The sequence below is a fragment of the Vipera ursinii genome (genome assembly GCF_947247035.1).
Source record: "Vipera ursinii genome assembly, chromosome: 4".
Lineage (NCBI taxonomy): Eukaryota > Metazoa > Chordata > Lepidosauria > Squamata > Viperidae > Vipera > Vipera ursinii.
Genome location: NC_139514.1, coordinates 119818629 through 119939812, shown reverse-complemented (window position 1 = coordinate 119939812; position 121184 = coordinate 119818629). Strand labels below are relative to the sequence as shown.

At 47.9% G+C, this 121184-nt stretch overlaps 3 protein-coding genes across 5 annotated transcripts; 1 reads left to right on the top strand and 2 right to left on the bottom strand.

Moving 5' to 3' along the window:
- Positions 1 to 2968: 2968 nt before the first annotated feature.
- VSTM4 (V-set and transmembrane domain containing 4) lies at positions 2969 to 20169 on the bottom strand. Its single transcript, XM_083362830.1, has 8 exons — positions 19980 to 20169; positions 17446 to 17844; positions 11450 to 11506; positions 9180 to 9287; positions 8777 to 8810; positions 7989 to 8095; positions 7368 to 7429; positions 2969 to 3583 (listed from the first exon to the last, which is right to left on the bottom strand). Exons 1-8 carry the CDS (start codon positions 20026 to 20028, stop codon positions 3458 to 3460), a joined length of 942 nt encoding a protein of 313 aa, XP_083218956.1. The 5' UTR covers positions 20029 to 20169; the 3' UTR covers positions 2969 to 3457.
- A 21114-nt stretch (positions 20170 to 41283) lies between these two features.
- Positions 41284 to 79396, top strand: LOC310640630 (cardiac-enriched FHL2-interacting protein). 3 transcript variants are annotated; one of them, XM_083363043.1, is made up of 4 exons: positions 41284 to 41559; positions 54446 to 54594; positions 61142 to 65641; positions 78922 to 79396. In XM_083363043.1, exon 3 carries the CDS (start codon positions 61280 to 61282, stop codon positions 65600 to 65602), a length of 4323 nt encoding a protein of 1440 aa, XP_083219169.1. In that variant the 5' UTR covers positions 41284 to 41559; positions 54446 to 54594; positions 61142 to 61279; the 3' UTR covers positions 65603 to 65641; positions 78922 to 79396. The 3 variants fall into 3 exon arrangements, with proteins under 3 accessions (XP_083219169.1, XP_083219168.1, XP_083219170.1); XM_083363042.1 differs by lacking the exon at positions 78922 to 79396 and having other exon boundaries at positions 61142 to 66930; XM_083363044.1 differs by lacking the exons at positions 41284 to 41559; positions 54446 to 54594; positions 78922 to 79396 and adding an exon at positions 55567 to 55632 and having other exon boundaries at positions 61142 to 66930.
- Positions 73739 to 96050, bottom strand: DRGX (dorsal root ganglia homeobox; the record flags this gene model as incomplete). The annotated part of the gene is made up of 6 exons (XM_083361310.1): positions 73739 to 74013; positions 88432 to 88544; positions 90378 to 90550; positions 93671 to 93772; positions 93896 to 93993; positions 96017 to 96050. 6 exons carry the CDS (start codon positions 96048 to 96050, stop codon positions 73739 to 73741), a joined length of 795 nt encoding a protein of 264 aa, XP_083217436.1.
- Positions 96051 to 121184: the final 25134 nt, after the last annotated feature.

Sequence of the window (121184 nt, the reverse complement as noted above, 5' to 3'; positions counted from 1 at the left end):
CCAATTATACCACGCACACACCAGCACCATGTACAGCATTACATGTCTTCCTGCAGCTCCCTCTAGCCCATCATCTACAACTTCTCTTTTCCCCTTCCTAGGGCAGGATGCATTTCAAAACAAAATCTGGGCCACAACTTCTTGCCCTGTTTATTTGCAAAGAATCTGCCTGAAGACTGCAAGGACAGCAGAAATATCTTGCTAGCCTCACAGATATTGTTAATTAAATTGTGGAAGTTGGATCATTGTTTGCTGACCCTTAAAATTAGTAAATACAGTATAGTCTGGCACCAGGTACACCATACCAATAGTTGGATCCCCATCAACTTAAAAAAAAAACTTCCTAAAAAGGGGCAAAAAAAAATCTAAGGTTTGCAGGCAACATTTGTAAATAGTGATTTGCAAGCTGAAAGTTGAAGAAGGAAAAAGTGTCTTGAAAGACCGGGCTGGGATTTGGTCAAGGTTAGCAAGAATTAGGCTTTCCCACAATACATTAAATGTTCTATTTGGTCAACATGTACTTACATTACTGAAAATTTGGGTAAAGCCAAGAAACTTCTCTGAAAGTATTCCTAAATTAAGTCTGAGACCAGCTTTTAATTCTTTGCTTGGATGGGTCTAGCTTAGAGACTGCTATGGAAGCTGCTGGCATTTTAAATATCACTAATCCCAGATATCTTATGGGTTTTTTAAGCTACATCTTTACCTGTATTTTTTATTTTCTGCTTTAAGTAATAAACATGTGACTACTACTACTTTCCTACTTTTTGGGATTAGTCAGAAGAACGACTAATTTGGAAGGATAACTCTACACAGCAGTAGGGTGGTGGATGAACTCAAGTCACTTTAGGAGACCTGAAGGACCATGTTTGAAGCAGATGATCAGGTAGGAAATCTATGTGGTTGTTAAATCTCACTTGATGGCACATCATCCATCCATCCATCCATCCATCCATCCATCCATCCATCCATCCACGATTTGTAAGATTGAATTTCATTTGTAATGTAGTGTCCATGATATAGATGTCACTACTGAAATTATATATTTTGACAGATGGAAAAGAACATCCTTTTCTGGAATTAATCTTCCTTTGATATATACTTACAGGTTCCCTTTCTTCATAATTTTGGTTCTGCCTGGATTGTTAATATTAATTTTTAGGGCACTTCCATACAACCAGGTTTTCCCTCCACACCTCCACCCGGCTGATTCCTTTTTGAAATGTGTCTGACAGTGATCAGATAAAATGTTCCTGAAATTGATCTGTGCTGATTGATCATTTCCAGCAGCAGGATGCAACCACTGCAGGCAGGTTTGCATGGTGTGTGTGTGTGTACACACACAGAGAACCAGGACAGAGACATCAGCTTTTTCATTCTTTTGCCAAGAGCTGAGCATGCAATCTTGTCTCAAGCCACATTTTGTTGCTTGTTGTGTCTTTTCAAGCTCATCTCCGAAATGTATCACTTCCTCCTCCTGACAAATATTCACAAATAAATTCACTCCAGCGATTCAGCTGCTTTTTTAGTTAATATCTTGTATCTTGTCCTTTTTGAGCAGAAACTCTATTTTCCTTTTATTTGGAATACAAAAAGGCCGTTTTGTATTCTGTGTAGCCAAAGGAGGCCATTTTGTATTCTTAGCATCCCTTCAGCTCATTCGGTTTTTGCTCAGCTTCAGCAGCTCCAAAGTGTTTCCCTTTCACTAAGTTACATCTGCTGCCTTATCTGGTTCTCCTCACGGGCTCTGCAACTTAACATTTGTTTTCTGGACATCCCACCCTCTTTCAGATCTTGTCCGCTCGCTTCTGGCATGGAATTTGACTTCAATGTCCATTTCTTTGAGGTCCAAGGAAACCAGCATTGTGTCATCATCCCCCCCCTCCCATTTCCTTCATTAGGGTGGCTGAGTTTGCCAAACAAATTACTAGGCAAGGCTAGAAGAATAAATGTGGATAGAAACTGACCTGAAAAATGGATGGTTGTTAAGGGCTGTTTGCCAACATTTGGTCTCTTTTCAACAAAAGGACTTATTTGGACTTATTTAGTCAAATTTCTGGTTGTTATTTGTGAAATTTTCCAGCATATTTTTTTCTGTTTAGTTTGATATAGTCATCATTATCATAAAAATTCTTAAAGTTGTGTTGAACTATACATCAAATATTTGGAAGCATAGGTCTACTGAATAGAATAGAATAGAATACAATAGAATAGAATAGAATAGAATAGAATAGAATAGAATAGAAACGAAACTGGAAGCGACCTTGGAGGTCTTCTAGTCCAGCCCCCTGCCCAAGCAGGAGGACGTATACCATCTCAGACAAGTGACTATCCAGCCTCTGTGCACCCTACTTTAACCTTCAACTGAAAATACGTGTCCACTTCCCATGCAGAAGCTTGTTTTGTATCAACACAGAGGAAAAATGGGCTATTCTCTTTCTGACAACCAATGCAATTATGTTTTTTAAAACAATCCCAAGGGCTGCAGAGTGCCAGGTGGCAAAACACATTGAGAGAAACGATGGATGGATTAGAAGGCCAATTTCGGGAAGTCAGCTAGGATGTTCCTGGCCACCTGGAGGTTCTGTTGAGGCCGAAGGAAACCAGGAGTGGCCCCGTGACTCAGGCTGGCAGCTCTGCTGGGCCCCGGCGTGTGTGTGTGTGTGTGTGTGTGTGTGTGTGTGTGTGTGTGTGTGCCTGACCAAGAGCCAGAGCCCCCGTGACAGGACGGCTGCTTTGAGAGAAGGGCCGCTTCTGTTTGGGGCGTGAGCAGCACCACGGGGGAGGGGGCAGCTGGAGAAAAGCCCCCATTCGTACACAGAATTGTCACGTGGGAAGGTACCCAAGAGGCCATCCAACGCAACTGCCTGTCTTCTGCAGGACTCTGCTACCATTTCATGCAATAAAACAAAGAAATCAGCCTTTTTTAATGGAAAAATTTATTTATTCAAAAATACATTTTCACGGTCTTAATAACATAGAAAAGGAAGGGACCAATGTACATTTCTTACATGCATTAAAAAAAATTAAATCCTGGGTCTGTAAAATTGCCGTTTTATAGTCATACTGATCAACTTCAACTCGGAGCTCTTTCCCAGCCAATAAAATATTTCATATTCCCACGATTAAGTTCTGATGTAAAGGCACAGTTTAACTTCCAGTTTTCTATTTATTCTTATTCCTCCAGTTTTTCAAAATGTTTATCATGGCAATCATCCAAAGGAAAGATGTTGCCTTTTTCCTGTTGGTTCCTGAGAATGTTTTTACTCACCTAAAAAAACTCCCCTGAAATCTTTCAAAACAAAACGTTTCCACAGCCTTAAAATCTCCTCCAACTAAACAGGGAAAGAAGCGCCACTAAAAGGACGGTGCCTACATGCTTGTTGGGAGGAAAGAAGTAATTCAATGCCCCCCCCTCCCCCCCAGGTCAACCGGCTCCGTCTTGGTTGCACATCGTTTACACCTTGTTCTCCTCAAAGAGGATCTGGGCGTAGACGGTGGCAGAAGAAGCGCCTTTGGCCTCTTGGGGAGGCTTCTGCAGCTCCAGCTCGGCGTAGGTCAGGCTCTCCTCTCTGCCCTTCAGCTGCGGAGGAAGGAGAAGAGAAGAGCGGAGGCTGAATCCAACGGGGCACCGGCTGCCCTTCGGCTCAGCCCGGGAGGCAACGATGAACCCGGGGCAGACCCGAAGTGAGAACGTAACCCCCAAATGCCCCCCAAACAGGCTTCCCCCGTGAGAAGTGGAACCAGGTCCCGAGACGCGAGGCAGGCTGAAGAAGCGGGAAGCTTTTTTTGGAGATTGTACTGTTTCAAGGCGAGCCAAGGTGCTGGTCCTCGTTTTATGCCCTCCCGTTCACTCCAGGGGGTCCCTCTCCCTGCAGTCTGGAGCGCATGGCGCTGGGGAGGGGGGGCCCCACCGGCTGCCTCCGTGGGGAAGAGGCCCCGAGTGGAAGAAATGGCCCCGAAAGGCACCCGGGTGGCCTGTGAAGCCCAGCTGTGGGGCCTGGAGCCAATTAGCCAACGTAGCCGTTCGCCCTCGGAGGCATCTCTGCTTCACATTCAGTAAAGCCGTCGGCCTTTAGTTATAATTCTCATTCAAAATCCAGCCGAACCATGGTGATTTCTGAAACGGCACAGCAACACCCAGCTCATGTAAATTTTAGAGCTAAGATTTATGAAATTACATTGTCCAGGTGTATTATTATGTTATCTGGAAATTGCATTGTTTTCTTGGGTAGATTATATCCTTATTCCTTCTTTATTCTATTAAGTTTGGATATGAAAAATAACCCTCGATTCCTCCAATACAGGTCACTGGGCAGCCCCGGCTGATGTGTTACTTTCATACATTTTTATGATGTTCCTATAGTAAACATAATTTAATAAAGCCAAAACACACTAAATAAATAATTGCATCTAGAAAAGCAATAAAAGCAAATAAAATTAGTACTTTCATAAGTGGAAAAGGTACTTCAATTACTGCTACAAGCAACGGCGCACCATAAAATGTGTAGAATAATTTCCCTTATGCATATTTCCAGTATGTAATAATTTGATTGAAAATATGAAGAAACACACAGGAGGTTCAGAATCGTTCTCAACTATGTATAATAACTGAACATAGAAGATACGGTTTTCCAAAGGCCATTTCCAAAGCAGAAACCTGAGGCTCTGCCCCATTATGCTTCTTGGGCTATCACTGACAAGTTTGAGTAGCTTAAAAAGGAGCTCTAAATATCAACAATAAGGAAATCTTAGCATGCGTCGTGCGTGCTTTCAAACCCTGAACACTGAATATCTCCAGCTGTGGGGCATTCAGCCTATTCAACTGAAAGCAAAATGGCGGACCGAGAAAATATTGCTGACAGTTTAAGGCACTGGGGGATTTAACAGGAATTTAAGAAGAAAAGTCTACTTCCTGCTCTGAACAGGGTGTTGCAAAAGGACAGCAATACAGTAAAATGCAATCCTTATGGACAATGCTGTAAAATAGCATGACGATTTACAACGTACGCCGTAGCTGTGCTTGTTCCCACCCAGGAGGTGGCAGAGGGATGGCATCACAAAGCACATCTGCAGCTGGAAACGCGCCGTCTAGAGATGCAAGGAAGAATAGCTAAAGTAACCTCAAGCCCTTCCTCTTCCCGTCAGCAAACTTAGTGCTACCAACAACCACCAAGACACCTCTGGGTATTTTGCAGTAAAATGATTCGTGAAAATATGCATGTTAAAATATGCACATTAATTAAAAAAAAGGCAGAAGAGAAGGTCAGAGGCACCATCTTGCCCTCGAGAGGCAGTCTTTGGGCTTCCCCGGCCGATTTCAAGGAAGGGCGCTCTTTTTTTTTTTTAGGCAAGTGGGTGACGAAGGCGACGAAGACCTGAAATAAAGACTCCACCTGATGGGAGTCCTCATGACTCCAGGGAAGCTCAGGCTGGTTCTCTGGGGGGCCACTGCGGGGTGAAAGTTCAAACCTTACTTTCAACAATAGTCACGATTTAATAAAACTGAAAGGGATGGCTCTCTACTGGTTGGCCAACTTTCGCAGTAATCCATCCTTCCTTCCTTCCTTCCTTCCTTCCTTCCTTCCTTCCTTCCTTCCTTCCTTCCTTCCTTCCTTCTCCTTACTTCCCTTCCCTTCCCTTCCCATCCATCCATCCATCCATCCATCCATCCATCCATCCATCCATATCTCTATAATTTCATTTTGGAGATTTTTCTTTTACTTTACATTCTGACAGAAAAATACATTTTGAAAGATCCTCATAACTGTAGTCACAGCTGTGGGGAGCACGGGTTGAACTGAGTCCCCATTCTCGGAAACAATCAAATGATCACCTCGATTTTGTAACTTCCCAGCATCTCTAATTGATAATAACAGAAAGTTGGGAGCTAGGCTGCTACATTTCTGCTGGAATAAGGATCAGGGAGAGAAACTGTACGATTTTATGTTACGCGAAACAAGACTATCTCCTAAGAATTCCTAAGAATAAAACTCCATCTATAAAAGGAGCGACCATGAGGGGTGATGAAGGGATGAAATGCCTCGTGGTGAACTTCCACCTGCGAGTCCCATGGAGGCATTTATTCCAGAGCCTCCCTCTGGGGCTCACAGGCAGGGCCGTTTTTCCGTCTCTCCCAGACTTGCGCCTCAAAAACATACTGCAAAAATAAAAAGAAACGAGATGCTTTCCTAGGACACACAGACACCCTCCAACTAGAACAGCGATAAGACCCAGGAAAAGCAGGAAGCTTCCAAACCTTCTCCAGAGGAAAGGGAAACAAAAACTTTAGCCAAGTTCTCAGCCCCACAGCAAGGGCCTAAGCGGGCCCCACGGCCACAGGGAGAGGGCCGAGCGGTGACCAGGGGCCACTTGGGCCCTACGGCACAAGCAGTTGCCTTCTGGATGGTTGGAGCAACACGGATCACAAAAAGTGGAGAACCCCGACATAGCCAAAGTTATAGAAGCCAAGAAAAACAATCTGTAACTAAGAAAATTTAAATATCTGCTACCATAAGTTTAAGAGGAGCCCAAAGCACAGAAAGAGTCCAACGGGAATCTCCGTACTCCAAGTGGACTGCGCCATTTTGCCTCCTTGGTGAAACCCTCCCTGGCGCATCAGCAGCGGTTGGAGACCAACAACATGATGTCAGCTGACAAGGAGGCCGCCTCAGTCTGCCTAAAAGGGGGCGAGGGTGCTTGGGGTGAGACCAGGCTTTGGTTGAGGTGAAAGGACAACAGAGCGGACTGGTGTAGACTTTCCTGTTAGCAGGGAACGTTGCAGAGATACACTACGACCAAGGAGCTGGCCAACTGGTCTGCTCTTTCCTTCTCTTACTGAAAAGTCATTTTTCCTCCAGCTCCGAAAAAGGGGGCACTCCTCTCCGCTTGGCCAGAAGTCCCTTGATATCGTCAGAGGACTAACTCAATGGTTGGAACTGCCATTGCTATTGGACGTTGGACGGTTGCTGTGTTTCTCTGCACAGGTAAAGAGACACCTCTGACAGGAGGGCCCAGCAGGTCACAGGTTGCCTTATTTTATTGAGAGAGTCACTCAGGCTCTTTCAACCCAACTGACCTCAACAGGATGCTACGGAAATGAAACTGATGCCAATGCTTGTGTAAGAGAAAGCAATAAAATGTGTACAGTGCAGGGCCTTAAACTCTTTGGGTGAAAGATGGAACTATGAGGAGCAATCCGATTCTTCAGGAGCTGCCGTGGACCCTGAGAGTCGATGAAAGGAGGCCTTGTGTGCGGATGCTAACCTCAAACCATCCCGAGAGGGAAGGAAGGGAGGAGAAAGAGGGAGCCATATTCACACACCGGATAACCGACGGCAAGGGCAGATCTCTGCGGTGCTACTTACCAAGGTAAGCTTCCTTTGTGGTTTCAGAAGTTTAGGCTTTGAGAAGGCGTGGGATATCGGTGCTGTAAAAATAAGATCAGATAATTTTCCTCTTGCTGTAATGTGAATACAGGTAAGAGTGAAATGCACAAAAAAGAACATCTGCCACTCAATCAGCACCCCTGCAGCTGGCCAGCATGCCCATCTGGGGGCCTTTTGCCTCTCCTGAGATGCTTCCGGACCCCATGCGCTTCCTTGGCAGCCCAGGGCTCTTCCTCCCACCCAGGGCTGTGGCTTCGGTCTGTTCTCAGGAATGTGTACTCAGCTGCTGATCGTCCACTGAGGGCAATTTAGAAGTCATATAAAAATAAGGAATAAAAGTTATGGGAGATGGAAAAAAGGAACAGGGCACCCCAGAAGAATTCGCCACCTTTACCTACAATAAAGGAATTAAGATACAATGTCAGGGTTGGAAGGGGTCTCGGGAGACCATCTAGCCCAACCTCCTGCCAATGCAGAAATCCTCTTTCCCAGCATTCCTTGGCAAATGGCCACCTGCTTAAATAGTCCAGCGAAGAAGCTCTCCTTCCTTTCGGGAGCCGCAGCTCCCCAGAGTCAAAGTGCTCGTAACCCCACGAATACCTTTGGCAGGAACTGCTGGTGGTGCCTCCATTGCCCTTGGGGCTCTCCTCTGGGTGGGGGCGCCCGGAGACCCGGCTGCCTTGCTGGGACTCCCGGCCTCCTGCAAGCTGGAAAATGAGAGGGAGGGAGAGGGAGGGAGGGAGAGAGAGTGTAGCTAGTGCAAAGGTTCTCCACATTCCCCAGGACCCCTTGAGCATTTTGAGCCTTTATCTCACGCAGAGACAAACAAAGTTAATCCTGCTTGGAGCAAAAGGAGCCTAATCCACACATGCACCTAGTCTGAGATGGGCCCAAAAGGTTACTGTCCCAGGCAGGTTCATCCTCGCAAAATGTGGCAAATGAAGGGAAACTGGGTCAGGCACGTGAGGGCCAGCTCACGCCATCATTGGCACCTCAACCAGGGCAAAGAGGAACCATCATTTTGAGCTATTGAGACCGAATCTCCCACATAAATTTTTGTGTTTTAATATTGCGCACAGCCTGGAGGAATAGTGTCTGAGTCGGGTGGCTATATAAATTTGTGTAATAATAAATAAAAATATTTCAACAATGGGAACATTTCAAAGCTGAAGGAAATAGGTTAAGCAGGCTGACGGACAGCCCGTATTCTATAGCCATGGATGATCATCCGTGCTCTTTTGAGGGGAAGTGTACGTTCCTCTTTATGGCACTGATTAAAAGGCTCTCAAAACAATTTCCAGAACTTAAAATGTGTTTTTCTCAAGTCAATGACATTTTTGTAGCAAAATTAAAGATTGTAGCTCTCAGAAAAAAGCTTCTTCTCCTACCTTTTCTGAGGACATTTCACCAAGTAACGTTTCACTGTGAAAAAAATATAGAAATAAGAAAAATAGAAATAAAAAAAATGTATATACATGGTAATTTTCATTTGCATGTGATTTCTGAAGGAGTGAGGGCCATTTGGTTGTCTTTGTTCACTTTTTAAAGCACTGCAGGACGAGCTTCTCAATTTTCTGTGCAAATCTGAGGAAGTTCTCGATTTATACACAGTTTTATGTATTTCAAAATATTTCTCATTTTGGCCGTAGTTAAAGGGAAATGCACAGAGCATTCAAAGATAACAATGGAATAAACAAACAAACATACAGAATTGGTAAATTTGGTGACAATACATTTAAACTAAACTTACAGATGAATTACAGAAACCTTTTACATTGGCAAGGGACTCACCGTGGGGTCGCTTTCTGTGGCTCAAGATCTGGCAGAGGAGGACCAGGCCGAAGAGGATGATGCTCAGGATCCCCGCCGAGCACATCAGCACCGCGTAGACCGAGAGGTCTGGGGACAGAGGGAAAAACAAAAGGCCTCAGGCCCGACCCCTCCCCCGTCTCCAAAGAGGGTGGAGGCTGAGTGGTAGGGCACGTATTGAGTGCCTCTGCTCCCACAGGGCCATCGCCCTAAGCGCGCCCCAATTTCTGCTGTGGCTTATGCAAAATGTGGAGTCAGATGACCAATGTTATGATTTGTATCTTTCCATATATGCAAAATCTGTTAATATTTTACACGGCTGAGTTTTAATATGTCCTCAACTTTAATTGCAAAAAATATTACTGTATTTACTTGACTTTATCTGGTTGTTTTGTTCTGTTTACCCATGTATTCCAGGGAGAAACAATTCGTTGATCCAAACGCCACAGGTAAGTCAGTGTATTAAGCTGAGACAAGAAAGAGGAATGTAGCAATCTGTTTACATAATTGTAGTTTTTACAGTTTTGTAATTTATTGGAGGTGGACCTCTTAAGATTCTTGTGTGTGTGTTTGTGTGTCTGTATTGTAGCTTTGATCTATCTTTTCCGAAAGTCCACTTAGCTTAGTCCATTTAACTTTTAAAAAAATCCCCTTATATTTTAAACATGTATTCCCTTACCAATATAATTTCTTGTCTTTTTATTTTTAAACTTTTTAAAGTAAATGTGTCTCAGTTTATCAGCTTATTGATTTTTTTTACCCATTTTTCTTCTTCTTGCTTTTTAGACAAGCAGTTTTTATATCCAGTTGTTATCTTTAATGGCCTTTTGGAATGTTAATTTGCCAGAGAAGTTTAAGAGGAAAAGGATCTTTTTCAAATGGAGTGACACAACATCTGAATTTCCTAGAAGTAACTCATAATCTTCCTAAGTTTTTTAAAAATTAAGATAAATATACAATTGCAGTAACTGAAATCAGCTAGAATAATGATTATGAATAATAAATTCTCAAATGTGATTACATCTGATACTATTTTTAAATATTATTATGCTCCAACTAAGGGCAAACCAGAAGTTTTACATGTGGTGGTGCTGAAAAGTTTCTTCTTCACACAAATGTAACTTTGGATCATTTTTTCAATAAATAAATAAGTACAATGTGTTTAACTAATTTGTTTAATTGGTTTCTCTTTACCAAGTTTTAGGACGTGTGGAGAACAGCTAATGTTTTCTTTCTTATTGATGCATAAATATTGAAAATTCAAAAAGGTTCATAACCTTTAAACATCATTAAAGATATTATACCCGCCTTTTAAGATTGAATCATGAAATTATGACGTGATTTTAACCAAGTTTTGAATCCTTTGCTTGACCAATCAAACAATGAAATGTAATTCAAGCTTATTTACTGGAATTTGTTGGCTAAAGTAACATTCAAATCTATCAAAATATTATTTTTCAAACTCCCTATCAGATCTATTCTCAATAAAATTAACATAATTAGAGTTGTTTCAAAATGAGATGGACAGCAAATAATAAAATAAAATATAAAATAAATAATAAAATTTCTATTGTCATATCTGAACATGTTCCAATAAATTCTCTTTACTTCTCAAAAAAATGTTCTACTGGTCCAAAATAATATTTAAATAGATAATTATCAAAAGGTTCACATTGTCTAAATCAGGTGGGGAAAAAATCAGGGTTTTAATTCAATTGTTGTTTGGGACACATTTAATGAACATATTCATGGCTGGATTATTGTATAATGCTTCACAGAAATAAGAGGGGAAAAGTCTAAAAAAATGATGAGCTTTTGAACACCTCAAAAGTAATTTCTAGCAATTTCAAGCATCTCTTCCTCGTGGAATTTAGATTACACTTTTCTACATATATAGGCACACTATAAAGTCAGTATAAAATGAAAACCATGGCAAAGAGGAGAGGACCGGGCGGTGGGGTCCTCAATTTCTTCACCTTTCAAACATTTATCCCTGACACATAAACACTATTTATACTCACGCTGGAAATGGGAGAGGCAAACGAGGCAGGTGTCCAACAGGAAATGTAATGGCTAAAAGCATCCGTGTCAAAGATCCTTCAGCCACAGAAAATGTTGCCCTCATCCCACTAGCAATTCACACGTTCAGCTAAACTTTGGGGAAAGTATCTTGGCTTTTAAAATTAAGATTGCACAAAACCATGTTTTACTAGATCTGCGAAGAATAACAAAAAAGGAAAATTGTACTTAACCTTCAAAAAATGTCCATGTTTTGTGTTTTTCTTCATCCAAAAAATGGGATGGAAGCACTGAAAAACAAAGAAGGAAGTGATCACCTGCGGAAAATAGTTTTTCATCTAAAAATAAATCTAATTATCAACTTTCACTTAATTTGGAGACTCTTTAGAGATTATAATTCTGCACATAAACATCTTATGTATTTTAAATCTGTGTCTCTTGTAGCACAAGGTTTTAAAACATTAGATTCTTTTTTAGCTAGTTATAAGATTAAAGAGAGACCTCTTCAGTTGAGTCACAACGTCTTTCTAATTCCTCTTATTCTGACCAATAATTCAGTTTGGCTGTTTTTGACACTTTCTGGTTTGACTTGAATAAATAACCATTAATTTCAATTTAATGATGCTTGTACAAACAATAGTGGAATGTTTTTTTCTACTTTTTCCAATATTTTCTAAATTCTCCTGCAAATTTATATTTTGTAATATTCTTCTAATATATTCTTTTTTTTCTACCTTTGTCCCCACTATTTCTTTTTTCTTTTCAATTTTTTTAATTCTTTTACATTAAAAAAGTCACAGTAGAACCTGAAATAAATATTGCATAAATATTAAAGAGAATCCATAAAGCATATCCAAAAATAACAATTAAAAATAATCAAGGAGGCTAATCAACTAATGAAGAAACTAATTAAGAAACGAATCAAGGAGAGAAGCAACCTGGAACTAAGGAGAAATTTCCTGGCAATGAGAACCGTCAAGGAGTGGAACGGCTCAGACTCCAGAAATTGTGGGTGCTCCATCGGTGGAGGTTTTCAAGAAAACACTGGTCAGCCATTTGTCCGGAACGGAATAGGGTCTCTCCTGCCTTGAGCAGGGAGTCGGACTAGAAGACCTCCAAGGTCCCTTCCAACTCTGAGATTCTGTTTAAATCTATTTAAAGGGGGACGGGGGATGTGGAAGGGGGGGGCAGGGTGTTTTCGTGAGCACTGTTTGAAACTGATTTGAAGAACTGGAGAAATCCATTCAGCATACTACAAATTTTATCTCCTTTTGAAAATCCCAAACAACACTGCTTTTTCCTGCTGCTCATCGCCAGGGTCCTGGGCAGGCCTGCAGGTGGGGATGGGGGGGGGATCCTCCCCCCAGAAGTCCGCCAAATTCCTGAAAGATAAGCAGGCAAGTAAATGGGGAACAGCAGCCCGAGGACACCTTTGGCAGCAAGAAAGGGTAAACTGGGGATCCTCCACCAGCAAAAGAAGGGGGGGGGAATGATACGTCATATGAAGACCCGTGACATGAGAAAGCACCAAAGTTACAGCTCTTCCACATACAGTCAGGACCTGTTTTTTAAAAAATGAAGCCAGGAACCCACCAGTGATGGCAGAGCAAGACAGAGACAGAGGGTGGCTGAGCTGGACTTAGAGAAAGAAGAGGAAGGTGACCACACATATTATTTCAGATGCAAAGCATGTAATTTCCATCCTCCCCATTCTTATAATTGCTTCCACCATCCTGAAATTAATGGAAGAAAACATTAGTCATCTCTGAAAAAACAAACTTTATACAGTTTTGCATTTTAGGTCCTCTTAAGTCCCGTCTAGAGGAATAAAGCGCCATTTCCACCTGATGCTGAACTTCCTTGGCTGGCCTTCGCTGTGGGCCTGAGGCGTCCAGCCACAAGGCTCAGCGCATTCACACGGCTTCAGACCACACAGCAAGTCATGCTCTTTCTGTCAGACTTGGACACACATCTAGGCAAAATTGGCCAGGATTTTTTTATTGAAATACAACTATTACGGAAACTCAGATATGTAGGCGCCTATTTTTCTTTTGTATTTGTGACATTTCACAAATTCTCTCTGTATTCTATTTTTTGCCAGATGTGGGTTGTGGTAAGTACATATCCAATCTGTATTTATTTTTCTGGCTCACAATGAATATGAGCACATACATTACTAAATCTTTTTTAAAAAAATGAGTCCACAACTGCAATCCATTGTTAAAGTATTGTTTGTGTGCATGGATGTCAATCAAGCTGACGAGAGGACATCTGAATAGCTTTCTGGTGAAACTTCATAGCCCACCGGAGCCACCCGAGAGAAGGTCCCGTTCGGAGAACAGAAGAGAGGGGCTCAAAACGGAAGGGGAGGCCAGGAAGAAGCACAGCGCCCACAGTCGCTTTTTATGAGATAGGCGAACATATGAAAATCATAAATAAGTAAATAAAAATAGTTTCCTCATTAACCGTTTAACACGTGCAGTGAACACCTAAGAACGAAAGACTGCAAGGAAAGACACCGGGAATAAAAGTTCGAAGTTGTAACAATCTGATCTATTCAAGGGACGCAACTTCATTAGCTGAAAGTTAGGAGCTCTTAGAAATGCTAGTTGTGAATGTAAAAAATGGAAATGAAAGTCTGGGCTGGTATAAGTAGCCCTCGACTTACAACAGGGCGTTTAGTGACTGTTCAAAGTTACGACGATACTGGGAAAAAAGTGACTTGTGACTGTTTTTCGTAGTGACGACCTTTGCAGCTTCCCCATGGGTCGCGTGATCAAAATTCAGACGCTAGTAACCCTGTCGCTAACTTATCAACTGTGGTATTTCACTTAACAACTGTGGCAAGAAAGGTCACAAAATGGGGCAAACCCCACTTAACGAAACAAATTTGGGGCTCCGGGGTGCTGGTGCGCCAGGGCTGCTTGTCTCAGAGACAGAGAGGACGAAGGCAGAGCCGATCGCGTCCGGGGAACTCACCGTCGGCAATGAAGAAGTGAACACGGGGACGGCAGCCGTGCTCTTCTGGGCTCAGGACTGCACAAGGGGGAGGCAGTTGGGTGGGGAAGTAAAGAGGAGGCTGAAGGCCGGGAGAAAGACCAGGAGGCGTTTAGGCTGAGATTTTGTGGCATTCAGTACTGAGCCTTCCACGTGTGTGTGTGTGTGTGTGTGTGTGTGTGTGTGCAGGGCGAAGGTCTCCAACAGCTGCAAAAGCTGGACACTGAGGAAGAGTCGGAGGGGGAAACCGCTCAGCTGCCTTCGAACTACGGATCTTTCCACCACGGATTCTTATCCTCCCGCCTCGATCGCAGTAAATAAATAAGTAATGAATCCCACACACACATTCCTCATCTACAAATCTTAGGTTTCGGGGAGTTTCTTTTCGAGACTTCCAAATTCCAGTAGTACAGAGAGAGAGCAAACAGCTGCGTCTGGGACACTGATGACAAGGGCAATTTGTGCAATGAATCCATCCTGCCCCCTCCGTCCCTTTTTTCTAAGCCGTGAAGCTCCTGGCACAGTTGTTTTTCGTCGTGGGGAAGCCGTTGGTGTTATTTTGATTCTTTATGCCAATTTTATTATTGCATATTTGAGCTTTATAACATTTAACCTCTGCTTTGGAAATAATCTAGAGAGCTACACATTTAAAATGAGGTAAATAATTTGCTGTTTATTTTCCTGTAGCAAAGGCCAAGGAAACGCCTCTCTTTTATGCCTGATAACCCCGCTTCTACGGCTCCTAACTAGGTTTAGAAGCTAAGCCAGACTGGTTCTGGGGAGTCCTGAGCCAGGAGGCCCCTGGGTAAACTGAGGCCTGTAGACTCAACCAGTCTGGGAAGAGGGGGAAAAAAACACCTCAAAGGAATGGCAAACCCAGTGGGAAACGTGAGATAAAATACAATTTGGCTCCATTTCCAGGTGTGAATTCCCAGCACCTAGCATGTGCAAGTCTCAAGTGTGGCTAAGAGATGTGGAAAATATTTTCCCTTAAAGTGTTTTTCCTTCTGCGGATAGATGCTGGCTAAGCGCTCTCTTCCGATCTCCCCACTTCAAGTGAGATTCAAAGCCCTGGGAGACTGCATTTCCTTTTTTAAAAGACCGGGAAGGTCATCCTCGCATTTCTCTTCGGTTGTCCCGGAGCCAAGCCAGGCTGGATCCGCCCGCAGAGGCTCTACTTCTAGCCGCTGCTGCAGCTGCACCAGTGTCCCGGTCCAATTCTGCCTGGCAAGCCAGGCTGGGCTGCTCCCTCCCTGGGTGGGCAGGCGGAGGGAGGGGGAGGGGGCTCACCGTCTTGCTCAGGAGAAGATGTGAGCTTTCCATGGCACTCTCAGAAGAAGCTCGAGAAAGGCGGGCAGGCCTGCTCCCGCATGACGTCGCCAGAAGTTGGCCTGGGGTCTCTTCCCACCCCAGTAGCCCGAATTACAGAGTCTGATCAGCTCAGAGTCCGAGGATGGAACAACTTCTTCTCTGGAACAACTGAAAATAAAAGACCCATCTTCCACAGCTGGATTTTCCTGATCTGCTGCTGAAGGAGACCCCTCCTCTCCTCTTTCAGACCCCCTAAGGGCATCATTTGGGTCACCATGGGATCCAGCCGCAGCTCTCCCCATTCACGACTCCCTCCACCCTTATTTCTGATGCCGATGGGTTCCTTGGGCCTGACTCGGAGCGGGAACCGGGCTTGGGGGGGCCCACACACCCCTCCCCACCTGATACGCTGCCCCGTCCTTGCACAGAAGAGCTGGGCTGGCTGGCCCAGCTCAGGCGGAAAGAGGCTGCTGACATCTGCAGTTCTGCCCGGGAGCAGCTATATTTACCACTGGTCTTTAAAATGCTTTGCTCCGGGAAGACGAGAGTCCCCCACGTGGCCCGGCTGGTTGGGTGTTCTGCATATTTTTACAGGCAAGTCGCCACCAGGAACACGCCGACACTGAGTTGGCTTTGCCAATGTTGCTCGTGCTGCTGAGAAGTTCAGGTGTAAATTGAAAATGCAGAAAATCTCCTGTGACTCTGTTGAGTTCCCTCTGAACAAATGCAGGTTTTTTCTTTTCTTTCTTTCTCTCTCTCTCTCTCTCTCTGCCTCCCTCCCTCCCTCCTCTCTATTTCTCTCTCCCTCTTTCTTTAATAGGAACCAATTTTGTTTTTCTTTCTGATCCCACTCTGCTAAATCAGAAATCAAGTTTCAAAAAAATCAACATATCCCTTCATGGGCTTTTTGTGCTTTTTTTTTTAAATATTTCTTATTGTTACTTCCGAAATCATCTCCAAAGAAAAGAAAAAAGAAAAGAAAAACTTTGGTATGTTGACAGCAACCGGCAACTTACTACCAGACCTCCTTTGGTAGCCCTGGAATGAAAAAACTAGGAAATCGGGGTTTGTTCTATGATTTCCTATAGCCTAGGACATCTTTGTTCCGTTCCATACAGGATGGGAATCACCCCCTGTGCTGGGGGGTGGGGGGGTTCTCCTAATGAAGATGTTTTACCCCTAGCGTAAAACAAAACATATGTTCCATTTAATGTGAGTTCCAAGTTGCAACTGTTGTTCTGTTCTGATCACGTTTGTAGTTCTACATTTCACTCGTGCTAAGAACTTCCCTCCTTTAATCCAGACTGCAGAACAAAGCTTGCCGGCCTCGTCCTGAACAGAGGATCTGCCCATCCTCTCAACTAATGTTAAAATTAAAAGAGGGCCTGCCCAAAGTACAGTATTATGCCTCAAATAGTAACTTCTCCCCTAAACCCAACTTTTGTTTTGGAAGGTGTGTGTGTGTGTGTGTCTGTTTGTGTATATGTGTATACACACACACAGACACACACACACACACGCACAGAGAGAGAGTAAGGTGAGGACATTGGCATCTATAGATTTGCGGTAAATAAAGACACAAATACTGTTGAAATATGTCATTGGAAGGGGCTATTTCCAATGGCAAGGAGATCCATCCATCCATCCATCCATCCATCCATCCATCCATCCATCCATCGTATCTCAATATACTTGAGAGCCAAGGCAACCACCGTTACTAAGAAGGGATCTTACAAAAGACAAACTACTAACTTTTTTGCCTTCTTTTTTTTAAAGTAATGGATGATAATTGTCTTCAACCAAAATGGTCAAATCTGAGGCCTTCTTGGGCTTACTTCTTCCAGAGGTACACCAGGAAGTACAGCTAGACAACAATCCTACATAGACTGGGGGGAAAACACACCACCCGTTATTTTCTCACCTTGGACTTCAGTGGAGGCACTCCCGTTGGACCACGAAGTCCACTTGTTCCTCTGCTTGCCAATCTCCTGAACTTTGCAAATATAGTGTCCTTGTTCGGCTTGCTGGATATTCAGGATCAAAAATGTGTACATCGTCCTGTGTTTCTCCTCCAGAAGACGAAGCCTTCGTTTATAGGAGTGGCTTGTGTAATTTCCATAGTACTGGACAACCCCATATTTGGTCATTTTGATCATCAGGTATTCCTGGGCAGAGGGGAGAGCAAAAATCCATCGGACAGCCAAGAGGTTTTCTCTTCGCCTTTTTTGAGAAACATGGCAGAATAAAGTAACATTATCTCCAACCACATGCCGTGTTCTGGGTCCCGGAGAGACGGTCACGTTCAGAGCTTCACAAATATCTACAAAGCGGAAAAACAAACAAATGCATCTCAGAAGCCGTGTGCAACATTGTATCATTCTTTTTAGGACTTCTGATATGTAACAAAATTATAGCTCTTTTTAAAAAAACAAGCAATTGAAAAATTCCTTTGGGTTATCAGAGAAAAACAGACCCCATTCATACAGACATATTTATCCCAAAATCTTTGCATTTTTTCTATGCTTTCATATTTTGCATTCTGAACCTTCTTGAGCTTTTAAAATTTCTTTCATTGTATTTATGCCTTCATCTTACAGCAGTGCCCGATGACTTTAAGACGTGTGGGTTTCAACTCCCAGGATTGTGCAGTTGTTGGTCACTTAGGATTCTGCACTCATTTAAGTTTTAAGCACTTCTCAAAGAGAGCTTAAGTTTGGTATGGAGAACAATTGCTTGGTCTACTTTGGTGGAATGGTTAAGGTGCTGTCCTAGAAACCAGGGAACTGTGAGTTCTAGTTTTAATCTTGCCTTGGACATGAAAGCTGTCTGGGCTTATTATGTATGTTTGTCACTTTAAGTTACTTATAAAGTAATAAAGGTGGGATAAAAATCAAATAAACAAACCAAGTTATGGATAGGTATTGCCAGGCCTAACCAGCTGAACAACGGTCACAGCTGGCCCATTAGATACGCAAGCAGGCCCATTAGCTGCTAGCTGCTTGCAGGAAAGAGAAAACAGAAGCCAAAGGCCTAGCTGGCAACAGCAGCCCCCCACTCCCCCCAGTCAGCATGGAGGAGACCTGGCACAAAAGGCTGACCTGACTCTGCCCACTTCTCCCCCTCCCCCCCCCCGCTAAAAAGGGGAGGTGCTTGAAGCTCTGAAAGTTACCCAACAGCTCCAAGTCAAGACCTCAGGGTAAATAAACCATTAACCACTTCCAGTTTTCATTCTTGCCAAAAGCCTGTCGGTAATGGAGTCCAGATAATCAACACACTCTGATGTGCCTGGAATTATAAGGCCTCAATTGCTTCAGATGAAAATGGCCCATTTCCTGTATTTTTGGTGGTCAAGAGAACTTACTTGAAGAGTAACCTGTTCTGAAGCAAGGAGGGGACAGGCAGACCAACTTCATCCACCAACACCTCTGCCTTGGGGGCAGCAAGAGGGACAGGATCCAGAGCAGGTCCTGCCCCAAACCGGAGTCCAGATCTAGAGCTGCACTCCAGGCTGCTTCCTCCACAGGCCAAACTCTTGAGCGTATCCCTCATCACTTCTTCTAACATCGGAGCACAGAAAAAAGCTCTGCCGGCCCTTGGCGGGGCGGAGAAGAAACGCCACCCGCTCAGCTGTTTCAGACCCAGAGTTCCCCCATCTGCTTCCCCACTATCCCCTCCTCCTCCTCCTCCTCCTCCTCGTGGTTTCCCATGGAAACAAGGGCTGGGCTGGCTCTAGAAAGGGAAGGGGACACCGAGGGACCATAAACGTCGCCCGCCGGCCCATCGGTGCTCGAGTCCGGAGAGAAGCAGCCGAACGTGGCTCCGCGGGTCTCGTGTGGCGAGCCCCGGGGCAGAAGTCTGGCTTTTGGCGAGCACCTTCGCCTGCAACCCTGCCCGTTCGCTTGCTTTGCCTTTAAAAGTTCTCTTCTTCTAAATATCCCTTTTTTCTGCCTGCCAGCCTGCCAGGGGCACCGGTCCCTTCGCAGACGGGGCTTCGATGGCGGAGTCCGCTGTGTTTTTTTTCCACGGCGCATCTGAGATTCCCGCTCTCAATTTTGGAGGCTGCAAACGGCCTTCCCTGCACATCTCCGAAGAGGCCGATCCCGTTAGGCACGGGGAAACGGGCTCTGTCCATTTCCAGCCTGCGCGGATCGGAGCCACCCGGAGCTCGAGGATCGGGCTCAGCCGCGCCCCGCCGCCCTTCCCCTCCCCAGAGCCCAGGCGGGGGCTCCGGGGGCCCCTCCCCCGAAGGAAGGGAGGCGTCCTCGCCTTCCCCGAGGCGCCGCCGCCGCCGCAACGGGCGGGCCGGGCCGGGCCGGAGGCGAGCGCTGCTCCCGCGGGGAAGACGCTCCGAGGGCCGGGCCCCGCACCCTCCCCGGCGGGCGCCGTTCGGCCAGGACCGCCGCGGGGCTCCTGCCCCCCCTGCCCCCCCTGCCCCCCTGCCCCCTCCCCGCTTACCTGCCCAGGGCGGCCCGGCCAGCAGAGCCAGCAGCGCCAGCAGCCGCATCGCGCGGGACGGGCGGCGGGAGGGCGGCCGGGGGCTAGGCGAGCGCCCGACCGGCTCACGCGACGAAGCCGCCTACCTCCCCGGCCGCGCCGCCCCGGCCGCCTCCGCGGAAGAACCGGCCCGCCCGCTCGCCCGCCCGCCGACGACCACGACGCCGCGCTCTCGGCGAAGGCGGGTCGGGCGGAGGGCGGGCGGGCCGAGCAGGCAGGCAGGCGCCGCCTTCCGAGCCTCCCCCGCGCCGCGTCCCGGCGCAGAAGCCGAGCCGGGCTCCGCGAAGCCCGGCCGCACCGTCGAAGCTCGCCGCGCCGTCGGGGCTCCTCCGAGTTTGGGTCCCCTCCCGAGAAGGCCCATTGGCCGAGCGGCAGCCAGTGGGGCGCCGGTCCCTGCCCGGCCCGGGGTCGCCTCCTTCCGGGGGCTCCTCCGAGGGCCGGGTCGGTTCCGCCGCCCTCCGAGGGGAGGGAGCTCCTTTGGGCCCGGAGCCTCCGAGCCTCTCTGCCCTCCGGGCCCGATCCCAATTCTCAAGTTTCTCTCAACTCGGAGTCCGCCTTAATTGGGTGCCGCTGCCCCCCAGCAAAGCCGAGAGGCGGGTGGCCCCTGCCCAGGCGGAGCTCCGGGAGCCTTCGGAAAGAGAGCAGCCGAGTTGCGCTTGAAGGCCCCGCTGCCTTCCCCGAGCCCGGTTGGGCAGGTCCAGGAGAGACTGGACGTGTGAATGCGTGTCTGGGGGGTGGCCTTGCCTGACTAAACCGTGTCCATCCTCGCTATGGTGTGACAGCGCCCTGCATGAGACCCATTCCTTGCTTGTGTGGACCTCCTTCAAGGGCTGCCAGCTCGGCCCTTGTGACACCCACTGCAGACCCCTCTCTCTCCTCCTCCTCCTCCCGCCTTTCACAATTTCCTCGGATGCAACTTTTCTTCATGGACAAAATTGAACCCCAATAGTTTATTTCCACCTTTTCTTTGTCTCTTGTTAGCATTTTACCTTCTTCACTGAGCAGCTGGGATGTCAATTATTTTGTTTGTTTTGAGCGTATCCGACCGAGTTCACCACCGTGAGTTTTTGCTCTGCAATTCTGGGATACTTGTTTGTGTTCTTCCTATCCTCCTTCAGGTCCTGTTTCCGTTTCCTGAATCGGTCTTCAGAGCTTCACTAAGTTCTTCTACCTGCCCGGAGTTTATCAAACGGGTGTGAAAATGTTTCCTTCCAAAGAAATACATCTGTTCAAAGCTATTACAATGTTTTCAGTTGAGCTAATATTTATATCAGGAAAGGCGATATGAATGCTTACCTTTTGGGGATGGATTCTGCGTTTTTCTTACAAAATATGAAGTTGGACTGACTGGCCTACATAAAGCTGTCTGAACAATATTACGTTCAGAAGAAAACCGTTTTTCCTACAAAGTGTACAGTGTGTGATTGTTAAAGTGTTGACTGGACCCAGAGATACCAAATTCCATCCTGGTTGGTTTGGGGCCAGTCTCTCTCTCTCTCTCTCAGCATAATTTATCCCCTAGTTTGAGAAGGAATAAAACGAGGGGAGAGCCACGTGTCCCCTGCCTGGCGTGGTCAGAGAAGAGATGCCCTCAACCGAGAGGCCATTTTCCACAGCTGTCCAAAGAAGGCCGTCGGTAGAGCTGTTGATTGTGCTCAGTGGCTTCTCCTCAGCACGTCTCACGTCTCGTTGACTGGAGATTATCACACACCGTATGCTGATGACAAGAGCCGGGAAGCTTTGCCGCTTTCTTAAAATCTGGCTTTAAAATAAATTACCCAGGGCTACTTCAGAGTAGGGAAGCACTAGAGAAAGAAAGACTTGGAGTAAAAATAGTAATCGGAGGGAGAGATCGTTTCAGCAACTGCACCAACACATGTGTTTCTCATCACGGCAAGGGGCCTGTTTTGAACTGGGCTCTTTCCAGCCTTCTGCTGAAATCTGGCAGGAGAGCGTATTAACTCCGTACTTAGATGACTGACTCACCAAATTATGCAGGATGCCGTTAGATGTGGGAGACGCTTTTCTCAGGCTAGACCAAATCCATCTGGAAGAGAGAGCAAAGGGGGGGGGCGCCAGGGAAGCCCAGGGGGAGGAGTTCGGGTCACCCTGCCTGCTTTTGTCCTTGCCAAGAAAAGTAGAACAACCAACGGGGTGAGGAAAGCAAAGGTAAGTACCCCTAGCAATAGGCACCTCGGCTGAAACCCCAGCGCAACTGGGTGGCCGCTTGAACAACGGCCTTGACAGACTCCCCGTGGGTCCGTTGCAAAAGGCAGCTTTGGTCTCTGCCTCTCCGGGGTCCTTGGGAAGGGCGCGACGGGCGGAGAGGAAAGCCAAGTCCGGTCTGAGCCTCTGGCTGACTGTGCACCAACCACGGAATAGATGCATTGCAGGAGCCCCGTTTCCAAGGGCTCTGCAACGGTGCAGTCATACTCGGTGAACTGACTGCAGTCTTTTAAAATGAGATAAATATTTTAGAAAGACGCAGATTTAAAACTTGCTTCATTCAAAGAGAGTTCCCCTTCGCTTATTCTTCAGGCTCCTCTTTGGAGGCCCTCTAGTCTCTATTCTGAGCCTGGCCTTGGTTTGTCACAGATTTTATTATGCTTAAAAAGAGACCCCCTTCCTCCCCCCACCCCCACCCTAACTAGCCTTCAGTATATTGAAACTGCTGTTGAGCCAGGAAGCCCTTCTAAAGTCACGGGGAAAGAAAGCTCTGAAAAAAGGGCCGGGGCCGTCCTCTCCAGAGCCGCTCAGCTCATTTCTCTCTGCCTCCAGCACTGCAATTTCCCTGCAATTTTCTTGGCAAGATTTTTCCAAAGTAATAGTAGTGGTATTATTATTATTATTATTATTATTATTATTATTATTATTATTATTGTTATTATTATTATTATTATTATCATTATTATTATTATTATTATCATTATTGTTGTTGTTGTTGTTGTTGTTGTTGTTGTTTGATCGATATCACTGTAGCAGGAGATGCCAGAGTTGAAGAAAAAGAACTGGGGAAAATTATGAAATATCGCGACCTGGCCATCAAAACTCAGCGATTATGGATGAAACGCGTAACAGGGATACCCACCGTCATTGGGGCACTGGGAACAAAGTCCAAAAGCTTTGCAAAACACATCAAGAAACTGCAGCTTCCTGCAATAACTCCAGCAATGCTACAAAAAAACTGTGCTACTTGGAACATCTTACATTTTAAGGAGGTACCTGGTTGATACCTAGGATGCTGGCAGCAACCCTTGTCAACCATCAGTGCCAGTCAATGTGAATGTTCAGTTGACTGAGGTTCATGTTTAATGAATAAAAGATAATAATAAAGGTGGAAGGGACCCTGGAGGTCATCTAGTCCAACCCCGTTCAGGCAGGAAAGCCTATACCATTTCAGACAAATGGCTGGCCAGTCTCTTCTTAAAAACTTCCAGTGTTGGAGCATTCACCACTGATTATTTGTTCTAACTGTCAGGAAGTTTCTCCTTAGTTCCAGGTTGCTTCTCTCCTTGATTAGTTTCCATCCATTGCTTCTTGTCCTGCATTCAAATGCTTTGGAGAATAGCTTGATTTCCTCTTCTTTGGAGCAGCCCCTGAGATACTGGAAGACTGCTATCACCCCTAGGCCTTCTCTTCATTACTAGACATACCCAATTCCAGCAACTGTTCTTTATATGTTTTAGCCTCCAGTCCCCTGATTATATTTGTTGCTCTTTTCTGCACTCTTTCCAGAGTCTCAACATCTTTTTTACATCGTGGTAACCACCTATCCTGTTCCTCTGCATTTGTTTTTTCTTGCCTAAATGTAGAACCTTCCTTTTTTCACCACTGAATTTCATTTTGTTAGATAGCGCCCAATGTTCAAGTCTGTCAAGATCCTTCTGTATCTTGAGTGTATCTTCTGGACTGTTGGCTATTCCTGCCACCTTGGTTTCATCTGCAAATGTGATGAGTTCCCCATCTATCCCCTCATCCAAATCATAGATGAAGATGTTGAAGAGCACTGGGCCCAGAACAGAGCCCTGGGGCATCCCACTACTCACCTCCCTCCATGGAGGTGCAGTTCCATTGAGGACCACACGCCGAGTGCACAACAAATGATTTGCCGTTGCCACCTTCCTGGGGCTGGAAGGCTGGGGCTGGCCCAAGGCTCACCCAGCTGGCTTTGCGCCGCCCCATCTGCCGCTTTCTAGCCCAATCGCCTCAGCTAGAGCCTCGGCCGGGCTCTGCTTTCCTAGTCGAGAGTGGCCGGTGACCCAGGCCGTAAGGAGAACGGTGACGTCCAGCTGTTTATTTCTGCAGAAACGGAGAGCCCCTAATTTGGGGACAGAGATCAAATGCCCTGAGTTGACGTTAGCTCAGACCTTTGTACAAAATGTTTCTTTGTCTTTTACAGCTGGTCAATCTATGTGATTAGTGTTTACATTTATATTTGTCCTTTTTGATACAAGATTACATCTGTTGTATTTAGCGCAAGATAGCTAACCTAAGCCTACCATTGTCAGGAGATTCCGGCTGCAGGTCTCTGGATGGTTTGTCAACTTCGCAAGGACGCCGGCAAAGAGACAGGGAGATTAGACAGTCTGCTGGCTAACTTAATCAATTCTAACTTTTGGTGACTTGTTTCTACAGAATTTGATCAATTCCTGGGTGATTTGGTGTTGAAACATTATTTGAGACCTTTTCTTATAAAGGGGATCCCTTTCCTGCAGAAGTTATTGTTTCTGCTGCTGATCCTCTAGGATTTAAAGGGGACTGACCCTATTCGCAAGGGAAATATTCTTCTTCGTTTTATATTTTTAAGCTGTCATCAAGCTATCATTGCCACACCTCAACTGGGTCTCTCGGAGGGTTAATGGCTTCCTTAAGGTGGAGGTTTCGATTCAGCCTAAAAAGCGCCCACAAAGTCCCGGGAGAGCTATTCCCAGGGCGTTCCCCCCCCCGGCTGACTCTTGGAAGGTTTTTCCTGACTGGGTGCCAGGTCCACATCTGAGGTTAAGGACCTGATTCCACAGGGGAAACCCAGGAAGAGACCAAGGAGATTGTTGGGCTTCACCCACCAACAGCCCCAGTTGTTCCAGTCTGAGGGTCAGGTGCCCCCTGTGGGCAGCTCCCTGGAGCGGTCACTGTCCAGAGGGGGGGGAGGCAAGGGGGTGCTTCTTTTTAATTTCCACACATCCGCCCATTAATCCAGCCCCCCCTCTGAGTCTGGGCTCACAATGCCACTTACACTACAGGCCAAGCCGTTCCAGGAACCTCGTATGAATATGAATGCATTTTCAGTGAATTTGATATCGCGCTCGTGCCTGTCTCTCAGGTGGAATAAAAGGGACAGCGAGAGCTTTGGCCAACTTCTGTTCAAAGGAAAAACTAGGAATAAAGTGTCAGGAAAGCCAAAGTCTTAGTATTTGCCTAGAAACATCCTAACATTCATAATTAGCAAATTAATGAGAATGCTATGGAGCAAGCCTGTGCTTATAAATGCCTGGGGGGCCGTTCCAGATTTTGGAGAAGGTTTTTATATCTGGCAAGCGATGCTCGGTGTAACTTCTCGGCTATTCTGAGATTTTTCCCATTGGAAAGGAGTCTGCTTTATCTCTGCCGCTTGTGAGATTTTCCTGGCCAAGGTCATTGTCCAACCTCCCTACCAAGTTTGTACTTTTACAGGACTTGATATCCTTGTTCAGCTATAAGTCTTTTGGTCTTGAAGTTGTTCGGTCTTCAAGGCGTTCAGTCCCAAGAAGCAGGAGTTAAAATTCTGTCCTTTTGTTTAGAGACCTCCGTAGTTTTCATCAATGCCAAAGTCTGGTGCTGTTTTTTTTCTTAACAGTGGACTAAATTTATCTTTTCACTCAGTGTTTCACATCCCTGGGCTTCTCAGGGACCATATTAAGGCAACCTGGTTAAAATAAACTCCATTCTCTAAGACTCTCTCTAGAAAGCTTTTGCCCACGAGGGCTTAATTACACCAGAGGCACAGCATCCTTGAAGGGTGTATGTGGTACCTAAGCCTGGTTGATACCGGGGGGGGGAGATTGGGGGTGTTGTGGTGGGTGCCAAGAGCACAGACAGGAGAGCAAAGGCCACAAGTCACAGACTGGGGGGGGGGAATACATGGCACAGAGGGCAGGCAGCTGGCAGATGGCGTGTGCTAAGGAATATGTGAGCGTTGGGATGCATGCACATAAATATACCCAGATTCAAGAAGAGGGCAAACACACGCCTCCATCGACGCAAGCCGTTGCTTCACCACATGTACCAGATGTGGCCAATGCTGGGAAAGACTCTGCACCCTCCCCTTAACTCACGATGTTCCTGTTCGAAATAGAATTTTGAAACCTTTTTTGGCCATGTATCAAACAGGACTTCTCCTCTCAGATCTCTTGGGACATCAGCGAAGAAGTCCCGCCCGCCGTCTTCAAACTGCAGCCTCAAAACCGCTGCCTAGCTTGATCTCTGCTCTCATCCGTTTCTTCATGTACCTGCCGATGTTTCCCCACAGCCCCACAGACTCTGCTGGACAGAGAACTTCTCCCTGAGGATGGGGGGGGGCCCTCCGGCACCCTCAGTCCGGAAGCTCGGAAGGCTAAGCCTCCGGTCTGGGTGATCGACCCCGATCGGATCCTGCAACGTTACCCTGGGACACGTCAATTTACCCATATTCCTGCCCAGCAGCATTCATGGTGTGTGTGTGTGTGTATGTGTGTGTGTGAGAGAGTGGCATCAGCAGCCTTGCAGGACTGCGACATAAGCTCCCTTTTTCTACACAGCTTGCAACAGTGCCTGCTTGTCCTTCCTGACAGAAACGGCGGGATCCCCCAGCAGTGGCTGTTTCTGCTTTATTTTTCCTCCATGGAAAGGAAGGAACACATACATGTAGAAGTGGGTGGGGGTCTTTGTGTGTGTGTGTGTGTGTGTGCCTACATCTTCTCTCAACTTCCAAAATGGAAACCTTAATGAAAATGCAGGCATAGAAAGAAAATTATGAATAGGCAGAGTTTAGTCTTCACTACACACACTCAGAATTACTTACTAGCATAACTTTAGTAATTTAATATTAGTTAGCCTAGGCTACTAATAAGCTACCGTATAATTGAACTGGGAATTTGTGCAACTTAATCTAATGCAGCACTTCACTTTTCAGAGTTAGTGAAGTGCCAGACTGTGACGCAGACAAAAGGAATCTCAAGGGGACCCCCCCCCACGCACGCACACACACACACACACACACACACACACTTCATGCGTTTCCTCAAAACGTTCCCCTTGCGAAAGGAACTTGCTTTGGTCCCGAAGGGCTCCTTTGCACAGAGCCCCACTTGGCCTGGCGAAGGGCCCTTCCAGTTGTTCCCCGGAGGGCAAGGCTCTCTCTGAAGGCTGCCTTCGGCCCTCCAGGACTTCTGTCGCTCAGGCCTGACGGCAGGAGAGTCAAGGCCGCGGCACCGAGGGGCCATGTTGCTCGTCTGGGTCTCTGGGGCCCCGGCTGAAGGGAGAAAAGCAGCAGGACCGGTCAGCGTGTGCCAAGGTCACCGCTTCCTCGGAGGGAGGGCAGGGAAAGAGTAGCTGCAGGCCGTTTGTTTCTAGGAATGGCTGAGCTCTGCTGAAGGGGCCAGCCAAAGAGCCACTTCAGGTGGGGCTAGGGTGCTCTCTACTTCGGGCCCCTGTGAGGAACTTTAGAATTGACTGGAGTGGATGGATGGATTGGGGAGCACTATTGCCTCATTGTCTCTCTTTTCTGTGCTCCACACCAAAATGTTTTCTCAATTTTGCCAGCTCCAACATGCTGGACAGTCTCTCTGCTGCACTTCATTTGGTGGCACCTAAGACCTCAGTTTCCAACATTAGTCTGCATTGTGGCAAGTTCTGCACAAACGGTTCCATGGTGGATCATCTAAAGCTGCTGTTTAAAGCCTGTTCAGCAAGTTCCACATCCTGGACGAACAAACTGGTTTGGCACGCATGATCAAAAGCTGTTTGAGTAAAGATGAGCATTTGTAAATTCTGTCCAGGTGAATCCCCAAGTGGTCAAGTAGGTTCTGTTGGCAGGAACTATATATGGGAAGCAGGAGTCACTGCACGATGTTATAAAAAAAGGCCTCACTCTGATATGATTAAGCCAAGCTTGGAGCTCCCGTTTCAGTGCTTCCCAAATCAAAGGTACTGAGTCCAAAGCACGACACCATCAGAATTGTGAGTGCATTTTCAGTTCTTGCTTACTTTTACCCAAATATGGTAGCAATTATGCCTAAGCTATAGCTTTAATCACAAGGACTTTCTAGGATTGCAAAATTAAAGTTAAAAATACCACCCTAACCAAATTTCAATTCAGCTACAAGAATTGTTTCTAAGTTTCCCTGGCCAAGTGTCAGCCTGAAGCCCCCTCTGCTAGCAGCCACGTGAAAGGCCACGCTAGTCAGGGTGCCCCCTCTGCCTGTTGTTGTGTGAACTTCAGCCAAGCCCCCCTTTCAGCCCGGGATGACCTGGCTGTCCCCCAGCGTCCCTGACCGTCGATGTCTTCTTTCCTGATCATCCTCACTCAGCTGGAGCATTTCTATTTTTCCTCTTAAACTTTGTGTTCACTTCCTGTAAAACTGTCTTGAGGTTTGTGCCTTAGAATTCCAAGGATATACAATAGGAGGCACATATGTCTATCAGTCATGCACACCAGAGCTCTCCTGTAGTCAGACTATGGGTCGAAAGGTCACAGGATGAACTGAGAAGACAACACAGTCACCATTTTGGTCTTTCGTGAGCTGCAGGAAGAGCACATCTGTGCTGCAGTATGTGCATTGATCTATGGCGTCCCTTCACGTCTTGGAAGGTGGCTATTGTATCTCCCCGTAGCCTCCTCTTCCTCAGGCTAAACAGACCCTGTCTGCTCTTCATGGGATTCCACCTCCAAGCCCCTCGGCCTCCTTCCGGTTCTTCCCTGCCCCCTGTCCAAGTCCTCTGTGTCCCTCAAGTGTGGCTCAATGCAAGGTGGGAATGTGGACGACGGGCAAGCAACCGAGGGCGCCACTCCTGGCCCTTGACCTATCCTCATGGATCCCAAAGACTCCTCAACACCTCACGGCAGGCCTGAATTGCTGCCCATTTGCACAGATTCAACATTCTGATTTTAAAAAAGGTCACAAAATAATGAGATCTCAGTACTGCTCTTCCCGTGATGTTGATGTTATGTACTGGGCTCATAGTAATACCATGTGGGTTGCTGGAGCAGCTAACAGCTCTCCAGCAACCCAGACTACAAGTCTCCAGCGCTACAACTGGCTATCCCTAGGCGGCAATGGTTGTTTCAAACCTATTGGCTGCCGCCTAGGGGCTAGACTATATATTGGGGCTAGTTGCAGCCATTTGCTCAGTACAGATTCTGCACGAAATAAAATATGATTTTTCCTGTACCCAGCTACCTCGTCTTCATTCCTGCGCCAAAGAACCGCTGTGTAACAGTTGCCACCACGCCTCCTTCAAACCTTGGGTGGAGATTAGCAAAGAAAGAACGTGCCTCCCCTCCTGCCATGGAAACAGACCCATGTTTTATGGAAAACAAATTCTGTCAAGAGCAAGAGCAATAATAGCCCTTAGACTTACGTCCCACTTCCCAGCGCTTCCCAGCCTTCTCTAAGCAGTTACAGAGTCAGCATATGTTTTCCCCAACAATCTGGGTCCTCATTTACCGACCTCGGAAGGACGGAAGGCTGAGTCCACCTTGGGCCGGTCAGGATTGAGGGAATACAACTCCTGCCAGTGTGAGTGAGTGGAGTCAGCCTGCGATGCTGCATTCTAACCACTGCGCTGCCACCACAGCTCTGATCGACAGTCGACGGTCACATTCCCCTATTTTGAAGGAAGCCCCAAACGCAGAGAACCTTCTGGCTCCCAGTCCGGTTGCCAGCCACCGCCTGAGCAGAGCCTTCGTTTACCGATGGCAAGAACACGTCTAACTTATGGGTTCCAGTTGGGAAGAGAAATCCGTCCCCTGCCTTGGGCAAAAGGGGCACTGGGAAGTTTCAGAAGACTCTAATTTCAGCTGCCATGAAACTTCATACGTTGCAGTAATAAAAGGAACTATAAACCTACCTCATCATTAAAGCTAAGCAAACAGCTCCTCCTTGGAACATCATGTGCAAATACTGGGGTGACTAATAAAGCCGGGAGAGCATGGGGGCACTTAAAGAGCAGCTTTTCTGTCTCCACAGTTTCTCTCTCAACTTTGGAAGCATATTTTTATTAAGTGCATGTAAGAGGATGATCTTAAACATCAAGAAGAGAGTGCATAATAATTGTGTGTTCCTCTAATGCTCTCCGAAGGCCTATTCAGAGTCCATTCTGGAAGACAACAATATATCACAAAGTTCTACAAAGTTCCTCCTAATGAACACATGCCAATTTGAGAGCAAGAATTCTGGCCTCAAAAGACAATATAACCACTGCTCTTAGTCTCTGGGTACTTCGCTACTTTATTTCAGAGCGATTCAAAATCTAATTAAATTTCTAAACTCTAATGAAATTACAGTAGAAAAATCATTTAGGACTATATTATGCACAATTACTCATGGCTGAAAATTACTGCTGGCCTCTTTCACCAAGAGAAGGTCCCTGGGGAGAGGCCGGCTGTTCTGACCACAAATAAATCCAGCGCCATTCGCTCGAATTTACCAAGTGAAGGTAAAAACTAGAATTAATTGCAAATATATATCCTGCTGCTGGCGAGAGGCTGGGGAGTTGAGCTGCACAAAGGTCCAAGGAGCAGAGCAACCCCAGAACTAAGCAACAACGGAAGGAATAAAGACATTTGATTTTTTTTCTTTGTTTCTTTAGTACACAAAGAGCAGAACTGGGAGAAGAGGCGAAGGCAAACGGAAAGGCATCTTCCAGCCAGGGCAAAGTTTACATTAACATCAAGACCTGTTTTAGGATTAAGCCTCGTAATTGCACATTATTCCACAAAAATGTATTATAAGGGGAAAATGAGCAAAGAGGTGGAGATCTGCATCTAAATGTGCAACTCAGAACTCACGGCTTATTTTGTGAACTCTCTCCTTGTGACCAAGATCAGATACCTCTATTTATTTGCCTGACGTTATCCATGTACGTGACACGGAGGGCTCCTGAGCACACACCGACGTGATCACCCGTAGAGGTGCAAGAGACTGTAGTGACCGCGTGTGCCTCTGGCCGACGTTTGACCGGCTGTGACCATTCCTGGACAGGGATCTTTGCATTGGTATTAGCTCTTTCCTCAGCTCAGTTGCCCTTGTTGGGGTGGGGGTGGGTCAGGTTCAAGGAATGGGGTGGGCGTAAAAGGGTTAAGCCTCCCAGCTACAGTCACGCAGCAGAAAAACCACCATCTCCCACGGCGGCAGCAGCAGACAGGCCTCCCTGCCAAGTCTTCACACCTGAAGTCTCGGTCAGCCCCACCGGCTAGACGAGACCAGGAAATCCACTCTGCCAGGTGCTTGGCCAGCTTACCCAATAAAATACTTTTCTCTGCATAGTATTATTTAAAATTCCCAGATCTTTTTTTCATAAACAGCTACTAGGGGAAGCACAAGGAAAGCACACGTACGACTGTGGCGTCTTTGTCACTTCTGCTGTGTCAGTGTGCCTCCATGGCTCTAATCAAACCAGTGACTTAATAGGCTTTGTTAGGAAATGGGCAAGCGATTCACACTTCACACTTTGGTGCTTCCACCCAGGTCATGTGTCAAGTTCCATCTGGGTGAGTCCCGCCTGCCTTTGGATCTGGCTCACACACTGGGGGCGAAAGTCGCCAGTTGCTTTTCACACCTTACATGGGGTGCCCAGGACGCAGCAGGCTGGGCCCCCCCTGGGGGGCGCTCTTTAGGGACTGCCCTCCTGGAACAATCATAGAGTTGGTATTTTGGTCAGTGATGTTTGTTTATGAATAAGCACAACTCGGGTTACACAAGGCTGCCTTTTGTCCAACAATGAGACGATCAATCAGTCAAAAACAGGATGTGAGACTCTTACCCAAGGGGCCTTTGTAGTAAAGGAAAGAGAATACGAACTTATCAAATGGGAAACCTTGTGAATGCCACAAAACAGAAGGAGGGTTAGAAGTTAAAGAATGTCGTGATATAGTTGAAAAAAACCGAGAGATCCCAGAGATCATTGGGCGGTGGGTCCCCCTCCCCTTCTAGCCTACTCCTTGTCAGCTGGGACCAGTGTCATTACAGCTGTCTGGATTTAGATCAGGTTTCCTCTATTCAAGGTCAGTCCCCAGAAGACAGTTGCCCGATTTGGGGCGCTGGCTCTGCGGTCTGTAACCCGAGCGCTTCCCGGCCAGTGGGAAGAGCCGCCCTCCGGCCTTGGCTGGGAAAGCCTCTTTCCCTCTCGGAACGAAGCAGGCGGAAACTGGACGGTCTTTTGTCTCACGTCAGCCTTCAAAACTCTCAGCCAGGTGGTAAATATCAGGCAACTGACCTTGGATCGGGCTGTGTCCTTGTATAGTTCTGACATGCAGAACCTGAGAACACCGAAGGGCGTTTTCCCCGATCCACCCCTGAGTCTCCTGGGCAAGATTCTAAATGTTTTTCCTTTCAGGAGCAGCACAATACTCAGGGAGGAAAGATTGTTTTGGAAATACATCGGTTGCTGAAGGGGAAGAGAAACAAAGAAAGCGTGGACCCATCGCTTCCACCCAATGGTTTAGTTGCTCTGTTCCTTTGGGCCCCCTTTTCTTGCACTGACACACACTTCGTGGCCCGGGAATGTCTTAGGGAGCAGAGCTGTTGTTGCGGTGGGGGGGGCAGGACTGAGGCAACCAAGAAGAGTTGCACCCCATACCTGTTCACTCTTCCAAGGGCTATGCCAGGTACCAATCCTCTTTCTCCTTAGCCTCTCCCCTCTGCCCGCTTTCTGCCTCTCCAGCCAGAAGTTTATAAACATCTGGACGCAGGCAGCATTTTACCTGGTTTGCTCATTTCTCCGGCACCTCAAACCATCAAGTCATCGGTGCTGCCCCTTCCCTTCTCTGGCCCCCCCCCGGCCCAATCCCCGAACGGCTCCTTAGATGAGAGCACCGGGGCCATGGAGAGTGCGATTATATGGAGGTTGTGATGAGAGACAATGGTAACTGCCATTTTGAGTTTGTCTGTAGAATGAAAATGCCTTTCGAAGCCCCTCCAGGGTGAAGCAGCCCATAATGGCACCGGCTGTTGTGAGGGGGGTTGGGGGCCGGCAGGCGGGGCAGCCTAACCCTAACCCCGTCCATTTACAAGTCAATCTCGTTCTGCATCATTGACATTTGTTTTTAACAAATGTGTGTGTGTGTGTGTGCAAATGTCTGGCAGTAAAGTAGGAGGTGCTGCTCTCTCGGCCGCTTTGATGAGGTGGGGCTCTGGACACCAGCCGTCAGGAGCCACCGCTGACCAGTGCGGAGACAAAGGCTGGGCCCTGACCCACGCCATCTGCAGCTGGGCATGGCGCTCCCACGCAGCTCCCTCCAAATGTCTGAATAGCCACAGTGCCCACCCAGAATCTGGGGCCCCGCCTGATGCTGTCAGAGCCACCCGGGAGGGTGACTGTATCCCTGGGGGCCACCACTCCTTCTTGCCTCCCAAAGGAGCAGCCTGGGCAGGACCCTCCCAGGGAAGGTGGCCCGAAAGGGGGACCCCCGCCTACCCTAAGCCTCTTTGTTTTCCACAGCCCCCCCCCAGTCATCCTCAGGTTTGCAAAGAGGCTGCTGGGCCGAGCACCGTCACCTCAGCCGCTGTTGCCGCTGCTGCCCCCTCGGCAGGGCTTCTTAGGGCAGGTTTTCTAGAGGGGGGGGGAACCGTCCAAATGGTCAGCCTGGGACTGTTGGTGGAGCGAAGGTCTCTCTCATCAGATTGGGCGTCCTGTTGTGTGTACCCAAAAAATCAACTCGGGGTGTGGGGCTGGTGGTTGGAAGCCGGGCAAGTCATCCACATGAGAAGAGCAAAGCCCTGGGGAGGGCCTGTGGTTAATTTCTTTTAAATCAAGTTGGTTACATTATTTTGTTTGCAATTCTACTCCGAGGGCTGAAATAAAGTTTTATAAAGGCCCTGTAATCCTGCACTTCCAATAGTTAAATCTCTGTTGAGTTCTTCTTCATAGCTCGAGGTTTAATTAGTTTTCATTGCAATATTAATGACTTGCATAACCCATTGTAGCATTCCTGTTGCACAGCTGGAATTCTCTTATTTAGCATTCTCTTCCTACAAGGGAATAAGAAAGAAAGATCTTGCTTTTCCCTACATTGTTTCACAAATATGCATTAAAATCACTTTTTTTAAGCGTTCTAGCATAGCTTCTGTGACAGAACTCTTGCAAAACAAAGAAAAGTTTTAAAACACTCATGCCACCTCTTTGAAGATAATAGTACATAAAGTTCTTTATTAATTAAATACTGCTCATATATTTGCAACACATGGACAGGAATAAAAATAAAGCTGTCTTTCATAAAAACACGTAACCGGCTAGCAGTAAAAATGCCATTGGCTTTCAACCTTTGAGGCAAGTCTGCAATCTTTTACAATAATTGTTTCAGATCTCCACTAAACCTTAAAATACCTCATCGTGTTGTAATATATTGAATCTTGTGGTTTACTCCTGCCATTCTAGTTTCAAAACTCTCTAGGAAAATGTTTCTGCTGATGAATGTAGACAGCTGATGTTTTTGCTTTTCAAAGACTTGATCTTGATGGGTGAACTTGATGATGTGACCTACTCTTGAATAAACCTGGACAAGACTGCAACCATAAAAGCATCGGTTCTACAGATTGCTTGGGAGCAAAAGACACACGGGTGTCTATTCCAAAGTCCAGAAAAGCTTCAAGGGGAATTTCATTATTTGGAGGACCACAAAATCTGGATACATTACTGAAGTTTCCACCATAGTGCTGAAAATCACACAAGTGAACTAAAACAACAACAACAACAACACGACACTGAACCTGCAGCGTAAAGATTGCAGGATGCAGTGAAGCCCAAGTAATTTTATAAAAAAAAAACCCTGAGAAGCAGAGTGGCCAGTGACCGATATTTCTGGTGGTCGCGAAAGGGCCTCTCCTGGACCAGACTGGGCTCGGCCCTCCTCCCTCCGTCACAGGGACAGCGGAGGGAAGGACTGGCTCTGTTCATAGGACCACAGGAACTCTTGGGGGAACTTAAGAGAGGCGAATTCCTGGGATCAGGTCAGCGGATCAAGACTGATGAATTCCTGACAGTTTGAGCAAGTCACACTCCCCTTTGGCCCTGCATAGGAATAATTTTTTAATCTGAATTTCAAATTAAAAATAGAGGCAATTAAATGAAGCAAACTTATCCTGGTCTGTTATCCCTACTAGGGATCTTCCGAAGGCAAATGGTTTCTCTCCTGTGGTTTAGTTATAGACAGGAGCCATAAAGCAAGGGGGGACCATGCTGACCCGGGCGGGGGGGGGGCAGGGGGGATCTCCAGAGGCTGCTGTGAATTTCCCCAAGACCAGCTGCGGAGCAGAAGAGCAAAAAGAATCAGGCTGGCGGAACAGATTGCTCAACTGTTAGCTAGAAGTGAAGCTTTGCAGATGCTTATTGCACTAGTCTAACATTTAGAAGAAAGATTGAAACTGCTGATTGTTCCAGAAACAAATTATTTTGGAGCACTCTTCCTTTTCCAAAATAAAAAGAGAGATTATTTTGCAAAAATTGTTATTACTTCTTATATCTTATTAAAGAAGTGTCTCTCCAGCTCAGCTTAACTTGGGGTGGCTTTATGGAGACGGCCAAGTAGCTTTAAATAATGGATTTTAGGAAAAAGAAATGTTGGATGTTGGAAGAATTTGGGACACACGAAAGGAATTATTTATACACAATGTTCTATTATAGGGTCCAACGACCTCAGTCTCCTTGTTGATCACGTTAAACACAAGCTAAAGTGTGATGCAGCTGGTTTTATTTTTTAAAAAAAAATCAAATAAAATATTGGGGACCAGTGTCCAGATCACTGGAAATCATTGTTGCTTTCTGCTTCTCTCTACCCGACATATCTTTTCTGATTTGCAGATGGGAGCTGAAAGATCCCACTCATTGAACAAGGAAATCTTACGGGAGAGACTTAGCCTCCCACTGGGGGAATCTAAAAATAATGCTTAAAAAGGTGATGGTAAAAAAAATTAAAAACTAATGCTAAAATTCTAAAAGCAACGCTTAAAAAGCAGCAGATTTGGCTTGAAATGGTCCCTGACAGTCTTATTCTACACTCCAGAGTGGGGGGGGGTGTAGAAGTGTACACCCTGGGGGCAGGAAACAGCCTCTCCTTCATCTCTGCCATAACAGTGGACATTCTTGCGAAGCTGTCAGTCATGGCTGTCTGCCTCTGACCAGGGACACAGATGGGTGCGTCCATCATGACAATCTGCACAGTGTTGGCTTGACAAGTGGACCATGGGAAAATATCCAGTGTGTTTGGCTCCAATTTTAGCTTCCCCGTCCCTGGCTGCGGTTTAAGGCCAGAGGGAAAAGGCAAAAGTTGTGTATGGAGCCTGTGTGAATGACGACGGCTGCATTTGTCTGCAGGCCGCCTTGAATGGGATTTTCCACGGAGAAAGAATCCACAGCTTAGAAGTAAAAGTGTAATTTACTCATTTTAAATTATTTTTATCACATGGTGCAACATGGTTTCCAAAATGTTAAATCTCTTGTGCGTTATTTCTATTGTGTAACACACATGCACACCACATTGGTACACACAATCTTTTGTGTTTTCTAGAAAAGCACCAGCAAGAGAGCCAGTTTGGAGTAGTGGTTAAGGTGCCAGGCTGGAAACCAGGAGCCTGGTAGTTCTCATCCCGCCTCAGGCATCGAAGCCATCTGGGTGAGCTTGGGCCAGTCACCCTCTCTCGGCCCTAGGAAGCGGGCAATGGCAAGCGAATTCTGGAAAACCTTGCTGAGAAAATGGCAGAGACATTGGCTCAAAGGCACCCATGTACATAAACACATTTTTTTCAAGGTTTGCCCATTATGAAAGATTATTTTCTATGGAGAAAAATTACAATGCAAGAGTTTTGACTTTGGATTGTAAGAAATAACACAAGATTTACTGAGATCTAATGGAAAGCTTGAGGATGTTGTTTTCTTAAAACATTGATAACATGGCTTGCTTAGGGTTTCAGTTTGGCTTTGAGTTTTGTCTACTTCATTAGTCAAAATTATGGAAAGGACAATATTTTGGTCTGTGTTTCTGCTCTCCTTTAGGCCAACAATGCGTTTATTGTGATGTATCATGTTCACTTTAAAGAATTTATACGCTCTAATTTGTTTCCATCTGGCTGAAGGTCTTGTCTAAATCTTAATTGTTCTCTCCTCCTTTTGTACCAACCAGCTGAATAAAAATATCAAGGAATTCAACATCTTGCACCCTGTCCACAGTGGAACCAGCTCATAAATATCAGGGTCGTTGTCTTAAAGCAAACCAGAGTTTGTTCTAAGTGTTTTAGTAAAGAGAAAGACAAACAACCCAAATGAGTTCCAGAAACAGTCCAGAAGCCAAGACCCTGCCTGGAGTTCAGGGGGATAACTCTCCTGTCCAATGCACAGGCCAGGTCAGGAGGTGGTGGGGTCCAGGGTGAGCCTCCCTGGAAGAAGCAGAGCCTTGTGGAGACGCCCAAGCTCAGGCTGAAGCTCCTGGGGCCGTCTGCACAGGGGCCCTCCTGAGGACTAGGCCCTTATTCCCCACAGGATCACTCTCTGCACTGGCCCTTCAGCCAGATCTAGACCTCTGCGGCATGGAGTTGAAGGGGGCTGCTTTCCTGGAGCTTTTCCCAAATTAGGGCTCAGAGGGCTGTTGCTTCACCCTCTCCCCCCTCCCGCTGACCCCCTGCATGAGGCCGTGGGATGAGGTCATCGGTCGGCTGATGATGCTAAACTGTGTATCTTGACTCCTGGTCAAGGTTGCCTGGAGGTTGTGGGGTCTGGATGGAGAAGAACGGAGCTGTCCAGCTCTGCTTCCGAATGGGCAGAGCAGGCGGCCACTGTAGCCAGAGAGGCCTCCACGCAGAGTAATCTGGTGCCCTAATTGCAACCACGGTATTCCTGAAAGGGCGGGGAGAGGGGGGGCTGGACTCTCACTCATCACTCACGCCTTGGCTATCTCACGTATGGACTACTGCAATGCACTGCCCTTGAAGACTGTTTTGAAGCTTCAGCTGGTCCAGAAAGTGGTAATGGCATTTAAGAACACCTGCTAGAGTATGTTCATGTAATGCCTCCGCTTTGCAAACTGCACAATAAGCTCCTGGGTGCAATTTGTGGGGGATTATCACCTACAAAAGCCTCAATGCCAGGGGGCCTGTTATCCGAGGGGCTGTGGGTCTCCTGTTGCTTCTGCTCTGATCCCAGTCAGCACCACCTGGATCCCACCCAATAAACATCACCTGATGGGGCCCAGGAAGCCTCGATTTTGGTCTCACAGAAGCACCCCGATATTTCAAACAACCCCGTTTCCCCTTTGGTGGGTCTTGAAGTCCTGGCTCTTTCTCCAGACTCCAAGCCACTGTGGGATGTGGGGTTCCTTGGGGGGGGGAGGCTTTTATGTCTGCTCCACTAAAAAGACCACCTTCCTTTTTTGTCTTCTTGTCTTCTATCTCTCTGGCTTTAAATTTATATGTCAACCAGAGGTAACTTTTGAAATATAAATTATGGTATAAACAAACATGCTATGAAACCTGCAGAAAATTATTGCCAGTGTCATTATAGTAGGAATAATTTTACTTTCCAAATCATTGGGTCACACGAGGAGCCTCAGGGGAGATTTCCCCCCTAATGGCTCCCAAAGGGATTAGCCTTGAAAGCGTCACCTTCATTGCTTGGCATCCCGTCTTCGCTCTTGGTGATGGATCAAGACGGGCCTTCCTCGGCCTGACCCCAAAGCCCAGCTCTTCAGGAGGAAAGCCTCCGTCCTGGCTTGCCTCTGACACCGTGGGAGAGTCTGAACTTTTCACTGGCCACATTTTCTTTCTCGGCTCGGGTGAACAAGCTCAGTGCCGAGTCCTCGGTGGCTTCAAAAGCGACATCTGGCTGGCTGGCCCAGCGAAGGCACAGCCACGGGAAAAGCACATCGCTTGTTAGTCCAGTTGCCTTCAGGGCCACCGGTAGCTTGTCACTGGGGCTTTAAAAAGATGCTTAGGTCAGCATCGCCTTCCAGGGTCATCACGTTCACCATACCGTATTTCTTTTTTTTAAAGGACAGCGTAATTGCTTGTGGGGTGCCTGTGGCTGAGGGGAGCCAAGCGGGTTTGCTTCGAGAGCTTGGCCCGATGCCTCCGAGATGCTCAGGGCAAGGATGGAGCTTCTCACGATCTCTACAGAGAAGCCACCCAGGCGCTCCTGGGCTCACCTGGGCTGAAGGGTGAGATCGCTTAGCCCTCCCGATGCTCAATCAACAGCATGATAAGCCTGCTGAGTCTGTCGTCTGCCACAGTCTTTATCCTCTTCGGAGCCACAAAGGACCGTTATCGTGGCTCTCAAAAGAGAGATTCTCAGGGATGTCCCAGGCTGGCCCTGATCCTTTGGCGCAAATCTGCTCAGGAGCAGCAGAGAAGTAGATTCCGGGTCCTGCCTCACCCCCCACCCCAGTGCAGAGCCAAGAGCTGCCCCTCAGGACCTTCCCAGGGGTGGCCGGGTCATCACAGACTCACCCATTCTCTGTCCAGGGAGTCTCTACTTTTGTTCCGGGACCCAGCTTTGCCCTGCAAGTGACACACCTCAGCGATGGCCAAGAGAGCGCAAAACATTCCTTGCCAGATGGTGATGATGATGGCGATGACAGCCCCAGCCATGATTTCCTTGATTTTGCTGGTCCAATAGCGACAGGACCGACGTTTTTGAGACAGGTCTCCGAGACACAGCATTGATGTTAACATTCTTCAAGGATCCAAATATTTTTTCATTCCACCTGAGAAAAATTCTAGCTAAGCCACCAAGAGTCATATTGATTGTGACGGGATAGAAATGCAGACATTAGCAAAATACTGTAAATAATAAAATAAAATAGAGAAGGTATCCAGATTTTGCGAGATCAGGATTTTTCTCTCCATTAATCCTTTGTCTATCCAGCAGATTCACTTTCTCCATCTGAAGCAAATATAAAGGCAAATATGAAATCAAATTGAATCATACAATAGCATCTACTGCAAGGCTTGGGGTGTATGTATGCGCAGTTTCACGTGTGGAGTCACCTGGGCCTCGGGAGGCCTTCCTTGGCTCTCCTGGGCCTCAGAAGGGCATTTTGGGGAGAGGCAGAATTTTTGCGCCCATGGCTCCACCCGAATAAGGGAGCTGTGTAAAAACACGGAAGAGGACCAGTTAAGTCCTCACTTGCTTTCAGAAGCAGACTCCACTTGCTGGAGTGTAATTCTGACCGTGCAAGGATCTGGTCAGCTACTATGACTCGCTGGCCCCCTAAGACTGCCCAAGGCCCTCCGCTGACTCTGCTTTCTTCTGCAGAAGTGATTTGGGCTGAAAACCAGCAGCTTTTGTTTTCAAATGAAACCACATCTGCCATCTTCAAAGTTTTGATGCTGCCGGATCCTCTTTCAGCAGTTGTTATTTTTCTCTGTGTCATGAACTCTGGAGGCACATGACAAACCCTACAGGACTCGGCCCAAGGCCACGTGATCCCGTGCAGGAATGTCCCCTCGTTGCTCAGAGGGAGAGGGGCTTCCCTTCTGCCCCCAATTCACAGCTCCCCTGACTGGGTATCTCCCTGCAATTCTGTATAAGAAAGCCAGACTCGGTGACACGTACTTCACCGCCAGTTAACTATTTTATTGTATTATTAAAATTGGAACTCGGTGTTTACTTGTCTGGGTCACAGCCATTTTGCTTCTATTGGCTCCCAGAGCAGGTGGGGGTGGGAGGGGGGCCCCTTCCCTGCGCTCGTCTGGCCCCGGTGATGAAATGTGCTATTTATGAAAGGTCACCATGAAGACGACCACGCGCACAAGTCATGGGCACATCTTTGGCCATTATTTTTTTAGTGCTGACTTTTGTTCAAACCTTTCCAAGCTGTGGCTAACAGTGTGAAAATGCAGGGATTATAATCTGAATCAGCCCTGGGACCCGGCCAGTCCCCGAACCTCGTCTTCTCCCCCTCGGTCTTGTTTGAAGCACTGCCAGCAGCCAAGCCGGGGGTAAAAATAGCCCACGAGAAGCTGCCTGTCACTCGACACTGCGTGGTTCTTCTCCTACGTAGCTCTTCTGCCCTTCCTCCGCTCTGGGCTTCTCCTCGCCTGGGACAGATCTAAGTGTGTTTGGCCGACTTTGGGTTCCTCGTTCAGCAACTTTTTGCCTCTTTGGACAGACCTTGGCAGGGAAAGGCTTGGCTCCTGCAACTTTTACAATCACAGCTCTCCTTCCTACTCAGAAGAAAGAGCCCACACCAAGGATATAAGTTACAGGAAGTGCCGTTGTTAAGCAAACTAGGGAGAAATTGGACGTGCCTAGGAAAATTGGATTGGCTGAAGGTAGCACCATGTTCCCCGGTCCCTGATTTTAAGAAGCCCGGATGCCAAAGGTAAGACAGAACAAGGCCCTGCATGGACATTGCAAGTGGGTTGAGTGGCTGCGCTCGCAAGAATACTGCCAAAGCTTATAATGGAGTACGAAACATAAGCCATCTTGTGTGTTTTTATGTAGGACTATACCTCTGAATTATCCTTATCTATAATTCCAGTCTCTAAACAGCACTGAAACTTTAATTTTCCATACACATTTTTTCTTCCAATTAACCCAAGTATTGATAAATAGATCTATGCATAGTCACTTGGGATCTTGGAGATCAGGAGAACCTATTTCTCAAGAGCACGTATAGAACCGACTGTTCTGTTTATTAAAATATATTTTATTTAGTGTTCTGTCCCAAATGCTATTTATCTCTGAGGTTGAGGGACCTAATTTGACACATATTTTGTCAGAATAGAAACTTATTTTCATTTAAATACTCTAATTCACTAATAATGTGAAGGAAAAAATTATGAGACGGTTAATTATCACATATCAGTAAAAGTGTCCTCAATAAGTTGAATTTTTCAAATCCGATTGTCAGTGGTTTTATTTAATTATGTCCCAAAACTGGTTTATAGACGTAAATGAGCAATTTCTCATGGTTTTGAAAAATGCTCTGTGAAACATTATATGCACTAATATTGTTCCCAAACACGGGTATATAAAAGATACTTGTACACTGCCACGTGAATGGCTTTATGTTGTTTAGGACAAAATAAATTAACTGGAAATGGAGATGCCTTATTTTCTTGTGACCGCAGCTCCACTTACCAAATAGATCACTTGAGTTTTTCCACAGTTCACCGAGTCTAGCCCACCACAGGCCCTTCTTCTCAGACCATCGGGTCCTTTATCCTTGCTTGCCCAACACATCAGCCATAAATCTGTGGGGCCTCAAGCCAGCTTCCCCCCACTTCTTCTGGGCAGATTTCTCCAGTGGGATCTGCCCCCCCCCCCGTCCCCAGCTCAGATCAGCAGGGGAAGCATCCCTTGAAGGCCACGAGGCACAACGCCCACAAACTCCCATTGCCCCTCAAATGGGCACCTCTGTGGGTGCTCAGTGGGGAGGAAACTCCAGGCCAGTCCCAAGAAAGTTCCAGCCTTCTCAAGAACAATGTTATTAATTTATTATTAGATGAACATTATTTCATCATGATTTATTCCCTGCATTTATGGCATGTTTAAGTATGCCTACAAATGGACCTGATGTCGTTGCGTAGAATAAGAGCAAACAAAATGCCACAAAACCAGCCAGCAGGGGGAGCAGCTGACCCAAGCTGAAAGTCAGGGTAGCAACCAAGGAGGAAATTCCAGTTCTATTCTGTTCTATCCTTGAAGTGGGAGCCACACTTGAGAAACCGAATCCACAAACGCTGCTCCCGTCTCCCGCTGCAGTTCATGAAGTCTCGGGGGTGCATCTGCTTCGGCTGGTGCTAATTACAGCTGAGCCGAGGTCTGCTGAGAAGGAAACACGTTTCCTGGCAGAATCCTGTGATCTTACGAGCTGCAAAGCCCGGCCCATTTTCAGCTTAGATTAATTAGTAGAGCAGATTGCTCCAACTTTTATGCCTTTACGCTATTTGTGTCTTTGTGCCTACGGTCTTCCATCATTCATCACATGCAGTTCAGTGGGCATCAAAATGATGCCGTCACTATCCGCAAATTCAGTGGGTCAAAGACAAAATAATGGCTAATCCAGGAAGGGAGAACCTCCCACTTGCAGACTGGCTGTGACCAACCGGGCACCTTGCAGTGCGGCCTCCATCCAAATCGCCTCCCTCTTAGCCATTTTAAGCAGCAGTGAGGGTCTTTCCCAGGGCTTCACTCCACCTTCGTGGCAAATTCTCTTCCGAGAGAGAAATGCTGAAAAGTAGAACCTAGAACAACGGGGTTGGAAGGGACCTTGGAGGACTGGTGGTCCAACCCCCTGCTTGAGCAGGAGTCCTTACTCCATCCCAGTCTTTTCTTGAAAACCTCCAGTGACGGAGGACCCACAGCTTCGGGAGGCAACTTCTGTTCCACTGGTTGATTGTTCTCAGTGTCAGGAAGTTTCTCCTTGGTTCTAGGTTGCTTCTCTCCTTTGACGGTCTTCCATCCTTGTCCTGCCTTCAGGTGCTTTGGAGAAGAGCTTGGCTCCCTCTTCATTGTGGCAGCCCCTAAAGTACTGGAAGACTGCTATGATGTGATTCCCAATCCTTCTCTTAGGCCTAGACTGGACGTAGCTAGTTCCCACAACTGTTCATCGTATGATTTAGCCTCCAGATCCCTGATCAGCTTTGTTGCTCTTCTCTGCGCTCTTCCTAGGGACTCTGCATCACTTTTTGTAAGCAGAACTGATAACCAGAAGTGGACACAGTATTCCAAGTGTGGCCACCCAAGTGCCGTATGAACCAGGACTAACACTTCTTGTGATCTTGATACTATCTTTCTGTTGATGCAGCCTAGGACTGCATCGGCTTTTTTGGCAGCTGCAGCACACGGCTGGCTCCTATGTAAGTGGTGATCCACTGGGACGCCTAGATCTCTCTCACAGTCACTACGGTTGAGGAAATCCTTGAAGTATCTGTTCCTGTATTATTCACGAAGGAGGTATCAATCGTATTTTTTTTAAATGGGGAAGATAAAGGATGGATAAGCTCCAACAACTGAAAAATGCCAGGCTGCCTCAAAGCAACCCTTCCCTCAAGGGTTTGTCCACACCCAAGCTTTCAAAAATGCCACGGCGGAGTGAGGCCGGCTCTGGAGGACTTCCCGACCCGCTAAGGAAGGATGAATGGCTGCTCCTGTTTGTCTCTTTCCACGAGAAAGCGACTCCGTGCAGAGTAAGAGGAGGGAGGGAGGGTGGCAGGTGTTGAACCCGGCACCGTCCAGAAATCTGAGACAAATCTCCCGGGGCCCAGAATTTAAACCCTGCAAACTGGGCTTGGGGTTGTTGCTGGGGCTTTTTGTTGTTTGCGTTGGCACCCTGAGGGCATCTAGTCTACAGAGTTGGGCATACAAATCTTTAAGTTTGGCTAAACAGGAGAAAACCAAGTAAAGGTTTATAACAGCAATAAATGAAAAGAATAGGACTGAGAGAAATAAAAAGTACTGAGTAAAATATTTTAATTGCCTCTCATCCCCCAAGGCCATATACAATTTTAAGAACCATCTCAAAACTACCAATTTAAAGCAGAACAGAACAATCTTAAAATACCAAGGAGCTGGCTTTAGGAACAAATTAAACGAAACAAAAGAAGTTTTGCAGCCCACCTGCTGGGCCAAAGAGGACCTAGTTTAGCTCCCTAGGTGGGGAATGTCAGACCTCCGGTGGTGGAAAACACGCCTGGTGCTACCTGGTGGCCGCCCTCCAGGGCGAGACGGCCCCCCTCGGAGGAGGACCACCAACCTGGGGAGCAGGAAGGGAGCAGACAAACTGGCTTGGATTCGCCTTGGATCTTGGCCAATTGCTTGCAGCCAATAAATTATGTCCTGCTGGACTTGAGATATTCTGCCTGAGGGTGTTTTGCCTCCTGTCCCAAATTACAAAGCTACGTTCCTTACATTCAACAGCATGTAACTTTCCTGGTTCTGAATCGGATCCTCTTTTCTTTGTGATTCCCCAGTTTCTCACCACCTTTCTACATCTTTCTTACCTGCAATTCTACAAAACAGAGAAGCATCTGCACTTTTTCCAGAAGCCTCTCCTGGTCCTTCTCCCCACTCATCTCGGTTCGCTTACTTTCTTAAAAGTCAGCAGGGCACAGCTTTGCTCCTCGCCAGAACCAAGGTGATCCCCCTTTTCCAATCATCCTTTCCTCGGTTCTGGCTCTGCCCGCGTTTCTCCTTTTTGGAAGGAAGTCCAGAGAGCAGATCCAGGTTAGTCACATGTTGTGCAGGACTGAAAGTTGGAATGTACTCATTCCTCTGTGTAACTTTTCACACACACACAAAGACTTCGGATTCTTAACTGTTGACTATGATTACAGCCGGAGTGAAAGAGGACATTATGTCTCAACTGTGTCAAATGTTTCTCTGGGGGCTATCTTATTTTCCAGCACAGTTTCTATCTATTAAGCAAATCTTCAGTTTATATTTTCATTTTTCATCATAAATCTCTAGAGCATAAACTGCAAGGAGTAAATTGTAAGTTGTGTTACAGGGCGTGCTTACAATTAAACCATTATTTATTCCATTAACTCAATACTCAAGATCTACAAGACCCATTAAGTCATAAATGACCAAGAGGGGTGAGTTTTTATATAGACTAGGATAAAATGTGTCTGGCTATATTGCGGTTCAGGGTGTCCTATGAATGTAGGCACAGGTCTGAACAATATCAAGAATCCAGGTTTTTTATCTGCTTCCTGGGAAGAACCTCCTGACCCAGGTTCATACTTTCATTTCCACCGTGTCAGAGGCTCCCACGGAGAGAACGAGAGTTTGCCCTTCTCACAGTGATGTTGGCTTGTCACGTTGGAGCTCGTCACAGACCACATTGCAGGAAGTTGTTACTGTGACTCAGGTCATTTTTTCTGATCAAGCCAATGACTCTTTTTTTTAATCCTACGATTGATAAGCAAAAACGGTGAGGACGCCAGGACTCAGGACTTGGCCCATCAGCAGAATTGCTGTCAAAAAGCTGAACAGAACGGGAGCAATTTTTCTCTGTTTAAATTGCCCCCCTCCAAAAAAACCAAGGAGTTTGAGCTTGTTGAGGAGGCTGAAAAGAACAATATTCCTCCAAGATCCCCACGGGAGAAGCCCTTGAACTCTCCTGTTCCAAGCCTCCTTCCTCCGTGCCACTCTGTGCTCGGCATACACCACACACAAAAACACAAGCACAACGCCCAGACAGAAATGCACACGTGCACACAGAGAGGCATTATGTAAGCCTCTGCCGCAGCTTCACAGGAAACACACCTGCACATACCCCGATGGTGGACGTGGGGGGAAGGCCCACCTGCAGACAGACGCAACCTCTTATTCTACCCTACGGAAGAAAACGCAGGATGCCTCCCGTGGCCACGGATGGGGGGGGGGGAAAGTCCAGAGGCCACGCTTTGCCCGTCTTCTTTCGGAGGGCGATTGCTGGCTGATGGTCATTCTGCTCTTTGTCCCCTATCCTGAAGGCAGCTGGAACTGTTTTTTCCCCCCACTTGGCTGATGGGTTGTCAGTTAAAATGTCACCGTTTTTGCTCACATGGGCTGGAACTGAAGGGGCAAACCTGGCACCAATTCAGCCGGCACTGAGGAGCTGCACTGAACAGCAACAGGTTCCTTAGAACTTTAAGCAGAACTTCATGGAGGAGAGTTACTTTAACTGGAAGGCAGGCCTAGAACACGGCTGGACCTAAAACCAGGAAGGGGTGAGAGCATCTGTAGTTCCCAGCTGAAGGGTGGCGTCCGTGGGGCTCCCCGGGTTTGGCTCTTTGCTTGCAGACGTTTCCTGACCCAACTAGGTAACGTCAGCAGTGCGCTTTGGGTCTGCGCGCCTGAGCACAAGGACCTTCCTTGGGGCCTTGGCCTGTTCTACGTCCTCTACTTCATTGTTCGGCCTTCGGTTACACACCCATTTCCCTGGGTTCTTCTCCATTGTTTAATCCTAACATCTTTATAGTCTTCTTTCTCTACCTTTATCCGTTCCTCTCTTTCTCCTGTGATTCTGAGAGAGCCCCGAGGGTGAGGCTGGAGCTGTCTTGCAGCCAGGCTCCTGGCCTTTGTCTCTGTCAGGCCCTCCCCTCTCTTCTCCGGCCACCTCTGCTTTTCCCAGCTGCCCTCTCCCCACGCGGACGGCGCCATTTTCATTCTCCAGGTGACACTTAAACAGCTCTGACATCGGGACCGAAGTAATATCAAGGCTATAATAAATGGGGTCCATTCGCCTTTTGATACGTGCAATCCCCCCAAAACTCTTTCTTTGAGAAACAGTGGTTGCTTTGCTTAATGACCTAGTTGCCAACCTTTGGTTGCTAAGCAAGGACTGTCGGCATTATAAAGTACTGCGCTGGTGTCAACCATTCCCAAAATGCCTAGATTATCAACTTTTCGTTTAATTCATTACAATTAATTACAAGAAACCCACTCTAATAGTACATTATTTTTTTTGCATCTTGTCTTATTCTGATTCCTTCTCTCTTGAAGTAACTACCAGCCTCTATTGTAAATCCCTCCTCCTTCCGCTTTCCGCCCGCCCGCTCAGGTGAGTCTCCTGCCCCGCTCCAGGCGTGGAGCCCACCCAGAGGGACCCTCCTCGTTGGAGGGCAGGGAGAGAGCCTGGCTCAGGCATCGCCCCCTCCTCAGGGGGAAGGGTCGGAAAGCTGCCCCTACGGAGGGTTACAGGTCTTCGGGTGCTCCCCCCTCCTCCCGCCAGAGCGGCGGGCGGGGGGCCCGGGTTCTCTCGTCCCCACCAGGAGGGCCGTCCATTCATCACCCGCAGGGACGACCCGCCCCCCGGGGGACAAGCGCGGCGCCTCGGACGGGATCGGGCTCCGCGTTTTTCCGCCTCCGGCTCCAGAGCCTTCAGACGGGGGAGAGGCCTCCGCGGGGCTGCTCGTCCCGGGCCCTTCCGAGACCGGCTCTCTCCCCGGCAGCCGCCCCGTCCTGGCTTCCCTCGCCTGGCCCGCCCAGCGCCTCGGCTCTCCCCCACAGCTTGGACTCGGAGGGACCTTGGAGGTCGTCTAGTCCGGTCCCCGAGCTTTCCAACCCTCCCCCAAAGGAAGGGGCCGGTTAAGCCGGAGCCCCCCGCGGCAAGAACGGCCCCCGCCCCTCCTCCTCCCAGGGAGGCAGAAAGTGGGGGGGCGCCCCTTCTCCCGACGCCTCTGCAGACCCCCCCCCCTTTCCAAGCGGCGCAGGGCCAGTTCGGCGGAGGAGAGAAGCGCGGGGGCTTCACTTACCCAGTTTATCCGAAGGGGAGGGGAGGGGAGGGCCCGCCCCCGCCCACAGGGCACCCTGGCTGGAGGGGAGGGGCTGCGGCTGCTCCTGGGCAAGAGCCGAGTAGTCCTCGGGTGCCGCCTGTCCTGCGTGGCGCTTCGGCCTCGTCCCCTTCCCCGCCTCGTCCCGAGCCCGCAGCCTCTTCCCCGAACTTTCTGCTCCGTCGCGATCCGGCCGCTCTCTGCCTTCCTCCCCGCCGCCGCTTTCCCCGCCCCTCCCACTCCAAAAGAATCTTTCGTCCCCCCACAATCCTCGGGGGCGTCTGGCTGGGTGGGAGGGGGCGCGAAAGACGCAGGTGCCTCTCTCTCTCTCTCCTCGCTCGGGACATCAGAAACGCTTCAGCCTTTTGCCCAGCCCGGCGTTTTTCAGCCTTTGGGACATGCGGACCTCAATTCCCAGAAGTGCCGGCTGGGGAATGCTGGGGAATGAAGTCCACGCACCTTAAAATTGCGGAGGATGAGTAGCATTGGCCAAACCGAAAGTGAAGCCCGCCCGCGACTGTGGGGAGGCGCTTTGCGATCTACACGCAGGTCAGGAAGGCAGATTGGTCGCTCCCCAAAGGATCCCTTTTCTTCATCGACCGCTCTCCCTTCTGCCCCCTCTTACTTTCTAGCCAACAATTCCTCCTTTCCACACTCTGGGAAGAAAGACTTTTGTCGCCCAAGGGTGGGAGGCTTAAATGCAAGTCCTACCAGCTAAAATCCCCCTCCGTCCCCTGCGTAGTTTGGCAGTTGCGTGACCCGGCTGTAACTTGAACCTTTGTGGATGAAGACCTACTGGGAAAGGGAGAGCCATTGCTGCAGCCTCTTAATTTGGAGTTTGACTCAGTTAAGTTTAAAAGGAAATGAAATCCAGGTAAATGTTGGATATCTTGAAACTTCCGTCACCAGGAGGTGGCCGTGGGAAAAGAGCTTTTGGGAGGGAGGGAGGGAGGGAAATATGAATCGGGCTGGAGGAGGGAAAACGGGGCCCAGAGCTGTGGAATGGCAGGTCAAGGCTGCCATCCTTGCTTCTGAAGAACAGCAGAGCTGCCACCGCCCTCCCTGTGTTTGCCTTTCCTTATTTCAGCTTTCAGTTAAAAAGTGGAGTTTCTTTTCAAGACAGTAAAGTAGGGACACCGTTCGTTTTCACTCTGGGACCTTGACGACTGGGCCATGGTTGGTGTCTTTACCCTGCAGGCCTCCAGAAAACCATTTTTGCTCAAAACTGCCCAAAATATGAAGTGACCCTACTACCAGCTACATGGAGAAAAGGGAAATTGATGCTTGTAAACTGCTGCTGTATTGTGCGCCATAGCACTGCAAACCGGCCTGCATCTGCAGTTGGTTCTGGCTTCCCCCGACAAGAGAGAGTTGCTGGCCACAAGCTGGGATGTTGGCCATCAGGGGCCCACTGAAGAGAATTTGCTTGTGGGGCATGATTACATTGTAAGTAATAAGTTAGGGACCCCGGGGAATCCGTTGAATCTCTTTACAATTGCTCTACTCGGGTCAGGTGACTGACAAGGAAGAGGGAGGGGTGGGAAGAGCAGACAAGGTGCTGAGCCACTGCCAAGGAAGGGGTCTTCCCCCCCCACCCCCAGGGGATGCACAGGGGTCAGGATGGTTTTCTTCCTCCGCAACCCCCAGCCCTGAGTAAGGGGGCAGGGAGTAAATAGTCCCCAGTTCCTCAAGGGGAATTTCTCTCATCATTAGGGATTTATTTTCATTCTGCCATGTGAGAGTCAACAATTGAAATGCAGCAGACAAAAGGCAGTGTGACATTCAGAAATTACAAATAGATCTGTTTTAAAAGTATTAAAATTTCTGGCGGGATGAGAACAGAGATTCCACTGTGTACAGTCTGGCGGGGCGGATCTCCACCCGCAAGGCACTTTCCCTCTCCGGCCTCTCCTAAGCCAGAGCGCTCTAGTTTGTTTCCAGGCTATTTACCTGGAAGGAGCTACGGCGGCCAGAGTTCAAGGGTCAAGTGGAGTGGAGACTTATTTTTACCCAGCTGCAGCTGCAGCCAAGGTGTCTGTGGGATGCAGCACCCACCTCCAAACGGGGAGGGCTGTGCCCACAGTGGACGTAGGTTGTCACTGAGAGATCCCTGTCCCTGCAGTGTCATGGCCAGCAGCCTCGCCAAAGTGCTGCAGGGCTGACCTTCCACTCTATACTGAGGGTGTATCGGGTGTTAAGAAAAATAATTATAGCGCACGAAGCATAACTTCCATCCACCACGCTTCGTGTGTTCACCAAGTGAAGGTACCCCAAATGGCTAAGCGTGAGGTTTTCAAGTCTCCTGTTTTGATTAGCAAGATTCAGCTAGATTCATGCCGTATTCAGCTAGTCGGCACTTCCCATTTTTATTCAAAAATGTGTTAGAAAAACAAAAATGTCATAGTGATTACATTGGGTGTGGAAGAACCAGGTGCAAACTGCTTCACTTTTTGATCTCAGACAGGTGGTTCCAAAGAAACCTCCCTACCTGAAGGATGTGAAAGGCAAACATTTCAAATGCACAAATATAGTTAACGTAAGAACTGGAGCACAGAAGACATGGTAGATTTATGCATTCGGAAGCAGAGACGAGAGTTCCCAGCCCTCGGTGAGATGCCACCCATCCCTGGCCAGATTTAGGGGTTTCTGGTCTTTTACTAACACGCTCTGCTATCTTGCAGTTTCATTGCCTGAACTGGAGGTACCGGTTTCAGAGACGGGGTTGGGAGTCACAGGGGGTCCAGTCTCCCCTGGAGCTGCTACGACGGTCACGTCAAGCGTGATTTCTGGCTATTATTATCTGCACCTGGTCTTTTACCTGGAAAACCTCTGTTGAGGGATCAGAACTGATTCTCTGTCGTGGATGGATCACCATCTGGTTAGGTCAGAAAGGTTGACTCAACCTTAACCTATCCCCACAGGGGCCCCGGCTTGGCTTTGCGACTGGGTCTTTTGGAACCGGTGGAGTTTCAGAATTTTCTAGTGGGTTGGTTTCTGTTGTGCCAAACTCCCCTCTGAGGCTTTGGGGTCAGGCTGGGGGGTCCCGTTTCACCCTCCTTTCCCGCATGTAAGCTCCGCAGGCTTGCCAAGCTCACAGCTCACTGGTTTACTGAGCAAGTTCAGGCCCTGAAACTGGCTGGCAGATGCCCAAAGTGTGGGAGGCCAAAGTCTACGGTGAATGCGGCTGAGCCCCCGGTGGGTGGAAGGTCTACACTGGGGAGCAGAGAGCAGAGAAAAAGGTGTGTGGTGTGGGGGGGGGGAGTGGGAGCTGGTCCTCGCCCCTGTTACATCTGCTGAAAATTACTCTTGGGAAGTATTCCGAGGGGTTGGAGCTTGAATGTCCCATGAACCTCGAGGGGACAAGATGCTCAAGTGGTCAAAAAGATGCTGAGCCCTTGGAAAACGTGCAGAGAAGAGCCAAAAGGTGATCAGGGCTGAGTTGTGCGATGCCCGGTTAAGGGATCCGGGTGGGTCTGGCCTACCGAAGGGAAGAATTCGGAGGGACCTGGTAGCTGCTTTCCAATACCTGAAGGGCTGCCAGAGACAAGGGGGGGGGGTCCACCTCTTCTCCAAAGCCCCCGAGGGCAGGACAAGAAGCAGAGAGCCCGCCTGGTCCTAAACAGAAATTTCCTGGCAGAGATTTGGCACACGATTCTCCAAAAAGAGATCTTAATGGAGATACATTTTCAAATCAACTGTATAATATTTTTCAGTACCTGTTTACTGTGAGTGTGCCTAGAAAGAAAACTTTAATTCAACTCAGAGATGACAAGGACCTGACAGTTTTGAGAAGGACTTTTCTGTTCCCAAAGCAAGGTTACAATGTCTCCATTGGGGCTGTTTGCCAATATTGTATTGATTTATTTGTTAGATTTATATTCTGCCTGTCCTTAAGTCCTCAATATTTCCCCACAACAACCTCTCCATTGAGGGAATTTGGACTGGCAGAGAACGGGATTGGCCAAAGAGCTGCGCCAGGTGGACTTTGTGACAATTGTTCCGGAGAGCATCTCTGCTGCTTTTTCTCCGGGGCTGTGAAGGATCTGCCTCTTATGTATCCTCCTGTGTATTCTTAACTACAAGCCCTCCTAAGCTTTAAAGTGGTTGGCTGTCACACACGGTGTCTTGTTACACGCAGCACAGAAACAAGATCCAACCAAGACCCTCTTCCACAGCCCTGGGACAAATCCATTTGTGAAGAACAGTCTCAACTTGATCACCCGGGCCCCGAATTCTAAATTCAACCAAGACGCTCTCTTATTTCTATTCCAGTCATTTGCCTTCCACATGAACAAGAGGCAAAGAATGTCGACTCACCCATATTTACTTTCAGTAAGATTTCCCCCCCCCCCCCTTAGATCAGTATTTTGGATGTGCAGAAGCCTGGGAAGAGCTGGACTGCTTTAGTGAATTTAGGGAAAGTTCTGTGGTCTACAGCAGAATCCGAATTGATAAGGTCTCTTCACACAGCAGCCATTGCTAGTAATTGTTCCTGCACCAACTGCATGCATGCACGGACTCTGATCAAGAAAAGTGACTTGGGGATGAGTCCCACACAGGGAAATATTTCAGAAGCATCGGAAACAAAAATGCAGGATTAAGATGGGGCAAGAAGTTACACTGCAACTTTCGCCTCGCTGTTCATACAGTCATATGAGTTTCTTTCATGGTTGCTGTAGAAGCAGAGTTCGCTGCCATAAACCAGGAACTGTAATAAACTTCAGTAAGAGATCCAGAAGGGAGGTGAAGCGGAGAAAGGCTGCCTGGCTGAAAAGCCCTTGGCCAGAAAAAGGAGGCTGCATAATGAAGGACGGAGCTTTGATACCATGACCCTTCACCTTTGTTACCCTAGAGATGGACACCTATAAATCCCCCAACATATAGTAGCTACAAAGGGAGATGCCTCCAGGTGTCCTGTGAAACCACCATCCTGAATGTTGTCCTCTGGTGGTGGAACAGACACACAGCCTGCAGAACCCCATTCAGCTTTCCCAGGGGACGCACAGTCAGATTGGCCTAACCCAACCCAGTACTGCCCAGCACGGTCCCCATATCTGAGCTATCCACCCGCCCACCTAAGCCTGTGATGAGCACACTCTGTCTCCAAAACTGAAAGAGCTCTGCAATCTGATCAGCATCCGCTGGGGGGTCATTTGTGCAGTAGATGCGGTTGGTATTGAGAGTCTGTACGCTGTGCCTCTGAACTGGCCTATGGCCACGACTGAGATTGCTGTGGTGGTGGGGGGGGGGCTGCGGTTTGGAACAAGGGACAACCCTGGGCAGAAAGCCTAGTTTGCAGGGGCATCTCTTGCATGCACAATGAGCCTTCTGAACTTCTGACGTCTCTGTGGCTTCCTTTGACTAGTTTGGAAATTAAAAATCTTCTAAAAGTACAGAAAACTCTTCTGGGTCCCTGGTTTATTTTCTGTTATTTCTCTTCCTCCTTCCCTCCCTCTTCTTCCTCCTCTTTTTAAAAAAGAATAAGTTAATTACAGGGAGAATCATAAGACTCCCAGGAGAGGCAATTGCTGTGCAGGTTGTCTCCAGTCTCTTGTCCCTCAATTCTCAGTCGAGCAATCTGTAGCTCCAGCACTGCACATCCACACATTACTTTAGCGGCACTTTCCCAATCTTTGTCGGGGCCAGAGCTCCTGAGAGGAGAGCACTGCTGGGTAGAAAGCTCTGGCTTTGGCAGCCACGTGTAGAGGCTGAGGAACGGATCCAGGCCAGAGCAAGGGACACGGCTGCGTCTTCTGTGGCTTCCTGTGGCAGCCATGTTGCTTTGCAAAACGGCCTTGGGGAGTTGATGGGACTTTTATGTAAAACTGGCATCCTTTGAGGAGTTCTGTCTTTAAAAAAGAAGCTCAGACCCATTGACAACTCAAGAAAACAGAATTGTTGCTGGCAATCAAAGCAGGATGAGAAGAGTAATGAACATATGTTTAATAATGAGCCTTATTTCCTACAACTTCATTTTTCTTTTCTTTGTTTATTCATTTGCAGACTGAAATAATCTACAAAACATAATGAAATATGTAGCTTGGAAAGGCTTTCCAAAAAAATAATTTCCACTCATCCTGACTGGTGAGCATCAAAGGGGCAATAAGAATATGAGAAGATCAAAACCTCTGTAGTGTCTGTTAACACAACAGGTAAGAACAACCTGGGCACAAACATAACATTGCCTAAGGCTTACTTCATTAAAATCGAAAGACGTTAAGAAATGATGCTGTAGCCTAAAAAGTCACGTGAATTTCCCAAACTTCAAATGTATCTGAACGTTGTCCATAAAGAAAGACGGAACCTAAAATTAATGCTCAGCGGTCGTACTAAAAGTGTGGGAAATTAAAGCATCTTTTCCAACCGGTCAATAAATTAAGAAGTAGGAATCCTGAAGGATACCCCTTCCAAAAAGGAAATTGCATTTAATTTACATTTGAGGGTGTAAATTGATTTATAAGGCAAAGGAATAAAAGTAGGAGGAGCGTATCAGACGTGGAGCGGAATTCATCTTCGAGGCCAAAGACCGGGCGTCACGCGGGTCACCACAACTCCTTCAAGCACGGCCCCAAAAGCCGGAGAGACAACCTGCTCAGGAAGTCTCAGAGGATACTTTTTGCAAAGCCAAAGACGTAGCCCACCCGGAGGATTCTCCCTCCCCCGCTCCCCAGTCTGTTCAAATTCTTCTTCCAGTCCAGCATCGCCAGATGCCCCCTGCCCCTACTTTTGTCTCCCCGTCCCCTTGGCCATGCCTGACTTTACACACCCCGGGCTCATCCCCACCCAGCTCCAAGCTAAAGAGGGCGACCCTTTTCTCGTGGGGAAATTGTTTGACACACACACACCCCCGACCATTTTGCCAGGCCTCTGCTGCACCTTTTCCAGCTCTGTTCTATCCTTTTTCAACGATGGCCTGTATACAGTATACAATATTTCACGTGTGAATGTGCTATGCATTAAATTGGAATTTCCGTCTAATTAAAAACTAGTATTAAGTATTTTGCAGTAAATTGATTCAGAAAGGGGTGGCCTCTTAGGCCCAGGTACATCTGCATGAAACTGTTTCTGAGCCAATTTCTAGCAAGGTTTTGTTCAGGATGAAGTGATTGTTCTGGTGGATGATTCACGTGGGAAAACAGATGGTTCTTCTGAACTTCTCAGCAGCTTTCGGTGACCTGTCATCTTTCCAGGTCAGTTGTCTGAGTCATTCGGTTGAGTCACTCTTCTGCAGGAGTTCTGGCCCTTCCTGTTGGGACTTCCCCAGAAGGTGGTGCCAGAGGTCCACTGTTCAACGTCCTGGTCCTTGTCTTCTTCTGTGCTCCGTAACACAGCCATGAGCTGCCCAGGGAGATAATTCCCAACTTCGAGTACGAAGCCATGTATGCTTATGACCCTGAGCTCGGCTGCTCTCTGCTGCCCAGCTCTAAAGCCACCGTCAGTACCTTTAAATGTCTCCTAATCTCAGCAAGGAGAGATAATTGAGGGACTACAAGTCAGGTTAAATCAAGGCAAGTCAGAGGTCACTGCACTTTGGGACTGAGGTTGAAGTTGGTTCTGGATGGGGCTGCATTTGCCCAGAAAGACTCCAAAACCTTGGGAGTTCCTGGATCCCCTGCTGGCACCGCGTTTGAAAGTGTTTGCATCCGGGCCTTTACATCAACTATGCCCTACAGCAGGACCTCAAGTACAAGATGTGGCAAAAAGTGCAAATGTTCCTTGTTCCTGAATGGAACAAGGAACAGGAATTGTAGGAAGCCTGCAGTGAAAGATTGGCATCAGGTACCAACTTCTACCTGGCCAATTTAAGATGCTGGTTTTGTCCTCTAAAGGGCTGGGGGGGGGGCTGCTCCTTTGTGTGGAAGCCTCTCTCCCTATGGGCCTCCCTGGTTGGATCATCAGGAGAGGCTCAGGATGCTTGTTGTCGGAAGCTGAAACGTCCCGGAGAAGGGCCTTGCCCTGCCTCACTCCCGGCTCTAGCAAGGTCCGCTCCTGTTCATCCAAAATGTGGCAATATTTTTTGGACCAAGCTTTTAATTGCTAATTAATTTAATGATTCATTTAACTGCATTAATTTTGGTTTGTTTTTTTAATACTCTGCATTTTCATTGTTGTAAGCTACTTTTGGTATTTGGAATAAACAGAAATGCAGGCTATCATTTTTAAAAATAATTTTTGAAATGCATTTAAAGCCATCCAGTAAGGGCTGCGTGCATATTCTTAGCCAGATTCGTCCAGGCTGAAGGTGCTGGAAGAATTGAGTCTGCACTCTCCACAAAAGTTCCCTTCTCTCCAGTCCAACCTACTTTGTCTTCTGTAGCTAAGAGGAGATACAACTCAGAGAAAATAAATGAAAATGTCACCTTGGCAAAGTCCTTTTAAATTCAGACTAAAAGGGAAAAACAGGAGGCATATATAAGCATTCGTATTTCAACTCCATTTCCTGTAGCAGGAAAAGTCATTTCTTGAGAAACATTCTCTGCAGTGCCAGTATCCAATAAAAATGTTTTATAAGTAACAATTACAGATTATTCTCTTGTTACAGCAACGCTATCACTTTATGCACCAGATCTATCACCAACTTTTAATTAACCTGATTAAGGAAATAAAAACAGCTAGGAAATGGTAATGACAGATGATTTCAATAGCGTATTCAATCCTTGTAAATGTGCTATATTATTGCAAGAAATATTAAAACCACTTGAAAGCCTTAGAATGGCAGTGAGTTTCTTACAGTACTAATATTTTGAAGGAAAAATAAAGTATAAACAGATTGATAAAAGTAAAAGAACAGTGGTTAGTAAGCACATATGTATAATTAATGACAGTTAAAGAACAATACTGATTTAATTGGTTTTATAGAAGCAAAAAAAATCTAAAACAAAAATATTTTGAAAATAGGGAGAAACAAGATAAGTTATTAGTTTATAATTAGCAAAATTACATCAGGATTTAATGTAGGTACTGAAGTTTTATTAATTGAATATCAAGATAAGAAACTCAACAAGGATACTGAGTAGTAGTAAGGAGTGGAATCCAGTAAATGCAGTTTCCTGGACCAGATATTCTAGATCTGGGCAACCTGAGGATATGTGGAGTTCAACTCCCAGAATTCCTTAGCCCTGGTCACTGAAGAATCCTGGGAGCTGAAGTCCACATACCTTCAAGAATCAAGATGCTAAAGTTCAAGACATTGACCTAGACCATTTTTTCTTCGTGGCATCATTAGGAATTTTAGCAACTAGACTAAATAATGTAATATCTAGTTCACCCTCAGTCAAGATTGACAAATGCAAAGTAAACTAACAATTGAGAAATTACACCGTAATATTCAAAAATAAAATAGTAAAAATTAAAATTTTTAAAAATGAGTATTTTAAAATAATGGGAAACAAGTCCAATAGGAAGAGGGAACATAAAACTAACGAGGAAGGAAGAGAATGAATGAAACATGGACGGAAATAATAACTTGCCAAAATTAATAGATCAGCAATTATTAATTATTCCCAATAAAGACAAATGTGACACAAACAGAGCCTATATACAATGCTGAAAGGCTGAACTGGCCGCTGATGAAGCCCATCCTCTCTTTAAGACAGCAACTGCTTAGAGGGGGGAGAAGGCGGGGGACGGGGGTGCGGTGGGGGTGGTGTGTGTGGAAACGAGGGCAACTTTAAGACTTGTTGACTTCAACCCCTGGAGCTCCCCAGTCAGTCAGCCAGCGTTTCTACCGTCACCAAGGCTGAAACCAAAGTAGCCGGAAAAGAGAAGGCCGGCCTTTTGCTCTTCCCATTACAAAATAGTCTTTAATTTGCCAGGCAGCTAAAAATATTGAAGTGGAACCAAGCTGGCAACATTCTGAAAATATTTTTATAATGATTTATATGTATCTGTTGTTTTATTAAAGTCATCCAGAGTCTCTCTTTGTTTAGATAGTTGACCATATAAATGTGATTAGCAAATAAAACAGATATAGAGACAGAGACAGACCTATATTTTAATATTTGCTCTTTCCTACAAGCACAGGTGCCTCTGCATCTATCTCTCCACGTCTCCTTTCATCTGGCCAGTATAGTTTAAATTGTTTATATCTTCTAAAATCATAATTCATAGGAATTATAATCACAATCTAATAGATTTTGAAGAAAAAATAAATACGAAAATCACATCTTTAGGAACATTATTGCCAATAGGCATGACGTTTGATTTTTTTTGTATACTTGGCATATTTTCCATATTATTATACAATTTCAACAAATATAATATTTAAGAAGCACCCAAATACCATATGAATATAGGGACAATTTGTATTCCAGTTCAGGCCTGTGCTTTTCCTGGGTATCACCAGTTTATCTTATTAATCACTCCGGGGGCTCTAGCACCAATTAAATATTAAAGGAGATAATGGAGATTCGTGATGCACCCCATGTTGCAGGGGGGGCTTTTTTATTTGTTTTGCCTTTATAAAAGAGAACAAAGGAAAAAGAATAACAAAAGGAAAGAGAAAGGAAAACAAGAGAAAGAAAACAGTGCAATAAAAATTATGCAGGTAGTACATAAATATAATTTTTGTATAACAATTTAAATAAAGGATAAGCACATTTATAGTAACTGTAATCATATGTATATATAACCTACCTCTGTAACCAACTCATATGTAAGTCATAGTAACATCTGGTCTTTGATCCACTGAGGAACTGGGGCCATAATTTTATCTTTTATCTTTCCGGTGTTGAAGGGCGATAAGGAGGTCACCAGGACCCCTTCCCGTTGGCCAGCACAGCCGCGAGAGCTGCCTGGTTCCAAAGAGTGTAGATGTCGAAAATATTAAACCTGATATCTGAGGCAAATTCATACATGTAATAACTTTTCCCCAAAATTTTAGGACATTGTAAAAAATACATGTTTTCATGAAGTGTTATTCCCATTGCATCTCCCACGTCATTCCTTTTTAATCAATGTAATACATAATACAAATAAACAAACATCTGAAAAAATAACAGCAGACCAGTAATTTCACACATGCACCCTTGCCCGAGATCCTGGGGGAAGAGCCAAGTTTTAAGAGTCACTTAATGGAGTGTTTGTGTGACACTGTTAAAACAACAGGACACAGAAAGGCTGATCTCTCCTGATTGTGTGGGATAGCACAAACTACAGAGGGTGGGGGGGATAATCCCCCAGATAATCAACCCCTAAACTGTGGAAGGCTGTATAGATAATCACCAGTGCCTTAAATTGGGCCCAGAAGTCTACCAGTAAGAGCAGTGCGGTTTCCAAAGCAGCTGTGTTAGGTTGGCCTAGCACGGCACAGCCACTTCCTGCTGGGATGCTGCCTTCTGGACCAGCTCGTCTCCCACGTGGTCAAGGGCAGCCTCAGCAACTGCAATCCACTGCCAGGCTCCAAATGTGAGGTGACCAAAGAGTTATGTCCTAAGAGTTATGGGCACAGCTGGTACTCCAGAGGAATTTGTGTGAAGGCCTTCTTGGCCACATCTGCCAACTGTTCATCAAGCAGGAGTCCCCAAAGACCTCAGGATGTACATCAGTTCTAAAGGGGGAAATACAACCCTGTTGAAGACTAAATAGGGAACAGGTCTAGATGCAGGTGGCCTACATCACCATGGCCACTTGGCCTTGTAAAGGTTAACCTTGAGCCTGTTCTTCCAGACATTAAGACAAGACCTTGATGGCACCACTTGGCCAGCTTGCTGTCAAGATGAACAATGGGTATCATCAATGTATGACCCCAAATGACAAATGACCTTACCTGGTAACCTTGTTTGGTGTGAAATGAAGTCCAGTGAGGGTCTTTGAGGAGGCAGGCCACACTGCTTCCCTCAAGGCTTGTGGTATCACCCGCTTCTCTTAGCAAAGCAGATATTGCTGGCTGGACCCAACAGGAGATTGGCCTTCACCAGCCAGGAAGGGCAGGGTAAGCAGATGGCATCTAGCAGATTTCAGTGTCCTGTCCACTCCTTCAGGAATTACACCTTCAAACTTGCCCCAGGCAGTCACACAAGATCTTGCTTTTATTCACCTGGGAAGACTTGCCAGATTAGAGCCCAACTCCTAGCAAGTCCAAGCAACTTATTCAGAATACACAATTAAAGACAGAACATTTCTTTATGCAAGAAAAACAAACTGAGGTGCAAAACTTCACAGACTCATGAATGGAGGTTTTTAATCACACACAGAGCACGTCAATCACCAAGAAAATTATTTTTGCCAAAGAAAGAGGCCAAGCGTCCAGGGTGCAATTAGGCATTCAAAGGAGACATGACATCGTCACTGTTCAGTCGTGACACGGTTCCCGTGACAGAATGCGTGGCATAACATCATAAAAAGAAACTCGCGAAGGCCATCCAGGGCTCTGCACCCTGCTGGGGTTCTCCCTGTGGCTGAGCTAAATGAGAAAGAGACCCTACCAGGCCATGCCAGGTAGACTGCTAACAATACAACTCAGCTGTTCAGAGGGGAAAAGAAAATTTGGGTTTTATAAAAGAATTTCTGGAGAAAGAGAAGGAGAGTCACGAAAGCTTCAGCACCGTTTTAAAAAACTCTTGATCTTTCTTAATTATTTTTCTTGGGGCTGTTCTAGTTCAAAGCTATTTTAGTATATATATAATGTATCGATATTTTATGTGCAATTGCGTTGTATTATGATACAATAACGTAAACTTATATATGTTCAATTTGCAGACTGGAAAGCCCCACTTTCTGCTTCCTTATGAGAAATGAATATAAAATTGCAGATTGAAGAAAAGTTAACCCCAAGTTGTGAAAAATGCTTGAGAAACGGTAGCCCCAAAAGCCAACCACCCATTTCATGAATGCCTCATGTGGACCATGCAGGGGAGTAAGAAACAAGCGGATGGACAGAGTGATTCCTCCAGCATTGGGAGTCTGCTGGACGACACCGACAGAGAAGTGTGCAGCCTCACCGACCGAGCTTTCAAAAGTCTCTGCGTGGCTGAGCTTCAAACACCTTACACAGATGTAGACCCCATTGGGCCATCCGGCATCCCCCACCAGTTCTCTAGCCAATTCTTTCACGGCCCCTGGAATTACGCCATCAAGAAAAACACCCGTTTCCCCAGGCAACGGTCAGAAAAGGAGCATGCGACATTCCTACTTTCCGAAGTTTCTTCTAACTCCAAAACTCATGAAGACAAGAAGTATTCCCTAGTCCACCCAAGCATAAGAAGAAAACTAGACTTGCCGCTTTCTGATCTGCACAACTGTACACATATCTCAAAAGTGTCTTCTTTGATAAAGACCTTTAATAAGGTTGACAACCAGGTCTCACTACTGATAGCCAAGCCGCCGGCAAACAGCAACTGGACAGGGTGTCCGTTAATTTGTGGAGACGAAACGGCTTTCTGGAGTGACAGAACAATTGTAAACATCCAAACGGGGATCTCTGAACTTCCAGAGCCGCGTCCAAGTGTAGCAGATCCCAGCGGTCAGCGCAAAGCACAGAGCAGAATAGACCTGGCCTCCCTGAGCCAGCCTGTGCCTCAGCTTTCTCAGGCAAAGGCTTCGAACGTTCCCAAGTTCAGCATCTCTGACAAGATGGCGAAAACCAGAACTGGGAAAGCGAAAGAACTAGCCAGAAAAACTAGCTTTCTCCACAGCGAAAACAGCGCTTTTGAGTCATGGAATGCACACCATAAGAAACTAATCGAAGTGGGAGAGAAGATGCCCAAAGATGGCAGCCTCGGTTACTTTGAGGAAGCACCTTTCTTTAAGAAGCCTTGCGTTTCCGAGCCAAAAGCGACGGAAGAGAGCTTCTCCGATGATCCTTCACCAAAGTCTCTCTCCAAAGCCTCCTTGCCTTTGTTGCCTCTGGCAAGGGTATCTTTTCCCTCACCGACCGGTGCAAAAAGTGCTGCAGCCCAACAGCTGCTGCCCCAGGTACTTGCACCTGTGCACGAGAGTCCTTCTCCAGCCTCCCTGACATCGAGCACGCTTTTCCCACCAAGAATGGCCCCCCCACTTCCAGTGTCCAAGGCGCCAGCCCCCCCGCCCTCTCCCCACCAGACCTCTCTCCCTCCAGAGGCAGCATTCCATCCAGCTGATGCCCAGGAGATACGGACGCCGACGCCACCCGTTTCTATATTAGCAGAGAAAACCACCAAGCCAGACTCTGAACTTGGGGTAGGAGGCGGCTGCCCACCCCCGTGGAGGAAACAGAAGGCTACTTTTAGCAGAATGAAACTGGCGGAGGTCAGAGCAGTCGAAGTGTTAGAAATAAAAGATTCCCCGTACAGAAAGTCACCCGAGGTGGCTCCTTTGGCCAAAACATCTGCAGCTGAGTCACGTGTGGTTTTGTCTGACCCTTCCTTTGGCATCTCGGCCCTGCTGACTCCGGCCCTACCCCTGAAGCCGAAGAACGAAGGACCCCCGGGAAGCCGGCTACTAGTGGTGACTCCGTTCCTGTTGGAAGCTGCAGCAACCAAAGAACCTGGGGAGAGGACATTTTATTCCCAGAACGATTACAAGTCTAAAGCACCCCGTTTACTGTTTAACCTGAAGGACATCCGAAAACGTGTGAAAAGCACTTACAGCCCATCTCCCCTCCTGAGAGGCCTGGAGGACAAAGACAAGCTGAAAGCCCAGGCCCACCTGAAAGCAGATGTCGTGGCAACCAGCGCACCGGATTATAGCAATAAAGAAATACTTGCTGGTGCCGATAAAGTTAACATCTTTGAACAAATGGACTACATTGAGGAAAAGGACAATTTCGCCAGTTTAAATGAGAATTTTATCAGTGATGATGTAATGTTGAGCTTATCAAAGTCAAGGGCAGGTATTTTAAAGTACCAAAATAAGAATCATTTGCAGCAAAGTAATTCAGTATACACAGAGGGCGCTGAGGCGATTTCTGTGCACGAACACAATAAAACTCAACCTGCTTCTTCACCCGAACCTTTCCTGACAGAGGTGGCAGCCGTAGAGCAGGAGGACATGCAGAAACATAAATATAAAAAAGTCACTTTGGGTCAAGGTGCCGATGAAGCATCTAAAAGTCTGTTTTCTCCAGCTGAAGAAAACAGAAGCCAGAGTGGAAGCCAGGCCTGCTCCTTGGCTGGGAACGGCCCCAAGGGCGGAGGAAGCCCCGGTCCTTCTGAGCAACCGGCTGTTGCCACTGCAGGCCCACCGTTCCACGGGACGCCCTGTTCTCTGATGCAGCTCTTCCAGAAAGCCTGTCTTCGGGAAAGCCAGAGAAGGGGGAATGGCACGGGTGGAGGAGGACGGCAGGGCAGCAGAGAGACGGAGAAAGCCAACAGAAAGGATTTGCACGACCACCCGCTCAGCAACTGTGGCTCTGCTGTGGATGGAGCAGACCAGGGGGAGGACGGAGATGAGGATGGCTCGCAAGAGGCAGCGTTGGAGGAGAAGGAGGAAGATGGCTGGAGAAGCACCGACTGTGAGGCGGAAAGCAAGCCTGAGGAGCCCCTCACGCCAGCCGTATCAAGCGTGTTGAAGCCCACTTTGTTCACGATTAAAGACAACACATTTAAGTCGCCCCCTGTGACCAAAGCAGTCAAGCTGCCTCTGCTCAGGTCTTTGTCCTGTGAAGTAGCCGCTCCGAACGCCCCGGAGAACCCCAAGGATGCCGAGACAGACAGAGAGGGGGAGGGGGAGGAGGAGGAAGAGGAGGAGGAGGAAGGATGGGGGTCTATCCAAGGGAACAGGGGCTCTCAGGTAGCTGACGAAAGCAGTCTAACCGCAAATTATAGCTTTAGTGAAGGATTAGATCATTTTTCTATGATGGCAGATTCTGAAGAAACCGATTGTTTATCAGTGTTATCGGAGAAAGAATTAAAAAGCCCCGAGAAATTAGCTATTTCCAAAGAGAAGGTCAGAATTAGAAAGTTAAGGCCCAGTTCTGCCATTCAGCCAAATCTGGACTTTGAAAGTGAGCCAAGACAAAGTGAGGAAAGGTCCCCTACGAGAGAAAGGACACATTATACGAAGAGCCGTGCCTTCACTAGGCAAAAGGGTGGTCCTTGCATTAAGAAAATAATAAGTCACGAGGTAAAGTCTCCCACAGTGACAGAAAATCACGCTTGTTCTCCTGTTTCCAGGGATGCCTTTGGAGGCACAACTTCTTTGTTGAGTAATTCAGCCGGTTCTACCGTACAAAGTCCAAGGTCAGATACTGTGGTGCCAACAGCTTCCACAGGTCCATTGTCAGATACAACTGCAGACCTCAACATATCGCACACTGAAAAAGTAGCGAATTTTCCACTACACAAAGCCATAGGAAGTATAGATAAACCTTCCACAACACCCACGCTTGATCCAGAACAAGCCTATCAGCTCCCTGGAGATCCTGGCAGCCCTTTGGGGACGAATGAAAGACTCCAGCTGATGAGTCAGATGGGAAGGACAGCAGCCAAACCCCCCACGGTGCCCCCCAAGACAGAAAAGGCATTGCGGAGGGCAAAGAAGCTTGCAAGCAGGAGGAAAAAGATGGAAGCTCAACAAAAAAAGCTTCAGGAGGAATCTCTGCCCCAGAATGAAGATGCTTCATGCCTGATGCCAGCCCCACCTCTACAGTCCCTCATCTGCCCTGACTCTCCCTTGACTACCCCAAAATGTGGTCTGATAAAGCATCAGCCTTCGCTCTCCTCCAGTCCCTCCCCCTCTTTGCCTGCCACTCAGCGTAAGCTGCTCCAGGATCCGGATTCAGGGGAATACTTTATTGTAGATTTGCCTCTTCGGTTAAAGACGCTCTACGATCTGGAGAGCGGTAGATATGTCCAAGTGTCCACTCCTCCCTCCAAAAGGAACTCGTCTCAAACGCCTTCTTCAGAAGCCTCCTTCCCCACCTGTGCCTGGGCTCCCAGCACTCTCCCGCCCAGGGTGGCTTCCGTTCCCACCCTCCCATCGTCCACTCCGCTTCCCAGAGCGTTTGTGAAGGTCTCGGGGACGGCCTCAGGTGAGCCACTGAGGGTCTCCTGCCCAGGGCCTTCGGAGGGTCTGCCCTGCCCAGACGCAGCCCTGCTTGATATTCATAGCCAGAGTGCCGATGGGTCCCCCTCAAACTCCGAAAAGGGTAGGAGCCCCCTTGCCCCTGAGACAGCGGAGGGCACAAAGGCTTCGGCCAAAGAGTTGGTGGTTGAAGGTGCACCGCAAGAGTGTTTGCTGTAGCTTTAGAAGAATTGCTAGGCACACCTGAAAGCACAAAAGGTGAGGAATGCCACTTGCACAGCAATTATAAAATAACGTCACTTTTTGGCCTTTTTGCTAAGATCAAATGTAGAATAAGAAAATATATTAATGCGAATTCACTTTTTTGTTTACTCTGAACAATTCTAATCTATTCCGTACATCGGATGTACAATGCAGAAATACTTTGACCTGACTGCCTACGGGCTGGGTTGGAGCGATCTGAATTCGTACCTCACCGCTCGGGCCCTCACGATCATAAACGTAATTCTGAGTTCAAACATCAGGTTTTATAGGTCTGAAGAGAAACGAGTATAACGTCAGGTTTTGAAACTGGGTGATTGAACTGGATCTGAGTGATATATTTGAAATGAAATGTGCCCACATTTCACAGTTCTGTTTTCTATTGCTTATTTTGTTGGCAACACAGTGGAGAAGAGAAACTAGCATTTTTTTTAAAAAAATATCTGTAAATTTGTGAAACTACTAAAAAAAAAAAGCCCAGGCAAGGCCTGGATCCAGCTGACCTCTGTGTTCCCTCCCTCTGAATGGCCGGTGGTCAGCCACCCTATAGGAAGACACGAGATGGTCAACCTGCCCCGATGAAGCTGGAAATTAAGGGGGGAAAAGAGCAGATGTGGGCTACCCCTGTAGCCCTAGGCCCCCTCGCTACACCCTCACTAGCCTTGCAATGGCCATTGACAAAAATCAGTTGTGAGGTTTCTGGCTGTTTTGAGACAGGAAATGCACAGCTTCTATTATATCACTTTGAAATAGACTTTATGCAAATAGATCCACTAATTCTACTATGTCACTTTAATATAGACTTTATGAAAACTCACATATGGGCACAGGAAAATTCTAGAACTGCCCATTTCACATCACCATCTTGTGAATTGGGCCTTAAGTATTTTTCTCCAAAGAATCCACTCCTTCAAATCTCTAAAGATTTTGGATTTAGTTTTCTGCCAGTGGTAAACTAGTAAGATGGAAAGCAGTCTGGAGAACACGGATCTGTTCCCTCCCCCAAGTGTCCTTTTATAAATTCCTTACATAATCAACCAGCCTAGTTTCCCCCTCCCCAAAGACAGAGATAAGATACATCACAGGAAACAGGATTGGAAGGCTGCAACTCTCTTTGTCAATCTTCTGCCACTTCCCTTTTGGCCTCCTTCCTACACCCGGATCAGGAAAATTGGTTTCCAAGACCCTAGAAGTCTTCTGCTGTTGGACTGCATTGTCCCTTTGGGTATGGAGGTCGCAATTTAAGTCAAGTGTTGCGCTGAGCTCCACATTATGATCATTCAGAGATTCAGTTAACTCAGGGGTCTTCAAACCTGGCCCTTTTATGACTTGTGGACTTCAACTCTCAGAATTCCTCAGCCAGGCAAGTCCACAAGTCATAAAGGGGCCAAGTTTGAAGACCCCTGAGTTAACTGGTGGCCAACTGGGATGTTTTGCCTTCAAACAACAGAAATGTTGAATTGAAACAAATAGCAGTTTTTGTAGCGTTGACTGTCCCAATGAAAGTCTTGTTTGTACCTATGCAAGCATTTCTTTCCTGAATAAGATTCCACAGGGGCAGAAATCAAGGCTCCTCAAATATTATTTCAGTTTGCTTATTCGCCTAATTGGAATAGCTAGCATTCTCCAAAGGGATTTCTTGGACAGAAATAAGCCTGAATCTTACTAGCCACATGCTGTAGTTCAGGAGCCGGGGGGTGAGGGAGGGTCAACACTACAAAGACTGCTATTTTCCTTCTGTTGTTTAAAAGAACACCCCAGGAATATGATTGCCAGCAAAGCAAAGCTCTGTAGATCATTATTTTTAGCCCTTTGAATATCTATTGCCTGTTAAGAAAACATTAAGTTGTGAGAGCTCTGAGTGTGCACGTGTGTCTTATTTTAAGCCATTTTTTTCAGTCACCATGCAATACTCTGAAGGGAAGGGCAAAAGGACACAGCTGCTCTGAAAGGCTTCATGGTCTCAGACGGAGAACGGGGAGGCTGCAGAAAGATCAATCGGGACTTTTCACAAACAGAGCAACTTTACGTTTGGTTGTCCCTCCCTCCCCTCCCCCTTTTTTTTGACTAATGTTGCCTGATGAAAAACTCTTGGATTTCAAAAGCTTGCAAATTTTATAACACTTCAATAAGCCAAATAAAAGTATTGCCTCCACTGATTTTGGATTTTTATTTCTCATGCCCAATATGGCTACTACTTTTAAAAAATATTATTAAAACATATTTTATTTTTAGGAGTTTTGTCACTTCTGGAAACAGCAAAACAGACTTTAAACCAAAGAAGCAGAACCGATGCAGGCAATATTCATCCTCCTCCGGCTGACAACCCAGAAGCAGCCCAGGAGGAAGATGTGGGTGGCGGCCCATAAGGTTGGGTGGGGGCGTTCACTCCACCATCACTGCCACCCAGGCCGCCTTTCAGCGCCTTCTTCCTGGAGAAGCCAGGGGCAGGGCGAAGGGGAAGGTTCCCCCCCCTCCAATGGTCTCCAACTCGGGGGGGGCGATGCTCATCTCCTTTTCTTGGCCGAGGGAACCAACATTACCCAAAGACCATTTCCGTGGCCACATGGCCAGCATGGCTAGATGCCACAGGCGCATGGAACGCTGCTTCCCTCCTACCACAGTGGAACCTATTTATCTACTTGCGTCTGCATGCTTTCAAATTATTTCCCATTATCTGAGTGAAGATGAAAGTCGGGTTGATATAGAGGTTAAAGCTAGAAGCCAGCAGAGGGAGGGCTGCAAGGGGAAAAAACCTGTCCCTGCATCTGGTTGTCTTGGCATACAGTGCCCTATAGCGCCATCCCGAGGGGAGGAGTTGAAACAGCTTATGCCCAGGATGTGAGGGGTCTGCAGGGGTCTTCTCGGCCTCCTTCTGACCTGTGCGATAGGCAGGTCTTCTATGGAAGGCGGGCATTCGTTTACATTTCATTTCATTTAAAATTATTGAAAATTATTTTAGTATGTTAGCATATCCTTTGTCAAACCTAGCTAAAAAGCAGTTCAGATAAAGCTGTGTGATTGCCAGTATGCGGGGTAGTCCGGTAACTGGATACAGACAATTTATAGGAGTAAGTGAACCTGTTTCAAACCCATTTTAGTTATTTAATAAAAGTCAATTTGTTCTAAGTTAGCCAGCGTCTCTGCTATTCTGCATCTTTCCCATATTCCAGCCAGTTATGTTGTGTTAGAGACTTAAAGAATTTCTAAACTTGCAAGATGTGTAGCTGAGCAAACAAAAGGGGAGGAAACAGAACAAGGGGAAGATACTATCGTGCCATTTATAAATCCTTATTACAATCTGCAATTATAATTTAATGTTATATTATATATAGTATAAACTGAATTTGCACAGTGCATTAACCCAAAATCTGGTTTGCTTGATTTAGTGGGATCTCTCAAACAGGGAAGTTATGGCTTAGCATGTTGTGCAACTCCAGCAAATTGTGATTTATTCTTTAAACCCTGGTTAGCCAAGCTCAGCACGGTGTGAACTCAGCCTCAATGTGGAGTCTCTCTTCCGGAAGGCAGATTTGTGGACCAGACGGCCTGAGGGCTGCTGCCTGCCGTTCAGCCCGAGGCTCCCTCTTTCTCTGCAGCCTTAAAGGCCTCCAAAGCGCGGAGGCTCCGCTGGGCGGGTGGGAGAAATGGATCCTTGGGCTACAGCTGCATTTAAGAGAGGAAACCTCTGGTGGGAAGTAGAATGCTGAAATTTAATAAAGAATAATTCATAGGCAGAAGGATTAACAGGGAAACTAGTTCAGATGACAAAGCAAATCTAACTTAATTAGGAAAGAAAGTTAGGCGCACGGAACCAACAGTTAAATATGTAACTCCCCTCTGTACCTGTTGGGATCACTGGGTCAAACTGCGTGTTGCATTATCTGCAGGGCCGGCTGCTGACTTGAGCCCTTTGGGCTCTGCCCAGGAAGCATCTCTGGAGCGTGATCTCCACGAGCAAGCCTTAAACTCGCCTTTGTGCTCTTGCTCCGCATTCAGAGTCTTGCTCCGCATTCAGTGTCTTGCTCCATCCCCAGGGTGGAGGTGAAAAGGCCCCTCCCGTTGGCAAAACCCCTCCCCGGTCTGTTATCTAGCTGCAAGTTGAACATTTAAGTTCTGAGAGCTTCTGGCTTCAGGCATTGATTGTATCTAATTCCAGCACCAGCATGGACTAAGTACAGTCTTAATACGACTCAGATACTTTTCTGAATCCTGGACTTATTAATTTATTAATGAGAAGGAGATTTGTATGAGAAAGAGAGGGAGAGCGAGAGAGAGAGATCAGATCAGGAAATCAGAAGAAATAAATTAATAGAATTGAGGGTGCATCATTTGCATATTAAAGAAATCAAATCCCTGTTTCTGATCCTGACAAGCCAAGAGGAATGCAATAGCCAAAACCTTGAACCAAAAGCATTCCCTCACTGCAATCTCACTTCTCCATATTAATAAATTAGTAACCCTACTTCTTAGGAAAGCCAAAGGAGGTTGCAGAAGAGACTTACTCGATGCAGCCAGGAGATGACTGTTGGGGGTGGCTCCGTGCATTTTTATGCATTTACTGTGGGTGCAGGGCCTTTGGGCGTCTTTCTGCCAAAAGCAGAGGAAAGCAATTGATTTTAGCCAGGACCAACCTAACAGCACTCAAGTGAACCGCTGGCCCCCACGTCCGTCTTTGCAATTGTCACACACCCACAAACATGCAAATATACAAACCCCGCTTAGTTTGGTCACAGACAAGTTTTCTTCCGTTAATGTTTCTAGGATCCCACAGAGGAAAGATGGAAAATAAATCACCGCCTGAGATCTTGAAGAATTAGTGTCAATTACAGGACTGGGCGAATCAATTCGAAGCAGGAAATTCATTCGGGCAGAGTGAAGGTTTTCCAACTCGCCTTCTTAGATTAATAGTTTGTCAGAAGACTGAAACTCAAATCTGCCTTGTATCAATTTATCATTGATATTTCTCCTCTCTCTGTGAAGCCTCTCCTTCACGGGAACGCGGCTGAGATTCTGCACAAGTCCCGTCCTTTGCGTGCTTTGGGTCAGTGGTGCTTTTGGAATTACATCGAAGCGGCTCTGAACGACTGTGGCACCGGGCTGTGGGTCTGTGCACTTGCACACACATGTGCACTTACACTTATATCAGGGGTAGGCAACCTTGGCTCTTGGACTTCAACTCCCAGAATTCCTGAGCCAACATGGCTCAGCTTAGAAACTCTCCCTTTCCCCTCACCGTGGCTGGCTCAGGAATTCTGGGAGTTGAAGTCCAGGAGTCATAAAGCAGCCTAGGCCTAGACCAGAGGTAGGCAACCTTGGCTCTTTTATGACTCGTGGACTTCAACTCCCATAATTCCTGAGCCAGCATGGCTCAGCTTAGAAAATCTCCCTTTACCCTCACCATGGCTGGCTCAGGAATTCTGGGAGTGGAAGTCCACGAGTCATAAAAGAGCCAAGGTTGCCTACCCCTGACCTATATAAAATCAGTCAGATCAGGGATAAACAGTGAGGAAAAACAGACTTAAAAATAATACAAAATGATCTTTGGAGTCTTTTTCTTCTGAATGTACTTTTTTTTATTAAAGCAACAGAAAATACATCATGCAGAGTATTTCATATTATTATACAGCGAATCTGCCAGGCAGCTTTTCCAGCCACATCAGACAGACTTTGTGATGGCCTCCAGTTTTGCACAGTCACTAGAGTGTCGCGCCATGAATTATTAAATCAGTGCTTCGTGGTAATACATAATTTCTTATCAATTATTCATGCTAATGTGTGTGTAGTTTACTTAATTGTGTTATTGACGATCAAAAGTAATTTCCTGAAAATCCTCAAGGACAGAAAATTTAATCAGCATAACTACTTTTCAGATGCAATGCTGTTAAGTGTTCTTAATTTGCTCAACAGTTCACTTATTTATGTACCTTTCTGGTGGAAAAATGGGTTTAATCAAACCATTAGGATGAAGAGTTAGTATACGTAACGGCAAATTCACCTGAGTGATCGGTAATTATGCTGCAATGGAAGTGAAATTGCTTCTGTTTGGCAAATCGTTTTGATGGTGGAACTTTTTGAAAGAAAAGGATAAAAAGAAACCATCTCGTGATGGGGATGATGGCAGAAAAAGGCCAGGTTCCCTCTCCCCCCCCGTACGGTTCATGGGGGGGCTGGGGGGGCTTTGTTGGCAGGAAGAAGTGCTCTGGGGCAATCCAGATAAATGCACCCTGGCTGGAGGTGAAGAGGGGCTGGGCCTAATGCGGGGTGGGGGTGGGGGAGCCGTGTTTTCTACCACTGCCTGTTCTCTTTTGGGAATACGAGTGAATCAAAGAGATCAACAGAAAGGTCAGTCTGGATCAAGTGTACAGAGAATAAACAATCCTTTTGTAGATTGGGGAGGGGGGAGGTAGGCGGCATCACTGGCCCCTCCCTTCCTCTGGACAAAGACAGCACCACAGGGCTGTTCGTCATCATTCTGAAGAAGACAGCTCTTTCCGGGGAAAAGCTCTGGGCGTGTGATTGCCACATATTCATACGCTCTCCTGGTCACCAAGCTATTTTAAGAAATGCAGGTATCCTGTCAGTTGGGAAAACAGCTCTCTTCATCTCTGGTTCATATATTCAGGGCCATTTTCGTTCAATAAGGCCTACTTTCGCTTCTTGCACCATGACCTGCCACAGGAATTAGAAGGGTGCCAGCTGTATCTGCGATGGAGAGCTATGATGCGAAGCCCCCATGAGCGGATGGATGCACAGGCTCTGGCAGAGCTGCTCCGGACACCAGCCGGTCTTTGTCAGGGCGGAAGGGAAGGCACGCCTTCACATGAATGGACGACTCCTACAAAAAGGGTGTGTGTGTAACCACAACTGGTTTCAGAAGACATCCAGAGAGGAATCAGGACAATGCAGGAATTGGATCTAGAAAAATTGCAACACCACAGGATCTAATTAATTACAATCATGAATCAAACTTTGGTTGAAGGTGATTGTTCCAGTGGCTTTTCTTCCTCTGCAGACAAGAAGGATGTTTGTCTTAAGCCTCTCGGTGTGATCTTGAGGCAGAAGAGACAATTTACTGTGAAATTTACAGTTCGCTGCAGCAAGAATCAGATTGAATTGAAAAAGGGTTCTTGATACGGGAAGCAAAGCAATGCCTCTTCGTCAAAGAGGTGATCCGAGAACTGATTCGTGTGCAAAGCACTTTTGGTTATAATCCTATCGCCACTTACCTGGAAGGAAACTCCACCGAATTCAGTGAAACTTATTTCTGAAAAGATGTTTACGAATTGTACTGCCAATGACCCAAAATTAGATATAATTTACAGTCTGGCCCAAAGTTTTTGTTTTTCCAAACGATACAAACTTAAAAAAAATGTCCCTGTACCCATAAAATCTTTCAGAAAGATTATACTATACATGTAAGGGCTGGGATCATCCCCCAAATGTTCATTGGCTGGACACTTACTAGATGCCACGGCTGAGGCCCTCGTGGTTCTAAAGGAAGGGAGATGATGGTTTCATGAAACTGTCTCTGATTCCTATAATGCAGATTCGGTATGTTCCGTCTCTCCTGGGCGTGGACAGTAATTCAGTATCATTGGTAGGATAAGGATAAGCCTATTAGCAGGTATGTGATTTTGGCTCCCCTTTCTGCACATTACAGATCGTTGCCCAAGTGCCTGGGTCAATCAGCAGATTCAGGCCTCCTAAACCACGCTTATAATGTCCTCATAATCTCAGGTTCTTCCATGTGAAATGCCAGCGTGTTTTCCTTAATGAAGAGGTTCACGGGCGCTACATGCAGAGGAGGCGTTGGAAAACGCCCTTCTGCCTTTCTCCACAGGGAAGTTCCCCTGATCTCATTCCTCTTTCAGACGAGCTAATGGCAGAAGGTGCCGGCAGATTTAGTGAGAACGGTAAGGAACCTGAGGGAAGGGAAGCTGGCAATCAGGGATGGCCAAAACAGGTGAGCGCCCACGTCTTGCTAATTTGCAGCCACCGAGTCTTCCTTCAGTTGTGGAACAACCCAAGGAGCTGGACTTCAATTTGGCTTTGGAGGGCGCGAGGGGTCCCCGTGGCCTGGATGGTGGGCTCTCAAATGCTCTTTTCACTTTCCTTGTGCTCCATGGTCAAGGGGGGCTTGTTGTCCAAGACATTCTCGGAGGCTGACTTCGGCCCAGAGGCCGGGCTGGGGCTGGGGCTGCTGCCGGGGGCCAGAAGGTTGGCAGACTGCAGGACCGCTTCCGAGTGCTCCCGGGCCTTCATGCGCAGGGCTGCCACGCTAGCCGTGCGGTTGCTCTGACAGCCATAGGTGGGGAGGAAGGAGAGGCCCACGTGGTCAGGGACGCAGCAGGAGCACAGGGGGCCACCTGAGGGGGGGGAGAGAGAAAGGTGAGCAGATAAAACCATCAGCTGCCAGAAGGATCACGAGCGAGAGCGGGAGTGGACTCAGCCCGTAATGCCCATCTCTAGATAAGAGCCAGAAGAAGCAGCAGCAGAGCCTTGTCCGGTTCTAGACCATTTTAAATAGACAAACGCACCGGGTGAATCCCAGTCTGACAGAAGTCGTGGCTGCAATGGAATGGGAAATATTTGCAAAGCAGGAGTGGAATCCACTGCTATCAAGGACATTTGGGAGCACCTCTTCGGCCACGGACTGTCCAGCAGAACCCGTAAGCCGTTCAGAGTTTCTGAACTGGGAACCGGATTTTGCCCCTTTGTCCCCATGTCCTAGGCATAATCAACAAGCAACACAAAGCAGCAGGAGTTTCCTTCACTCCAAAACCTTTGCCTAAAATATGGAAGACCTCACTGGCCATGCAATCTGGCTCAGGCCTGGATCTATTTTCTCTTGCTTGATGTGGAAACCCTACGTGCTCTTTGGCTACAGATTAAGACAAGGGAAACAAGGTGAAAACACGTCCAGAAACAGTTAGGAAATGTTAATTTAAAATCAATAACAACAAGTATTCATAATAAACCACAGTGCGTTTTAAGTTCATGAGTCTCTCTGCTGAATTTCATTAGGAGAAAAGTAAGTAGTAAGAAGTAAGTACCGTATTTTCCGACGTATAAGACGACCCGGCGTATAAGACGAACCCCTACTTTTCCTGTTAAATTATAGGGTTTGGGCTAATAACTCAATATTTGACTTCCTGGCACACAATCTGCATAACTCGTTTAGCGTTAGTACCCTTTTTTTATAAGTGCCAAGATGTTGCTAAAATAAAAGAGGTAAACTTCGTGACCCTCCCAGCCCGTGCATAAAACAGAAATGAAAAGTCTTAAGCCTTTCCGTTCCCAAATACCAAGGTTTCCCCCGAGTTTTGCGCAGTTAAACAAACGGCATTTGCGTATTAATGTTTCTCCACGGAGCACAAAATTCGTCCGAATTAAGGAAAGTGGGGAGCTAAAGAATCTGGGGCTACAGGGAATACCTCTGGCACGACAGGCAACCCTGGGAAACACGAGGACTGTAGCGGCACCCTCAGTTTGCACAATCCGATCCAGAAAGCGCCCGGAGGCTCCTTCGTTACTTCTAACAGAACGTCTCCACGTCCCGCCCACCTCGCCCTTTAAACCCCACCCCCTTTTCCCCTGTAACGTTTCCCTGCTCCGCCTGCTCTGTGATTTGCCCAGCTTTGCTCCTTCCCCACCAAAGGGGGGGGCTCGCCTTCTTTTCTCTGAGCTCTCTCACTTGGTGTGCTGCTGCTCTCAGTTCCACACTCCGTGACCGGGCAAGTGATTCTTTTGGTCGGCGCGGGTCAGGCGGTGCCTCGGCGGGAGCAAAGGTGCTCCCTTCCTACTGTTGAGCGGCGCACCTCTGGGGACCGCCTGCCCCTCCTCTCGTCGGGGACCTGACAGCCAGCATTGGAAGCGCCAGCATGGCCAGTCCTAGAGAGAGCAATGGTGGTGGCTGCAGCAGCCGCCCCATGATCTGACGAGAGTTTGCCCTCCATCACCCGTTCGCTGTTGGCCGCTTAACCACGGGTTGCCATCGCCTACCTCCATTCACCCAGCGATCCCGCTGTCCAGCAGAAAAGATCAGAGAGATGAATAGTATTTTCCAGTGTATAAGACAACTTGGCGTATAAGACGACCTCCAACTTTTGAGAAGATTTTCATGGGTTAAAAAGTCGTCTTATACACCGGAAAATACGGTAAGTAAATTTCTCACCATAGGGAGAAATTTCCTAAAGGTCAGAGCAATCAACCAGTGGACCAGCTTGCCTCCAGACGTTGTGGGTGCTCCATCACTGGAGGCTTTCAAAAAGAGACTGGACAGCCACGTGTCTGAAATGGCATGGGGGTCTCCTGCTCAAGCAGGGGGTTGGACTAGAAGACCTCCAAGGTCCCTTCCAACTCTGTTAGTCTATGTTCTATGCTTTGAGTTGCTGTTTCAGCTCCCCAACTATCCAGCTTCCACAGGGATAGCAAAAGGGCAGGAAGGGGAGTGACTTGCACGAGATCCCCCAGTCCAGAAGGGCAGAGGGAGAGGATGGGGACACACCGCATCTACCTCCCAGCCCTATTTTGGACACGCCAAAGATTCCTCTGCTGAAATTTGGTTTCAGACTCATAAATAATGGCAGCGCAAATGTTCGCTTAGCATTTCTTTCTCCCTCGGAATAGTAAACAGGTGAATTATGCCTCTGACTGGCCTAATGCATATATTTTACTTTAAAACAAATAACTACATAAATAAACAACTGAAAAAGGGAGTGCTGACATCTTTATGCCCCGAGGAAGCATTGCCACCAGGCACCAACTGCACTAAGATGGTAAATGAACATGTGTAAACGTACACGGTAGGTAGAAAAGTGTAAACGTACACGGTAGGTAGAAAAGTGTAAACGTACACGGTAGGTAGAAAAGTGTAAACGTACACGGTAGGTAGAAAAGTGTAAAAGTACACGGTAGGTAGAAAAGTGTAAACGTACACGGTAGGTAGAAAAGTCGCCATCCCCTGACACAACAGGAGCAGTTCTGAAAGACTCATGGAAGAAGCAGGATGTGGTGGGCAGGCCGTGGACTGCTCTAGTAATAACTTTTTCAGTTTTAAGTAGAACTACACACTGGCGATCCCTTAATAGACATTTGTACCCATTACGGTGGAACTCATAAATCTTGCTTGGTGAATTTAAGCCCCTTTTGTGGACTGAGGAGAGCAACGTGAGTTTTAAGGAGGCCTCATAAAATCCTTTCCAGAGTCCCTGAGAGAATCCCCAAGACGAGAAGTCTGCGCCGGTTGGAGTCTCGTCTGTTACGGACTGAATTACCAAAAAGCTTTTGGTCTCCAGAGAAGAACAGCAGCTCAGACTCCCACACGGGCATAACTCCACAACGACAAGGCCAAGGTGGGTTGTGGCTGATTTCATGCCCAGAGGCCCCTTTGTCTTCAGTCCTGACCTCCCTTTCAGCACTGACCGGCTGGGGAACAAAATCAACCTCCAACCTTGGGAAAGTGGTCTCAAGCAAATGACTTTGCCCTGCTCCCTCTCTAAGATTAGTCCCAGAGTAAGATTAAGTTAGACAAAATGGAGGCTTCAGTTGACGTAGGGTTGAACAAAAGAGATTTTCTCCTACAGCTTCACTGTGGTGTGCCCATAGATCTCCTCATGCAACTTCCAGTCTTGGAAGTGGCAACACTGGAGTCTCTCAGCATCTCTTTTCCTGTTCCTCAGATGCCCTTTAGTCTCTACCAGCAAACTATTCTTCGCTATAAATCAAAAGTTAAGCATGTAGCCGGCGATGAAATCTAGTGGAAGAATGACATGGCCTTCTTTTTCCCTTTTGCTGAGATGCTTTGGGAATCGCTGAGCTTGGGTGTTCCTGCGGATTGTGAGGGGGAGTAAATGCCCAGTTTTCCGGATATGGCATCAAGGGATGCCCCGGGGGAGGGGGAGGGCCATACCTGCCCTCCATCTTACTTTGAAGGAATGGGGAGCCTGCCTTTGGCACAGCCCAGGAGTTAAAAAGCGAAGGTGGTGGTCACAGCAGGCAACCGAAGCTCCTGCTTCTTGTCGTGGCAGATGTAAAGGGGCGGGCCTTCAAACATCTGGTTGTGGCTGTCATCTTGACCCAAAGGTTCTTTTTCCAAAAGGCAACTGGACTTTCTTGGTTTTTTTTTTCCTTTGAAAATGTTTCGCTTCAGGGTTTTGCTAGTAGCTACAAATTCCCAAATCTGAAACATGAAAAATGTACACGGGCACCTATGACAAATGAGCGAGTGTAGGAAGCAAAAGGCCAAATTACCATTACAGAGGAGAAGAGGCACTGGACCTGAGTTTGGGAACCAGCCTGAGTGGTTCTGTTGTTTGTACTAGCCACAGTTCTTGAGCTGCGCTCCAGATTCAATTCTAGCCACGTTGTGCTGAGCCACGGCAAGACTGGGAGAGTCTCTCAACCCCTCCTCAGAGGTCTCCCGAGTCTTCCTGCATGCAAAACAGAACCCCCCCCTCCTCCATCTTCAAAACAATGGGGAAGACTCTGGTGGGCTCAGCGGCGGGTCTGGGGGGGGGCCTCTCTGCCCTTTGTCTTCTGCCCGAACAGAATTGCATATACTGGGTGGGGAATTGGCCATTATTTTAATTTCACATTGTTGATCAGCTACTTCTTTTCTATGCGCTAGCCCAGCAAACTTTTGTATTAATGCACAAACACTCTTGGGACTAAATGCTCTTGTAACTGCAGATTTTGTGTCTGGTTGCACATTTAATTAAAAAAGACCTGTTAATATCATCACAGAAACAGTATTCTGAAGATTCTGGTGCCTGAGTAGCACAAACCAGATCTACTGAGACAGACAGACTGAATCTTCAGCAATTGGAGTATTTAGGACATTTTGCCGGAATCTTGTTTTACATAACAAATTGGATGGATGAAAAGAAATGGATACTTAATCTTGGTGGCCAGCCCAAAGGAGACCAAGTAAGAGGAATGGAGCCATTGCTGGGGTCTAGATGTCCTCTGGGCTCCAGCATTAGGGAAACGATGGATCCTAGAGGCATTGAGGTGAAGAAGAGCTGGGTGTGGGGCGGCTCACAGGTAGTCTGGCCAGGATGGGCCTTACCTTCCTTACCTAACATCCTGTTTGGATTAAGATCACGCTCTCCAAGGTGGGCTGCTTTCTGACACCGCTAATTGCACTTTGCTTGGTTCCACTTCCATCAGAGGTAAGTTTGCTAAGGTGGGCTTTCTTTTCTTTTCATCAATGCATTTTAATTCTTTAACTGATTTGTTTAATTCTCTTTTATCTTCATTTTTGCTCCTGCTAGTCTCCGTGAGCATCGGAATACACCCAATACAATACTTTCCCTGGCTTGAGCAGCCTTTGGTCCGAGCTCGCCCCTCAGTCCTGCTCTGTAGGAAAAGTACTCTGCATCCTCCCAATGCAACATTTTACTTCCATGGTACCTGAGGGGATCCTAAAAAACAGGGAGGGGTCTCTTTCAATGCAGGAGGATAGGAGAAGAAGAAAGAAACGACGACAGCTGCCTAGGGACGCCCAGATTCTCTTTAAGACCTTCTGCTGCTACTACAACCATCAACTTGAACTGCTACGTTTTCTTCCCCAAACCCAGCCTCTCAGCGTGGATGACGCCCACCTGGGCTACATCGCCAGGATGCCACGCATCGCCCGTCCTCTCCTCCCCTGGGGGGCACAAGAGCACCGGGCGTGATGGATAATATTTCAGCTGCTTTCCATACTTTCTGCTTTCTGTCCTGTGCAGAGGAGGGCACTAACGAGGCCTTTTATTTACATGCATTTGATACTCTCAAGAGTTGATTGCTGATTATAAAGCATGTTAATTGATTTGCTCCATCACTTCGGAAAATTGTTAACATGGGACAAAAGAAATAAGAAAATCATTAAAGAAAGTCAAATTCTACTACGTGTTAGGCAAAGCCCAAGCAATGCCTGCATTTCATTTTTAAGTCCGGTGGGTTACTTAACCAACGTGATAAGTACAGCCCAAGTGCCCTGCCCTGACTAATAAGGTTCTGCCACCGTATGTAGGCAGACCCGAAGGAACCCCCATGCAAAATATGCACTTCGGTGAGAATAACAGCACAACTTCATTTTGTTTCTATTGCCTTATAACAGATGGACTCACAGCTATTGACCACCACCCATCCCGGCCTTGATCCATTGAGACCTTCACATTTGCTTTACTAAGTTAAGAGGAGATTAGACCACCAGCTGTAGTCATATCCTTGTCCCATTCCTTGATACTAATTAGGCAACGGTGCCGTCAGTTTGGTTCCTCCGGCCAGTATGTTCCACAGAAACAACCAAAATCCAATTTTATCCCAAATATCCTCACACTATTCCTAAAGCAGAGCGCCAGGACCTCTAATCTAGAGATTACTTTGCAAGCCAGCATGCCATTTCCCACTTCCCTCCTCCCCAGCTAAGAAGTACACCTCATAAGCAGGTAGATCTTCTATCAAACTTCTCAGCACACCCTGGAACGCTTGCGGCAAAATGTACTCGGAGGCCCGGTCTTTTAACTGGGCCTTTGCTCATCCGTTCCAAGAATCTGCCATCTCCCATATTCTAAATTACAAATACACAATTAGTTTTCCATTAGGTTAGAGCAAATTCTGCAAAATTGATCTGGAGCACCTACTGTTGCTATATTACATCATGCTTGAAAGGCAGAGCTCGGACATAAATACTTAATGTAATAAATACAGTCTGAAATATTTGATCCACTTGACAGTTTAATTGATCTGCGACAGACAGACTGACAGGAAAAATTAAATTAGTCCTGCCTCATTTCTGCCAAAAGCACATTTTGACTCCAGGTACTTGAATTATAGTTTGGTTCACAAAGGATCCCATTTATACAGTTGCCACTCAAGGAAAACGGGAGCAGCCTGGGCAGTTCAGCTTTGGATTTTAAGAAGCAGCTCACCGTTGCCCCATTTCTTCTTCCTAAGAGTTTGGGGCAGGGATGCAAAACTACCGGTACAAGACAAGAGAACCCCTTTATGGCTCCCAAAAGCCATCCATGGGAAGGCTTGGGGCTGCTTCAAGGGGCAAGAGGGGGGCTAAAAGAGGTGAGTTTTTTTAAAGGGGGTATAATGAATTTTGGATCCCAGCCTCCACATGGTTCAAGAACCGATGGAATTTCTGCACTTCTGGCTTAAAGCAACTTGGGATAAGGTGAGATGTGAGTGGCAAGTCCTTCTGTGTTTACAGTTTCCATACGATGCACAAAGAGGCCGGAAGCAAACTGGTTCCCATGTATTTTGTTGGGATTCCTTGTTAACCAAGCACTGCCTTGTTCTCTGAGAACGAACCGTGCGGGGCTGAATCCCAGGTGATCCCGGCTGCTTCCCATCAGTGCAAAATAAATCCCCATTCAGTTCCAGTCGCTCCTCCTTGTACTTATCAACCCGAAGCTAGGCACACATGGAGAAAGCGGGGGACTTGCCACTCACTTTATCGCAGACAGACATCCACTGAACGCTTAGTTCCCAAATTCCTCATTTCCATCTCCACACGTTGTACTTGGAAATTTCATCTATTCTGAAAATTCCCTGTGATGTTTCCTTCTAGTCAAGAGGAAAAACTCAGTTTCCCAAATCTGACTTCTCACCCAAGATTGCCTCTTATTCCACCAAGTGGGATATTTTCTGGAATGCTAAATTAGGCCCAACTCCGCTGCCCTGCGCCCAATCTTCCCTGGGTTCAGGATCCAGGGCTCCCAGGAGCTCAGCCGCTCAGTCGACAGGAGCCTAATCAAAAACTTTTTTTTCCAATTTTCACCGTTCTCTGATTCCTGGATTTCTTCTATCATTCCCACCAATGGCCAGCACTGAGGGTGAAATGAAATGCAAATCGGGTTTTTAAGCCACTTGGGATATTACAGGAGGAATTAAAACTGCAAAATGGCAGCATATTCACTTAAAACCCTTCCTTAATTTACAGTTTGGCCCTGAAGCCTTGGCTACATCTAGAGTTCCTAAAGTATCATCAATATGGAAACATCTTTTAGTCGTGTCCAAACCTTTTATAATATAGATTATTATTACAATTGATATTATTTATCTTTGGAATAAGGAGGTAAAATATTCTATGCAAGTTAATTAATGGCAATATGTTTTTAAAACATGAAGTATATTTTTTAGGATTTTACAATATGACTAACTCAACTAGAGCTCCTTTTCCACGTCTGCTGGACTTTTCAGAGAATGTCTGAAATGTACCATTTTGTAGAAGGGTGATATGGATGAGGAAATACTTAAACATATGATATCAGGATTGAAACAGGATGTTCAAAATCAAAGCAAACATATACCGGCTTGGTGTGATGTATGAAAACATCTTGTGGCTCACTATTTTTATAATTTGCTTCCATTAATGGTGGGATTAGCTGGCTACGGTAATTGACTTTCTTTTGCAAAACAAAAAGATGAGCCTTCACACTTCATAAAATACTGTTTCTTTAAACTGACACCCCTTCCCTTTCTACATCTCCTGAACACATATAAAACAGACCACGTACAAAGACTTAGGAGCAGCCCTGACTGAAAAAAATGGATCCATTCAGGACTAGGCCTATCATGACGATCAAAAATATAATGAAGATACAAGGATGGCTTTGAATCAGCTAGCAAGGAATTTGAATCAAAAGCATCTGGAATTCCTACGAATTCATGAAACAACTTCCAATATTTTCTTTCTCTGAAGGCATAAATTTGCCTTCAAGGAGGTGTTAGTGGGGAGATGATAAAAACGCCATCCAGAAGAAAATATTTTGCTTGGTTTTGCCTGCACAAAATGACTCGGAGCCCCCCATTTTGTTCCTGCCTGTAAAGAGTTGGATGAGTTGACAAATTCTATTAATCCAGGCTAATTTACAGCTCGGCCCTTTCTCTGCCTCAGAAGCACCGCAATTAAGGGTCCAGCAGCCCTTCTGCCACCAGAGCAGCTCAAAAGCCCTGAATGGTCCTGATCGATCCCATGGCTGCTTTGATGTATAATGCAAAAGCTACTTTCCCATCAATGGCCAAGGAGGAGGAGGAGGAGGAGGAGGAGGAGGATGTACCCTGGCAGGAGCAGCCACATAAAAGAGAGGGAACAACCACCACGAGGGGGTGGGGGACGGGGGGGGGATGGGGACGACAGTGCAAATCATGCCCTGAGCAAAGAATTCTGCTTTTCCCTCCAATTTGCTCCAGGTGAGGAGAGAGACGCTCTGAGAGCTGAAAAAACCAGAGGTTCCTGTTGGCCTCCATTAATGATTTTGCAATTAATGAATTGTCTCTGTCCATTAAGGAACTGTGCTGGGCACTTGCTTTTAAGCCTGCTAATTTATACTGGCCAGTCCATGTCTCTACCTAGTGCATAAATAAAACAAGTGGTGTGAGGCAAGGTTTCTCAATCTCAGCAACTTCAAGATGTGTGTTGCTGAGGCCTGCTGGCTGGGGAACACACATCTTCACAAGGCTGCAGTTGAGAAACTTTGATGTAAAGGATTTTCCCTTTGAGCAGCCACAGCCGCTCTGCTTGGAAAAGTACCGGGGGTGGGTGGGGGGTTGGGGGGTTGTCTGTTGCCTTGTGAAGAGAAGCAAAAACTTTGGATCCCCGCATCCATACCAACCTACTTCTATGCCAGGCTGTTCCTTTCCAGGGTAAGCAACGTTAGACAGGGGATAGAAAGGAATGCCAACTGTTAGGACAAGGAGATGGAAGGTCTCAGATGTGAAAAAGGAACATTGCGAAATCCTGCTCACACACACACACATACACACACACACACACACACACACACACCGCCCAGCATTCTTCACTGTGCCTTCCATACTTTTCAATCCACGCAGGGTCCTTCCTTCCACAAGGTGTAGACATCGTTTGGTACACTTTCCCAACCTTCCCCTTCCTATATTCCTTCTGCAATTCAGTTCCAATTCACGTTTTCTACGGGATCAAACCAGTTCATGCTGGGCCCTGGCTTCTGCATTTCACTGGCATTCCTTCTGCCATTTTGCAACAGAGAAAAAGGAACACACACTTAAAATAAGGACAAACCTTTGTGTGGTCACACTTGCCATCTTGATTTTGCTGACTGCCCCACCCCCATTCCTCAGATGCCCCTGAAATGGCAGCCTTGGACGGGGGGGGGGGGGGCTTGTCCCAGAAGCTAAGCAGGGCTGGGTTAATTCCTGCTTGGAAGAGAAAGCCTCACTGGGCGCGATCACCGAGGGATGAGGGCGCCTCGTCTTCTCAAAGGGGAAGGAACCCCTTTCAATAAAGCTTGTGGCTAAGTAAGTAAAGGATTGCAGCTTTAGTGTCCATTTATTAAATCTTCAGTTTGCATTCTACAGTGAGGGAAGCCCCAGGGGCCTCTGCATAAAAAAACAGCAGATGGTTAAAGGATTAAGCAGGAGACACACACACACACACACACACACACACACACACACACACACACACACACACACGCTCCCAACTGCCCACTCCCAGAAGAGTGGAGCTTTTAAAACAAGATTAAATACACTCCTGGGCAGGTATGAATCTCAGGCCTGTGAACAATGCTCGCGGAGTTCACCTGGACGCCTCCCCCCCCTCCTTCTGGGTCTCAGTCAGTCCCTTGGAAGCGAAATGCTGGGATTAGGTGAGCAGGAGAGACTGTAGCAGGATTTGTTTAGGCCGGCTCTTTCAAAATTCTGGGGATGCACAAATTAGCTCTTTTCTACTCTAGAAACACATCACTTGCAACCTTGGGTTGCATTAAAAGAAAGGCTAAGAAATATGGTTATTTTTCCCCTGCCAGGATCCCTGCAATGGGAACATCACCACCTGGCACTGCTTCTTAGTGTTAATCTGCCTCTCACTTAAAAAAGAAGGATTTTTTAAAACATAAATATTAATATAAATAAATATTAAAATAAATATTTGAGAAAATATAACCCTTTTACACATTACTTCCATCAGTTCAAAATAAGCATCTCCACCATCATAAATGATATGCACACTACTCTGAGCTCTGTCTGTAAAAGAGGCAAGATACCTGTGGTTCCCACTAAGGAATTTCTTGCTGGAAAATAAATGGAGGCCAACTCCCAAAGTCCAACAACTCCCAAAAGCCTTTCTGAATATTCAACATTTGAGCCAGGCTCTGGCTTCTCCTCTGCCTTGTCTGCAGGCTTCCATCTTCCCCGTGGCCCTGAAGACAAAAAAGGCCCAGGGCACGGGCAGCCCCTACAATTCCCTGGCCAAGCATCACTCAGCTTAAGCAGGCTTAATACCAGGTAAATACAAATATATCTGCAATTTTGCAGCATCATTTTATCTATAATTACATTTTAAAAACACATCACTTGTTTAATATGAACCAATTTCAGAGAAGTTTGGCTAAAAGTACAGTCTGAATCCTCCTCTCCATTCCTTCTTTTCTTTATTCCAGTGCCTGCATAACAACGTTGCATAAAAACAATCCTACAAAACCGGTGTGTACCCTGCCCGGTACCAAATGCTGCACTTCCCGCCTCTCTGCAAGAATGCAGCATGCTACTTAATGGCTGATGCAACCTGTCCTCTGCCAGAGGGCCCACAAATCACACTGTGAATATAATGCTGGGCCTTACTTGCGCGTATAAAATTATATTTTTAAAAACCACACCCTGTTCTATTTTTCTTTTAATTTATTCGCCCAGAAAAAAGAAAAAGACTTGAGCTAGAAGCAGTCTGAACTCCTAGCGCTGCTGGCATCTCTCTTTCAGCTGCTCTCTAAATCCCGGCTTCTCTCTCGCGCTGCCGAGAGTAACAGACTCTACTGACAGTCAGAGGGAGCCAGCCGGCGCTGCCCGTAAGAGTTACAGACCTGGAACTCGGTGTTTGGACTCCGATCCCCAGAGTGCACCAAGCCGAGACTGGCTGCCAGAGACAGAGTATCCTGGATGAGGTTCTCTACTCACGTCCTTGGAGTCAGTCTGACTCCCATCATCTGAATCAGGCTGACTCAGTTCCCATGGCCCTGAGCCCGAGGCAACTGAATCAGGCTGGCCTACGTTGATCCAGCAATGTCCAGTTTGATCTGACACTTTGACTCCGTTTGTCGTTTCAGTTCAGGCATTCAAATGAAAGCAAATCTCTGAATCAGAATATTTATGCCTTGTGGGTGCGTTGTATAAATTACAAGCAAAAAACCCTCTCATTTTGCAAAAGGGGCGTGTAACAGAGAATCAAACCCACGTGACTTTAATGCAAACAACTTTAGCCGTGCCTTTAATCTAAGCTTTAAGTAACACACCAATGTTTATCAATGATAAAATTGTTGATATCACAACTTGATATAAACTTACAGAAGTAAGGAAGACTTCTTCAAGCGGATAAGAGAACATATTAATCCAGAGGATATTCAATTTAGTCTATAGCACTCTGTGAACATTTTATACTGAAGTGGGGAAAACTGATGGTGAATCAATTGTGTTTAGACAGGAGCGAAGCCTCTGGGGCAAAAACTCCCCCACTGAAATCTCAAAGGAAAGACAGAGCTGACGCTCTCCGGGTCCCAGCGCCATCGGAAGCAAACGGGGCTCTTATCTCCACCTATCCTATGTGCAAAGGGTGACGGAAACAAACAAGGCAAGCCAGGAAAGTCAGACCTGCAGAGATGTCCACTAGGCACGACCAAAAAAAAAAAAAAGGTCCGAAGGGCAACCTGACCATGCAACGCGCATTGAAAGGCCGGCCGTGGCTCCGGTCACCTTGTCACGGCTGCCTGGCTTTACATGGCAGCTCACAGCTCAGGCCGGGAAAGTCATGCAGGCTGCCACATCCTGTTGAAACACAATAAGTGCTGCAAGGTCAGGGCATCCCCGGGCCAAAGGCCCCCCTGCACTGGCCAGGCTGGGAGGGGGAAACGCTGGGTGGGAGGTGCAGTGGGCCGGAGGGACTTTGAGGGAGGGAGGGAGGGTGGCTTTCAGCCCCGCTCGCCAACCCCGCCATTAAAGTCAGTCAGGAACGTTGCTGAGCTGACATCAATAGGGAGAAAAAAGCCCTCCGAGGCTATGAATTTTTTGGGTCCTTCACAAAATGTGGCCTTCCTGCGACTTTTGGAACACGATTGTCCATTTGTTCCACTGACTGAAGGAGAGGAAAGCCTCTCCTGACGGGCTAAACTGAGCCGAAAGCTCCCTCCGGCCTCCCCTGGCAAGGCAGCGGATGGGCGGCGTCTTCCTGCCCTGCCTGCCTGCCTGGGGGGGGGCCACGGTCCCTGCTCAACGGTGCCGGGGCAGAGAAGCCCCATCTTCTGCAGCCTATTCTCTGGCCGCAAAGGACATTTTCCTTCCTTCAGTCAACTGCAACGTTCTCGTGAAACATCAGAACGGGAGGAAACATTTTCCTACCAAAAATCATTCTTTTTTCTCTCTCCCATGTTCTTTCTTTCCCGTTCTCTCCATTTTATTTCCCTTTTCGCACTCTGCTGCTCCGTTGTGCTTTCTTTCTAGTTTGCGACTTCCTTTCGTTCCCCCCCTCCTATTCGCAAGGGGCAAAGCAGGGACAGACTGGGAGTTGGTGGGGCCTTCCACGACCGTCCGATACTAGCCATAAAACCACCCAGAGCCACTAAAATAATGTCCAGAGGCTGTGGGAGACTGAGGACTTTTGGACGGATCTGTTACACAAGCCTGCCAGGGGGGAAGGCAAGGATGCAGGCAAATCCTAAGATGGAAATAAGGCTCCCTGGGAAATCCCTTAGAGCAAAGTTCCTCCAACTTGCAAGTGTGAAATTGTGGGAACGTCAATTCCCAGAATTTCCCAGCCAGCATCTGCATATTCTGGAAGTTGAAGCCCCCGCATCTCAAAGTTGCCACGGCTGAGAAAGGCTGCTTTAGACAAAAAGGTGATTTTTCAGACAGTTTAAAGAGAAGCTAGAAAGAGGCAGGGGAAAGACATCCACCAGAAACAGGGCAAGGACTACTGACGTTTTACTGAATCAGAGCTTTGGCTGACAGTCTGGGCTCTGCACTCTGCTAGCCACCCCGGCCCTTTGGCTTTCCGTCGGTCCCTCTGCGCGTTCAGCTTGGCCCAAAGAGAGGGCGGGCAGCAGGGCACAGGCAGATTAGCTCTGCCAGAGAACTTTCATCGCGAACATACATCTTTGATACGCAGGACGTTTGCGTTGGGACAGAAGTTGTCTGGAATAGGGTAGGGGAGGAGGGGGAGCGGGGGACCTGACACCCCAAGGCCCCTTCCAACTCCGTCACTCTGAGGTGGAACGTGAACCCTTGGAGTGGAGGCGGCAGAGGTTAGTGGCCTGGTCAGTCCAGCACTGGCACTTATCCTTTCCCAGCACGTTTTAAATAATAGTCTAAGGATCCTAAGTCCAGTGGGGCACCTGGATTGTCCCCCCCCAAGACTTCATGGGGTTTCTCCTTCTCAGCTCAGGGTGTCCCCAGATGCCTCTCCAATCAGGCCTCCGTTTCCAAGAACCCGTTTCTCTGCAGGCACTTAGCCAAATATAGCAACAGCACAAATGTTGACTCAGAAGGAATAGTTCCATTGATTTTAATTGTATCTCCTCCCAAGTAAGATTGCATCTTAAAAAATTAATAAAATTTAATTTCATTTAGAGTTAGGTCCCAAACATGCAATAATAAAATTGAACATTTAACCATGCAGTCCGAACGTAATGTTTAAAAACACGGGCTCTGCCAAGAGAGCCCAGCCAGCTCCGTGGCACTCAGGGAGTGAACCCCAGCTCAGCCGAGTGCCAGCTGGCGATTGCTGAAGAAGACTCTGCCCCGCGGCACACGGTGTCTCTTACCTTTGAGGGAGGCCACTTGTGACAAGGCTTGGGCGTACGTCGCTGAGTTGAGGAGGGTCCCCGGTAGACAGGAAGGGAAGAAAGATCCAGAAGCACCAACTGCTCTGCTGAGGCTGTAACGGGGGAGGGGAAGGGTGGGATGACAAGTGAGCAATTCAGGAACGGATCAATGCACCGTCGTCTCAGCATTATCCGCCTTCAGGAACATCAAGAATCTGAGAAATGGTTGCCTGCCTGGGGATGAATGTTGACCGTCACACCACTTTGGACACCTGTTCCAGAGCAGCCACCTGCCAGTTTGTGTTGGAGTTTCATTCAAGGTGCTGGTGTTGACCTTTAAATGCTAAGTGGCCCGGAACTGGAGTGCCTCCAGTAGATCTCCCCCTTGGGCTTCACGGTCAACCATTAAGTTCTTCTCCAGGTCCCATTACCTCAGACAGGCAGGTCCTCTTCCGTGCAAGCTCCTTTCAAAGCCAAATGGAAGCTTACCAATTCCATTAAGCTTTTGGAAGATGATTTGCTAATTCCTCTTCTTTGGATTGCCTGTTGCTACTAGTCTAGTGCTTACTTTTTCAACCTATTTCTATTTTTGCAGGGGGAATCTACAAAGAGGCTGTCTCTTTCTCCACAGTGTGGGATATGGAACAATGGACTGAATTTACAAGATGGCAGATCCCATCCTGAAATGTCCCAAAGAGCAGTTTAGCCGTAGCTGGCGGAAACTAGAGTAGGGGTCTCCAAACTTGGCAACTTTAAGACTTGTGGATTTCAACTCCCAGAATTCCCCAGTCAGTTCTGTGTCAACCCTGAAAGATGCAATTATCCCTTTCATTCTGATCTCTTCTCGGTCATTAGCTGTAAAACCACCATTTTTACGTTAGGACAACTACACGAGGCTTTGTGGCAGCTCTTGGCATCCAAGCAGCTTATATGCTTTGGCATCTTCCCATGGGGCATAAAGTATCCACCCAATTTGTCCACTTGGAGTTCCCTTGGTGAGCCAGATAGGAAGCCTGCCAGATGTGGCAAAGGTGCATAAACGCAACAAGATAGGCAGAGAAACGGGCAAACGTTGGGAGAGAAGCTGTGAGAAACGCAGGTGAGGAAGGGCAGAAGCATCTGACTTAAGAAGTGCGGTTGGCAAGGAAAGTAAGGAAACAGCTGGCTATTGTCAGGAGGTGAGCAACAGCAAAATTAAAGTTCAACTTTAAAAGACATTACAGAAATAAGGACTAGTCCTGCCACCCACTTTCCACCCATGGAGGAACATGGGAAAGGTGAGAAAATACGACGGGCCTCACTGGTGTCCCTCCTCTGTGCAACCCTAAAGGACTTCAACACCAACGCAAGCCGTCTTATGGGAAAGCCAGGAGAGGAGCCATCCCTGGTGCTTGGAGAACGGGCCCGGAAGCCCTCTCCGGAGCACAACTCCCGGACCTTCACCCCACTTCCCATTCCATTTGTATCTTCCTTTCTCTTTGCGTCCGTGCTGTCCTAGGCATCGCTGCGTGTCCTTCGTCACTCCCGTGTTCCGTAGAAGCATGAAAGCTCTTTCCACTCTCTACTGTTCTTCCGGGAGCAAAGAGTTCCCAAGCTAAGCAGACAATATACTTCTGTCTTCATTAATGTTACCTACTTAGTATGACCTTGTGCCGGAGCTATCTGAACATTTTCTTCGGTGTTATAGGACATTCCTTCTTTTAAATCTACACGGCATCAATTTATTCCCATTAGTTGGTGCCTCTGTTAGGTTTAATTTGATGCTTGGGACCAGGGAAGACTAGAAGCACCTGGGACAGCTCCCTCCCTCCCTCCCTCCCTCCCTTTCTGCCTCAGCCCCTTCACACACACACACACACACACACACACACACACACACACACACACATATGCCCAGGTGCCTGCGGTTAGCCAAATCCTTATCCCAGGAGGAAGCCAAAGCTTACCTCTGCTGAAGGTCCACGCTCTCTTTCTTATTCCTAGGTTGATCAACGGGAGAGGGGGAGCTTAAATTTCTTCCAGGGGGTGTCAGTTCTGTCACAGCCTCCTTAGAAGCTTCTTGATCAGAAGATCCTCTCTCTGTTTTCCTCCATTTTGCTCTTCTGTTCTGGAACCAGACCTGAATCAGGTTGGAGAGAAGCACTCAGGAGCCTTGTGTGAACATTAAAAAAAATCATACACGTGGATTTGTCTTCTTTTGACAGTCTTCTAAGAAGGCTGACGTTCTAGGAAATGATTGTGTTCATTTGCCAGCAGTCTGAAGCCTAACCGCCTTCAAAGAATAGGAGAAAATAAATGGTATATTTGCATATATGTATGCGTATGTATGTACATGTATCTAGTTGTGCAATTGTAAGGCCACCGTAACTGCAAAATTATTAAAAAATATCTGCAAAAAGCAGGCTTAAATGCAGTTTGAATCCCTTGCACACCGTCCATTCTACTTCAAAGAAACACTCCTGCAAATCGGAATGTGATTATTTTAAACTGAGAGTTTGGCTTAACTTGTGGCGTTATTGTGTTTATTAGTGGCAATTGGGCTTTCTTAGTTATGGGCCGAGGAAACCCACCATTTAAAAGGCGATTACAGTGTGCTGAGTATCATTGTTCTTATTATCACTCAATTTTTATTTAGCCTGCTTTTAATTGCATGTATCAGCAAAGGCTGAATAATGATTTTTATCTGCATTCAAATTTAGGAATTAAATGCAAAGCCAATTGCGGACACTTCCTTGTGCCTTAATTGAATGAAGGTCACAGCTATAACAACATTTAATTGAGCTATTTTTCATTATCATATTTTAATGACTTTGCAATGACAGTTTGCCGGCTTCTGGAGAAAGAGCCTGATGAAGCCGTTTATTTTCGTATTTAGTTTTTGTTTGACAACATCATCTTCGATTAAGGCCGGGCTTTTCAGCGCATTAATCATATTTGAATGAGCGGAGGGCAGCCATGTAAACAGAGCTTCTTCTTCTCCGGGTGTCCCAGCATGAAAGCAGACCCCCAACTCTATTGTCTGCCCGCATAAGGCTCGACAACAAGGCTAAACGTTATAATTGTCACCACCCCTATCTCGCCCTTGCACCTTTCGGGAAGAAGTTATGATCTTCTGAATGCTCCATAATTGTCCCATTTATCTCAATTTGCAGCACAGTCTTTAGGCACCAATTGCTAAAATGGTGGGAGGGAAAACTCCAAACCAACGTAGCTCCCACGTACTGGCAGAAGGGAGATTTCAGTGTCCAAATAATAATAATAATCACTTTAATTTCCCTGCACATGACCAGTGATTCATGTTCAGATTTAATAATCATGGTTGCGTAATCTGATTATGGAAGAAATAATTTGTTTACAATCCCCAATTTACTGCAGCGAATTCCATTATCTCTCCTCAGCCATTGGGTTTTAAGAGATACTAACATGACCCAAGGGAAGGAGAGGCATGCTATTATATTTCCTACAATTAGATCTTTGCATAATCTCAACCCCAAGCACCCACATAAAAGGAAGGCAGAAGCAGCAGGCAGGAAAAGCCCCATAAATAACATATGTGAACATTAAGAAAAGCTTGGCTCTTGCTAAATAAGAGCCGTGTGTGTGTGTGTGTGTGTGTGTGTGTGTGTGTGTGTGTGTGTGTCTATGCGTCTGTGCGCGTGCGCAGGTGTGGAGCTATTCGGCACCTGGTTCCCCCCTCCGAGGTCCGCTGGCACACGGGACCTCCTGGCCGAGGGAGAAGGCGCAGCCAGTTGGGCGTCCAGGGGAGGAAGCTCTGCCTCTTCGAGCTCCGTTGTTGGCAAGGAGAACGCTTAATCGCACCTTTCCGCCTCAAAAACAAACGGAGCCGGTCCTCCGGGGGAATCCTCCCCGTGTTCGGCCCTGAACGGCTTCCCGGCCTTCGGAGCCGGCAGGCGGAAGGGGCGGCCCAGGCTCCAGAACTCGCCCTAGGAAACCTGCCGCGTTCCGGCTCTCGGCTGCGGGTCCCTCCCGGCCTTCCCCGAAGGGAGAAGCGACCCGAGGGCGCCCAGAGGCGACGGCGCACCTGTGGCCTCGTCCCTGGCAAGGCTCCGCTCCGCCCACCTGCAGGGAGGAGGCCGCCCCCGCCGCTCCTCCCTCGGGCCTCGCTGGCAGAGCCCCCCGGCCCTTCGGTCCTTCCCCCGCCCCGATCCCCTGGGACCCCCGGCCCGGCCAGACCCCCGGCTGCACGCACTTCCTCGCAGGACTCGGAGGGAAGCGGGGAGGCCACCTTAGCCGCCGCGTGTTGCCCAGCCTAGGCCGAGCGCTCCCGGCGGGAGAGGCCGCTCAGCCGAGGGAGGCTTCTCGGAAGGACTCGCGCACTTTCCGCTGCTGACGGACGGCACTTCTGGAGTCCTCCGGGAGAAGAAAGCGGCGGGCGCAGCGCGGCCAAAGGCGGCCCAACTCCACGTAAAAGGAGGGAGAATTCTACTGGTCGACCAAGTGCATATTGGCACGTTTTGCTAAAAGTGGTTCTATTTTAACCTATTTCGTTCATTCCGATATCCAGAAGGGGGGGAAAACAAGGAAACGTCTGGCAGAATTAATGGAGAGACAGCTTCCGATTCTCTGTGTCTTCTGGGTACGAAAAAATATATATATTCGCTCGTCTCCCCAAAAGGACCGAGGGAGGCAGAGGCGCCCAGATGTGCGAGCTTAGGGAAGAACTGGAACAGCTCTTCTCACTACAGCTTCTTCGAGACGGAGCAAACCTAACGGAGCCTCGCTTGACAAAAAACGGAGAGTCCTCCTTTGTCCCCGTTTCAATCGGGTCGAGCCAAACTGTTTTTCCCCCCAGTCGCTTTCGCCGGACAGCAGCTTCGCCTCAAGGAAGAGCCGCGGGAGCCTTTGCCCCCTCCTCCCTCGGGGGCGCCCCGCCCTCCCCCTCCCCTCCCCCCCCCGCGACCCTCCAATGCACGGAAATGGATGGGCGCTGATGTAATTTAGTACCTCAGAGACACGGACAAATTAGTGTAGAACATTATCACTGGTTAATTATGAATGACCGATTAATCAACCTAATCTAATATTCCACATTATGTTGATGTTATTAAAGTGCATCATGAAAATGACAGATCGGCTTCATTTATTTCCTTTGGCCAAATGTGCAAATGGATCCTGCCCGCAGGCGGCGCGAGGCCAAGGCGAGGAGGGCGCGAGGGGGAAAGGGGCCGAAGCGGGAGGGGGACAGGGCGAAGCTCCGGGCCGCCGGCCTCTCCTTTACCTGCACGCGGGCCTCGGTCAGGTTGATCTTCATGGCCAGCTCTTCCCTGGTGAAGACGTCCGGGTAGTGAGTCTGGGCGAACACCGCCTCCAGCGCCTCCAGCTGCGGGGAGACAAGCAGAGCCGTCGGGCAAGGTTCCTGGGCGGCATACCCGCCCGACCCCGGCCCACAGCGCCCCCCCCCCGCGGGGAAGGACGGCTTCCTCCACGCGGAGCGGGCCAGTACCTGCTGGAGCGTGAAGGTGGTCCGGTTCCGACGCTGCTTCCGACGGAGGAAGCCGTCCTCGAAGTCCGCCGTGGAGGGCCCGCCGAAGGCCGTGGCACCTAAGCCAGGAAAAAGGCCCGCTCAGAGGAAAGTCCACTCCGGCTCTGGACGGCCGAGGCTGGCGTTGCCGCCTTGTCACGGCAGCCCCCAGGGGCCCCGGCCGGGCTCCAAGGCTTGCAGGAGAGCGGAACGCCTCTGCCCCGAGCGGGAAGCCTTCCGGTCCAGGTCCCGGTTAAGGAGCCGGGCCCAGAGAAAGGCGGCGGCGAGCGGAACTCGGGTCGCTCCGATGGGCAAGACGCGCTTGGCGCATTTGGGAAGGGGCGGGCAGAGATGAAATAAGCCGGAGCTCCGCAATTCTTTCCCGGGTGGATTTGCTTTCTTGTCGGCCGGGCAAGGGGAGGCAGCCCGCCTGAGGGGCCAGCGGCAAAGGGAGGCGAGGTGCCACGTTGGGCGCACTGGGGCGGTGGTCGAAGCCCCCCCTCCCTTGTCCCTTTTGGGAGCGGCCCGAGGGAAGCTCCGGGACCGCCCGTCCAAGCCAGGGCCGCTCGCTTCTGTCCTCCGGGCGGGAGAAAGCGACCCGGCTCAGACGAGCGATCCGATGGCCGAGGGGAACTCCCCGCTGGGGGCCTGACTCTGGCCCGACTTCAGGCAAAAGGCCTCGGTTGACCCCCGGAGATGCCGCGGGGTGGTACGGCGCAACGAAGCCGGCCGCCCCGTCACTCAGGACTTCCCTCCAGAGCCCGTCTGAGCACCCCCGTTACGGCTTCCGCGGGACTGTCCCGGGTTCCCACCGGCTTCCTCTCCCATCTCCTCTGGGCGCCCGCGAACCGCGCAGGGGCCGGACTTGCTTCGCCTCTTCCAGGGGCATCGCTTCCCAAAGGCCTTCCCGCCTCTTAAGGCGCCGCTCCTCGTGCCTGCCGCGGCCGCAGGTGCCGAGGGACCCCCGGGTCTGCCTTCCGGCCTCGTTTGCAGACGAGCAGTGCCTGCAAAGGAGGCTCGTTCGGCGCGAAGCGGGCGCGGCCCAAAGGCGTCCTGCGGGGAAGGAAACCTCGCCGAGCGGCCCGCTTAGACGGCCGAGGCCGGCGCTGCTCCTGCGCACCGCTGAGCTGGCCACGCTCGCGTTTGCCCAGCCGGCCCAGGCTCCGCTCGCTCCCCCAAGTCTAGCCGGAGGGAGCAGCTGGGCTGGGCAGGAAGGGAAGAAACACCAGGCCTCGATCCGGCCCCGGCGCCCCCTTCTTCCCGGGCGCTCGGCCGCTGGGACTCCGCCGTCTCCGAGGGACGGAAGCCCCGTTTGCCGCCTCCCAGGCGAAACCTCTCCAAGGAAGCTGAGGCCGCTCTGAGACGGGGCGCTTGGAGAAGGCGGCGCCGCAGTTGCCAATCCCGGCCCCGGCCCTTTCCCGGAGACCCCCGCCGGGCTTGAATGCCGGGCGAGTATCGGAGGAGCAGGCGCTTGGTTGCGGATGGCCGGGCCCCAGTATAAGCCCTGCCTGCCCTTTTCTTCCTGCCCCCGCCGATTTTTATAGCTGGAAACGTTTTAAAATCTGATCCATCTGCCGCGAATAGAAAGCCCGGGGGGGGGGAGGCGGAGGGGCTCGCCTTTCTCCCGCGGGAAGCCTCCCTCCCCTCCTCGGCCCGTCTCCTTCCCAGCCTGCTCCAGAAGGGGAGATTTATGTCGCCCCCGGGCCAGCCGCCCCCAACTCCGCCGCCGCGGCGCCTCCCGATTAGAGCGAAGGGGAGCATCTGGGCGGCAGGAGGCGGCGAGAGCCTCCGGGCCTGGCCTCCCAGCGTCCGCGCGCGGCTCTCTGACTGCGGCGGGAAGCAGGTGGCCCGCTCGCTGCCAGACACGTGCGATTCCGGGCCGGAGCTGCAGGCGAGTCCCGTTCGGTCGCGCTTCCCCAACGGCCGGGCCGCCCCCGGGCCAAGCGGCCCCGCTCGCTTCTTCCCAGCGGCCGCGGCCGAGCCTCAGCCTGAGGTCGGGAGCCTCCAGCGCGCAGAAGGAGCCGAGCCGCAGCCCGGGAGCGCTTCGCCCGCCGAAGAAAGTTGCGCGCCTACTTACGGTGGCGACTGCGCGCGAACACTCACCCTCCAGCGGCGGGGGACAGTGGAAGTAGAACATGCCGGGCCCGGGCTGGGCGCTGCAGGCGGTGGCGTCGGCGGCGTCCGAAGTGGCTGGAACTGCGGGACAAACGAGCGAGGTTGGCCCGACGGGACGGCGCCGCTTCTTGCGGGCCGGGCTCAGTCGGTCAGGCGGACCCCGCCGGCAGCAGAGGGCGACCCGTTCCCCGCTCCTCCTCGCCTCTGCCAGGCCCTCGTTCCGGGAAAAGTCGCCCGACAGCCGAAGCGGGGCGAAGGGACGCGGAGAGGGAAGACTCCGCCTCCCTCGCCAAACGGCCAAAAAGGCGCGGGCGGCCCCGGGCGGGGCTCCTCCGGGGATCGGCTGCCCTGAGCCAAGCGCTCCGAGGCGCCGCCCATCCGGCTTCAGCCCTCCCAGCCGGAGGCTCTCCCGGGCGGGAGTTCCCGCGGCCGGGTGAAGCGCTTCCTTCTCTTGCAGAGCCCCCCCCCCCAGCCGCGCCCCGGCCTCGTGGGCGAACGGGGCCTCCCCTGCCGCGGCCCGGGAAAGGGCACCCAGCCCCGGCGCCGGATGCAGCCAAAGCCCTACTAACCGGCGCGGCGGCAGCTGCCGGCGTCGGGGCAGCTGCGGGCCTTGGCGGAGCCGCGCCAACGGGCAGCTGTCTTTGCGAAGCTCTCTCCAGCCCGCTCAGCCTCCTCGCGCTGGCTTTTATAATCTCACGCGTAATTGGCCTTAATCTGATTATTGCCGGCGCTGCACGGAGTGAGGAACTTGGATAGGTCTGCTGGGCCTTCCCAATGACCCACGTGGTGCGTGGCGGGGGGAAACCGACGTCATTTCTCAGTCAGCGCCCCGAGCGCCAGCCGTAGGAGGGGCGGAGTGGGGGGGAGGCCGACTCCGCCGCCCCGTCCTCTCCCAGGCCCCTGCGACGCGCACGAGGCTCCAGTGCCCGCGGGTCCCTCCCGGTCTGCCCCTCCCCTTCGCTGGCGGGGCCCGGCGTTGGCGCTCTGGCTTGGCTGGCGCGCTCCTTCCCGGGAGCGCTAATGGGCCATTCGGTGGGCTTTCCAGCAGCCGCCTCGCCTTTCCGCGGCGAGGTTTGATTTTGTTCGCAGCGAGGGGTCTCCGGATTGAAGCTCGCTTCCCGTCTGCAAATGAGAGGCGGTGGGGCCCTCCGCAATTACTTTTAAAACGCATTGGAGACTCGGCGGCGAGAGAGATGGCTCAACCCCGAAGCCTGGGTGGAAATGAGGCTGGGAAGCCTCCAGATGAACATGTGAATTCGGGGGGGCGCCGGATTGGATGAGAAGACATCAAACGGGGGAGCGGGGAACGGGATGGGGAGCATAATAGGCTCCATAATAGCGGCACACCAAGATAATGGGCTGCCGATGGACCCCCAACCCGCCCTATTAAGCGCTTCCCCGGCGTAAAGCCTTTACGACGTGAAAGGGGGATCTAATGATATTTGGGTTATTAAATGCGTGTAATTAATTTATGCACCACTGAAAATAAAGTTGTTTTTTTGACCCTCTCAAGATGCATTATTAGACGATGCAAGTCAAACAACTGTTGATAAATGTACCTGACTATTCTCTTTGATTGGGAACAATCCCCTTTCGGAAAAGTTAGAAAAGCGAGAGCAAAAATTGGGGTTTCTGGGGGGGGGAAGCAAAATTTGCCAGCACGGGGCGAGAGAGGCATCGGAGAACCAAGATTTAATACTTCGGAGCCTTGGAAATGAAAAAGAAGCTCTTCCTTCAACTCTCTTAATCCGAATCCGCGTGAAAAGCCCCCCAGCCCTTTGGCCAGAACTGCTCCTGGATGCGGGTTTCTCTCCTCGCGGTTTCCTGCAAAAACTGAACGGGAAAAGCGATTTTGCTCTTGACTCGCCAGCCCGACAAGTAGCAGGTGGTTTAGGTTGAACTGACTTCTCGGGATGGCGACGGCCAGAATTAAGAGGGGGGCGGGGTGGTCAGAGCGGATCCCGTTTGGCTCGGCATAGCCCGGGGCTGCGGAGGGCTTGCCGGCGAGTCGCGGCCGCGCGGCTCCTTCTCCCCAGCGCCTGCCGGGACGGGCGTCCCCGCCGGGGAGAGAAGCTCCCTTCCCTTCTCTGGCCGGGGAGGACTGGGGGGGGCTCTTCGGGCGGGCCCCCTTCAAGAGGGAGGCGAGCAAAAGCCTCGCTTGCCTCCTCGGCCGCTTCGCCGACCCGCTTCCGCCCTCCGCGGCCCGCCGCTAGGCGAGGCTGCCGTTCAGCGGATTCAGCACCACGGACAGCGGCATCCGGAGCCAACCTGGCGCGTTGCTGCCTCTGGGGCGCCGCCCCGGCGCTCGGCTTGGGGGTCCCGGCCCTCGCGCGCTGCCTTTGGGACCCTTCCTCGCTCGAGGAGTTGTGGGACGAAACTGCTCCGGAGGAAGCTTCCGCTGGACCCGTCGCCGCTCAAGCGCCTTTCGGGCGGCCCCCGCCGCGTCTGCTAAGCTGTAACAATCCGGGCGGGGTGGGGGGCGTGGAGAGCGGGGGCTCCTTCCACCAGCCCCGGTCCGGGCATCCGCAGCCCCGCTCTCCGCACAGGCCGCTTGGCCCAGTCCATTCGGGGGGGGAGAAGGGGGAGGGGGCATTTCGGAGCCCTGGACAGCCGCATCCCCCGTGGACGGTCCACACCGGGAAGGTGGACGGAGCCGCTCCCCGCCTGGGCTATCGGGCTAATAGTGACCCCAGCGCTGGGGGGGAGAGGAGGCGCGAGCGTTGGGGGGAAACGACGGAAACGCCTGGCCTTTGTTGGTACCGGTAGAAGACGGGGCACGCGTGGGAAAGGGCAGGAGAATGGACCTTGGGCGCTACAAAGTGGCCCACCCCGAAGTCCGGGAGCGCCGTTGCGGTGGGGACGATTGAGAGACTTCCCGAGGGAGGGGGCGCTCTGGTGCCAGAAGTCGCAAGCTAAGCCGCCCCCCCCCCCAAGTCCCCACGCCTCATTCTGAGACCGGCCGCTTCTCCCGCTCGCTGACCCGGTCTCCGGCCAGTCGAGTTTGGCGCAGCGGCGGAGACGCAGATGGTTTAGGATGGCTGTTAATTCGGAGCTTTCATCGCTTTTATTTCCCTATTATTTAGCAGCGTCGTTGACCGCCAGAACTAGTAACGAAGAGTTTATATTTTATCTTGATCCGTGCGCAGTAAAATATACTTTCCAATTAGTCAAATTTGCAGATTTGTCCCGCTTGGACTCGCTTATAATTTATCACAGAAAGACGTTCTTTCTTTCTCCGAAGACCAAGGTGACTGTTCTTTTTCTCTAACCTTTTTTCACACTTGATGTTCACCAGACTCATAATGTTAATTGGCTTCATATACGGATCATCAGTTTAATGAAGGAATCGATCCTATGTTTCATTCTTTATGACCCTCTGCCTTAACAACCCGGGCTTTAATGACGGATGGAAGAAGTCCCCAAATTACAACGCGCCCAAGGCGGTCTTGGAGGGCTCCGGGGTGGCAGCGGGAAGGGAAGGGAAGGGAAGGAGTGGAACCCCAGCAGCCCCGCTCCCAACACAGCCGGGCCAGGGCGGCAGTGGCGCTTCCTCGCGTCTCCCTCCCTCCCTCCCACTCCCCCAGAAAAAGCCTCTGGGCCTTGAGCCACAAGGAGGAGGAGGAGGAGGAGGAGGAGGAGGAGGAGGAGGAGGAGGAGGAGGAAGAACTGCAAGCACCAGCCCACAACATCCCTTGGTTACATGTTGAAGTAGGGAGGATGACTTTCTTTTTAATCTCAGCCAACAGATGCTGAAAGGTCAGAGAGAGTAACTGGAGTAAGTCAATGGTATTGAGCATCACCATAACAGAACGAAACCACTGAAATAAAAGTGCCCCCCCGCTCTTGGTTAGTGTCTTAGCTGCTGCTAACTTTCAGAACAAGCGTAGTCTGGACTGGGGCCTACCTTGCAGGCTCTCCTGGGAGGACAGTGGCCAAACCATTTTCCCAGTTTCAGACAAAACACATCTGTTTAAAATGCCACCGGCAGTTACATTCTGGTCCTTCTTTGCTTTTGGCACCCTCGGTCCCTTGGGAAGAAAGGCATCAGGCAGACAAAATATTTGCTCCCTTACTGAGTTAGAGATGAGCCTTTTCACATCTCCAAGTAGCCTTTATTTGGATATTATTACATCTATATATTTAGATATAAAACTTTGGGAAGATGTAGGAATGCACATAAGTCCTTACTTAGCAGAAGAAATCTAAGTCACAATGATAGTGAGGAAGCCTTAGTAGTGGAAGATTAATTTATTGTAAACTCCCAAACACCATTATTTTCTTCAAATGGTAAGACAAATATTAATATATCTTCTTTAATATGGAGGAGAAGGCATTGCAGCTAGGCTGAAAGACAGTCTCAAGACCCTCCTCAACTATGGATTCCACTTTGGGCCAATTATTCCCTCTCAACAAACCCATCTCACCTGATTGTTACTGGTGGTGGTGGTGAATTGGGTAAAAAAGAAGAAAAAAATAAGGATTCAATCCTATTCAACTTCACTTGAGAGTACATCTGATCAAATAGAGAGAGATCTTTTCTGAGTAAACATGCCTAAGCTCTGCACATTTGCTATAGACAAAAAAGACTAAATCAATAGTATTTACACCGGAGCAAATCTGGAAGGACTCAATCTCCAGGGCTGCCCTCCAAAACACCCTTACAAGAGGATCAGTGGAAATTACTTACGAATCGAGAGAAGACTTGCCAACCAGGCCACCTCCAAATATAGTTATCAAATTATAATACCTATGAAGACAGAAGGAGGAATTATTTGAAAAATAATTGAAGAGCAATCATACTGAGTACATTTAACTTTTATGAAATGCGAACAAAATGGAATTAAACTATCTGACTACTTTTTTGGCATGTTGTTGTTGTTAGCTGCGAAGTCATGTCCGACCCATCGCGACCCTATGGACAACCTTCCTCCAGGCCTTCCTGTCCTCTACCATCTTCTAGAGTCCATTTAAGCTCATGCCTACTGCTTCAGTGACTCCATCCAGCCACCTCATTCTCTGTCGTCCCCTTCTTCTATTGCCCTCAATCTTTCCCAGCATTAGGCTCTTCTCCAGTGAGTCCTTCCTTCTCATTAGGTGGCCAAAGTATTTGAGTTTTAGCTTCAGGATCTGGCCTTCTAAAGAGCAGTCAGGATTGATCTCCTCTAGGACTGACCGGTTTGATCGCCTTGCAGTCCAAGGGACTCGCAGGAGTCTTCTCCAGCACCACAGTTCAAAGGCCTCAATTCTTTGGTGCTCAGCCTTTCTTATGGTCCAACTTTCACTGCCATACATTGCAACTGGGAAGACCATAGCCTTGACTATACACACTTTTGTTGACAGGGTGATGTCTCTGCTTTTTAGTGTGCTGTCTAGATTTGCCATGGCTTTCCTCCCCAGGAGCAAGCGTCTTTTAATTTCTTGGCTACAGTCCCCATCTGCAGTGATCTTGGAGCCCAGGAAAATAAAATCTGTCACTACCTCCATTTCTTCCCCATCTATTTGCCAGGAATTGAGAGGGCCAGATGCCATGATCTTGGTTTTCTTAATGTTAAGTTTCAACCCAAGTTTTGCACTCTCCTTCTTCACCCGCAACAAGAGGCTCTTTAGTTCTTCTTCACTTTCTGCCATTAGAGTGGTATCATCTGCGTATCTTAGGTTGTTGATATTTCTTCCGGCAATCTTAATTCCAACTTTTGATTCATCTAGCCCTGCCTTTCTCATGATGTGCTCTGCATATAAGTTAAATAGGCAGGGCGACAGTATACAGCCTTGCCGGACTCCTTTCCCAATTTTGAACCAATCAGTGGTTCCATGTCCAGTTCTCACTGTTGCTTCTTGACCCGCATATAGGTTTCTCAAGAGACAAATAAGATGGTCTGGTACTCCCATCTCTTTAAGAACTTGCCACAGTTTGTTATGATCCACACAATGAAAGGCTTTAGCATAGTCAATGAAGCAGAAGTAGATGTTTTTCTGGAACTCCCTAGCTTTCTCCATGATCCAGCGTATGTTGGCAATTTGATCTCTAGTTCCTCTGCCTCTTCGAAATCCTGCCTGTACTTCTGGTAGTTCTCGATCCACATACTGCTGAAGTCTAGCTTGTAGGATTATAAGCATGACTTTACTAGCATGCGAAATGAGTGCAATGGTGCGATAGTTTGAACATTCTTTGGCACTGCCTTTCTTTGGAATTGGAATGTAAACTGATCTTTTCCAATCCTGTGGCCACTGTTGAGTTTTCCAAATTTGCTGGCAAATTGAGTGTAGCACTTTTACTGCACTGTCTTTTAAGATTTTGAATAGCTCAGCTGGAATACTGTCACCTCCACTAGCTTTGTTGTTGCTCAGCTTTTCTAAGGCCCACTTCACTTCACATTCTAGGATGTCTGGCTCGAGGTCAGTGACCAACTCATTGTGATTATCTGGGACGTTAAGCTCATTCTTGTATAGTTCTTCTGTGTAATTTTGCCACCTCTTCTTAATCTCTTCTGCCTCTGTTAGGTCCCTGCCATTTTGGTCCTTTATCATGCCCATTTTTGCATTAAACGTTCCCTTCATCTCTCCAATTTTCTTGAAAAGATCTCTGGTCCTCCCTATTCTATTGTTTTCTTCTATTTCTTTGCACTGTTCATTTAAGAAGGCATTCTTATCTCTTCTAGCTATTCTCTGGAATTCTGCATTCAATTGGGCGTATCTTTCTTTTTCTCCCTTGCCTTTCGCTTCCCTCCTTTCCTCAGCTATTTGCAAAGCTTCCTCAGACAGCCATTTTGCTTTCTTGCATTTCTTTTTCTTTGAGATGATTTTAGTTGCTACCTGTTGTACAATGTTGTGAACCTCTGTCCATAGTTCTTCAGGCACTCTGTCTATCAGATCTAATTCCTTAAATCTATTTGTCACCTCTACTGTATATTCAACAGGGATATGATTTAATTCATACCTGAGTGGCCTAGTGCTTTTTCCTACTTTCTTCAGTTTAAGCTTAAACTTTGCAAGGAGAAGCTCATGGTCTGAGCCACAGTCAGCTCCTGGTCTTGTTTTTACTGACTGTATAGAGCTTTTCCATCTTTGGCTGCAGAGCATATGTTGTTGTTGTTGTTAGCTGTGAAGTCGTGTCCGACCCATCGCGACCCTATGGACAACATTCCTCCAGGCCTTCCTGTCCTCTACCATCTTCTAGAGTCCATTTAAGCTCACGCCTACTGCTTCAGTGACTCCATCCAGCCACCTCATTCTCTGTCGTCCCCTTCTTCTATTGCCCTCAATCTTTCCCAGCATTAGGCTCTTCTCCAGTGAGTCCTTCCTTCTCATTAGGTGGCCAAAGTATTTGAGTTTTAGCTTCAGGATCTGGCCTTCTAAAGAGCAGTCAGGATTGATCTCCTCTAGGACTGACCGGTTTGATCGCCTTGCAGTCCAAGGGACTCGCAGGAGTCTTCTCCAGCACCATAGTTCAAAGGCCTCAATTCTTTGGCGCTCAGCCTTTCTTATGGTCCAACTTTCACTGCCATACATTGCAACTGGGAAGACCATAGCCTTGACTATACGCACTTTTGTTGACAGGGTGATGTCTCTGCTTTTTAGTGTGCTGTCTAGATTTGCCATGGCTTTCCTTCCGAGGAGCAAGCGTCTTTTAATTTCTTGGCTACAGTCCCCATATGCAGTGATCTTGGAGCCCAGGAAAATAAAATCTGTCACTACCTCCATTTCCTCCCCATCTATTTGCCAGGAATTGAGAGGGCCAGATGCCATGATCTTGGTTTTCTTAATGTTAAGTTTCAACCCAAGTTTTGCACTCTCCTGCTTCACCCGCAACAAGAGGCTCTTTAGTTCTTCTTCACTTTCTGCCATTAGAGTGGTATCATCTGCGTATCTTAGGTTGTTGATATTTCTTCCGGCAATCTTAATTCCAACTTTTGAATCATCTAGCCCTGCCTTTCTCATGATGTGCTCTGCATATAAGTTAAATAGGCAGGGCGAAAGTATACAGCCTTGCCGGACTCCTTTCCCAATTTTGAACCAATCAGTGGTTCCATGTCCAGTTCTCACTGTTGCTTCTTGACCCGCATATAAGTTTTTCAAGAGACAAATAAGATGGTCTGGTACTCCCATCTCTTTAAGAACTTGCCACAGTTTGTTATGATCCACACAATGAAAGGCTTTAGCATAGTCATTGAAGCAGAAGTAGATGTTTTTCTGGAACTCCCTAGCTTTCTCCATGATCCAGCGTATGTTGGCAATTTGATCTCTAGTTCCTCTGCCTCTTCGAAATCCTGCCTGTACTTCTGGTATTTCTCGATCCACATACTGCTGAAGTCTAGCTTGTAGGATTTTAAGCATGACTTTACTAGCATGAGAAATGAGTGCAATGGTGCGATAGTTTGAACATTCTTTGGCACTGCCCTTCTTTGGAATTGGGATGTAAACTGATCTTTTCCAATCCTGTGGCCACTGTTGAGTTTTCCAAATTTGCTGGCAGATTGAGTGTAGCACTTTTACTGCACTGTCTTTTAAGATTTTGAACAGCTCAGCTGGAATACTGTCACCTCCACTAGCTTTGTTGTTGCTCAGCTTTTCTAAGGCCCACTTCACTTCACATTCTAGGATGTCTGGCTCGAGGTCAGTGACCACCTCATTGTGATTATCTGGGACGTTAAGCTCATTCTTGTATAGTTCTTCTGTGTAATTTTGCCACCTCTTCTTAATCTCTTCTGCCTCTGTTAGGTCCCTGCCATTTTGGTCCTTTATCATGCCCATTTTTGCATTAAACGTTCCCTTCATCTCTCCAATTTTCTTGAAAAGATCTCTGGTCCTCCCTATTCTATTGTTTTCTTCTATTTCTTTGCACTGTTCATTTAAGAAGGCATTCTTATCTCTTCTAGCTATTCTCTGGAATTCTGCATTCAATTGGGCATATCTATGTTTTTCTCCCTTGCCTTTCGCTTCCCTCCTTTCCTCAGCTATTTGCAAAGCTTCCTCAGACAGCCATTTTGCTTTCTTGCATTTCTTTTTCTTTGGGATGGTTTTGGTTGCTACCTGTTGCACAATGTCGCGAACCTCTGTCCATAGTTCTTCAGGCACTCTGTCTATCAGATCTAATTCCTTAAATCTATTTGTCACCTCTACTGTATATTCAACAGGGATATGATTTAATTCATACCTGAGTGGCCTAGTGCTTTTCCCTACTTTCTTCAGTTTAAGCCTAAACTTTGCAAGGAGAAGATCATGGTCTGAGCCACAGTCAGCTCCTGGTCTTGTTTTTACTGACTGTATGGAGCTTCTCCATCTTTGGCTGCAGAGCATATAGTCAATCTGATTTCTGTGTTGACCGTCTGGTGATGTCCATGTGTAGAGCCGTCTCTTGGGTTGTTGGAAAAGAGTGTTTGCTATGACCATCGTATTCTCTTGACAAAATTCTATCAGCCTGTGCCCTGCTTCATTTTGTACTCCAAGGCCAAACTTGCCTGTTATTCCAGTTATCTTTTGGCTTCCTACTTTAGCATTCCAATCCCCCATGATGATAAGGACATCATTTTTTGGTGTTAGTTCTATAAGGTGCTGTAGGGCTTCATAGAACCGGTCAATTTCATCCTCTTCAGCACTGGTGGTTGGGGCATAGACTTGGACTACTGTGATATTGAATGGTTTGCCTTGGATTCGAACTGAGATCATTGTGTCATTTTGAGGATTGTATCCCAGTATTGCTTTTCCTACTCTTTTATTGACTATGAAGGCTACTCCATTTCTTCTGAGGGATTCTTGCCCGCAGTAGTATACCTGATGGTCATCTGAATTAAATTCACCCATTCCTGTCCATTTTAGTTCGCTGATACCCAAGATGTCGATGTTCAGTCTTGTCATCTCTTGTTTGACCACGTCCAGCTTTCCTTGATTCATGGATCTTACATTCCAGGTTCCTATGGAGAAAAAATCTTCACAGCATCGGACTTTCCTTTCACCACCAGACACATCCACAGCTGAGCGTCCTTTCAGCTTTGGCCCAGTCGCTTCATTCTTTCTGGCGCTACTAGTACTAGCCCTCTGCTCTTCCCCAGTAGCATATTGGACGCCTTCCGACCTGAGGGGCTCATCTTCCAGCGTCATATCATTTTGCCTTTTGGTACTGTCCATAGGGTTTTCATGGCAAAGATACTGGAGTGGGTTGCCTTTTCCTTCTCCAGTGGATCACGTTTTGTCAGAACTCTCGGCTATGACCTTTCCGTCTTGGGTGGCCCTGCACGGCATAGCTCATAGCTTCATTGAATTACGCAAGCCCCTTCGCCACGACAAGGCCGTAATCCTGGGTCAACTAATGTTTGTCAAATAAATTTAGGTATGAATTTCAGTGTTACAAAGACAACTCAGTTAAGATCTAGAAATCGCACTCTTCCTAACCTTAAGAGCAATTAATGGGAGACATTAGTGCTACAGATACATGCACACAGAAAGAAAATGGTCCCCACAATATAAAAAAAGATATTGAGATTCTAGAAAGAGTGCAGAGAAGAGCAACAAAGATGATCAGGGGACTGGAGGCTAAAAGATATGAAGAACAGTTGCAGGAATTGGGTATGTCTAGTCTAGAGAAAAGAAGGACTGGGGACGACAGGATAGCAGTCTTCCAATATCTCAGGGACTGCCCCAAAGAAGGGGGGGGGGGTCAACCTATTCTCCAAAGAGCCTGAAGGCAGGACAAGAAGCAACAGATGGAAACTAATCAAGGAGAGAAGCAACCTAGAACTAAGGAGAAATTTTCTGACAGTGAGAACAATTAATCAGTGGAGGGGCTTGCCTTCAGAAATTGTGGGTGCTCCAATACGGAAGACTTTTAAGAACAGACTGGACAGCCACTTGGCTGAAATGGCATATGGTTTCCTGCCTGAGTAGGGGATTGGACTGGAAGACCTCCGAGGTCCCTTCCAACTCTGTTGTTCTGTTTTGTTAAAATTAAGCAATATTCATACCCTTCTCATCAAGAGGAGGAAGCCAGCTGCCAAGTCAGGAATGACCTTCTCCTCTGGCACCTGAGGACTTTCCTCCTTACCCAACCCAGTTCTCCAAGATCCTGATTTATTGCTACATTAATGATGCATCCACATTTTGGATATCGAGTTTAGTTTATTTCTTGTATTATTAGGAAATGTTTATTGGATTATTTTTATTAGGATGATGTAGTTAAAGATTTTTCGACTATTACTTTATATCAAAAAGAACTCTAATTTGTGGGGAAATGGACCATAAAATGGATTACAAAAACATGGCTTTATTTAAGAGAAAATAAAAATAATGTAATCTTGATCAAATAAGCCATTAGGAGACAAATGGGCAGTATTGCAATGATTTTGGGGGGGAGGGGCTGAAGAGCAGAGCAGTGGGAAATGTGCAAATGTAAGAAGAAAAAGGAAGTTGGAAGAGAAGAAGGAAGCCGAGAAGCCAGCCTGCAGGAGGATTATTGTGATGTCTTTTCAGCAACAGGCCCTGGCCAGGCTCATGCGCGGCACCCACCCAGCTGGGCTTAGGCGTCGTCCAAGAAGACGCTCCTTGGATGGGAAGCGAAAAGTCTTCAAAGGAATCGAGAAAGCCCAGTTGCCACTTTGGACTTTGGACTGATGAGCTCAGATCCTGGAGCCAGGAGGATCCCAATATTCTGGCCATTGAGCCGAAGTCCCCTTTAGGAACCCAAAGTCCATCACCCACAGCAAAAGACTCTCCAATCTCTGCTTGGAATGAAAGGGAGGCCACCTTTTTCCTAGGGACTTGGTGCTACTGTTAAATGGCCCTTATTACTCAGGAGCTTTTCTCAATATTCGTTTCGTTCCATTATTCTTTTTCCTCCCTCTGGGTTAATGGGGACCATTTTTGGCCTTTGTCTGTAGGGATCCAGTTGTCCCAGTCGCCCCCATCCTATCCCTCCGTCTTCTCTTACCAAGGCAAAGCATCCTCATTTCTTCTTTCTCTCTGATCCTCTGCCGTCATCACCCTTCTTGAAATCTGTTTCACTTTCTGTGAATCTTTCTTAAAGGATCTTGATGTCCCAGGAGATCCCAGGTGATTATTGATCTCTTCGTACGAGAAATAAAAACTTCTCTGCAGACAGACAGACTCTAAAGCGGTGCTTCTGGATCTCAGCAACTTAGAGATGGGTGGACTTCAAGAGGGAGTCGGCCTGAAAGTTGCTGAGGTTGGAAAACACTGTCCTGAAGGCGCCTTTCTCAGCCGGGACTTCAGGGGTCTCTGGAGAGCTTCTGCAAGAGGCTGCTAACGCTTCCACCAGAGATTGTGATTAAAATAGGCAACATCTTTTCTGAACTCCATGCACTGCACGCTGCCAGCGTTCACCGCAGCTTACTCATGCTGGTATGCCACGAGCTGTAGATATAGTAAAATGTAGGGATTGTCAGACGCATGGAAAGTGTGAACTCCAAGTGGTAAAATTTCACTAAATATTCATAACAACCGGTTCATATGTTGGCTATTTGTATCAGCTATTAGATTGCAATAAATCACAGAAAATGGGTCCAACGGAGGTTCAGATATTCCATTCTCTCTCTGAAGTAAGAGAAGGGGTGGAAATGTTCCATCGCTGTTGGCACAAAGCTACTATGGCCAGCTCCAAGCAGCTTCCGTCCAGTTTTGAGCCTTCTTTGTGCTGATAATGCTGTCGTTCTCTCGGTGCCCCAGGTCAGCTGGCACTGGAGCCTTTGTCCGTTACACTGACCAGATGACCGGCTGGCAGTTAAAAAAGAAAAAAAAAAAGAATCCAGGACCGCTTGTGTTCACGTCATGTGGTACTAACATTCTGCATAACTGGAAAAATCAGCAAGGCCCAAACCGAGCAGGCAAAGTCTTCAGGCCTTGACCGCCACCCACAAACGGACAGCCTTTCAGGAGGGGTGCAAAGGCCACCCAATGCTGCCATCAGACTCACCAGTCATAACGAGGCTGCGGAGAGGAAATGCAGTAAATGCGTCCTTGCAGAACGGGAGCCGTTCAAAGCCGAGGCAAGAGGCGTCCCCTTACAGGAGGCAGCCTGAGCTGCGGGTTGAAGGGCCCGGGGAGGGGGGCAGGAGCCTGGCGGGGGAGCAGCTCTTGGCTGCCTGGCTAGAGACCCCCGGGGGCTGCCAGTGGCAGGAAGGCTTCCCCGGAGGCCCCGGGACGATCCATTGCCTTCCTCTTGAATAAGCAAGCCATTGGTAATGTGGTCTATTTAAATGAATCAAACCAAAGTATAACTAAACCAGGATAATTATGATTATTCTGTGCCACTTGTAGTCACTAAAGAAAGATAGCACAGGTAGAGTCCACGACTTATGACAGTTCATTTCGTGACCGTTCAAAGTTTCAACGGTGCTGAAAAAAGTGACTTAGGACCTTTTTTTACAGTTACGACCTTGGCAGCTTCATCAAAATTCAGACGCTCGGCCTCTGGCTCGTATTTATGACGGTCGCAGCATCCCTGGGGGTGGGTGTCACCTGATCCCCCTTTGCAACCTTCTGACGAGCAAAGTCAATCGGGAGCTCGGATTCACTTAACAACCATGTGGCTAACTTCACAACTGCGTGACTCATTTAACAAATGCGACAAGAAAGGTTGTAAAATGGGGCAAAATTCACCTAACGACTGTCTTACTTAGCAACTAATTTTTTTGGCTCAGTTGTGGTCGTAACCCGAGGGCTGCCTGTGCTGCACAGAAATGGAAGAAACTTCATTTCGCTTTATAGAGCAGGGCAGTTGTCTACAAAAATGCCAGCCTGTGCTAAAAAAAATATCTTTATTTTCAATCCAGCCTAAAGTTAATAAATAACAAAACACATTGGACAAACTTACATATATTTTAAAAAAAACAAGTTTTTTTTTAAATCAGTGAGTTGCAAAAGGGGACACACTCTTCCCAATTTACAGTAATTTCTAGAGATTTTTCATCTGAGGAATATGGTGATAATTATCCTCACCGAATTTTATCCTGGCCAGCAACTGAAGTAGGTGACCTCCATTTTTTTCTGGCAACTGACTTTATTTTGCTTTTATAATTCACTTACATGGGAGTAGATGGAGAATGGAGAAAATAGGAAAGGGATTCTGTTAGATATTTATTCCATGATGATAATCCTACCAAGGATTAAAAGCCGTGCTAAATGAACTAATCGCTCTTGCTGTCAGTTGGACCAAAAACAGAAGGTTTCTCATACAGAAATAGTTCTGGAATATGAGAAAGACAGACAGAGAGAGCTGCCAACGAAGCTGAATGCCAAGTCAAGACACCGGGTTCTTGTTTAGAAGGAGGCTGCTGGGGCAGCTTCAGACGGCCTTTGTGCACCTCTGCAGGGAAAGGGGCTTCCTGGGGTCTGCCTCCCTTTTACTAGCCAAGGCCAAAGGGAAGTTTCTAACAGGGGCAAACCTATCGGAGGTAGTCAAAGACACAAGTTAGCCTGTGAATCCGTGCATCGGGGAGCCCTAACCAGTAGGTCATCTCTCACCTTCCCTTTCCCCCCCCCCCGGCACCTTCAGTTTTCTAAGTCTTTGCCTCTCTTCTTTCTTTTTGGTCACAGAACATAGAATGATAGAGTTGGAAGGGACCTCGGAGGTCCTAGTAGTCCAAACCCCTGCTCACGCAGGAGACTCTATACAGGCAAATAGTTGTCCAGTCTCTTTTTGAAAGCTTTCTGTTGTGTACTGGGTTCGTTGCGCAGGAATGAAGACGAGGCGAGTGAGTTCAGCAAAGAGCATGGTTTATTTCTTGCAGGATCTGAACTGGAGAACTGGGCTGCAGCTGCAGCAATTTATAGCCTGGCCCCTAGGCGGCAGCCAATAGGTTTAAAGCAACCCATTGCCGCCTAGGGGCAGCCAATAGCAGTACTGGAGACGGGGTGTCTGAGGTGCTGGGAGCCCTTAGCTAGATCCAGCTTACCACGTGGTGTTACAATCAAGCCCCATACATTACACCCCTCCAATCTTAGAATGAACAACATCATAGCAACAACAAAAGTGATTACAGCAATACAGTTCACAAGATTAAACAATAGTGTGAATAGGATCCACTTAACAGTACAATAACACACTTAACAACATTATAGCTCCATTATTTTTTGGTACAGTCTCATAGGTCAACAATTAACACAAGGTACATACAACATTATACCTCTTGTTTTGTCACATAATCTGCTAAATAAGTAGGAGGTTTGCGTGCCCTTGTGGAATGCCTGAGGGATCCATTCACTTTCTGGTCTACCAGCTTAGCCGCCAGGCCGGGTAGACCAGTCCCCTTTAATGCAATTGAGCCAGAACGATTCTGTGCTCTCTGGCTGGCCTCTCCAGGTTGGCCCACCCCAGAGCCAGTTTGTTCAGCAGAGTTAGCACAGCGGCTGTGAAAATTAGGTTGGCTTGCTCCATCAGGGGACCCATGTTGCAATTCCGGACTCCCCTCCTCTACGGCCAACTCCTCATTGCTTGTGCTGTGAGAATCTTCAGAGTCTATGCATGGACCGGCTTGGTTGCCAGTTGGGGGACCTTGGGAGGGACTTATGACACAGTCCTCGCTTAGTGGCCATTCTGGGAACCGCTTTCTGAGTTGATCAATGTGGCGTCTGACAACTCACCCTCCCTCCAGCCCCACTTCGTAAGAGAGGGGGCCAGACAATTTAGTAATTTTTCCAGGAACCCACAGATTCCCATGCCCATAGTTTCTGACCCACACCCCATCGCCCACTTGCAGCCCCCTCGGGGGTTTTGGTCAAGAGTTTTCTAAGCACCTGGATGGTCCTAGCAGTAGTTATGTTTGCAACTGGAATTACTTCAAGCCATTTGGAGTGGCTGTCTACCACCATAAGGAAGAGCTGTCTCTGAAAGGGCCCAGCGAAGTCTATGTGAATTCTAGACCAGGGTGTGTGCATTTCCTCCCACCTGTGAACTGGAGCATGCGGCATTTTAGGCCTTGATTGCTGGCATGTATAACATCCATGCACTTGTGCCTCGATGGCCTTGTCTAATCCCGGCCACCATAAGTAGCTTCTAGCTAAAGTTTTCATACGGACAATACCCGGATGGCCTTCATGTAGTGACTGTAAAACTCTATCTCTCAGTGAAGTGGGAATTATGACCCTGTTGCCCCATAGGATACAACCCTTGTGAGCTGATAGCTCATATCTTCTTGCAAAATAACTCTGGAATTCAGAGCCTGGGCTTTTATCTAACCACCCTGTATGCACCCATGAAAGCACTCTACTTAGTGTCTTATCGGCTGCTGTTTCTGCAGCTATGTCCCCTGCATGGAGGGGAAATTCTGGCAAGTCCTGAATGGACAGGATTCTGGCCGCAGGGGCCGGATCTGGTTTGATTAGTGGCAGTGGGAGTCTGCTCAGGCCATCTGCATGGCCCATTTCTTTGCCAGGTTTGTGAACCAGCTTAAACATGTAAGCTGATAGGAAAATAGACCACCTCAACATTCTTGGGGAAAGTATGTGGGGTGTTTGTTTGTCTGGGGTAAAGAGTCCCAGTAGTGGTTTGTGGTCTGTGAAGACCGTGAAGTCCCTGCCATATAAGTAGTAACAGAATTTTTTAACTCCCACTACAATGGCTAAGGCCTCTTTGTCTATTTGAGCGTAATTACGCTCAGCAGAGGACTGTGTCCTTGAATAAAATGCAATAGGAACTTGTGTTCCATTTTTCTCTAAATGACTCAAGACTTCCCCCACCCCGTATGGAGACACATCACACGCTAAACAGACTGGTTTAGACTCCCTGAAATGAGTGATGGTAGAGCTGATTGACAAAAGTGACTTCAGGTCTTGAAAACGTTTCTCGTGAATGGTGGTCCAGTTCCATGAAACTTTTTTATCTAAGAGCCTGTGAAGGGGCTCCGCTATTGTGGCCTTGTTAGGCAGGAACGTGTGGTAGAAGTTGAGGAGGCCCAAGAATGCTTGCAGCTCTCCTTTTGATTTAGGGCTAGGTGCCATTTGAATGGCCTTCATTTTGGCCTCAGCTGGGTGGATGCCATTAGCATCAATGCGAAACCCCAAAAATTCAGTTGAAGAAACCCCAATACTGCATTTGCTCTTTTTCAGTTTGAGGCCTGCTTCACACAGCCTCTGTAAGACGGCTCTGAGCCTGCTAGCTAACACCTCTGTGGATTCTCCGGCAATAAGCACATCATCAAAATAAGGGCAAACACGCGGAATGCCTTTAAGAGTGCGTTCCATGATTCCCTGAAAGATGCCTGGGGCCACACTAACCCCAAATTGCAATTGCTTCACTTTGAAAGCCCACCTGTGAGTCACGATCATCTGAGCTGTGGCCGTGGCCTCGTCAACTGGTAGTTGCTGATAGGCCTGTGCCGAATCTAACTTCATGAAAATGGTGCCCCCTTGCAAAGATGCCAAGATGTGGCTCACCATTGGGACAGGGTATGCGTGTTGCTTAAGGGCCTTGTTAATTGTGCATTTGTAGTCTGCGCATATTCTAATTACCCCGTTGGCCTTAAGTGGTGTTACAATAGGAGTTTCCCACTCCCCACCATCTACTGGTTGCAAAACGCCCTGTTCAACAAGTTTGTCTATTTCCGTGTCAATTTTGTGTTTGAGGGCAAAGGGAACCCTGCGAGGCTTAATTCTAATGGGGACCACATTGGGGTCTAGCTTGAACGTTATAGGCGGGCCTGTGTAAGTTCCTAGAGCTGAATCAAATACATCTGCGAAGTCCTTGCAAACTGACACTAGACTCGCGACTTGTGTCCATTTGATACTGGTTACTTAGATGCCTAACGCATCAAACCAATCGAGCCCAATTAGGCTCGTTCTCTGGCCCCCTACTACTACGACATCCAAAAAAAATCCTTTAAATTTAAGGGCCAAGGTAGCTTCACCCTTGACTGTGACTTTAGCATTTTGAAAATCTGTTAAAATTATGTCAGAGGGCCTTAGCTTGGCCCATTTTCTACTGCGACTGCACATGGAATTAAATGTGTCCAGAGAAATAATGGAAACGGCTGAGCCTGTATCCAGCTCCATTTTACAGGGGACACCTTGCAGCTCCACCTGAAGTTTAAATTTGGGTCTGAGGGGGCTTCGGGCCCCACTACAGCAGACACTTCTGTGGCTGCACAAAACCCCACGCTGAACGGCCCCGAGGCCCCGGTACCTCTCCTGGTCAGATCTTCCGACTGGTGCTTCAATGGCCGGTCCCTCTGGTGACCTCTGCATACTGCTGCAATGTAGCCGGTTTTGCCGCAGGCCCGGCACGTGGCTGACCGGAACCTGCAGTCCATGCGTTGGTGGCGGCCACCACAACCTGGACATCTAGGCAAGAGATCTGCCTTGTAAATGGACTCTTGTTTGTTGCTGCTGTGGGACTGTTGGTCGGGCTGCTTCTGCAACTTGTCGACTTCAATTTCTTCTTCTTCTGAGTCTCTGGTGAGCTCTGCATCCTTGTGGTGGACAGCTTCTTCTTTATTTGTTGATTTGGTGGGCTGGATTATTTGGACAGCTCCCCCAGCAGCTTCATCTGCCATGACCTCGTTCTGGGCATCAGCGAACAACAGGACTTCCTGAGCGAAAAGTTTCTGCTGCAATTCTTGGTTCTGAAGGCCGCAGACGAGCTGGTCCCGAAGTCGCTCTTCGAGGTCTGAAAATCGACACAGGCATGCGGCCTGTCTCAATGCTACGATGTACTCTGACGCAGTCTCTCCCAGCAGCTATGTTCACTGCTCGAAGGTGTAGCGCCAGGCAATCACCGACATCTTCGGTTGGAAGTGTTCTCCTAGCTTCTTCTTCAGGTTGGAGTAGGAGACGGATTCCAACGGTGTGGGCACAAACAGATTTTCGGCCAGATCAAACGTCGCTGGGCCGCACACACAGAGCAGCATGGCGGCCTTCAATCCATCTTCCATGATGTGGTTCGCCCGGAGGTAATTTTCGACCTGGGACTGGTACGATGGCCATCCTTCTGGTTGCTTGATATCGAATTCTCGCAGCTTTCCAACCTTGGGCATTCTTTCAGTCTTTGCAGCTGGCTTCTGCATCTTCGAATCCTGCCTCTCCGTTGCTCAGGGACTGGTCCTCTGAGCATGTGGTCGCTAACATGGCTTAGCTAGCCGACTGAAGGGGGGGAAATTGCCTTTCCGGCCAGGCGTGTGCTGCCTCTCCCCTAGTGACCTTCAGCTCTGACAGAGAAGCAGGATCCCATCCTCATCGCCAGTGTTGTGTACTGGGTTCGTTGCGCAGGAATGAAGACGAGGCGAGTGAGTTCAGCAAAGAGCATGGTTTATTTCTTGCAGGATCTGAACTGGAGAACTGGGCTGCAGCTGCAGCAATTTATAGCCTGGCCCCTAGGCAGCAGCCAATAGGTTTAAAGCAACCCATTGCCGCCTAGGGGCAGCCAATAGCAGTACTGGAGACGGGGTGTCTGAGGTGCTGGGAGCCCTTAGCTAGCTCCAGCTTACCACGTGGTGTGTTGTGATTCAGGGTCAGCCTGTGGGTTCGGCAGTTGGGTCGGACGATTCAGAGGAGGAGGAGAGGGGTGTTGGAGAGCCTGAAGAGGACAGCCCTGAGGCTTCGCAGAGCCCTCAGCCAGGCCCCTCTCATCTGGTCACTACGCAGACCCAGCTGTGTGAGCCTGACAGCGTGGATGAAGATGACCCACAGCTGGCCCTGTTCAAGGACACTCGACACAGGAGGAAACAGAGAAAGGCAATGGGGCACCTCGGAAGGAGGCAGAGAGAAGCCATGCCTTGAGCTGTTTAAAAGGGGAATGTGTGGGAGGCCTGGTTTGCTGAAAGCAACCATTTGAATAGCTCCTGTTTCATGGTTCGTGTTTTTGTTTTGCTCTGTTTGCTCTGTTTTGTGTCAATAAATTTGGCAGGCTTAGTTTCAGCCTCTTGCCTTTTTGTAAAGGGGTTGTCCCTGCCTTTTCTGCAGGGCTGGTAGTAGGCTGGTACAGAACAGTGTGTTACAATCAAGCCCAATACATTACACTTTCAGTAATGGAGCACCCACAACTTCTGAAGGTAAGCTGTTCCATTGGTTGGTTGCTCTTACCGTTAGGATGTTCTGTTTCAATTTTAAAAATGTATTTTCTCTTTCATTTTTCCTATCTGCACTTTCCTAAAAACTTCTGAACTGGTTCCTTGAAGTTTGCAGAAGTTTCTTCCTTGGAACTTGGCTGTGAATTAATCACCTTGCTTTGTTTTGTTCTTTGGGCCACAGACTCAGCCTGCTGAAACTTAGAAATAGCTGGACCGGTGGAAATTTAGGTGGAATGTTTTTCACCCACCCCACCGTTATTATGGACTTCATTTCCTTACACAGTTGAGGATAAACAATTCCAATATATTTTGTTTTAATTATTGGTGTTTAATGGGGCATAATGAGATGACGCTGTGTGGTGCATGGAAAACTGGTAATTTACAGTGTGCTGTTGAAGGCTGGAACTTGGCCATGAATATTTTGCCCAGAGTGGGTAAGCAAGTGCTTGTATAATAATATTATATTTAGAATCAATATGAGCGGTGTCTTAATTGCACCTATTTTCCCCATTCCTCTACTCCCCAGTTTGCAATGGACACCGAAGTGCCCTGTAAAAAAACACCCTAGAAGGGAAACACGGGTTGCCGGGATGGCACTGCGCTGCAGAGGGGATGTTTTTGCCAAAACAGATATTTTATCGGCTTTGTAATTTAGGTTTTAGTAAACCTGAATTAAAACTAAAGTATAGTACATGAAGGCAGAGCTGCCATATTTGCTGTCATGGTATCACTCTCAAATGATTAAAAAAGTCTAATTTTTATGACATAAAGATTGGAAAACAACAACCGTATAAAGCGGTTATGTTGTGTTGGTTTATGCAGGGCATCGCTTCATGCCCCCGGATGCGCTTCAGAGACAATGATAATAACAGAGCAATTCAGGCAAGTGCTGAAGATTTGCATCCGGGGGAGATGCCGTTAGAGATCTTGAACATAAGCAGAGTGTTGAGTCATTTTCATCCCATTGAAATACTAATAAGAAAAATGAATGCAATTGCCTTGGATGCAAAGTATGGATGAAGCCAATGAATGCTATCGCTGCTATCAAAGAATGGCAACAGACATGAATAGTTTTTGAAATAGAAGAACTGTGTGAAGAGAGAATAATAGACTTTGGTCTAATCTATACCTTGAAGAGAAGAAATCACAAGAGAGAGAGAGAGACAGACACACAGAGAGACACAGAGAGACACACAGACACATACACACACACACACACACACACAGAGATAGATAAAGTGATGGAGGTCCAGGTGCACATTAAGATCCTGTTCGTGTAGCCTTACAGAGGAGTCGGTGCTTCTGGGCGCATTTCAATACCTGGACTCACTTGAGCGGTGACAAGGGTTGTATCAGAGTACTTTGCTCAATTGCAAGAGGTAGCAGATGCTCCTGCTGCAGGAAAAAAACATGTACCTAGGTAGACAACATCAAGAGTGTTTGGGCTTTGACCCAGAAACACGTCATTATTTTGTAAAGTTCTTGAAGTTCTTCTCTTAACCTCTTCTGTCCTCCCGAATTGCAAGGCACAGAATAGCTGGCTGGAAGACAGACAAGGGGAGTCCACAAAAGGATTATTAAACGCAATACTTGTGGTGCTCCTGATGCACCGGGAAAGCAGAACGCTTAAGCTTTTAGGAAGAAGCAGCTTTGGAGGAAGTCCTAGTCTGTAATTAAATATTGGAAGGTATGAATTTGCTCCAGTCTGAATCTAATTGTTGATTGTTGATCGTCAATCTAATCCAATTTAACCATTCCAATCAATTAGGAAAATCGAGGCATTTGATTCTTTGATTCAAAGAACTGACAAACCTTGACTGACTCTTCCCAATCGCCAAATTGGACTGGGGCATCTCCTTTAATGCAGCCTTCAATTCAATTCGGTCCAATTCAATTAGGAGAGCAGATTCTATTTGGAACTTCAACCAAATTGGCTTCAAATTGAATCTCAGAATTAAAGCTTCTCGCAGTCCCAGTCAATATAGGCAGTGTTTGCTGCAAGATTTTGAAAGTTATTATCATTTACTCTCTGGAAATGCCACTCCACACCCCAACTCTGTCTGGTGCTGAGTTTCAGCATTTCACAAAAACTTAAATTGCATGAAGAATATGTCAGGTGCAGCCATTCTGTGGCTTTTCTAAAAGCAGCAGATTGAGGCAGGCAGAACTGGGGTGGGAGGATTTTTGGGTTTTTTTCACTTGACTCTGTCACTCCGGCCTTTTCCTTCTCTTGAACCCCACCAACAAATTCCTGCTACAAACCAGAAGTGCCCTGTGCCTCCCAGCAGTCCCATCCACCTTGAATCTCCTCCTGCTGCTGATCTGACTTGTGAAGCAAGATGGCAGTGGGCCCTCTCATTGCCACCTACTGGAACAAAACCCACAAGTCTGCTTAATTATAAAAAATCACAAATGCGAATGCCGTTCCTCAAGCAGCCAGGCAAACCCTAACCCTTCTACAGCCCGTTCCCGAAGTTTCCCTAACCCCGACCCTCGGACCGCACTTCAAGCTGTCCTTCCTGGAACAAACTCCGGCCACCGAAAAGGCCACCAGGGCCTGCTCTGCCAGGCGCTCTGATCCGCAGGCGTCGCACAGTCTCAGTGCGGGCCTTTCGCTCTTTCCCAGATGCTGCAGTCCGGTTGAAGAGGGCCTGATCCTGTGGGCCAAAGAGCCAGAAACCGACGAGAGAGAGTAGCAGAGGCCTCCTCCGAGAAGTCCCGTCTCTCGTGGTCTGCGACATTTTATCTGAAATTTCAAGCACCGCAGGGGACACAGGGGGAAAAGAGTACCAGCGCCTGGAAGGGCCAAGTCCTGCCTGGGCTGCATAGCCTTCTTTGCATGTTCCCATGCGCATCTCCACAGGGACTGGAAGCCAGCAGAATTAAAGCCAAGGTGTGTGCAGCTAGTCCTCAACTTACAAGCATTTGGTTAACGACCGTTAGTATTCAAAGATACAATGGGCTCTGAAAAAAGTGACTTACAACCAGTCCTCGCCCTTACAACGGTTGCAGCGTCCCCGGGTCAGAGTCCGGGTGTTGGACGCGTGTCCTATGGGGGTGGCAGGCAGGTACCCCCGGGGGGGAGGGGCCATTTGTGACCTTCCCAGCCGGCTTCTGCTGACAAGGAACTGGAATTCACTTAACAATTGCAGTGATTCGCTTAACAACCGTGGGGAAAAAGGTTGTAAGACTGGATGTGACTTGCTTAACAACAGAAATTCTGGCCTTAGCTGTGGTCATAAGTCGAGGGTTACTTGCACAATCATAAGCCCATTTTCAGAGACTACAAGTCCAGCTCTACAGCCACAGGGACTCCCCCCCCCCAAGTTTTGCACCCTCCAGGCAGAGGTTTCCACCCTCCTGGCCAGCCTTGTGGGTGGGAAGAGCCCGGGGTTGCCAGCCCACCCCCCTTTCCCCCTCCCCGCCTTCTCTCCCCTGACGTGGCTGTGTAAATGGACGATTGTCGCGCACGCTTGTCCTTAATTACATCCAGCCCCATGGATGCCAATTACAAATCATCCTTGATTAAACACGGCCCCATTGTTAATTGCACATTATCCTTGATTAGACACTGTATATTCAAACTGTGGACTCACGTCCGACTTCTGATTGACCAGCTCCGGATCCTTTTCACGTAGGCCACTGAGGCCTCCCTATCCTAAGTCTCTGCTTCGGGTTCTCCTCCGTGGAGAACTGCAGAGCTTTTTCCCACTGAATTTGTGTTACTTGTGTCCAGTATTTTTAAATGATTGAAGGAATTTTGAATACTTCTGTCTTGCGTCAGACCCAATTTTATGTCAGCTGCAAATTCTTCGTTCCTTCATCCCGGCCACTAATGAAAATACGGGTCAGGGCCAGGCCCTCCGGCAGGCCTCCTTGGACCAGGGAGGAGCTGTTTGATGAGCATGCCGTTGTTTTGGTTTTTATAAATAAGGGACTTATCAGATTTAAGTGGGGTGTGTGTGTGTGCAGAGAAGAGGAATCTTATCAGTAAGTTGTTAGTGCTTGAATGTAAATGTTATGGAGGCTTCATGAATCGCCAGATGCCAGCTGAAAAGACAAGACTCTCGCAATGACAGTGACTGACAGCTGTCACTCTAAACCTCTGGATGACTGTGACACACCATAACACTGTATTTCTTGTTTTTGAAAGTCCTGTGTCACATTCAGAAAGTTGGGAGGGAGGGAGAGAGAGAGAGTGAGTGTCCAAGAGCACCATGCATCTCTCAGGGGTGGATGAGAACGGTCATTTTGTGGGCTGAAGGCTCTTTCCCTTTTGACCTGGATTCTAACCTGCTTTTTAACTACAGCTTATATATAATTGTACTATTTTATCTGTAGTGTGATGGTCAGTATAGAAATTTCAGAAATAAATAAGAATGGAAAGGAAGTTCCCAAAGGAAAATAAACCAGGGAACGTTCAGGCGTATCGCTCCGTCTTCCTCAGCTGAACGGCTGCAAATGCCACCACAAGACGTGAAGACGTCTTGCTACACACCCTTGTTTGTCAAACTCTCTGCGACTTCGCCAAGTCTTTTCTTAGTGAAATCCTTGTTGGTTCTCAAATCCCGGCTGCATTAAGATGAAAGGGATGTGAGTAGCCTGTAACAAAACCGCTCTCGTCTCCGTCCCAAGTAGTTTAACTGGGAGCGTTCATAGCAGCGCCAAAACTGCCCGGCTTCCATGCTGGGCCTTCCTTCTATCCACGCAGCATCATCATGGATAAAGGCCAATTGGGCTGGTTGCCTACAGAACGAGGGCCGTCTCCTTTCCCAGTTTCTTAGCAGGCATTCTGGAATTTCTCTGGGTGGGTGAAAAACATATCAAGAAAATGGATTCGACATCCTATCTCTGCCTGGAGGAGAAAATTCCTACAAGTCTTAATACGAAAGAGGCCGAGGGGAAATCAGAATTAAAGAGAACCGGAGCTTATTGTATTTTATGGGTTTACAGCTTAAACTACTGCATTGAATGAGAACTCTGTTATCCTATAGAAAGCAACGTAGTTATTTTTTAAGGTTCCCTCCTGTAAAGGCTACCTCTTGTAAAAAAAATCCTTCTAAATAAAACTTTATGGTATTATTTAGGATAATACTCTATCATCAACATGCCCACGAGGCCCCGCTTCTTATCTCCACCCTGAGCTG

What these genes read in the sequence shown, in the direction of transcription:
- LOC310640630 (XM_083363043.1), top strand. Translation starts at nt 61,280, where the DNA reads ATGTGGACCATGCAGGGGAGTAAGAAACAAGCGGATGGACAGAGTGAT.
- VSTM4 (XM_083362830.1), bottom strand. Translation starts at nt 20,028, where the DNA reads ATGCGGCTGCTGGCGCTGCTGGCTCTGCTGGCCGGGCCGCCCTGGGCA. An exon ending in GGCCGGGCCGCCCTGGGCAG is followed by an intron (nt 17,845 to 19,979) that starts GTAAGCGGGGAG and finishes TCCGCTTTGTAG; the next exon opens with ATATTTGTGAAGCTCTGAAC. An exon ending in AACATGGACATTTTTTGAAG is followed by an intron (nt 9,288 to 11,449) that starts GTTAAGTACAAT and finishes CTCTGTCCCCAG; the next exon opens with ACCTCTCGGTCTACGCGGTG.